General features: G+C 46.1%; 2 protein-coding genes and 1 non-coding gene across 7 annotated transcripts; 1 reads left to right on the top strand and 2 right to left on the bottom strand.

The window, feature by feature from the left end:
* Positions 1-23,437: 23,437 nt before the first annotated feature.
* Positions 23,438-23,541, bottom strand: LOC112129974 (U6 spliceosomal RNA). Its single transcript, XR_002912304.1, has one exon. It is a non-coding gene; the product is annotated as a U6 spliceosomal RNA (small nuclear RNA).
* Positions 23,542-27,487: 3,946 nt separating this feature from the next.
* On the top strand, positions 27,488-51,080 carry TUBB6 (tubulin beta 6 class V). Of its 2 annotated transcripts, none has more exons than XM_003778935.5 (4): positions 27,488-27,655; positions 27,993-28,101; positions 30,262-30,372; positions 44,651-46,152. In XM_003778935.5, exons 1-4 carry the CDS (start codon positions 27,599-27,601, stop codon positions 45,712-45,714), a joined length of 1,341 nt encoding a protein of 446 aa, XP_003778983.1. In that variant the 5' UTR covers positions 27,488-27,598; the 3' UTR covers positions 45,715-46,152. The 2 variants fall into 2 exon arrangements, with proteins under 2 accessions (XP_003778983.1, XP_024091560.1); XM_024235792.3 differs by lacking the exon at positions 44,651-46,152 and adding an exon at positions 48,763-51,080 and having other exon boundaries at positions 27,497-27,655.
* On the bottom strand, positions 48,553-96,678 carry AFG3L2 (AFG3 like matrix AAA peptidase subunit 2). Of its 4 annotated transcripts, XM_063716833.1 has the most exons (18): positions 96,195-96,482; positions 95,081-95,203; positions 90,842-90,941; positions 90,082-90,159; positions 86,516-86,622; positions 86,205-86,357; positions 83,073-83,147; positions 79,237-79,361; positions 77,988-78,261; positions 75,992-76,129; positions 72,284-72,437; positions 70,576-70,683; positions 70,355-70,480; positions 67,539-67,649; positions 63,415-63,530; positions 59,551-59,751; positions 56,674-56,868; positions 48,553-49,400 (listed from the first exon to the last, which is right to left on the bottom strand). In XM_063716833.1, the coding sequence occupies exons 1-18, from the start codon at positions 96,306-96,308 to the stop codon at positions 49,182-49,184; spliced, it is 2,517 nt and encodes an 838-aa protein (XP_063572903.1). In that variant the 5' UTR covers positions 96,309-96,482; the 3' UTR covers positions 48,553-49,181. The 4 variants fall into 4 exon arrangements, with proteins under 4 accessions (XP_063572903.1, XP_002828063.2, XP_063572904.1 ...); XM_002828017.6 differs by lacking the exon at positions 95,081-95,203 and having other exon boundaries at positions 96,195-96,678; XM_063716834.1 differs by lacking the exon at positions 75,992-76,129 and having other exon boundaries at positions 96,195-96,484.
* Between the last annotated feature and the right edge of the window lie 18,529 nt (positions 96,679-115,207).

Genomic DNA, 115,207 nt, shown 5'->3' with positions numbered 1-115,207 from the left:
GCATGGCCTCAGGATAGGGGCTGGTTGCCAGGGAACCAGACCTGTGATTAAAGGGTCAGGACTTTCAGCCACATCCCCCAACCTCTGGGGAAGGGAGAGGAGCTGAAGGCTGAATCAATCACCAGTGGCCAATGAGGTAATCAATTGTGCCTATGTAATGAAGCCTCCAGAAAAATCCCCAAGCTACGGGGCTCAGGGAGCTTCTAGAGAGTGAACACGTAGAGGCTCTGAGATCGTGGTGTCCAGGGAGGCCACGGAAGCTCCACGCCCTGCCCCACATGCCTTCCCCATGAGTGTCTTCATCTGTGTCCTTTGTAATATCCTTCATAATAAAAGCATAAACATACAGAAAGGGTTTCCCTGAGTTCTGTGAGCTACCCTAGCAAATTAACCACCCCCAAGCCGGGGATCAGGGGAATTGAGATTTGTCACAGCTTGGGGGTTGCAATGGGCATGAAAAGTGAGGGCAGCCTTGAGGACTGAGCCCTCAGCCCGTGGTGTTCGATGCTATCTCCAAGAGGACTGTGTCAGAGTTGAATTGAATGAGAGGACACCTAGCTGGTGTCTGCTGGAGAACGGGATGTCTGTGGAGAGAAATCCCCACACATTTCGGTGACCTGAGGTGAAATTCTCTGTATTGAGAGTGAGAGTAGAGAGAAAAAGCAGTGTTTTTTCCACAGCCCCCCCACGCACCCAGCCATTGTGATGTTACTGCTTGTAATGGTGACTTTACGTGTCCACTTGGCCAGGCTACGGCACCCAGTTTCTGGTGAAACACCAATCCCAATGTTGCTGTGAAAAGTATTTTTGAAGATGAGACTAATATTTAAAGCCGTGGACTTTACGTAAAGCACATGCCCTCCAGGTTGCCCATTAGGGAGTGGCCTCATCCAGTCCATTGAAGGCCTTAAGAGAAAAAACTGACCTCCCCTTAGAGAAAGAATTCTGCCCTCAGACAGCCCTGCGGGTGGCGCTGCAACATCAGCTCTTCCGGGGCTCCAGCCTGCAGCCTCCCTGCAGATTTCAGACTTCCCAGCCCGCACAGTCACACATCTGTACACACAGCTCATGGGAATGACATGTGGGAAGACAACTAAGGCAGGATCACTTTCAAGCCATATACCAACACCTGCCTCATTGGTATGTGGTTAGACCTCAAACTTACAAAGGCTGGGCACAGTGACTCACACCTGTAATCCCAGTACTTTGGGAGGCTGAGGCAGGAGGATCACTTGAGCCCAGGAGGTTGAGGCTGCAGTAAGTTATGACAGCACCACTGTACTCCAGCCTGGATGACAGAGTAAGACTCTATCTCTTTAAAAAAAAAAAAAAAAAAGAAAAAGAAAAAGAAAAAAGAAAACCATGCAATCTGCAGAGTCCTAATTAGGAAAAAGGAGTCAGGTTGGCAGGACCAGGTGAAAACAAAGAGATAAAGCAGATGAGCGATGGGTCTGCCTTCCTCCATAGTCCAGGACAGATAAACGAAGAGAGGAAGCAGACATGCTGTGGGTCTGTTTTTCTTTATGGTCCAGGACATGTGGCCCTCCTGAGCAGATAACATACAGAGTTCACAAGCTTCCCACTTATCAACAAACACCTTAATTTATCAAACACCTAGGCTGATAGAAAAATTGAAGTTAGTTATCAATCAGCTCAAGTTCCATTCTATAAACTCCCCAGCCAGCCTTGGTCTCCTGGCAGGCAGCTCCTCTTCTGCTGATTCTGCCCGCTGCAACCTTGCAACACATTTTCCTGCTTTCTCTAATAAATCTGCCTTTCTTTACCTACAACTGTCTTGGTAAATTCTTTTACCCCCGCGCCACCGGCCCAGTGAGTCTCTGCTCACCCGCCACACAAACAAAATAAAAACCTAAAAGGTTCGACTCACTCCTATACCTAACAGAAGAATTAATAGTAATGCTTTGACTTATTCCTTTACCTAATTCACCAGGATTTACTCCAAATGATATTTTACTTTAGGAAAAAATCATCTCTCTCCTCAAAGGATAAAATGTGCCAGGGTTGGGAGCTGAGTCTCAGATGTTATGAATGTGCACAGAAACCCTTCTCCCTAAGACCCCCATGCTGTTCACCATCCTTGGCTTGAACACTTAGATATGGCAGCCCCTGCAACAGGAGCTCATTCAACTTGTGCAGTTTTGTCTGTCTTAGGGTGTGTTTTATTTTTTTAAGGTAAAGTCTTGCTTTGTTGCCCAGGTTGGAGTGCAGTGGCATGATCAGAGCTCACCGCAGTCTTGACCTCCCAGGCTCAACAGATTCTCCCACCTCAGCCTCCCAAGTAGCTGGGACTACAGGTCCACCAGGCCCAGCTAACTTTGGGGGGGTTTTAGCCAAATATCTGGGTCCCTAAAACTTCTACCCACAGGTTATAGTTCTGTCCACATGAGTTATTTTTTTTTAATCCCTCCTGTCCAGCTTCCCTACTGCAGGGCAGTGCCTTTTGTGCTTGATCAAGCATCTCCCCAAAAGGGCCCCACCCCACTTCCTCCACAAGCCAACATGTAGAGACCTCTCAAGTCCACAAACTGGGCTCTCCAATGCTCTGCCCTGAACCTGCCCCAATCCTGCAAGGTGTATTTCTTTCATTAGCTTCTTTTATTTCCCTGCAGTATCTGTCAGTGTGAAGCAGAAATGTTAAATGACAATACAATCTTTCAACAAGACCGCAACAAAGGGAAGGAGCCCCCTTCAGAGTGGCCACTCCAGGAGGCTCAGGGAGGCAGCCCAGGTGCAGCTGTTGAACAGGGGATGTTAGCATGGGTGCCACCTGGGGGGTCCCCCAGGGAGGCAGGGCTGGCCTTGGGGCAACCCTGATGGTCCCTTTTTGACCAGCCTTGGGATCTCTCTGAAAGCCACCTCTAAGATCCTGGGGGTGTAGAGAAGAAGACGAACCCACCTGGTCCTCCTCCCCTCCGGGACTGGGAGAGACCATATCCACAGGTGCCTCCTCGGGCGTGCTGGGTCAGCCAGGCCTCTGGAGTGCCTGGGTTATGGGGGTTATCATCTTATTCAATTACCACTGGAGAGCCTGAAGTCTACTCAGGAGGCTGAGATGGGAGGATCACTTGAGGCCAGGAGTTCAAGACCAGCCTGGGCAACATAGAGAGATCCTTGACTCTCAAAAAATAAAAATAAAAAGTGTTGTATAATGCAACAAAATATGTAAACCTGGAATCGCATTAGATTTTTTACTCCATAAACGTTTTATTTGCTCCCAGATATCTCTTAAATGGCATGAAGAATTAACTGATGTGTCTGGCAAGCTGGGAGCTAGAGTAAGACTAGCTGGTCCTCAACGGGCAGGCTGCGGAGCCAAAGCTGAAAAGGCAAATTGGTTCTTTTCTTTTCTTTTTCTTTTTTCTTTCCTTTTTTTTTTTTTTTTTTTTGACAGAGTCTTGCTCTGTCACCCAGGCTAAAGTGCAGAGGCACAACTGCACCCTCCACCTCCCAGGTTCAAGCAATTCTCCTGCCCCAGCCTCTCAAGTAGCTGGGACTATAGGCATGCACCACCACACCTGGCTAATTTTTTTGTATTTTTAGTAGAGATGGGGTTTCACTATGTTGGCCAGGCTGGTCTCGAACTTCTGACCTCAGGTGATCCATCTGCCTCGGCTTCCCAAAGTGCTGGGATTACAGGTGTGAGTCACTGCGTCTGCCAAATTGTCTATTTCAAGCTTTGCGTATTCACTCTAATTTTTAAATGGGGCCGGACATGGTGGCATGCACTTGTAGTCTCAGCTACTAGGGAAGCTGAAGTGGGAGGATCACTTGAGTCCAGGAGATGGAGGCCAGCCTAGGCAACATAGCAAAACCCCCATCTCTAAATAAAAATAAAAATAAAGAGCTTGGAGCCTGGATGGGGCTGGGCATATAGCAGGCACAGATGCTTGGGAAGTACACCCTTTAATTTTCACACTAAGGAGAAAGAAAGTGCTAAGAATAGTTCAATATAGTATCTTCAAAATATTTGACCCATTTATTTGCCCATTTTTTTCCTGAAAAGAGTGAATGAAAACATTTACTATAACTCAGATACTAATACACCCTTTTGTTTCTTTTCTTTAAGAAACAGGCACAGTTGTTAAGATCTGTTTCAGATGAAGTTGGGTGATGGATACATGGGCTTTCATTATTCTAGTCTCTGATTTGGGTATGTTTTTAATGTTCTGTAATGAAAACAGTTTTTATTGATTGATTTCTTTTTTTTTTTTTTTTTGAGACAGAGTCTCGCTCTATCCCCCAGGCTGGAGTGCAGTGGTATGGAGTACAGAGGCGTGATCTCTGCTCACTGCAACCTCCGCCTCCCGGGTTCAAGTGATTCTCATGCTTCAGCCTCTCAAGTAGCTGGGATTACAGGCACCTGCCACCAGGCCTGGTTAATTTTTGTATTTTTAGTAGAGATGGGGTTTCACCATGTTGGCCAGGCTGATCTCGAACTCCTGACTTCAGGTGATCCGCCCACCTTGGCCTCCTGAAGTGCTGGGATTACAGGCAGGAGCAACCACGCCTGGCCAATTGATTGATTTTTTAAAAATGCTTCCTCCCTCCCAGGGAACTGTGAATGAAGCTCTTCTTTTAAACATATATATATATATTTCAGAGATGGGGAATCTCACTATGATGCCCAGGCTGGTCTTGAATTCCTGGCCTCAAGCAATCCTCCTACCTCGGCCTCCCAAAGCGCTGGATGACAGGCATGATCCCGGCCAAGCCCTTCCTTTAACCACAGCTCTGGAGACTGTCACTTGGGCGACCAGGGCTGCCAGGGTTTCCGGAGGGAACGGCCTCCTGACTGCTCAGCGCTTCCTCAAGGTGAGCTCAAGACCCGCAGGGCTTCCCTATGGCAAGCCGTCGAGGCTTTCTTTGGATGCAGGTGGCCGCAGAGCGCTCATGCAGCGTCGGTGCTGGCAGCCCGGTGAGCTGCACCAGCTCAGCCCGAATGAACGGCGTCAGGCTATGCACTGTGCTCCCGCCCGCCCTGCGCCCAGACCTCCGCCTGCCCTGGAGGTGAAGGACGCGAGCTCCCCACGCTGCCCCAAGTGATGGTGCAGAGGCGTCCTCCCTCTCGGTGTCCCCACTCCACATTCCGGCGTCCTCGGAACAGCCGGCACAGGCAGGGCGGGCGTCAGCTGTCCGGCCGCACCTCCCTGCAGGGGTATTCCTTGGCCTGCTGCTGCCTGCCAGGCTGACCCAAGCGCAGGCGCTCAGGTAAAGGCAGTGGCCAGCCCGAGCTGCAGACCCAGCCGCTCCTCCCAGCAGAAGCCAGGTGAGGAGGCGAGGATGGTGGGGGGCGCCCAGGGAGAAAAATCTCATCCGACAAAGAAAGCTTGGTGACCCCCTGTCTCCCTGGGCAGAACTCCCCTCCCAGGAATGAGCTTTGGACAACGTGGTTCCTCCCGTTGAATCAGGTTCTGACCGAGTCCGCTGCAGCTGCAGGCCGGGGCGCCCTGCCGAGCAGATCCCCCGCGGAGCTCCGGGGCCCCGTTTCTACTGTAAGCAGCTGGGGGCCAAATGTGTGCCCGGGCACGTCTCTTGGCCTCTCCCAGACTCGGCTCCCTCATCTGTAAGAACGTGAACGATGTCCGCCCTGGACAGGACTGCGGTCGCGAGAGGTGACCCGGCCAGGCAAGGGACACAGCGCGGACCTGCTGGTTTCTCCCTTGATTCCATGCGTGGGCGTGAAGCGTATTCTTGGGAGTCAGGCACAAATGTGACTTAGTAAGGAAGGGTGAGGGTTGCTGGGATGGGTCGGGAAAAATGTTTTCTGCATCACGGGGCCAGCTGGAGCGGGGAGTGGCCACCGCAGGATTCCTGGGTGCAGCTGAGACAGCTGGGGCGGGGCGTGCTGGGCTCACACTGAGTTCATCTCTCCAAATAGCCCTCGCGCCACTGTCCAGAACAGACGATAAGAATTTCACGGGACTTTTGTCTGGAAGTTTGCGGTTGACAAGGCGTTTTTACCTACATGATCACTGTAACTTTCCCAGCAAGGCTGTTAGCTAGAGAAGGTGCCCGCCCCGCCCTGGAGCCTGAGTGAGGACGAGCTGCAGCCTTGTCCAAGAGAAAGGCCCGGGGGACGCAGCCACCCACCTCCTTGCTCCCCACCACCCTTCGTTCCAAGGAGCACTCAAGACCAAGCCTAGGACTCGCAACAAAGCTTGATTCCTAACTAGACTGGCGGGGACTGACTAGGAATGGAATCCAGGCAAACACCTGGCCGATTATAATCAGGTGCAAACCATTCTGACTCTATTTTTTAATGCCATCCTAATTTATAATATGTTAAACTCTGAGAAAGGCCTAGAGAGAGCCACTTTGCTAAGGCAGGCATTATTCAATTTTTCCTTATTCCTATCATAATATTCTGGGTCCTCCTCTCAGAAACGGAAAGTCCTGCAAGGCAAGCTTTCTGCTGTCCTAGTCTCTCCATTCACAATCGTCGGCTAAGGGCATTGGCATAGGAAGTAACACACTGAGTCTTATGCACAACACGCAGGAGGTGTCCTCTTTAACCTTCAGGAATGTACATTCTAGTGCCAGAGGTGGGACTTCTGAATGTGAAAGGCAGGATCCTCTGCTGGGACAGGGCTTGGTGAGTGCAGAGGCTGTGGTGGGTACAGACAGGAGGCCGCTGCTCAGCTCTCACAGAGCTGCTGTGGTGATATCCTGCCCACCTGGAATCTGGGACCTGAAAAAGAGCACATCGGCTCATCCTAGCCTGGAGGTGCAGACAGTGCAGATTAAGTTGATTTAATCCAATCCACAGGGGTAAAAATAACTTAAAAAAAGAATGAGCATTCCACTTGTGCTTTTAACTGAGAAAGTGCAGCACAGCTTTAGATATCTTTGCTGGCAGCTGTTCATTATGCAACAGTTCAGCTGGTGGCAGGAAAGGCAGGAAGAAAGATGAGCAGATCCAAAAGATCCAGAGATGGGGAAGGGGCCGGAAGGAGGGGAGGGAAGTGGGCGAGGGTTTTTTTTGGTTTTTTTTTTTTTTTTTTGGTTTTTTTTTGAGACAGAGTCTCGCTCTGTGGCCCAGGCTGGAGTGCAGTGGCGCAATCTCGGCTCACTGCAAGCTCCGCCTCCCGGGTTCACACCATTCTCCTGCCTCAGCCTCTCAAGTAGCTGGGACTACAGGCACCTGCCACCACGCCCGGCTAATTTTTTGCATTTTTAGTAGAGATGGGGTTTCACCATGTTAACCAGGATGGTCTCAATTTCCTGACCTCGTGATCCATCCGTCTCGGCCTCCCAAAGTGCTGGGATTACAGGCATGAGCCACAGCACCCGGCCAGGCAACGGTTTTTTCAGAGGTGAAGGGCAGAAGTCCCAGAGGTGGATGGGCACCAGAGCAGGGTCCAAGCAGAGGACAGAGGTGGAAGTCTGGGACCAAGGATGGAGGTAGCAGCTGTGGGGAGAGCAGGAAACAGGAAGTGGGGGCTGCAGGGAGAGAATCCAGCTCCTGGGAGGGCTCGTCTGGAGGACCTAGGCAGGGTCTGAAGCCCAGGGGAACAAAGTTCTGTGACTAGAGCCAAACGTCAAGGTTCTGAGTGGGGTCCACTGAAATTATGGCTTTTCCATGAATGCCATCACAAAGCAAAGAGGAAGATAACTAATCAACAGATGAAAGTTCTGACTTATAAAATCTGTGTCACACAAAGCTGTATCCTGGCCTGCATGCACACACTTTCTGGACTCACCACAAGCATGGTCCTGGAAACCACTGGCCTGCGAGGCAAGAGAAGGCAGAAGTCACCAGGGTGCCCCTGGGAAATCCTGTTTCCCAGAACCTGTGCCAGTTCAGCTGTGTTGCACAAAGTCTGCCCCCTGCCCCCTGCAGGGTTGCATCAGGGCCCCTCTGCCCTGCAGACTGGAGCACGGGTGCCCTCACTGTTGGCTGTTGAGCCTCCCAGCCCTGGCGGAAGGCAGGCTGCCGTTCCTTCCTAGGCACCTTCCACACCCTGCCCTCTTGCCCTCACCAGCAGCTTCCCGCATTCATTCTCAGCACTTCCATCCTCAGTATGGACAGGAAGAAAATGTGCCAATCCATGTAATAGTAAGAATGATGGCAGTCACTATTTGTTCCTGGAACAATTTTATAAATTATTATAATAATATTGGCTGGATGCCGTGACTTCCAGCTGTAATCTCAGCACTTTGGCCGAGGTGAAAGGATCACTTGATCCCAGGAGTTTAAGACCAGCCTGGGCAACATAGTGAGACCCTGCCTTTTATTATATTTAAAAATTAAATATACAAAAGAAAAATAGGCCAGGTGCTGTGGCTCACACCTGTAATCCCAGCACTTTGGGAGGCCGAGGCAGGTGGATCATCTGAGTTCAGGAGTTCAAGACCAGCTTGACCAACATGACAAAACCCTGTCTCTACTAAAAATATAAAAATTAGCCAGGTGTGGTGGCTGGTGCCTGTAATCCCAGCTACTCGGGAGGCTGAGGCAGGAGAATCACCTGAACCTGGGAGGCGGAGGTTGCAGTGAGCCAAGATTGTACCACTGCACTCCAGCCTGGGTGACAAGAGTGAGACTCTGTCTCAAAAAAAAAATATATATATAAATATATATATAAAAATATATAAAGTATATATATAAAGTATATATATATAAATATATAAAGTATATATATAAAGTATATATAAATATATAAAGTATATATATAAAGTGTATATATATAAATATATATAAAGTATATATAAATATATAAAGTATATATAATATATATAAAATATATATTATATATATAAAGTATATATAAATATATAGAGAATATATATATAAAGTATATATAGAAATATAGTATATATAAATATATATAAAGTATATATAGAAATATAGTATATATAAATATATATAAAGTATATATAGAAATATATATAAAGTATATATAAATATATATATAAAGTATATATGTAAATATATATAAAGTGTCATATGATTATATGTTACAATAATTATTATAATTATTTTTGTCTGTTTCAGATGTTACTAAATATTCATAAGGATTACAATCAGCACCTAGCATAGTGTCTGGGATTACAATCAGCACCTAGCACAGTGTCTGGGATTACAATCAGCACCTAGCACAGTGTCTGGGACATGGCAAGTGCTCAATATTTATGGAAGAAAAGAGTGAATAAATCAAGAAATCGTCATTAAACACCAAAATTGTGTTTAACAGAACCAAACAGCGCCACGCCCTATTGACCCTGACCTGAAGCTTCTGATGGAGAAGGCCCTTGAACTCCCAGGCCCTCCCTGTAAGCAGGTTGGGCAGTGCGGAGGGCACAGGGCACAGCGCAAAGCCACGGGGAAAGATGAGCAGGGTGCTACCCACAGGAAGGTGCCCTCCCGATCCCCCCACAGCCTCTGCCCCCTGTGAACACAGCGGCCTGTCTTCTCTGGGCCTCTTCCCTTTTCTCTGCGTCCTGCCCTCTCTTTTCTTCTCACTAACACAGAATGGAACATTTATTTTGTTTGTTACATAAACTTGGTAAATACTTGTTTGATTGTAAACAAAAGGTGGCTGAGTATACCTTTCTCTATCCCAAAAATCCCACACAAAACAACAACCTTCCAAATCAAATAATCACTTAGAATATTTCACTTAATGTAAAATATTTTACTTTTAATAGCCCAGTGGCCCTCAACAAAACAGTTTCAGAACTGTCTCCTACAGCTTCAGGACTATCGGTGCAGGTATGTGGTGTGCACACCGCCGAACATGTGACATGCCTGCTGCGTGCAGGACAGCAACAGGACGAGACTTACACACAGCACACAGCTACCTGACAGCCCCATACGGTTACAGTTACATCCCCCAGGTTCCTGTGTGGCAGATCCCAAGTTAAGCCACAGGGCTGTAGGACGTGCTCATCCCAGCCACCCCTCTATTAGCAGGAGGGTTCTGTGCTCTGACACCCACAAGGGCTAGACACTACAGAATCACATTGAAGGGGACGGAGAATACTGCAAATGAAACCGTCAAGACAGTCCCCGGAGGAAGGGTGTGAGCAACACGGCCTGCAGAGTATAGAGCTGTATCTGTGTTATCTTTGGTTACTCTTCAGTGTTCTCCAATGTTTGTGAAGCTTGTCTATTACTCCCCTTCCCCCTTTACAAAATCGCACCACTGCACTCCATCCTGGGCGACAGAGCGAGACTCTGTCTCTAAAAAAAAAAAAAAAAAATGTGGTTAAGGGCCAGGCATGGCGGCTCACGTCTGTAATCCCAGCACTTTGGGACACCGAGGCGGGCGAATCACGAGGTCAGGAGTTCGAGACCATGCATGGTAGCATGCACCTATAATCCCAGCTACTCAGGAGGCTGAGGCAGGAGAATGGCTTGAACCCAGGAGGTGGAGGTTGCAGTGAGCCGAGATCGCGCTGCTGCACTCCAGCCTGGGCGACAGAGTGAGACTCTGTCTCAAAAAAAAAAAAAAAAAAAAAAATCCTGGCTAAAAAAATGTATCAGGCCGGGCGTGGTGGCTCACACCTGTAATCCCAGCACTTTGGGAGGCTGAGGCAGGTGGATCGCAAGGTCAGGAGTTTGAGACCAGCCTGACCAACATGGTAGAACCCCATCTCTACTAAAAATACAAAAATTATCTGGGCGTGGTGGTGCGTGCCTGTAATCCCAGCTACTCAGGAGGCTGAGGCAGGAGAATCGCTTAAACTCGGGAGGTGGAGGTTGCAGTGAGCTGAGATGGTACCACTGCACTCCAGCCCGGGTGACAGAGCAAGACTCCACCACGAAAAAAAAAAAAAAAATCACATGCCGGGCGCAGTGGCTCACGCCTGTAATCCCAGCACTTTGGGAGGCCGAGGCGGGCAGATCACCTGAGGTTGGGAGTTTGAGACCAGCCTGACCAACATGGAGAAACCCTGTCTCTACTAAATATACAAAAAAAATTAGCCTGGCATGGTGGTGCATGCCTGTAATCCCAGCTACTCAGGAGGCTGAGGCAGGAGAATCGCTTGAACCCAGGAGGCAGAGGTTGTGGTAAGCCAAGATCATGCCATTGCACTCCAGCCTGGGCAACAAGAGCAAAACTCCGTCTCAAAAAATAATTATTATTATATATAAAATATAATAATATAATATATTATTATATTATATATATCTCATATATATCTATATATCTCTCTCTCATAAAATTGACCATCTTACCCATTTTTACATGTACAGGTCAGTAGCATTAAACATATTCACATAGTTGTGCAACAGAACTCCAAAATTTTTTCATCTTACAAGACTCACCTATTATCATCTATTACTTTTTTCCTTCTTTTATTTTTTCCTGAGACAGAGTCTCACTCTGACACCCAGGCTGGAGTGCAGTGGCGCGATCTCAGCTCACTGAAACCGCCTCCTCCCAGGTTCAAACAATTCTCGTGCCTCCGCTGCCCAAGAAGATGGGATGACAGGCACCCACCATCATGCCTGGCTAATTTTTGTATTTTTAGTAGAGACGGGGTTTCACCATGTTGACCAGGCTGGTCTCGAACTCCTGACCTCAGGTAATCTGCCTACCTCAGCCTCCCAAAGTGCTGGAACTACAGGTGTGAGCCACCGCGCCCAACCTCATGAATTACTTTTTAATGGAAAGGTAATAAAAGAGTATTTTCAAACATGTAAGCCCCAGGAGTATTTTCAAACATGTGAGCCCCAAAGGTAATAAAAGAATATTTTCAAACATGTGAGCCCCAAGTAAGAGAGTTGTCCTGCTTCTGCTGCTTTCAAAAATCCCAGGTTGAGGGTGCCTTTCCTTACTTCCCCTGCCCCTACCCTAAGTCTCAGGTTGGGAGATTCCAGAGTTGGTTCTCACCTGGCTCCCCCTGCCCATCCTGGAGCTTCTCTGCCCTGGTCTTGGCTCCTGCTTCAGCCCCCAGCCCCTGCAAGCGTGTGTTCAAGACCAGGGGCCAGGCTGGGGTGGGTGGAGGTTGAAGGTCCACGATCATGTTGGGGCACGTGACAAGGGGGCTCTGGGGCAGCCCAGGAGTTTGGGATCCTCACATGTGGCTTGATTCAACCCCCCGGTGTTGCAGAGGAAGACGCTGAGGCTCAGAGATCACACAGCTAGTTAGAGGTTCATCAGGGACTAACCCAAGGGTTCCATCGCCTCACTCAGAGCCCGTCCTACTAAAACGCGCTGAAGACAGAAGGGTCACGCTCCACAGGGAAAAGCACTCCATCACAGCTGTGTGTGGGATATGCCCCCGTATGCTGAACTGCTGTACAACAAGACAACCAGCCTGTTAGCATGAGACAGCTGTCAGGTCACGTGTGTTACAAACCGGACTTGCTGCACTCAACTGTCTACACAAGTATTTATTCTTCATCGTGTACTTCATGGATAGATGCTCACTACCATCTTAGAAGAGATGAAATGGGGTGGTGAGATGTTGGTCAAAGGAAACAATTTCAGTAATAGGAGGAATAAGTGGGTGAGAGCTATTACAACATCGTGACTGTGCTTAGTAACAATGTATCGTGTTCCTGAAAATTGCTAAAAGAATAGAGTTCGAGTGTTCTCATCACAAAAAAATAAGTATGTGAGGTAACGCATACATTAATAGCTTGATGCAAGGCCGGGCGCAGTGGCTCACGCCTGTAATCCCAGCACTTTGGGAGGCCGAGGCAGGCGGATCACAAGGTCAGGAGATCGAGACCATCCTGGCTAACACGGTGAAACCCCGTCTCTACTAAAAATACAAAAAATTAGCCAGGCGTGGTGACAGGCACCTGTAGTCCCAGCTACTCAGGAGGCTGAGGCAGGAGAATGGCATGGACCCGGGAGGCGGAGCTTGCAGTAAGCTGAAATCACACCACTACACTCCAGCCTGGGCAACAGAGTGAGACTCCATCTCAAAAAAAAAAAAAAGATAGCTCGATGGAGCCCTTCCACAATGTATACCTCTTTCCAAACATGTTGTACACAATAAACATATACAATTTTTGTCCATTAAAAATAAATAAATAAATGTTTTGGAAAAGAGGAAGTCAAATAAATTCCTTGATATCAAGATCTTTTAAAATAGAATTGGCAAATCAACTATAATTAATAGAGAAATAGATAAAATAGACAAAATGCAGCAAGCAGGCTGTAGCCTTGTAGAGGGAGTTGTATCAACTGGTTTTTGTTTTTTGGGTTTTTTTTGAGACGGAGTCTAGCTGTCGCCCAGGCTGGAGTGCAGTGGCGCAATCTTGGCTCACTGAAACCTCCGCCTCCCAGGTTTAAGTAATTCTGCTGACCCAGCCTCCTGAGTAACTGAGATTACAGGCGCCCACCATCACATCTGGCTAATTTTTTTTTTCTTTTTCTTTTTCTTTTTTTTTTTTTTTTGATTTTTAGTAGAGTCGGGGTTTCACCATGTTGGTCAGGCTGGTCTCAAACTCCTGACTTCAAGTGATCACTCTCCTCGGCCTCCCAAAGTGCTGGGATTACAGGCAACTGGTTTTGTTTAATTTAAGAAGCACTGGTATTGATTAGTCATAGGATGTGAGAGCTGGAGGGAATTTAAAGATTGTCCGGTCTTACTCACTGGCCAAGGAGGAAACTGATTTTGTCTAAACCGAGAATTTCCAGGATGCAGGGAAAGAGGCGCTGTGGGCTTTACAGTTCATCTACTATGTGGATCAAAATCCTTCACACGGGACTTCCTCTATCGCTCTTGGGATTTAGCAGTTCCACAAAAACAGAAATATTTTCTAATCAGACATCCCAAACCTGTCTAGACTCTTGCTCTCTTGTCTAGGAAAAGAACATAAACAGGTTATTTTGTTTCCAACCCTACACAAAACCAGCCCGAGGGGTAGGTGCAGAGGTATGCCCCATCCCCAGACCACTGCTACCGTCCAAATGCACCCAAACACTGAACCCCGGGTGCATTTCAGCGCACGTCCTCCCAGAGACCTCGATGGACTCGGTGTCACCCCCACAGTAGTCAGCGGTCCACTGCCTCTCTACCCAGCACAAGAGAGGCTTGGTCATGCTGGTGGGGTGGAATTAGCCCGAAGGGGTTGTGCCCCTAACTGACCAGCAGAGCCCTAGAAGTGTAGATATTCAGGTCTCCCCTCCCCTCCCCATTTCGGTGGTGACAGAGCAAAGAGGCAGCCCGTGATCGAGAATGTCCCGCCCATGGAAGCCCTTCCCGGACACTGTCCTCCCTTCCAGCCACCGTGTCCCTCCGCTGCCTAGCACTGTGTGCTCGTGTGTCCCTTCTCTGTCCACGGAGAAGAGAGAAGGCCCAGCATTGCCCTCTTTTTTTTTTTTTTTTTTTTTTTTTTTTTTTTTGAGACGGAGTCTCGCCCTGTCACTCAGGCTGGAGTGCAGCGGCGCGATCTTGGCTCACTGCAAGCTCCGCCTCCCGAGTTCATGCCATTCTCCTGCCTCAGCCTCCTGAGTAGCTGGGACTACAGGCGCCCGTCACCATGCCCGGCTAATTTTTTGTATTTTTTAGTAGAGACGGAGTTTCACGTGTTAGCCAGGATGGTGTCTATCTCCTGACCTTGTGATCCACCTGCCTCGGCCTCCCAAAGCGCTGGGATTACAGGCGTGAGCCACCGCCCCCTCTTGGTGGCAGCTTCTTATCTGCAGAACTTGGAGACTTGGTACCAGGATGTTTCTGTCTCCCACTCATTGGGCTGAATCATTCACTCTTCATTCCCTGCCCCCAATATTTTATTTTGAAAGTTCTCAAACATATAGGAAAGTTGAAAAAAGAATACAATAATAAAACAAACACCTGTACTGTTCTCCTAGATTCACCTATAATGAATTTCTCTCCACATGCGCTTTCTTTCTGTCAGTGTGCACATGCACACACACCCTGTTGTGAAGCACTTAAAAGTGAGTTGCATGATCATAGCACTACAGTGTGGCGCTCCTACATAATCTCAATGTCATCGTCAAATTTAAAAAATAACATCAAATGGCCGGGCACGGCGGCTCACGCCTGTAATCCCAGCACTTTGGGAGGCCAAGGCAGGCAGATCACCTGAGGTCGGGAGTTTGAGACCAGCCTGAGCAACATGAAGAAACTCTGTCTCTACTAACAATACAAAATTAGCCAGGCGTGGTGGCGCATGCCTGTTAATCCCAGCCACTCGGGAGGCTGAGGCAGGAGAATTGCTTGAAACCGGGAGGCAGAGGTTGTGGTGAGCTGAGATCATGCCCTTGCACTCCAGCCTGGGCAACAAGAGCGAAACTCCATCTCAAAAAATAATAATAATAACATCAATTATTACTAACACTATTATTGTTATTAGTAACATCAGTTATCCACAATTGTCCTCAAAATGCCTGTTGGAGATTTAGAAAAACAAAAACAACAAAAGGGATCAATCAACATTTCCTAGCGCAAAAAGTGGCCCAGAGGCCACAGTGTTCATGCTGGGGCCAGGCCACTGATCTTGAAGCTCTGGTTGAGAGCTGCCTGCGTGTGACCACTGATATGGCAGGATTCGTGCCCCAAACCCACTCTATGGGCCCCAACCACCTCCTGACTCATCATCACAGGAAAGAGGCCCTTGGAGGCAACTCCTCTGAAGCCACCCTGCAGCTCACACTGGGCAGGGCCTTCCAGAGAGGCCACCTCAGGTCTTCGTGAAATTGAGGCTCCTGCTTCTTAAAGTAAAACCAGAGGTGATTGCTGTCCTTTGAAATTCTGAGCCTGGAAGGACTTAACTCGTTTTCAAAATGGGAATAACTGAAAATCTAATGAGCCTGTAGGCCTCTAAGGACATCGTCCTGGGTGGTCCCTGCCATACAAGGCACTATTGCCCCAGATCATAACCCAGAAGGCAGTGGCCGGACTTCCCAGACAGATGCTTCCTGCCCTGGCTGGGAGTGCCCAGGGTAGCCGGGGAGAGTGGTTCCCGGGGACCTGGAAGGCTGGGAAGTGACCAGGGCTAGCACAGGGTGGGACCTCCAGCTGGAGCACATCCTCCATTCCTCTCTCTCAAAATCCACACTCAGAGTCCAGTCACCCTTTTCCAAATTCTTCAAACTGTTGGTCACCTGTCAGTTGGTCTTAAATCAATGTCAGAGGCAAACTGCCTTCAAAAGGCTCATGGAAAATGTATATTATGAAAAAACTATGCATGGATTTCAAAATGTTTTGGTGCCAAAATAAACTCACATGAACTTATGTCTGAATAAGATTGAGTTTGAGGCACTAAGAAAGAGAAGACATCAATTTGACAAGAGCTTCTATCAGATCAACACGAATTTTGCTAAAAGTGAAACAAGAACAAATACCAAATTTACAGCGAAGCTTGAGTGAAAGAATGGTGAAATCACTGATGCTTTATGAAAAGGTTATGGGGGCCCGGAGCGGTAGTCACACCTGTAATCCCAGCACGTTGAAAGGCCAAGGTGGGCAGATCACTTGAGGCCAGGAGTTCAAGATCAGCTGGCCAACATTGTGAAACCTGTCTCTACTAAAAATACAAAAATTAGCCCGGTGCGGTGGCACACACCTGTAATCACAGCTACTCAGGAGGCTGAGGCATGAGAATCACTTGAACCCAGGAGGTGGAGGTTGCAGTGAGTTGAGATCGCACCACTGCCCTCCAGCCTGGGTGACAGAGCAGGACTCTACTTCAAAAAATAAATAAATAAATAAGTAAATAAATAAATAAAGTTACGGGGACAATGCCCCAAAGAAATCAGCAATTTATAAATGGATAACTTAGCTGGGTGCAATGGCTCACGCCTGTAATCCCAGCATTTTGGGAGGCCAAGATGGGAGGATCACTTGAGGACAGGAGTTTGAGACCAGCCTGGGCAACATAGTGAGACTCCATCTCTACAAAAAAATTAAAAAATTAAAAAATTATCCAGCCGTGGTCACATGCACCTATAGTCTCAGCTGCTCAGAAGATGATAGGAGGATCTCTGGGCCCAGGAGTTTGAGGCTGCAGTGAGCTGTGATCACACCACTGCATACCAGCCTGAACGACAGAGCAAGACCCTATCTCAAAAAAACAAAGAGAAAACCAAATGAATAACTTGTTTTAAGAAGGGACAAGATGATGCTGAAAATGAAGCCTGTAGTGGCAGATCATCCACATTCTTTTTTTTTTTTTTTTTTTTTTGAGATGGAGTTTCACTCTGTCACCCAGGCTGGAGTGCAGTGGTGCAATCTCCGCTCACTGCAACCTCCACCTCCCTGGTTCAAGCAATTCTCCTGCCTCAGCCTCCCGAGTACCTGGAATTACACATGCACACCACCCCACCCTGATAAGTTTTGTATTTTTAGTAGAGACGGGATTTCACCATGTTGGCCAGGCTGGTCTCAAACTCCTGACCTCGTGATCTGCCCGCCTCAGCTTCCCAAAGTGCTGGGGCTACAGGTGTGAACCACTGTGCCTGGCCATCCACATCCATTTTTGAGGAAAAAATTCATCTTTCTCATGCCATAATTGCAGAGGCCCAATGACTAATAGCAGAAACAATAGCCTATGCCATAGACATCTCAATTGGTCCAGCTTACACAATTCTGACTGAAAAATTAAAATTGAGCAAACTTTCCACTCAGTGGAAACCACTGTGTCCAGATCAGCTGCAGACAAAAGCAAAGCTTCTGATGGAAATTTTGAACAAATGAAATCAAGATCCTGAAACATTTCTTTAAGGAACTATAACAAAGGAAATGTGGCTTTACCAGTACAATCCTGAAGAAAAAGCACAACCAAAGCAATGGCTACCAAAAGATGGGAATGGTCCAGCCAAACACGAGTGGACCAGTCAAGAGTAAAGGTCAGGGCAACAGGTCTTTGGGATGCTCAAGGCAACTTGTTTGTTGACTTTCTGGAGGACCAAAGGATAACATCTGCTTATTATGGGAGTGTTTTGAAAAATTAGCCAAACTGGGCTGGGCATGGTGGCTCACACCTGTAATCCCAGCAATTTGGGAGGCCAAGGCAGCTGGATCACTTGAGGTCAGGAGTTTGAGACCAGGCTGGCCAACATGCTGAAACCCCATCTCTACTAAAAATGCAAAAAAAAAAAAAAATTAGCTGGGCATGGTGGCAGGCACTTGTAATTCCAGCTACTCAGGAGGCTGAGGCAGGAGAATTGCTTGAACCCAGGAAGCAGATGTTGCAGTGAACCAAGATTGCGCCATTGCACTCCAGCCTGGGCAACAAGAGCAAAACTCCCCCTCAAAAAAGAAGAAAGAAAGAGAGAAAGAGAGAAAGAGAGAGGGAGGGAGGGAGGGAGGAAGGAAGGAAGAAAGGAAGGAATGAAGGAAGGAAGGAAGGAAGGAAAGAAGGGAGGAAAGAAGGAAAGAATGGGAAAGATAGGAAGGAAAGAGAAAGGAAGAAAGAAAAATTAGCCACACTGTTAGCAGAAAAATGCCCAGGAAGCTTCACTAGAGAGTCCTGCATTACTACAATATCTCTGCTCATTCTTCTCATCAAAGAAGGGCAATTTTGTGAGGGTTTCAATAGGAAATCATGAGGCATCCACATTATAGCCCTGATTGGGCCCCTTCTGACTCCTTTTTGTTTCCTAATCTTAGAAAAATCTGTAAAGGGCATCCATTTTTCTTCAGTTAACAATGTAAAAAACACTGCATTGGCATCGTTAAATTCTCAGGAGCCTGAGCTCTTTACAGATAGACTAAGTGGCACATCATCATTGACAAAAATGTCCTGAACTTGATGCCATTTATATTGAGAAATAAAGCTTATATTTTCTTTTTATCTTTTAATTCCATTTTTCCATGAATTTTTTGAATTCCTCTTATATACTAGAAATGGGTGAGGTTTTTAGTATGTAAACGACCCTTGAGTAAAGCTGTTGGAAATCAGTTTGGGAAATTGTAACAGCATTTAAAAACTGGGATAGGCTAGAAAAGAAAATATCAGAGTACATAGCACATACTAAGAGTAAATTTATTTTGTGAGGCTTGTATTCCTGTGTGTGTGATGTGTATATGTGTACTGAATCACTAATATATTTGAAATTACAGGTCAAGTAAAAAAAAAGTGAAAGCCACCAATTTAGGCTGATTTTCTTAGAAGAGTCTGCCTTTTGCTTTAGATTCTCTCTTATCCTCTTTTCCCCAAATCTTCCAAGTCCCCCCATACAGGCTAGCTTTCCTGCGTCTTCCAACCCCAGCCCCATTGAGTTGGAGAAACCTTTTCCCTCATTGTCAGAGCAAGCTGAGTGCCACCTGGCATATGTTATCAGAGAGAAGGATACCCTTCTCCAACAGTGCCCTTAGCCCAGAGAAATCTGTCATTAATGACAGAGGTCAAGATGCCATGGTTCTCAGGGACAGGAAGATCATTTAGAGCCAGGAACCCATCCAGAGGTATCCAGGTGCTGGCAAGCATCCCTGTGCCCACAGATGAGGCTGCCCCTGCCCAGAGCCCCATGCTCAGCCCTGTGCTGGAAGGTTCTGTGTGCCTCAGGTATGTCCCATCCAGACAGACTGGAGAGATGCTAGACTGAGAGAGCTTTCATTAGAAGGATTTTAATAGATGTTAAAATATATTTCTGTCACTTGTGCCTCACTTCTCAACTTCTTCTCTGCTAACAGTTATAATCATCATGACTGCAACTCAAAGTCCTTACCAAGACCCTCCTTGAATGAGAAAGCTCTGCCATGCCTTCCCTGTCATTATCCACTCTTGCAGCACAGCTGGCCCTCTGTATCTGCGGGCTCTACATCGATGGATTCAACTGACCGTGGATCGGAAATACCCAGAAAAAAAATTACATCTCTACTCAACACATATGGGCTTTGTTTTTCATCATTATTCCCTAAACTATATAGCATAACTATTTACATAGTATTTACATTGTGTTGGGTATAAGTAATCTAGAGATGATTTAAAGTATACAGCAGGTTAGAAGCAAATGCTAAGCCCTTTTATATAAGGGACTTGAGCATCCGTGGATTTTGGCATCCAAAGGAGATCCTGAAACCACTCCCGCAAGAATACCGAGAGCCAACTGTACTGTCCTAACACCTCGGTGTCCTCCCATCTTCCACAGGGTGCCATCATCCACTTCCTAAAATCTCTTCCATGCATTTTATACTTTCTATCTTGGCTGCAATTCCCCATCTGTTCATGTATGGTGTCCACTTTTCCACTAGATCATCAACATGTTTGTCATAGTTGTTTTAAAGTCCTATTGGATAGTTCCAACATCTGGGCCATGCCTGGGGTTGGTTCTGCCGATTGCTCTGTCTCCTAACAATAGGTTGGGTTTTCTCTTGCCTTTTCCTATAACTTTTGTAGAGAAAAACGGAAGAGATTGGGATGAATGATATTGATGCCTGGAAATGGGCGTGCCTCTTGTCTTGTATGGACATCATATCAGTGTGAGAGTTGGAGTTCATCTGGCCAGTGGTGAGCTGGGCTTGGGTCTTATGGTGGTGGCAGTTACCCTCAGGGGCAAAATCCCCTCCAGCAGTGGCCGCTGTGACCCTGGGCTTTACTTATGTTGACTCTGGGCTGCCAGATGGTTGTTTTTCTTTAAGAGCTTTACTGAAATCACCTACCATACAATTGACCCATTTAAAGCGTTCCATGGTTTTTAATGTAGTCACAGATTTCTGCACCCATCACCACAACCAATTTTAGAACATTTTCATACCCAAAAAGAAACCTCACTACCCTCGCCTGCACCTGCCACTCTCCCGGCCCTACCCAGGCCCTGACAGCCCCTCCACTACTTTCTCTCTGCTTTCTGTCCTCCTCCTTTCATAGAAATGGACTCATATAGCATGCGGCCCCCTGCGCCTGGCATCCTTCACTCAGCACTCTGCTGTCCAGGCTCATCCTGTCTAGGATGCGTCAGTGCTTTGTTCCCCCTAATCGCAGCACAATACTACATTGTGTGAGTGTCTGTGGGGCAAGGGGTTCTACCTGCTCCTGCTCCATCCTCAGCTCTCCTGTCCCTGCTTGGCTGGCCCCAGAGGAGGCCTCCCTCCACGCTCTGGCTTGGCATTCAGTGTTTAACTCCTGGTGGAGGCTGGGGAGATGCCAGGTTCTCCTGGTCCAGTCCTGCTCCTGGTCAGGCCCCCTTAGCCTGGGCCTGAGGCTTTCTCAGTGCCCTAGGGGCACCCTCCAGGCCATCACACTCTGCCTGGCACTATGGGGAGTGGCCTGGCCCTGCAGGAGAGCTCAGATGGGGGAGCATGGCAGCCGCATCTGCACACCTGCCTCTCTCACCAAAGCCTAGTGGAGGCCCCGGGAAAAGAGCTGCTGAGGGTTGGGTTCCCGTGTCTGGGGCTTCCAGGCCCTCTGAATGGTGGGACAAGCATATGCACGTTGCTCTTGGAGCCTGTTAGCATTTGAGCCACTCTCCTTCCCACTTTAGGAGCCAGCTCACCTCTGCTGGGCTTTGCCAAAAGTGGAATAGGTTGCATCTCCTCTCTCCTAGAAAGGCCCTGTCCCTCCTTGGAAGTTAGCTGGAACTCTATGCCCACCAGGCCTGTGCCCACTGCTGTCACCCTATCTGTGGCACTCTGAGACAGCTATTTGGGGCAGGGTCTAGCTCTTTGTATCCTTAGAGCCAAGAACAATGCATGGTATGCAATTGACACTTAATATATGTGTACTGCATGAAAGAGAACTGATAAATTAGTGATTCTTAAACAGGGGTGTACAGCAAGATTTCCGGGGAGTGAACCCCCCACCACATCATCCCCACCCCACCTCACTTGGAAGCACTGTCGGCCTTTGGTTCAAGCCAGGGGGTCCCTGGATCGGGCTCCCCCAGCATGAGTCCCCCACAGAGTGAGCCGCGTGCAAGGCCAAGGAGATTTGCCTCTGTGTTGTAGGCCTCCCTCTGGTCGCCCACCCTGGAACTCTCTGAGCCATGGGCCTGCACCCAGGGATGTGGGCCCCACTGGCCTCCCTGCAGCAGGCCTCACCACCAGCATGTGTGCCCCCACCAGCTCAGGGAGGGTAACCGCTTGGACATATAGAGCCAGATGTTTCCTGTGTTCAAACAGGGCCCCATGGTGCAAACAGGAGTTGCTAAAGATAAGAGGATCAGGTTGAGGGCTGAGGCCAGCTCTCCGATGTGGTCCAAATCAGCAGAGAATTCTGAACGACCCATCAGGAAGTTCTCAATTCAAACCTGGCCTACTAGAGTGACATAAAAGTACATGTTTGTCAAAGCATGAAAATAAAACATATTATTAGTAATATTCCATAAATTTAAACACAGTCATGTGCCCTGTGGGCCCCTATCTGCACACTTACCCTGGGCCCTGCAGATGTAGGGAGGGCCTGCCGTCCACACCCAGCCTCCAGCGAGGGCTGTCTTGCCTGATTCACACACCACCCTCAGTGTTGGGTGCTCTGGGATCCCACGTTACAGATGAAGGTCTCAAGGTGCACTGAGGCCAGTCATATGAACTACTGGCCCGTCATAAAGCACATGACTCTTACAGTCAGGCCCAGCCCAGCAGTCTGACCTGACAGCCCCGCACTTTGCAGCTTCCCAGAGCCCCTTGTACTATGCTGGGTTATCCCTGTCCCAGGCACTCCCTGGGACTCTCTGGAACAGGCTCCTCTCATAGCCATTTGGCCTGTGAGCATGGTTCTCTGGTTGATCAAATATTATTTTTTTAATACTCTATGTGAAATATTATTTTTCTTCAAAAAAAAAATTTTGGCCGGGTGCGGTGGCTCATGCCTGTAATCCTAGCACTTTGGGAGGCTTAGGTGGGCAGATCACGAGGTCAGGAGATCGAGACCATCCTGGCTAACACGGTGAAACCCCGTCTCCACTAAAAATACAAAAAATTAGCCAGGCGTGGTGGCGGGCGCCTGTAGTCCCAGCTACTCGGGAGGCTGAGGCAGGAGAATGGCGTGAACCCGGGAGGCGGAGCTTGCAGTGAGCTGAGATCGCGCCACTGCACTCCAGCCTGGGTGACAGAGCAAGACTCCGTCTAAAAAAAAAAAAAAAAAAAAGGAAATGAACAAGTCAACAGCCAAGTAGGGCGTGTACTTTTGTAGGTAAAACGTCTACCCAGTAGCTGTTTGGGTGACAGTGTTTTTGCTTACCGGCATCCACTTCTGTCCTTTTCCCAAGATCATGAAATGCGTCTCAAAAAAAAAAAAAAATTTTTTTTTAGGCCAGGCACCGTGGCTCACACCTGTAATCCCAGCACTTTGGGAGGCTGAAGCAGGAGGATTACCTGAGGTCAGGAGTTCAAGACCAGCCTGGCCAACATGGTGAAACCCTGCCTCTACTAATAATACAAAAATTAGCTGGGTGTGGTGATGTGCGCCTGTAATTCCAGCTATTCAGGAGGCTGAGGCAAGAGAATCACTTGAACCCAGGAGGCGGAGGTTTCAATGAGCCAAGATTGCACCACTGCACTCCAGCCTGGGCGACAGAGTGAAACTGTGTCTCAAAATAAATAAATGAATATGAAACGCTTCATGAATTTGCATGTCATCTTTGTGCAGGGCCACATAAATCTTCTCTGTATCATTCCAATTCTAGTATACTGCTGCCAAAGCAAGCATGAAATATTATTTTTCAAAAGAATTAGAACCCAAGAGAATACATTTAACTTGACTGCACAAACACAGTCTAGTGTTTAGCAGGTCCCCAGGCCGCCTTTATAAACTTTGACTCCCCCATTTGTAACCAAGACTGCTCAGGCCGACTGACCTAAGAACACCGTGGATCATGGTTACATTCATCCACCCATCGATACTGGCCCCAGTGCCCACTCGCCAGATCAGGAGGACCATGGCTGCCCTTTCCAGGAGAACCTGCAGAGAGTAAATTCTGACAACGCTTCACTGAAGGCGCCAGATAGCAGGAGAGCTTATTCTCAGCCTAACTCAGAACTGACGTCTGCTCGCCTGGCTTGCCGCTGGGAGCCGCAGGTTCCCTTCCCCAGCGAGGCAGTGGGGAGCAGGAAGTGTGTTCCAGTCTTTGAAGTCCACGTGGCAACTCCCAGGGCCCAGAGAGAGTCAACACCGGGGCACCCCAGCCTTCCCAGCCTCCCCATGGCACCCTCCCACTCTCCACTTCTTGTCCCGGCCTCTGCCTCTCCCTGCACAGTTGGCAGGTGAAAATGTCCACTTCTTTCTGGAGAAACTCCATCCTTTATCCGCCAAGAGGAACGTCACATAAAAACACCAGGGTCTGATGTCATTCATTTTTCCAGATTTGGGGGTTTAGTTGAAAATAACACCACTCATGGCCATTACCAGCCTAGTTCAAGAGCCCGATCGGCCCTTCCAGGTCCCCTTCCCCAGGGACTTCTCAGCATTTGGAGAGGACGAGACCCTCCTGTCTTCTTCCTTCATGCAGCCCAGAAAAGGGCGAGAGAGAAAGAAACACTCACCAGCCATCTCCCACAGTCCAGGTGTGTGTAAACACCAGCACTCAAATCTGGGCAGTGAGCCTGGAATCCCCCCTACACATGCATGAAACAGAAGCAGGCGTTCTGAGAAGCAAGACTGTGATCAAAGGCACAGAAGAGACAGGCAAGAGGAGGAGGAAAGTGAGCAGACAGGAGTGCACGGGTAACGTGGCTCACCCAGAGCACCAAGTCATGAACGCCATCACTGCCTTCGACCCAGGTGAGGGGCCTTGTCCTTGCCTGCCCCCTCCCTACAGGGCCACTGGGATGTGCCCACAGCTGCTAGATGGCACCTCAGCTCCCAGACCTCCCCAAACCTACTCCTAGGGCCCCTTCTTCCCGCAGGGTGGCCTGGGATGGCTGTGAGTGGGTGAGGACTGAAGTGTCCACAGGCAGGTACAGGAGACCCATCTTGGTGTGGGACAGAATCGGAGGTGGGGAGAAAGGCGGGTGTTGAAAGTGAGGACTGCAGGCTGAGACCAGCCCCCTCACTTCCATGCCCTGATGCAAATCAACGAGGAGCCCAAGAAGTCTATTGATTTATTTTTTTAATTTTTTTTATTGAGACAGGGTCTCACTCTGTCACCCTGGCTGGAGTGCAGTGACATGATCACAGCTCACTGCAACCTCCACCTCCCAGGTTCAAGCAATCAATCCTCCCACCTCAGACGCTGGAGTAGCTGGGTACAGGCATGTACCACCATGCCTGGCTAATTTTTTAACTTTTTGTAGAGACAGGGGTCTCACTATAATGCCCAGGCTGGTCTTGAGGTCCTGGGCTCAAGCAATCCTCCCATGTCAGCTTTGGGAAGTTTTGGGATTACAGGCGTGAACCACTGTGCCCGGCCTAGCCTGAGAATTCTAAACTGGAACCTGGCTTTCCAGATACCATGGTGTATTTTTTAACGTAGAAGAGAACGTGTCCTCTACGCTTTTTTAAGTTTGGTTTGCGGCTTGTGTGCATTTGGACACACCGCGTCACAAACAGCCTCGCCCAGGAAGAGCGAGGGCCACAGATCGGGAGGGTAGCGGGCCCAGAGCCTGGAGAGCCCCAGGCCGGGCTGACAGGTCAGGGCTTCACCTGCCGGCTCCCAGAAGGGGGTGGCCAACAGACACCGGGGAAGTCAGGGCTGGGATTCAAAGAGAGGCCAAGGCTGCAGAGACTAGGAGCCATTTTAGGAAAAAAACGTGAATTCAGGCTTTGCACAGCAGAACTGTCCCCATGTCCTGGGGAGGCCTTGGTTCATTCTGCGCGGAATCCCTTGTGTCTTGCGGGACCCCGCCTCTGATGGGAGGGAAGGGAGATAAGCTTTGCAGGGGGAAGGTCTCCTCACTCTTCGAGCACCGAGTTTCTCCAGACAAAGCGCACTCCGCGGGCACCAATCCCTGCAGACAGCGCAGAGCGCAGGGCGAGCAGGAGCCCAGAAACCAGCAGGTCGGCTTGTCCCTTGTCAAATCCAAGTGACAACGGACTTCCTGAAGCCACGCTGACACCTACTTTCTGGCTCGATCAGACCCCTGGACTTAAATTCCAGCCCAAGGGCTAGCACTCAAAGGGTGGCTATTTCAGCAAACGACCAAAGCTTCTAAAGTAGGCACATTTCTTTTAAACCACTTGATGGCTGGATTTCTTAGAGAGACTAAAGCTGGAGGAAGGGTTCTTCCAGGGATGGCACAGGCCCTCCGCTCTCGGGCTCCCCACACTAGACTTCGGGCCGGCCGGATTGGTTAAGGTAGCACTCGTTGGAGTCAATAATTAAGCAATGGAAACAAACAGCCTAAATAAGGGTGTTGAGGACTCAGGAGAAGGTGGCTGAGTAATCTCAGGCTCATAGTTTGAAACGGGAGCGCAGGGGCTGGGCTGTGGCCTCCTCATCTGCTCCCTGGGCGTGTGGCTGTGTAAAGAGGTGTGGGGACCCACAGGAAGGCCGAGGAGCAGCACTGGGGTGGAGAGAGCAGTGGGGAGGCGGGGACCCAAGGGTTAAAAAAAAAATTCCTCAATTTGGAAACATTTGCAAAACTCCAGAAGAAAAACTTTTAAAAGTTCTCCACTCCCTTCCAAACATACAAACATGCACACACACAATTAGGAATTTCCCAAAGTTTTCATCTGTCTAAAGAGAAAGTGCCAGTGCAAATTACAGAACATCGTCGCTTCCTCATGTGCAGCGTTTCCACGGGCCTGGGAGGGGACGCAGAGGCTACCCCGGTGGTCCCAGCCTGCAGCGTTCACGTGAGGAAACTCCTGCAAAAGCCCTGATGCATGCACATTCTGACTGCAGAGGCCAGAGCATCCCGCATTTTGGAGGCTGAAAGGCTCTCAATGGTCCCCTAGGATAACCGTTTCCGTTAACAGAGGAGTCCGCTGAAGCGCAGAGCTAACTGAAAACAGCTAGAATTAAAATCCAAGTCACCGGGCCCGGCATCAGCGGTCGTTCCTTTCCACCACACAAAACTGGCCAGGAAGACGGACTCTCGCGCGCCCTCCCAGGCCGAAGCGCATTTCTTTGCTAACGCGCGAGGGGTAGGCTGCACAGACCCGGCGCAGGGGGTGTTCATTTTCGGATCCAGCCCTGTAGTCACTTTAGCTAAACCCCGTTCCAAAGGGGTGGGAGTCGTCGGAGAGGAATGGCCTCTGTATCTCCGGAGACGGAAACAGCGGGACGAAGAGGCCCTAAGAACGTGTGCCCGGGGTGCGACCGAGGGGTGGGGGGCAGGGGGCAGAGACCCTGAAAAACTCCACCGCCGAGCCCCAGGGCCGTCTCCCGACCGGACTGGACTCGGCGCGGGCGGCTGCAGGGCTCCCGGGCGCGGCGCTGGGACCCCGCGGGCCACGTCGGCTCCGCTGCCCCGACGCCAGGGCCCGACTCGCGTCTCCCTCGGGCGGGGCACCCCAAAAAGCAGCTAAACGGTGGTGGGAGCTGGCGCCATGCTCCTTCCCGTCTCCTCCCCGCCAGCTCCGGGCCCGTCCTTTTCCGCCCGGCTCCCGGCAAGGGTCCCCCGACTGGCGCCCGCGCGTCCTCCCTCGGCTGCTGCAGGCCTGGTCGCGGCGTCGAGCGGGGGCGGCGGGGCGGGGCCCGCAGCCATTGGCGAGCGGCGGGGCGGGGGCGGGGGCGCGGAGGGTCGGCCCCGGGACGCGCGCAGCCGGCCCGCAGTTGCCGCCGTCGTCCGCAGAGCCAGTGCCTAGCGCAGAGCCGCGCCCGCCATGAGGGAGATTGTGCACATCCAGGCGGGCCAGTGCGGGAACCAGATCGGCACCAAGGTGGGCCTGGCGCGGTGCGGGGCTTCTCCGCGGGTGGGCTGCTGGCGGGCCCCGGGTCTCCCGGCGCGACCCCCGCCGGGGCGCGCACCCGCTGTGCGCCCCTGGGTCCTCGGAGCCCGGTGCGGACCCGCGCGGGCCGCAGGGAGGGAGCGCCCAGGGCGTGGCCGGCCAGGGACCCTCTACTCCTCGCTCCCCACCCCCATCCCAACTGGGAGCGGCTGCCGGCGGCTCAGGCGCGCCTGGAATTCGGCCGCCGGGGCGCCTGGGGTGGGCGCGGGTGGCGGTGTCCCGGGCTCTGGGTTCTGAGCGTCTGTCCCCCCGCCTTGCCCTGCCCAAGTTTTGGGAAGTGATAAGCGATGAGCACGGCATCGACCCGGCCGGAGGCTACGTGGGAGACTCGGCGCTGCAGCTGGAGAGAATCAGCGTCTACTACAACGAGTCATCGTGTGAGTAGCGACGCCGCCGCGCCCTGCCCGGCCGGGACCCGCGTGGACGCTCGGGCGCCGCCTCTTAGCGCGGCGAGTTTGCTTCGGGAAAAGTTCTCTCGGGGTGTAGCAGGATGCCCGGCCACTCCCTTCGCTCCTCCGGGGCGGGAAATCCGCCGTCAGTTTATTCAAACAGCTAGATTCGGCCTATCCTGAGGGTCTGAGCGCTTGAACGGGACCACCCGTTAGCGTTGTGAAATCAACGTAGCGGTTCCTGTCCAGCCTTCTCTGTCTAGCCGGGCGCGGTGGCTCAAGCCTCTGATCCCAGCGCTTTGGGAGGCCGAGACTGGAGGATCATTTGGGCCCAGGAGTTCAGGACCAGCCCGGGCAGCATAGGAGACCACCCCCCCCGCCCCCCTCCCGCCCCGATCTCTACAACAATTTTAAAATTAGCCGGGCGTGGTGGCCCGCCCCTGTAGTACCAGTTAACTGAGGGCTTGAGCCCAGGAGGTCGAGGCTGCAGTGAGCTGTGATCGCGCCACTGCACTCCAGCCTGGGTGACAGCGAGACCCTGTTAGAATAAATTAGAGCGTTTCTCAAGGATCCTTGGGAAAAACAAAGCTTCTCCCCCACCCCCCCCCCCCACCCCCAGTTTAAAACGTATCTCTTATTGGGGATTCTTGGCTAAAAATTTGAGAAACGCTCTCAAGTGACTTTTCTGGTCCCTTGCAAACCTCTAAAAAGACTTTAACCTCCCTGGAAGTTGAAACTGCAGGCAGTTCTGAGCAACTAGTGGAGTTTTATTCATTTACGCAGCAATGACAAAAGGCTGGGAACATCAGGGCATGGAAGATGAAATTTCTAGAGGACACTAAGGGTAGTTCCAGTATACACTGCACTTCATGTTCATCCCTCGCCCAGCTTGGGTACATCCATTTTCGATCTGGGCGTGTGCACTGCAGGACAGGAGCTGAAGAGCAGGTCCTATTTGGAATCATATTAACCTTGTCCTCACTGGGAACAAGTTCTAGCCCAATTGGCATGAAAATTCCACACAAGAACACTCTGACTCAAAATGAGAGTGATTCTGGGGAAACGGAGCCAGTGGAGTGCTCCTGGTAACAAGGTTCTCAGACTACACGTGGGCACATGTATGTGTATGCATGGGGGAGGTATCACAAAGCAGAGAATTTCATCCAAACCTGGCAATTTGCTGTAATACATAGTTTATTTCCATGGAGCTAAAGTTGTAAAGCTTCCTAACAGGAAAGAGGTGTCAGGGTGAGCTGGAAAATACAGTTGACAGGAAGTCAGGGGACTTGATTTCTCATCCTGCCTCTTCCTGGAACCTCCTCTGCCAGGTCATGCCTGGACTCGTTCCTCATTCCAGTGTTAAGGTTCTGGGATCTTTTTTCTTTCTTTTTTTTAAGAAACAGCGTCTTGGCCGGGCACGGTGGCTCACCCCTGTAATCCCAGCACTTTGGGAGGCCGAGGTGGGCAGATCACAAGGTCAGGAGATCGAGACCATCCTGGCTAACACCGTGAAACCCTGTCTCTACTGAAAATACAAAAAAAAATTAGCTGGGCGTGGTGGCGGGCATCTGTGGTCCCAGCTACTTGGGAGGCTGAGGCAGGAGAATGGCATGAACCCGGGAGGCGGAGTTTGCAGTGAGCCGAGATCACACCACTGCATTCCTGCCTGGGCAACAGAGCAAGACTCCGTCTCAAAAAAAAAAAAAAAAAAAAGACAAGGTCTCACTCTGGAGTACAGTGGCATAACCATGGCTCACTGCAGTCTTGACCTCCTGGGTTCAGATGATCCTGCCACCTCAGCTTCCAGAGTAGCTAGGACTAGAGGTGCACACCACCACACTTAGCTAATTTTTTTGGTTTTTTGTTTGTTTGTTTTTAGAAACAGGGTTTTGCTCTGTTGCCCAGGCTGGTCTTGAACTCCTGGATTCAAGCGATCTGCCCACCTCGGCCTCCCAATGTGCTGAGATTACAGGGATGAGCCAGTGCGCCCAGCCAATTCTGTGATTCTAAGAAAGTTCCTGTACCCTTTCTGAAAAGACCCTGGTTGATCCATTCCAGGCAGCTAGAACTGGTGGGACTTGAAAGGGGGAAGTCAATTACTTTAGAAACCTGAAAGTAACTCTTGTGGGTGGTTCTTTTCTCCTCCAGCTCAGAAATATGTGCCCAGGGCCGCCCTGGTGGACTTAGAGCCAGGCACCATGGACAGCGTGCGGTCCGGGCCTTTTGGGCAGCTTTTCCGGCCTGACAACTTCATCTTTGGTAGGTTCCGTCTTTCTCACTTTCTTCTTCTTCTTTTTTTTTTTTTTAAATCAAATAGTTTATATGCCAGATTTAAAGCATCACATGTCATAGAAAAAGTGTGAATGGAAATCAGTGGTTCCCAGCCCCACCCCTCCCATCCCTAGCTGGGTTCATCACAAGGAACAGTTTTTTTTAAATCTTGACTTTTTTAGTGGGAAGGAACCTCTATATCTCTAAATGAAATTCTTCTACTGGTAGTTCTTGATTAAAAAACAAAAACGAGGCCAGGCGCAGTGGTTCATGCCTGTAATCCCACCACTTTGGGAGGCCAAGACGGGCGGATCACGAGGTCAGGAGATCGAGACCATCCTGGCTGACACGGTGAAACCCTGTCTCTACTAAAAATACAAAAAATTAGCTGGGCATGGTGGCATGCGCCTGTAGTCCCAGCTACTCGGGAGGCTGAGGCAGGAGAATCGCTGGAACCCGGGAGGTAGAGGTTGCAGTGAGCTGAGATTGCACTACTGCACTCCAACCTGGGTGACAGAGCAAGACTCCATCTCAAAAACAGCAAAAAATAAAAAAAACAAAAACCAAGAAACAATTTTAGACATTAGCTTCTTTCTCCCCATCATTATGAAGTTATTTTGCCATTTGTTTTTGGTTCTTATATTGGTTTTATCAGAATTAGGTAAATCCTTTTTTTCTTGCTTCTCCCACCTAAAAAATGATGGTAAAACCTATCTTTCTGCAGACTTCTAAAGAAAATTATATAAAATTAAATGAAGTGGTACCATTAGTGTTCTCAAGTAGAACCTACAGGATAGGTGGCAGATTTGGAAGTTTTCCACCTATTTTAGTGTTAGAGACCACATATCTATTTACATTATTGCAAAAAAAAAAAAAATCCTCACTCAATCAAACGTATTTCCAATACCTGTGAAAGGCAGTGTCTTCCAAGAAAATGTGAAGAATTTGAAGACTGATTCTGGCTTAAAAGCACTATGGTGTAGGAATCAAATACATCATGAGAAATCTACATTCCAACCCCTTTCTCAAAAGGCACCAGGAAGAGATAGTTTAATTGAGGGTAACAGACAATCCCATTATCCAAACCATTCCAGAGAGAAAATGATGGAAAACTTCCCAACATTTCCTATGAGGCTAGGTAGCTTCTACTAGAACATACAAGTGAAAGCTGTATGTCAAACTTACTTAAAAATATAGATGCAAAAATCCAAAATAAAATACTTAGAATATCAAATGCAGTTGTGTTTTTTAAAAAATATATTAATAGCACATTGTGACCAAGTAAGACTGTGAGGCAGATAGTATAATGGTTAGGAGTCTGGCTGTGCTGCCATACTTCCTGGGTTTAAATTTTGGCCCTTCCACTCACTGTGTGGCCTTAGACTTATTTAACTTACTTGTGACTTAATTTCCTCATCAAAAGTGGGACTGTCTACCTCTTAGTGAGATGTAAGGATTAAATAAACACTTAGAATGTCTAATACAAAATAAGTGTTTGAGAAATACTAGCAATATCCCAGGAATGCAAGGATGGTTCAACATTAAGAAGTCTACTAATAGATTAAAGACAACATCTTAATAGATGCCCCAAAAAAGTGGGTTTTTTTTCTGACTCCCAGCAGGAAACAATTTTTTAAAAAAGATAAAAGTTTTGGAGGCCAGGAGCAGTGGCTAACGCCTGTAATCCCAGCACTTTGGGAGGCCAAGGCAGGTGGATCACCTGAGGTCGGGAGTTTGAGACTAGCCTGACCAACATGGAGAAACCCCATCTCTACTAAAAATACAAAATTAGCCCAGTGTGGTGGCACATGCCTGTAATCCCAGCTACTCGGGAGGCTGAGGCAGGACAATCACTTGAACCCGGGAGGCGGAGGTTGCAGTGAACCAAGATTGCGCCATTGCACTCCAGCCTGGGCAACAAGAGTGAAACTCTATCTCAAAAAAAAAAAAAAAAGATAAAGTTTTGGATGTGTTCCTGATTTGTAGAGGACGAAAAAACTTCTATGTAAGCTGGAAGTAGAAACTTCCTTTATTTACAGATTATCTACCAGAAACCCATAGCAACATTATACTCCCTGGTGAAACATTAGAAGCATTCCCAGCAGAATTAGGTATAAGAAACAGATGTCCATTGTCTCTACAATTATTCCATGTTCTGAAGGCGTTAGCCAGTGCACAAAAACCAGAGAAAGAAAAAATGCAAATCATGTAAAGGAAAAGACAAAAGTGTTATTTGTTGATGAAATGATTCTCTTGGAGTTTCCAGATAGGCTATCAGCTGAAAAATGATTAGCACTTACAAGACTTCAGTAAGGGAGCCAGACACAAGATAAAATATTCAGAAATTAATAGTTTTGCTATCAGGTTACCAATCTTTCTGATTTGCCTGGAACTGGGAGGAGGTGTTCCCCAGGACACTAGACTTTGAGTGCTAAAACTGCCAGGGTCCCAGGCAAACTGGAACAGATGAATCACATTAAAAGCAATAATCACTGGGGAACACATCCTATTCACAATTGTAATAAAAGCTATAAATACCTGGGGACAAAATTTACTACTAACTAGAGGCAAGAGGGAATTAAAACAAAATATTATTCTCCCACCAGATTGGCCAGTATTTCAGAAGCTGCTAAGACCTAGTTAGGGAAAATAACAGCTGTTCAGAGAACTACTTAGTAGATAGAGCAAATCAATAATTTCCATCCAAGAGTTCCAGTTCAAGGAATCTGTTCTGCAGAAATGCTCACACATAGAGATTGCAGATTGGCCTCCAGAAGAGCTGAATCCATTTGCATGCCCATGGGGGGTGTCTGAGAGCTCCTCTTGCCCGGTGTCATCCTTGTCAATTCGGAGGGACTGCTCTCTGAGTACTGTACTAAAGACCTGACTTGGATAACATTAATATTCTGTATTGTGAGAAAGGAAAAAGGACGACCCTACTTTATACAGATTAGCAGTGAATAACTCACTTACTAAGTAGGTATAGACTCAGCAGCCACAGCTTCTTTCTGGACCACATTCCCAGGTCACAGAGTTAATGTAGCCAGGAAGAAAGCACCGCGCCGGGAGAGGGAAACTGAGCAGCTGACCCTAGCTCTGTGCCCGCTGGCAGCATCAGTTCCCTTCTCTGGGTGTCTTCACTTTACTATCTGAAATGAAGGACCCCGCCAAGCATCTTGGGGTCACAGACCCCTGTAAGAATCTGTGAGAAGAAATGGCCCTATCTCCCCACCTTCTTGTAGAATTCTGCCCAGTCTTCTCCTTGAGGTTCAGTGGATTTTTGGTGAGAATCTGAGTGAGCGGACAGCTAAGTTTCTTGAGTCTGAATTACAGTTGGCTGAGTCTACCGTAGTCTCAGTAAGCTTTACCAGACACAATTCATGTATTTCCAACTAATACACCTTTCAGAAATCACACCTCTTCTTTGATAGGCAGTGTGTGCACATGGTGCGCAGCTGGAAAGGCCATGCAGTGAAAACCCACCTCCCTCGCTGCCTGCCTCCCTCGCAGGAGTCCTTCCTGAGATTGGGAAACAGTTACAAGCACATCTGTGAATTTTTATAGATAAAGAAGATCTTAAAGTTTTACTTATGTAAAATATATACCTTCTTCAAAGAAGGATATGAAACAACAGTAAAAGGCATAAATGTAGTGGTTTACAACACAGAGTCAACTGTGAGCTCAGCTGTGGCTGAGAATTAATTTTAGCTCTGGGTTTCTGGCAACTAAATCCAAAAAAGGAAGCACAGCAGGTGACACAGCTGACATTGTCTCATAAAGGGGAATATATCCTTTTAATATATTTAAAAGAGAGCTCTCCCTACCATCCTGAGTGATTTGTATTTATTTTTAATTTGTACTTTGCTTTGCTTTTTAAACTTTGCTTTTTTCCAGCAAAAACTAATATAACCACACTCTTAAAAGTTTAAAACTAGAGTTAAAAAAAAATTCCGTATGCTCATCATCTTAGTGTAATTATTGTCAGCACTGAGGTATTTTTTTCACCTTTGTTTCTTTCTTTTTGCTGACTTTCATTATTGTAATCATGGTATCATTTATATCTTTTTCCATTGAACATTATATTATAAACCATATTTCACATTTAGTTTCTAAAATCCATAATTTTTAATAGCTCCATAATGTGTAATTAATTCTTTATGCAACTTTATAATGGCCAATAATCAGGAAGCTGTTTCTTTTCAACTTTTTGCTCTTAAAAGGAATATTGAACATCTTGATTCACTTAGATTTGTCTGTTTCTGACTTTGATTTCAGAATAGATTCTCAAAAAGCAAAATTACTGGGTCAAAGAGTGAAGAGATTTAAGCCCTTTTTACACACTTCCGATTGGATTAATGCCACCAGCAGTGTCTGAGAGCATAGTTTTTGCTGCACTTTTCCCTGAAATTAAACTTTTCAAAGAAACGTAGCAACTGAATGCTTATTTTATGAGAGACTCAGGGCTTTAAGAACTACTTTATAGGAAATGTAAGAACAGCTCTGAATTTGGCCCTTCTATTCTACGCTGACGTAAATTGTCAGTGTAAAACAGAGAAACCTGCACACATATCACCCCAGGACTCACACATAGAGGAGCCGGAAGGCAGGACATTAAAATGTAACTCAGCACACGCTGCACTGTTCCCAGAGGAAGGGTGGTTAGCCGAAACTCATGCCACACCCATTACTGCTTTTTGAGATAAAATAGGAAAAAAGTATATAATTCTACATAGTTGAGTATGTTCATACCCACACTTGTTACACAGGGCTTCATGTACCAGTGGCCAGTTTTATTTCTTAAATGGGTAGTAGGTGTGTAGAGATTCATGTTATTTTTCGTATGTTTTTGCATGCCTTCACTTTGTCAAAAGAAAGATGTCAGTTGTCTCAAAGGTGTGGTCACGGAAAAGGCAGCTTTCATGGAGAAGGTTTTCAGCAGGTCATGGCTGTCTGGCCCCGGCCCAGTCTGCCCCAGGCCTGGCAGCAACTGAGGGACCCAACCCAGTCTGGATGGGCGCCCCGAGGAGGCCTCACCCACCAGCAGTCAACGCAGTGCAGCCAGGACCTGGCCAGGTCTCAAGAGAGAGTCAAAGCCATGAACTGATCTTTATGAAATGAGTGCATCACAAACTATTGAAGTGGTGAGAAGCTAGTTTCTCATAGCTGCCACTTTAGCAATTGTGAGTTTTCTTTGGTTTATTTGAATTGAACATTGGGAGAGTGTAAGGTCTTTCTAGCTGTTGACAAATGGGATCACGAAGATTAAGACAAATTAAGACAGACCTATGGTGCCCATTTAGTTATCTAATTGTCCCTGTAAGCCTTCAAAAATGTTAGAAATGACCTTTGGCACATAAAAACTGTCTCCGAAATTGCTTGTTGCATCTTTGCTTCGTCTGACATGCAACCCTATTTTTGATTCAGAATGTTTTAAGTTTTCAACAGGTTGTACTGACATGATATGTCTTTAATAGGAATTTTAGCAAGTTGACACCATTTTGAGTTAAGAATTGTGACTTATTTAAATGAATATGCTTATTTGTTAAAATAACATATTATGGAGAATGGAGAAGTATCCAGAATGTATAAACATTCTATATTGTTTAGCTAAATAGTTTTTAAGTCATTCTCCAGTAAAAGAGGCAGAATTGTCTGTGAACTGGAGATGATCCATCCTCACTGGCTTTATACCATATTGTTTCAGTTAGAGTTGGTAAATTACAATAAACCAGTGTCATTCCATTTCCAAATAGAGTTTGAAATGATTTAGGAAACACTCACTTACATTAGTAGTGTATACTTTTAAAAGTGAAAGTCACCTGTAATCCCAGCACTTTGGGAGGCGCAGACGGGCAGATCATCTGAGGTCAGGAGTTTGAGACCAGCCTGGCCAACATGGTAAAACCCTGTCTCTACTGAAAATACAAAAATTAGCCAGGCGTGGTGAGCGCCTGTAATCCCAGCTACTCGGGAGGCTGAGGCAGGAGAATCACTGGAACCTGAGAGGCGGAGGTTTCAGTGAGCCGAGATTGAGCCATTGCACTGCAGCCTGGGTGATGGAGCGAGACCCTGTCAAAAAAAAAAGAAAGAAAACTTCCCGGTTGGGCAGTGGCTAATGCCTGTAATCCCAGCACTTTGGGAGGCTGAGGCAAGTAGATCACTTGAGCCCAGGAGTTGAAGGTCAGACTGGGCAACATAGTGAGACACTCTGTACAAAAAGTTTTTTTTAAATTAACTAGGCGTGGTGGTGTGCACCTGGGGTCCCAGCTGTTCAGGAGGCTGAAGTGGGAGGATCACTTGAGCTAGGGAGGTTGAGGCTGAGGCTGCAGTGAGCAGTGTTTGCGCCACTGCACTCCAGCCTGGGCGACAGAGCAGGACCCTGTCTCAAAAAAAAAGAAAAGAAAAACTTTTCTGTAATGAATGGCTGGTTGCATAGCAGTCATACCTACTCTATTGTTGGAAAGTTTTGTGGGAAAAGAAGCACCAGAAAGGTAAACATTCTTCCAGCCTCTTTCTGTATTTCTAACTTTTTCTTCCAGATTCAGGGCTAGAAGAGGGGGCAGGAGTGCACTGACCCTTGACACTTACTCCATCGCCCAGTGTGAGCTCGAAACCAGAGGGGGGACTCAGAGAAAACCCTGGGGACCTGTTGCAGCCCCACTGCCAAAGCTTAGATTTGGCAGCCTCCTGCTAACTGTCTGGAGTCACTGACTAACATCATACCGTATCAGTACAGAAGATGTTCAGTTCACAACTCCCAAATATTTAACTGGAACATCTGTTGCTATGAGACAGTGGCAAAATATTTTTCAGAAGTCACCAGCTTCCTACTTTCATCAAGAGCACAGAAAACTTCATGGCTATTCATGCTATAAATATTGAGGAAGCTGGGTAAATGGTGTGAGCTGCAGAGGGAGTCAAGTTCAGCATCTCCGTCCACTTATAGCTAGCTCAGGTCTGATTGATTGGGGTTCTATGTTTGCCAAAAGCCACCTATTATTTTCAGTTGTTGGTTTCTGCTATTTTAATGAAATAGGTCCCAGGCTGCCCTGGGTCTTTCCTGTGTAAAATGTGACAGTTCTAGCACCGAGTGTGGACCAGCCCCGAGCTTGTTCCTCCCAGTGCCTGTGTTGTAGTCTTGCCAGGTGCTGCCTGCTAGGTTGGGTGGGGAAGGGGTGGAGAGAAGTTGGTGGGGGCTTAGGAAGGACAGTGACCATTTTCTCGCCTACTAAGAGAAGGCAGTCAGCTAGGTTTCACTGTGCAACACAGCTGGGCAGGAAGAAGAGAATCCCCTGTTCGTAAGAGAACAGTCACATACTAGATGCTGTCTACGGCTTGTGAAAAACACAAGGAAACGGCCACCTGAGCATACTAAAGTGGCCAGGCCCACAGGGTGTGCTGCAAGCACACAGCAGGCATCTGCCTAGCCCGGCCCCTCTGCAGAGCCACAGGGCCTGCCGTGCCAGTGGCACTGGGCTTTGGACTGCCAAATGGGGCAAAGACAATAGGAGAGAAAGGCTGAGCTGACTTCTCAGTGGGACTGAGATGGAGATCTAAGGGAGGCTGATGCTGCAGACAAGTGCAAGGGCCCACTGTGGTCAGTTTCAGCTGGCCAGTTCTGCTCTCTGGAAACTTCAGTGTTCAATATTTACATGTGTGGTTTTGTTTGTTTGTTTGAGATGGGGTCTCACCCTGTCACCCAGGCTGGAGTGCAGTGGTGTGATCATAGCTCACTGTAGCCTCAAACTCCTGGGCTCAAGCAATCCTCCCACTTCACCCTCCTGTGCTAGGATTATAGGCGTGAGCTACCATAGCTGGCCTTAAAAAAAAAAAAAGTGTTTAATGTTTTCATGTCAAAGTTAAAACGAACTGCTTGTACATGGTCTTTTTTTTTTTTTTTTTTTTTTTGAGACGGAGTTTCACTCTTGTTGCCCAGGCTGGAGTGCAGTGGCGCAATCTTGGCTCACTGCAACTTCCGCCTCCCAGGTTCAAGCAATTCTCTTGCCTCAGCCTCCCAAGTAGCTGGGATTACAGGCGCCCGCCACAACACCCGGCTAATTTTTTGTATTTTTAGTAGAGACAGGGTTTCACCATGTTGGCCGGGCTGGTCTTGAACTCCTGACCTCAGGTGATCCACCCGCCTCGGCCTCCCAAAGTGCTGGGATTACAGGCTTGAGCCACCACGCCCGGCCACATGGTCTTTTCAAACAGTACATATAGATTGTGTATACAGTGCAGAAAGGGAAAGCCCTCATCCCTTCTACCGGTGGCCCCTGAGGTTTTATTCCCTAGGGGGATAACTGAGTGTGTAGACAGCTGGGCTATGTCCTGCTGACATTTTTCCTTTTTTTTTTTTCTTTTTTTTTTTTTTGAGACGGAGTTTCGCTCTTGTTGCCCAGGCTGGAGTGCAATGGCGCAATCTCGGTTCACTGCAACCTCCACCTCCCGGGTTCAAGCAATTCTCCTGCCTCAGCCTCTGGAGTAGCTGGGATTACAGGTGCATGCCACCACACCCAGCTAATTTGTTGTATTTTTAGTAGAGACGGGGTTTCCCCATATTGGCCAGGCTGGTCTCGAACCTCTAACATCAGGTGATCCACCTGTCTCGGCCTCCCAAAAGTACTGGGATTACAGGCGTGAGCCACCGCGCCTGGCCCTGCTGACATTTTTCTGTGTCCGTGTACACTTAGGCGAGCACACAGAGCTGATTTTGTTTGGGGAAAATGGGATCCTGCCACACACACCATTTTGCAGCCTTTTGAAAAATTCATTAATGTATCTCAGACATCCTCCATGACAGTCACAGTGCCTACCATTGTATATGTCATCATTTAGTAATTTCCCACTTACCGATGACATTTTAAAATTTTTCATTAAAGAAGAGCTGGGCTCGGGTTCACACCTGCAATCCCAGCACTTTGGGAGGCCAAGACAGGATGACCACTTGAGTTCAAAAGTTTAAGACCAACATGGACAACATAAGGAGACCCTCTCTACAAAATTTTTTTTTTTTTTGACAGAGTCTCGCTTTGTCGCCCAGGGTGGAGTGCAGTGGTGTGATCTCGGCTCACTGCACGCTCCGCCTCCTGGGTTCATGCCATTCTCCTGCCTCAGCCTCCAGAGTAGCTGGGACTACAGGCGCCTGCCACCACGCCAGGCTAATTTTTTTTGTATTTGTAGTAGAGACGGGGTTTCACCATGTTAGCCAGGATGGTCTCAATTTCCTGACCTCGTGATCCACCCGCCTCGGCCTCCCAAAGTGCTGAGATTACAAGCATGAGCCACCGTGCCCGGCCAAAAAAATGTTTTTTTAATTGTCCCAGCTACTCAGGAGGCTGAGGCAGGAGGATCCCTTGAGCCCAGGAGTTGGAGGCTGCAGTGGCTATGATTGCACCACTGCACTCCAGCCTGGGTAGCAGTGGAAGACCCCATTTCTAAAATAAAAATAATAATAAATTCCTTTTTTATACTTTAATCTTCACTTGATTATCATAAAATACATGTTTTAGTTAAAATGTCATAAAGCTAGAACTGAACTCCCTTAGGACCCCATCCTTCAAAGACAACCTGTGCTTTCTTAATTGCATTGTAAATGTTTTAGTAAAGTAATGTTTTTTTTTTTTTTCATTTTGCTAGCTAGCTAGGTAAAACATTTTCATGGTTTAGGACTTAAAAGGAACAAAAGGGTATATAGTGAAAAGTTGATCTCCTTCCTACCCCAAACTGTGTTAAGATTCTTGAATGTCCTTTCAGGTATGTTCAGGCAGACACATATATTCACACACATACAATGGAGCCAACTGTATACACTGTTCAGTACCTTAGTGTCCCTCCCTGGCTCCCCAGCAACGTATTTTGAAGATCTTTCCATTTCACAACTATGGCTGCCTCATGCTTTTTGATGGCTGATAGTGTCCTCTGCAGAGATACTGCCATGGATTTAACCGGTCTTCAGTTAATAGGTATTTGGGTTGTTCCCCTTTTTATTATTATAAACTGTTCCTCAGTAAACATTTGTATATATGTCATTTTGCACATGTATGGGTCTATCTAGAAAAACTTACAGAAGTGTAATTGCTGTGTCTAGGGGGATAATTTTGATAGCTGTAGCTCAGCTGTTCTACAGCCCACTGCCCTTGCTAGCTCCAGCAGCTCCCGTGGGACCCTTCCCCAAACCCTCAGCAGTGCAACTCAGGTGTTTGGATCTCTGTCAGTTTCATAGCAGAAAAATAGAATCTCCTTGTTTTAATTTGCCTTTCCCTTATGAGAAGGGTTTAGCATTATTTCCAGTACCTAAGCTATTGGAATTTCCTTTCCCGTGAGCTGTATGTTTATAGCCTTTGCCTGTTTTCCTAATGGCTGTTGTTTTTCTTACTGATTTGAGGACTTCTTTAGATATTTAAGGAGGGTATCCTTTATATGTGATATGAGTTATTAACAGTCCAGTACATTTTAACATTAAGTTCAATACACTTAATGAAGAATCACAGAATTTGTTTTTTCTTGCACTGAACACCTACAGTGTTTAGCACTGATAAATGCTTCATCCCCCCCTCCCCAGACTAGGGCCACTGTGTAAGGCTGCACTTGCTATGTACTGCAGAATCCAGGGGTGCCATCAGTAGACTTCATTGTGAGCAGGCCCGTGTCCCAAATTGCATGGGAGCCCCTTGTCCACTAATTAAAGATCGACAAGTGAAAGGCAGCCTGCTTACCCGATGTAGCACTTGGCAGCTCTCAGAGGCAGCGTTGGTGATTTCACTGCTTCATAGTTCAGTGCCCCCAGGGTGAGTGCAGCATCAGGGATGGACCTGCCCACGTGAAAGCAGAGAGGCTGGTCTTTGGCAGTGGTTGTGAATTGTTGCCACCAGCCATGTGTAGACAAAAGTCAAGTTGGAGTAAGTGGGGAGAGGTCTATATAATGCAATGCAAGTTTTTATGATTTGAATTAGTTAAATCTGCAGCCCAAAATTTCATGAAAATAAATATTAAAACATTTTATTAAAAATTAAATTGACAAAGTCATATTAGAAATTAGTATTTCAATTTTCCCAACTCTAAGTATACTGAAATAAATTGCCTTAAAGTGAAAGAGTAAGAGTGTATTTAGTCTTGGTTAAGCCTTTTTGGTTTACATTCAGAAACAAGAAAAGAATGACTGATGTCAAATGTTATGACCTGCAAGTTAGGTCGTTTCCAATTCTGCTTTCTTCAACATTGAGTTGTTGGCCAGGTGCGGTGGCTCACGCCTGTAATCCCAGCACTTTGGGAGGCCGAGGTGGGCGGATCACTTGAGGTCAGGAGTTCAAGACCAGCCTGGCCAACATGGTGAAACCCTCTCTCTACTAAAAAATACAAAAATTAGCCGAGTGTGGTGGCAGCACCTGTAATCCCAGCTTCTCGGGAGGCTGAAGCAGAATTGCTTGAACCCGGGAGGCGGAGGTTGCAGTGAGACGATACCATGCCACTGCACTTTAGCCTGGGCAACAGAGTGAGACTCCATCTCAAAATAAATAAATAAATAAACAAAACTGAGTTGCTAAGTGACAGATGATTGAAAATACTTTTTTTTTTTTTTTTTTTTTTTTTGAGACAGGGTCTTGCTCTGTCACCCAGGCTGGAGTGCTGTAGCACAATCTTGGCTCACTGCAACCTCCATCTTCTATGCTTAAGTGATCCTCCCACCTCAGCCTCCCGAGTAGCTGGGACTACAGGCATGCACTACCAGACCCAGCTAATTTTTGTATTTTTAGTAGAGATGGGGTTTTGCCATGTTGCCCAGGCTTGAAAATACTTTTTGATAATAGCTCACTATTTGATTTTTGGGATGTAACTGAAGACAATCAAAGAACTGAATGACATTGTAGAACATAATTCATTCCCATTTACATATATCTGTGGACAAGATTTCTCATATATGTTAAAATTAAGAGGAATAGAATTGATCCCAAGCCTTGGCCCTTTCTGGCAGTATTTAATATTCACCCTTGGATAAATGAACTAATAGGAAAAATACATATAGATAGATAGATAGATAGATAGATAACATTATTTAACACTTTGTAATCACAGAAAATTAAAAAGAATCAACTTCAACTGATTGGAATTATTTCTGATTTTTAAATATATTCTGTCAATACATTTAACAGAAGAAGAGTTTTTTAAAGTGATTATATTGTTTCCAGAAATGAAAATTATATCATATGCAACTATTTGATTTATGAAAAATAATAGATGTTAACTTTAAAATGAATGAGAGATATCTAGTATCTAGTTTTTTCAAATGTTCATTAGCCAAGTGTAGTGGCATGTGCCTGTAGTCCCTGCTACTCAAGAGGTTGAAGTGGGAGAATCACTTAAGCCCAGTTCAAGGCTGCAGTCAGCTAGGGTGGTGCCAGTGTATGCCACCCTGGGTGACACAGCGAGACCTTGTCTCTAAATAAATAAATACAAATGTTCACAGCAATGTATGAAAGCCATTGCATTATATGAAACTTGTAGTGCCCAGAAAACCAAAAACAAAAATTAGTTCCTTGCACTCCTGCGTGCATCTGTTCATATGGACATACAAACCTGTGTCATTTTTACAGCTGGGAAAAAAATGCTTCTGCTAGTGAAATAATCCATTTTAAAATGAGATAAAATGAAAAACAGGATTTTAAATTTAAGAGCCAATCTTTCAGATTCAAATTTTTTTAGGTAAAGTAAGCCTGTCTGGCAAAAATGCACCATTATGGGGCTGGCCCGGTGGCTCACGCCTGTAATCCCAGCAGTTTGGGAGGCCGAGGTGGGCGGATCACGAGGTCAGGAGATCGAGACCATCCTGGCTAACACGGTGAAATCCCGTCTCTACTAAAAAATACAAAAATTTAGCCAGGCGTGGTGGCGGGCACCTGTAGTCACAGCTACTGGGGAGGCTGAGGCAGGAGAATGGTGTGAACCCGGGAGGCGGATCTTGCAGTGAGCCGAGATTGCACCACTGCACCTCTAGCCTGGGTGGCAGAGCAAGACTCTGTCTCAAAAAAAAAGCACCATTATGCAGAAAACAGACTAGGTCTCTTTCTTGTTACTTGAACTCTGCATAAAATACAGAAATCTTTCAGACATATTAAGCTTCTTTTCTCAACTGGCCTGGAAACAATTTGAGGGCAGGAATTACTTCCTGTGCTTAGTATTTAATTATAGAGGAAGAATAAATAATTGGTTCTGCAAACATTTTGCAACAGTAATTCTGGATGATGAATGAGGGACTCCATTAACATAAAAAAGTGTCAGTTTTAAAAATAAAATACTTGGGCCGGGCTCAGTGGCTCACGCCTGTAATCCCAGCACTTTGGGAGGCTGAGGCGGGCGGATCACAAAGTCAGGAGTTCAAGACCATCCTGGCTAACACGGTGAAACCCTCTCTCTACTAAAAATACAAAAAAATTAGCCGGGCATGGTGGCGGGTGCCTGTAGTCCCAGCTACACGGGAGGCTGAGGCAGGAGAATGGCGTGAACCCAGGAGGCGGAGCTTGCAATGAGCCGAGATTGCGCCACTGCACTCCAGCCTGGGCGACAGAGTGAGACTGCGTCTCCAAAAGAAAAGAAAATACTTATACATAGTACAGTACAAGATTCAGAAAGCCCAAAGGAGATAACTTTTTTTTTTTGTTTTTTGAGATGTAGTCCCACTCTGATGCCCAAGCTGGAGTGCAGTGACACCATCTCAGCTCACTAGAACCTCTACCTCCCAGGTCCCAGGTTCAAGAAATTCTCCCGCCTCAGCCTTCCAAGTAGCTGGGACTACAGGCTCCCCACCACCACGCCCAGCTAATTTTTGTATTTTCAGTAGAGATGGGGCTTCCCCATGTTGCCCAGGCTGGTCTCTTAACTCCTGACTTCAAGTGATCCACCCGCCTCGGCCTCCCAAAGTGCTGGGATTACAGGCATGAGCCACGGCGCCCGGCCGGTAACTTGTTTTTTTAATGTATACCTTTTGTTCCCTTTGAATTCTACCATGTGCAAGAATTACCTATTTAACATGGAACAACCAGGTCAAAATGTATATACATCTTTAAAATTGACCAGTAGCTACTTTGACTTGCCTAAAAACGTACCAGTGCATCTGCTCAGCTGCACCGTTGGTGGGTGCCTGTTTCCCCGGCCCCTCCCTTTGGCTAACAGCACATCATGGAATCACTTCACACCCTCCTTGTCGGTGACCAACCATGGTGATGGCGCAGCCCTTTCCTGTTTAAACGGCACGGGACTCTCTTTGTTGCAGGCCAGACGGGCGCAGGGAACAACTGGGCGAAGGGGCACTACACGGAGGGCGCGGAGCTGGTGGACGCAGTGCTGGACGTGGTGCGGAAGGAGTGCGAGCACTGCGACTGCCTGCAGGGCTTCCAGCTCACGCACTCGCTGGGCGGCGGCACGGGCTCGGGCATGGGCACGCTGCTCATCAGCAAGATCCGTGAGGAGTTCCCGGACCGCATCATGAACACCTTCAGCGTCATGCCCTCGCCCAAGGTGTCGGACACGGTGGTGGAGCCCTACAATGCCACGCTGTCGGTGCACCAGCTGGTGGAGAATACAGACGAGACCTACTGCATCGACAACGAGGCCCTCTACGACATCTGCTTCCGCACCCTGAAGCTGACAACGCCCACCTACGGGGACCTCAACCACCTGGTGTCTGCCACCATGAGTGGGGTCACCACCTCGCTGCGCTTCCCGGGCCAGCTCAATGCTGACCTGCGCAAGCTGGCGGTGAACATGGTGCCCTTCCCGCGCCTGCACTTCTTCATGCCTGGCTTCGCGCCGCTCACTAGCCGCGGCAGCCAGCAGTACCGGGCCCTGACCGTGCCCGAGCTCACCCAGCAGATGTTCGACGCCAGGAACATGATGGCCGCCTGCGACCCGCGCCATGGCCGCTACTTGACCGTGGCCACTGTGTTCCGCGGGCCCATGTCCATGAAGGAGGTGGACGAGCAGATGCTGGCCATCCAGAGTAAGAACAGCAGCTACTTCGTGGAGTGGATCCCCAACAACGTGAAGGTGGCCGTGTGCGACATCCCGCCCCGCGGCCTGAAGATGGCCTCCACCTTCATCGGCAATAGCACGGCCATCCAGGAGCTGTTCAAGCGCATCTCCGAGCAGTTCTCAGCCATGTTCCGGCGCAAGGCCTTCCTGCACTGGTTCACGGGTGAGGGCATGGATGAGATGGAGTTCACCGAGGCCGAGAGCAACATGAACGACCTGGTATCCGAGTACCAGCAGTACCAGGATGCCACCGCCAATGACGGGGAGGAAGCTTTTGAGGATGAGGAAGAGGAGATCGATGGATAGTCGGAATAGAGCCGCCCCAGCTCAGATCCTACAACACGCAAGTTCCTTCTTGAACCCTGGTGCCTCCTACGCCATGGCCCTGAAGGGTGCACTGGTCTAATTGTGTTGGTGTCGGCCCCTCACAAATGCAGCCAAGTCAGGTAATTAGTCATCTGGAACAAAGACTAAAACAGCAGAGAATTGCGGGTTCTACCCAGTCAGAAGATCACACTATGGAGACTTTCTACTAGAGGACTTGAAAGAGAACTGAGGGGCCACAAAATAAACTTCACCTTCCATTAAGTGTTCAAGCATGTCTGCGAATTAGGAGGGAGTTAGAAACAGTCTTTTTCATCCTTTGTGATGAAGCCTGAAGTTGTGCCGTGTTGCCTTATAAGAATATGCAGTATGGGACTTGAAATAATTGATTCATAATAAAATACTAAACGTGTGTCTTCATCTCTCTAGCCATGTGCATAAATGACGTAAGTTACTTTGTATGGTTACAATGGCTACTTGGGTCACTGGTCTCTCCCTGGGGTGAACTCCTCCCTACTTCAGTTCACGAAAACAACAGAGGAAAGGGCTCTTCTTTAAATGGAGGCTTTAAGGGGGGCAGCCAAAACTGTTGATAGCTGGAAGGCAATGCAGCACAAACAAAAGCCCCTCTTCCATCCCCAGCCACCTTTTAGACTCCCACAGGATCTTGCATCTTCCCAAGTCAGGTCCTGGGCTAGGGTTCCCCAACCTTGTAGCCAAAGGAGCCACAGGAAAGGCCTTTTGGCTTCCAGACAAAGCCAGGGGTGCTGGGTGGGAGCTGGGGTGCCAACAGCCAGCCCTGTGTGGAAGGGATGGGCCCTGTTCTGCTGCGACCCATCACACTTGATGGCTTCTACCACCGGCCACACCGTTGGAGTTTCCAAAGATAAACTCCACGGGGCATGCACGGTAGCCCCGCTAGTGCCTGGTACAGACCTCACTGTTCACAATATTTTTGCTTTACTTCTTCCTGCCCTCTTGAAGCTGTGAACGTGGGACCTGCTCTAGCCATAAGAATGAGCATAGCGCGTCACCCCCGAGTGGAAGCGTCATGTGCCAGTGCCAGCCCTCCTGCTCTGCTTCCCACGTGAGCAGCCCCCCCGATCCCTCCTGTCCACCCATCCAGGTTCCTGAGTGACCATCCTGGGCAGAGCCCACTCTGACCTGTGTTGGACAGGGAATGAGAGACAAAGCTTTGTCATTCGGGACCACTGAGGGTTAGGGTTCCCCACAGTACAACCACAACACCACCTTGGTCTGTGATCCCAGGCCTTACATTGACTAGCTGTATTTATTTTGTGTTAAGCCCCAGCCTTGGGCAGATGGAAAGTTCATCACTAAACACAGCAGCATGGCTTGAGGTGATCACAGATGATCTTTTTGCAGGAATCTGAACTATTCTGAGACCACAGTAAAAATAAATCTTACCAGCTCACCACCCACATCTGTCCTGAAAACATGTTCCGTGTGACCGTGGAGAGGAAAGATCCATGCGTGAGCAGGCCCCACATGACGGTGGCACAGGTAGCCACGGTTGCTCCTATAATAGAGGGCCACTTGCACAGGTTGAGCAGTGGCTCTAGGCCACACTGGCAGCTGTCCAGGGCCCAGAGCTTAAGGTGGCTCACCTCACCAGAAACATGGGTGTCGTAGGTGCTGTCTGGCTTTGTCACTCTTACTGTATCAAGCCTGACAGTGGGCCCCACTCTCGTCCCCCGGGAGGCCTCACAGCCAAGGCCTGTGAGAGGGCAGCCCACGCTGGCTCCACGCCTTGCAATGGTTGGGTAAGGAGTAGAGAGCGTCTCCTAATCGTCTACTGCCTGTATGGTAAAAAGCACACCCAGCACTCTCACAACTGTGTGAGCCTCAGCCTGGAAACAATGCTTCATTGGGCACCTCCCAAAAACACCCTATGAGGAAAGGAAGTGGCCAGTGTGGCAATGCCTGCAGGTGCAAAGGTCAAGCAGGGAGCGCCTGTTCTCCTGGCATGCTGAGCTGTGGAGTCCAAACAGCTGCTTCCACGGCCTGCCAGGGGACAGGTGGGTATCTCAGGCTGCTGGGAAGTAGCCATGGGTGGAGCATGCATGGCCTGGGGCCATGGCAGGGATGCCACTAGATTGTGTTAATTCTAAAGCCACTGTTCTGACAATATCAACACCACACAAGGCAAGCTGGAATAATGCTAAAACAGACTGCTAAAAATGTAAATAGTTAAAAATGCCAGTGTCTCCTCCATGTCCAAATAACAGCAATTGATAGAAGACTTAGCAAATCTTCCTCATGCCATCTTTTTTAAGGAATTTTGATACAGGTTTGCAACACTACAGACTCACTTTTCTGGAAGCACATAACCAATAACTCCCTTCTAATAGACAATAGGAGCAGCTTACCATTCAGACCACTCCTGAGACGTACCCAGAGAGCTAGGGCCCAGGGGACTCCAGCTTAGTTCCACTGTTCCTTCTCTAAAATCCAGGTGACGGCTCAGGTCAGCCTGCCAGGCCCGCTACAGTTATACGTTAACTTCTAGAGCCAGGAGGTGTGGCCAACATCTGGCCATGACTGGCCTCTTGAGGACCTGCACTGGGGTGGTTATCACGGATTCAGGCCATGACTAACCCCTCAGGACCCATGTACTTTAATATCCAGAGCTCAGTGCATCTTTACAGCACACATAACTCTAGAAGGTTCCAACCTCCTGTGGGAGCTGAAGAGAACCAGCGAGGCTGAGATTTTGAAGGATTCTCCTCTAAAAAGCAAGAAAATTTAATTTCTTGCCATTATGTTTTCTAAAAATATCCAGAGCATAAATAGGGACCCTTTGTGTGTTCAGAAAAAAAAGTACAGTGTTGACATTTTATTTTTTATGTAAAGAAGCCATATTTACATAATACATTCATATTTTTAAGTATGTTACAGCTCCTGTAGAAAACCATTCCATTAAGACAGCAACAAGTGATCTGGATTCAATCTTTAAAATATTAAGTCAAATTAAAATGTTCTTATCAGGACTCCAATTTAATTTCACAGCCCATCTGCACAGGGGAACTGAGGAGAAACAGGAATGAAGAGTGGGCGACAAAGAGAAAGCATCCCTTCCCACACGCCAAGAGTCCAGTGCAACGATCCCTGCCACACGGTCAGCCGACCCCACTTGGTGCCACAGGGTCCAGCCTCGGCCACTCTGGGCTCAACCTTTCCAGCACGTCTGGGAGCCCAATGAGGCTATGGGACAGTGTGCATTTCCCTCAAGGCCTCCGGAAAGTCACCTGCCACCCACTGTGACCTCTGAGGCTGAAAGGACTAAGGACTCCTTTCCCCATCATTTCAGCTGGGCCAGTGGCTGGCTAAAATCAGCACAGCGTTCCCATTCTTCTGAAAGCCACAGCTGAAACAATGCACCAGCTGAAACCACAGTGGACAGACTGAGATGGCCTCCCTCTGGGCCTCTAGTTGGCAACTTTCTCACCCGGGGGCTCCTCTTTCTCCTTTTCCCGCTCCTTGTTCCAGTCCTTAAGGCCTTCTGGAAGTGAGGTGTCCTCATCCAAGCTGCCAGTGCCTTCCACAAATTCTTCATAGGTAGATTTTTCCGCAAATGGTCTGGGGCCCAAAAGTTCAACCATATCATTCTTATCTAATACTTCTTTTTCTAACAACAGAAGAGCAACCTGAAATATGAACAATTTTCATTAAATACAGTTACTCAGCAAAGTCTATTCAGAAATATTAATTTTTTATTTACAGGTAACCCCATTCCAAAAAAGGATTTAAGACCAATGAAAAAGATGTATCATACATAAGGTTGCATAGTTTTAGAGTAAGATGTGCAAAATATCAAAGCAACCAATGTCCATCTGTAAGGGACACATTTCCATACTAGACATATTTCCATACATCTGCACAATGAATGCTGACCATCTATAATAAGAAGGAAGCTGGCCGGGCGCGGTAGCTCGCGCCTGTAATCCTAGCACTTTGGGAGGCCGAGGCGGGTGGATCACAAGGTCAAGACCATCCTGGCCAACATGGTGAAACCCTGTCTCTACTAAAAATACAAAAAGTAGCTGAGCATGGTGATGGGCGCCTGTAGTCCCAGCTACTTGGGAGGCTGAGGCAGGAGGATTGCTTCAACCCGGGAGGCAGAGGTTGCAGTGAGCCAAGATTGCGCCACTGCACTCCAGCCTGGGCGACAGAGCGAGACTCCTCAAAAAAAAAAAAAAAAAAGGAGGAGGCTGTGTATGTTCTATATACATCTCAGAGATACACACTTCAATTAAAAAAACAAGATATTCAGTGTGCACAGCATCTTACGTTTGCTTTTCTGAGGTGATAGGAATGCATCTTTTTATGTGCATTAAAGCAGAATAGGCAGCCAGGTGCGGTGGCTCACACCTGTAATCCCAGCACTTTGGGAGGCCGAGGCAGGCGGATCACCTGAGGTCCGAAGTTCGACACCAGCCTGGCCAAAATGGCGAAACCCCGTCTCTACTAAAAACACAAAAATTAGCCAGGCACAGTGGTGGGTGCCTGTAAGCCCAGCTACTCAGGAGGCCGAGGCAGGAGAATGGTTTGAACCCAGGAGGCGGAGGTTGCAGTGAGCCGAGATCGCGCCATTGCACTCCAGCAGCCTGGGCAACAGAGCAAGACGCGGTCTCAAAAAAAAAAAACAGACTAGGCAGGAACCATTAGCTTAGGGCTTTTTCTGTACCCAGAACCTATCCATACACAAACTGGAACTTAACCTAGAGGCATTCTTTGTAACTAACTTCAAATTAAGCTTCTACCAATCAAACAGCCAACCAGCCAACTGTGGCAGAACTTGGGACCATGCATTGGACCACACAAATAAGGCAAATGCCCAGCAGCAGCCAATCAAGCAGTCATGCACCGCTAAGAGCAGTCATGCACTGATAACGATGTTTCAGTCAACGATGGGCCACATGTAGATGGTGGCCCTGTAAGATTATAATACCTTATTTTTACTGTACTTTTTCTATGTTTAGATGTGTTTAGATACTATAGTGTTACAATGGCCTGAAGCATTCAGTACAGTCACATGTGAGCAGGTTTGCAGCCTAGGAGCAATAGGCCACACCACACAGCCTAGGTGTGCAGCAGGTGTAGCGCACTCTGATGCCTGCACGACAAAATCAACTAACAGCAAACTCCTCAGACCGTATCCCCATCATTAAGCAACACATGACTGCAGTTTCTTTACTTTGCTTCTAGGCTCAGCCTACAAAAGCTTGCTGCTCACACTGCCAGAGCAGAGCTCTGAACTTCTAATTCTGAGGGCTGCCCGACTCCCAAACTGTTCTTTGCTCAAATAAACTTATTTGTTAAATTTATTTTGTCTAAAGTTTCTTTTAAACGGTACATAAAAAATATATGGCCACGCGCGGTGGCTCACGCCTGTAATCCCAGCACTTTGGGGTGGCGGATCACCTGAGGTCAGGAGTTTGAGACCAGCCTGCCCAACGTGGTGAAACCCTGTCTCTACTAAAAATACAAAAATTAGCCTGGCGTGGTGGCACCTGCCTGTAATCCCAGCTACTCGGGAGGCTGAGGCAGAATTGCTTGAACCTAGGAGGCGGAGGTTGCAGTGAGCCAAGATGGAGGCACTGCACTCCAGCCTGGGCAACAGAGGGAGAGTCTGTCTAAAAATAAATAAATAAATAAATAAATTACATATATATATAAATATATATGTATATATAAATATAAAACAAGGGCAGAGATACAAAATGAAGGCAGGAAGGTTAATGTGACAGTAGTTTACTTTGAAGTTCTATTCATTTGTTACGGCTGGACCATAAATTTGACACTACACGTTTTAACAGGCTACAGAAAAAGGGACCCCTACCGGATTACACACATGGAAGTGTGACGGTATCATGAGAAGAGGGAACAGTGTTTATGTTAGATCATATACCTAGTGTAAAGAAAATTAAGCAGTTTAAATTATAAGTTGATCTCATAAAATGACTTTTTTTTTTTTTTTTTTTGAGACAGTCTCGCTCTGTCACCCAGGCTGGAGTGCAATGGCGCAATGTTGGCTCACTGCAACCTCCGCCTCCCAGGTTCAAGTGATTCTCCTGCCTCAGCCTCCCCAGTAGCTGGGATTACAGGTGTCCACCACCACGCCCAGCTAACTTTTTGTATTTTAAGTAGAGATGGGGTTTCACCAGGTTGGCCAGGCTAGTCTCGAACTCCTACCTCAGGTGATCCCACCGCCTCAGCCCCTCAAAGTGCTGGGATTACAGGCATAAGCCACTGCACCTGGCCAGACTTATTTCTTGAGATAACTCCTTACTTTGAAATTTAATCTATTTGTAGTTTGCAATAAATGTTATGTTTTTAAAGACATAAAATTATGAAAGTTTTCTTGTCTTTTCAGTTTTTAAAAATTTTATTATAAAATGCTTCAAATAGGTACAAAAGTGGAAAGAATGGATAATCCCCATGTAACCACTATCAACAGTGATCAATTTAGAAACATTCTTGTTTCAACTCTCTAGATTATTTTTAAGAAAATCCCAGATGTCATATCATTTTATCCATATATATATTTTCTCTATATCTCTAAAAGATTAGGATTGTTTAGAAAATCAGAATACTATAATGCTCTGATTTTAAAAATATATTGTCTGCATATACGTAAGGGAAAACAGCTTTAGGATTCATTCTTAGACCATTTTTAATTCTCAATTTGCTTATACACACACACCATAGTTGTGGGTGATCACTTACATTTCAATAATTTAATCCAATATATAAAAAATATATATTATATATAATATATACTATATATATAATATATATAAATATATATTAAATATATAATATATAATTATATAAAATATATAATCTATTATATAAATATGATATATAATTATATAAATATATAAATATATATCATATATCATGTTTATATATTTTATAAATATATAAAATATATATTTTATAAATATATTTAAAAAATATATATTTTTTCCCCTGAAACAGGGTCTCACTCATCACCCAGGCTGGAATGCAGTGGCGTGATCACAGCTCACTGTAGCCTCTAGCCTCACCTTCCTGGGCTCAGGTGATCCTCTCACCTCAGCCTCCAAGTAGCTGGGACTAGATGCATACCACCATGCCGGGCTAATTTTTTATATTTTTAGTAGAAACGGTGTTTCACCATGTTGCCGAGGCTAGTCTCAAATTCCTGGGCTCAAGTGAGCCACCCACCTCAGCCTCCCAAAGTGCTGGGATTATAGACATGTGCCACAGTGCTTGGCCAAAATATTATTTCAACACATGACGATACAAAACATGATTGAGGTTTTTTTACATTCCTTTCTTCATGCTGAATCTTCAGTAACCAGCATGCACTTGACATTTAACAGTTCTCGATTTACAGTGGCCACCAAGTGCTCGGCAGCCCTCCACAGCTGCCTTACAGGGCCACACAGGCTCAGGGAGAGGGGAACGACCAGGGCTCTGCAGGCAGGACACCTGGGTCAGACCCTGGCTGTGCTGCTTACCCACTGTATGACCCTAAGCAAAGCTACCTGACCTCTCTCTGTAACAGCTTCTTCACCTGAAACTGATGTAAGAGGTCACTAATGTTAGCCACCTCATGAGGTCATAGAGTTTTCAGAAAGGAACCCTCAGGCAGTGCCTGGTACACAGGTGTTGGGTGAATACAGGCAAGCCCTCAGGTGCACACTCCCTGCCCTCGCAGAGTCTGGAAGGCAATGGTTTCAGGAGCACAGGCCCTAGCCCCTCTCTTCTCCATAGCCTCCCCATCTCCTGACTGGCTCTGCAGTATTCTGCACGTGGCTCATTTTCTCTGATGGACCAGAAAGTACTTCAAAACTGTCCAGTGTTTCAAGAGCCTCACCATGCTAACCCAATTCTCCTTTCAATAAACAGACCTTGGTTGTGCAGCGTGAGTCGTGAGTACAGACACTGAGACTGTGGATGGGTGGGAGAACTGGGGAGATTCTCACATCACTGCAGACCTCCTCAGTGCCTCACAGAGGGCTCATCTGGACTGGGCTCGTCTGCGTTCCTGTCTTTCACAGCTCAACACCTGGCTATCTGGCAGCCCTGACCTCTGTTCATATTCTGATTGCAAATGCGCCTTGCTCAAATCCTCTTGGGTGTTGAGACCAAACCCTTTATCACTCCCTTTCCTCCCCTTGCCCAGGGATGCCTTGGAGTCATTCTTGGGCTTTCTTCTCTTTTGTTCTCTATGAAGTCTTGGTTTTGCAGCTCTGCCTTTGCCTGTTTATTTTCATGGCCACCCCTGCAGGCACCACCTGAGGAGTGTTGAGATGCCCCCACTGCTTCCAAGCTGGTCTGGTCTGTGTTCCTGTTCCAATCCAGCTGGCATGCTGCCACCACACTCTCCTGAAGTGATCTTTTCATCATTTCTGCTCAAGATTCTTTAAGGACTCCTTTAAGAACTACTACAAAATAAGGAGGCTGGGTTAGATCATTTTTAAGATCACTTCTACTTCTAAAGCTGTGTGCCTCAACTTTCTACCTAGCTCTGGAGGGCCTGGGACTTATGAAAGGAAAATAAAATCTCAGGACCCTAAACTCATTATGCCAAGGGGAAAAGTTAAGCTTGGAAACTGAGTTGCACAAGAGCTGCCTTCCTATTGTTCCTAAAGAGATGGCTGCAAAGAAAGAAACCATTTATCTCCCCAGGCGGCCTCCCTCACTCATTGCTCACAAGGAAATTCCTTGTGAGCCCTAAAACCTTTACCCTGAAACAAAGTTCTGCTGGATCTCACCCTGACAATATTAACAGCTTATCTCACAGGAATGGATAAAGACCAGACCAGAAATCATCCCTCTGCCAACCTGAGACAAATGTGTATTTGACTCCTTTTTCTACTCTATGTTTACTTTATTGCATGTAAAATGCGGATTTACTGAACAAGAGATGCATGCATAACTGACATCCCTCTACCCCTCCTTTCACGTCACATGTGGATTCAGTGGGCAAAAATCAAGAATGCAACCACTCACCTCACCACCTACCCTCCCCTTTTTTCCCTTCCTCCTTCCCTTCCTGACACTCTTTCCCCTTTAAATATTCAAGCCCTCGAAGCTCTCTCTGGAAAAAGCAGGGACCACAGATCCCCTGTAACTGGTGTTTCTTTTTCCCTGGGTACATCCTCAACCTTGACAAAACAAACCTCTAAGCTGACAGAGATCTGTCTCAGCCACTCTTGGGTCTACGGGGTCCACCACCTGCAACTGCAGCAGGCTCAGGGCTGCCCCCGGGCTCCACGCCGCACACTCTTCCTTCCCCTTCCTTCAGCTCTATGACCTGCTCATCCTTCTGGGTACCTCGGCCCTATCTCCTGCAGAGCCTTCCTGGACCACTCTGCCCATGCTGGCCTTTCCTTCCACAGAGCCCTGCTGCATGCTTTCCAGTGTTTTGGGGATGCTGGCGTTCACTCATTTGACTGCACACTTTTGTGCACTGACAGCATGGATTCTTCTGAATCGTCTAACATAGGGGTTATAGTCGGCTTCTTGAAGACTTGCTGATTGAACAGCATAATCTTAGTGAAGCTGCCTTTGCAAAATTATAACAGCAAGAGAAATTTGGCATGGCTGACTCCATCTTGCTTCTAGCCTCACACACTGTCCTCGCTCGTTCCTGGGTGTGGGCCAAGCTAACTTCGGGAGGAATTTATAGTTTAACTGATAATAGCACTTCCCCAAAACTAAACTGCCCTTGTAAAACTAATGAAAGGCCAACAAGTTAGGAGGATAAGAGGAGCCTGAATTCTAAGATGTAGGCATGGTTAAATAATTACCAGCCATTATTCTGGAGGTCAGATTTTCAAGTTCCCCAATTACTCCTACAGATAACATCTCTACTGTAAAACTTAGGCTTGGCCTTTTGAGATAGCTTTTCAGCTTTTTGCATTTCTGACAACCAATGGCTCCACCTGGACTTACCAACTGGTCCTGTGGCCCCACTCAGAAACTGACTCAGCACAGGAGGATAGCTTCCATGCCCTATGATTTCACCTCTGCCCCAACCAACCAGCCAGCATTCCCCACTCCCTGGCCCTTACCTGCCAAGCTATCCTTGAAAAACCCTGGTCTCCAAGGAGACTGATTTGAGTAATAATAAAACTCCAGGCTGCCATTCAGCCAGCTCTGCATGAATTAAGCTCTTTCTCTACGGCAAATCCCCTGTCTTGAGAAACTGGCTGTACCTGGGCAGCAGGCAAAATAAATCTATTAGGCAGTTGTGTCAATCCCTTATAAAAGGCTTTTACATTTGTATTTTTCTCATTACAGTAGAGAATATTCAAAGATTTTTTTTAATTCTAATTTCTTTTCACATGGACTCTGGAAAATTAAGAAGTTACCAAATGCAAGCAATCCACTGAGTTCAGAAAGGGTCCCTTCCTTTTGTAGGTGCTATCAAATGAAGTACAACAACGACAAACACAATGCTTTCTTGTGGAAGTTCACGAGCAAGCCACAAGCGAGGTGACGTTCACGTACCAATTTCCTACTTATCAGTTCGGCTGCTTCTTTTACTTGCCCTTTCATCTTTCACTACCTACTTATTTTAGAGTTGAAACACAATGGTAAACCAGGCAATCATGCTTCTCATTAGGAGTGCTGTGAACTATCCGGTGAGGGAGAGTCCTGATTTGTTTACTTTGTGGTTACTGACAGACTTCATTAATCATTCAGTCACATTCCTAAGAGCCACAGGAGCCAACTTCTGCTCACCACATTGCAACCCCCCCATGAAGACAGAGCAGACAACGAAACATCAGAACGAATGGACCCATGGGTGAGCCAGAGAGAGGGAATTCTGCAGTCTACACACCAACCAAAATAGTCTATCTATCACTTCAATCTTTTTTTGCAAAACTGTAAAGAATTATTCCCCCAACTGGCACCTACCTTCTCCACATCAGCTTTCTTTTCTGTGAGAAGAGCTACTGTTCTTTTATAAGCATCATTAATAAGTATTCGTACTTCATCATCTATCAATCTTGCAGTGGCTTCACTGTAAGGTTTCTCCAATACCATGTCCCCCTGACGTGGGAGGTCAAAGGAGATTTGCCCAACCTTTTCATTCATGCCAAACTGAACAATCTGAAAAATACATAATTAGCGGTGATGACATATGATTGCTCTTTAACCAGACAAAATCTACACAGCAGCCCGGAGCCCGCTAAAGTGCACAAGGGTGCTCTGTGTAGCCAGCAGCAGCAGTAGCAGCAGCACAGTGCTTTAAATTCACAACTAGAAACACAGAGCCAGAAGCCCAGGCATAACACCTACAACAAAGTTAGGACACAAATCCCAACTGTATGATCTTACTACCTGGTTTCTCTCTTTTTTTTTTTTTTTTTTTTTTAGACAGAGTCTTGGTCTGTTGCCCAGGATATAGTGCAGTGGCACCATCTTGGCTCACTGCAACCTCCACATCCTGAGTTCAAGCGATTCTCGTGCCTCAGCCTCCCAAGCAGCTGGGATTATAGGCACCTGCCACCACTCCCGGCTAATTTTTGTATTTTTAGTAGAGATGGGTTTTTGTCATGTTGGCCATGCTGGTCTTGAACTCCTGACCTCAGGTGATCTGCCCACTTCGGCCTCCCAAAGTGCTGGGATTACAGGCTGTGAGCCCAGCCACTACCTGGTTTCTTTTTGTTTTTGTTTTGAGACAGGGTCTTGTTCTGTCGCCCAGGCTGGAATGCAGTGTATGATCATAGCTCACTGCAGCTTTGACCTTCTGGGCTCAAATTATCCTCTCACCTCAGCTTCCCAAAGTGCTGGGATTACAGGTATGAGCCACCATGCCTGGCCTGATATTACTATCTGTACAAGAGAAAGTAGAGAAGAAGCAAGAAGTATCTGATAGACCTGAAGAAACAAGAACCCCCAGCTGCCAACAGGTTCTTCCCAGGAAGGATGGCATGCCACTCACGCTGAGAACACGTGAGACCAAAAGGGCAACTGCATTTCCCCGTTCACTGAGTCCATGGGGCCCAGGGGACAGTCTGAAGAAGCTGATCCAGTCTGGACCCATGAGCCCCCAAAACTAACCAGCACCACAAAGGAGGAGGCTTCTGCAAGTAAGACCCAAACTCACTGGAAAAAAAGAGAAGGCCCAGATAAGAGTGGGGATCAAAAACAGCCAGGGATGCTTGGAAGGTAGGAAACTAAATTCCCAACATTTCATGAACACAGTTAGAAAAGCTCCTGGACCTCCTCCCACCTAAGAGAGCAGCAAAACAAATTTCATGTAAAAATAGGCAATAGAAAAATCCCTTATAAAGTTATTATAAGAAAAAAATAAGCTGAATAGTGTCTCCAGAGATAAGAAAAGTGGGATGAAAAGACGTGTCAATATTACAGAGGAAATCCGTATCTTCTTATTTCAAAACAGGCTAAAAGAAATCAGGGAAATGACATATGATATGAAAGATCTACTTAAATCAGAACTAGAAAAGCTTCAATGAGGTGCTAGAGAAAAAATACATATCAAAGCCACCACGCCCAGCCTGAAATAAACTTTAAATACTGTACTAAAAAAATGTGTCTCGGGGCCGGGCATGGCGGCTCACGCCTGTAATCCCAGCACTTTGGGAGGCCAAGGCGGGCGGATCACCAGGTCAGGAGATGAGACCATCCTGGCTAACACAGTGAAATGCCCGCCTCTACTAAAGATATAAAAAATTAGCCAGGCGTGGTGGCAGGCACTACTTGGGAGGCTGAGGCAGGAGAATGGCGTGAACCTGGGAGGCGGAGCTTGCAGTGTGCCCAGATGGCGCCACTGCACTCCAGCCTGGGCCACCGAGACTCTGTCTTTAAAAAAAAAAAAAAAAAGTTTCTCAGCCAAGCACAGTGGCTCATGCCTGTAATCCCAGCGCTTTGAGAGGCCGAGGCGGGCAGATCACCTGAGGTCGGGAGTTCAAGACCAGCCTGACCAACATGGAGAAACCCTGTCTCTACTAAAAATACAAAACTAGCCAGGCGTGGTGGCACATGAATGTAATCCCAGCTACTCAAGAGGTTGAGGCAGGAGGATTGCTTGAACCCAGGAGGCGGAGGTTGCGGTGAGCCGAGATCACACCATTGCACTCCAGCCTGGGCAACAAAAGCAAAACTCCGTATCAAAAAAAAAAAAAACAAAACAAAAAAGCTGGGCGCAGTGGCTCACGCCTGTAATCCCAGCACTTTGGGAGGCTGGCGGATCATGAGGTCAGGAGATCAAGACCATCCTGGCTAACACGGTGAAACCCTGTCTCTACTAAAAATACAAAAAAATCAGCCGGGCGTGGTAGCGGGCACCTGTAATCCCAGCTCCTCGGGAGGCTGAGGCAGAAGAATGGTGTGAACCCGGAAGGCGGAGCTTGCAGTGAGCCGAGATGGCGCCACTGCACTCCAGCCTGGGCAAGAGTGCAAGGCTCAGTCTCAAAAAAAAAAAAAAAAAAAAAAAATTAGCCACGTGTGGTGGCACACGCCTGTAATCCTAGCTACTCAGGAGGCTGAGGCAGGAGAATCGCTTGAACCCGGGAGGCAGAGGTTGCAGTGAGCCAAGATAGAGCCACTGCACTCCAGCCTGGGCAACAGAGGGAGACTGTGTCTCAAAAAAATAAAGTTTCTCTTCGTAAGTTTTAATTGCTTTACTTCTTTTAAGAGATAATCCTTGCCTAAAAAGCCTAAAACAGTGAAGCAACAACTATATTGTTTCAGAGCCATTCATGGAATGTCAATTTCTCGTGCAAGTATGAATACACAAGGAGGAAACACACTCTTTCATATACTCACTTGGGCATATGCACTCTGAGTTACTTTTCTCAAGTCATCTTGAGCACCAGTTGTAATTCTTCCAAAGAAGATTTCTTCAGAGACTCGACCACCTAAAGTCATACACATCCTATCCAAGAGCTGCTCTTTGGTATAGAGGTATTGTTCTTTTGGTAAATACTGAGCATAACCTAGTCCTTTGCCACGTGGGATGATGGATACCTGTTAAGTAGAAAACAGTGTTGAAGATCCTACTACAGATGAAGACTTGATCAAAACATCTTGTGTATAAACAGATAAACTCATTGACTAAAAATAAGCACAACAGCCGCACAGTTCATCAGCCTTAGTGGGATGTGATCTAGCAGTGACTGCTCAGGAGTATTTTCTCTCAGGATAAGTTCACCTTAGAGAGTTTTTTTCTTGAGATTGAGTCTTGCTCTGTCACCCAGGCTGGAGTGCAGTGGCGCGATCTCAACTCACTGCAACCTCCACCTCCCGGGTTCAAGTGATTCTCCTGCCTCAGCCTCCTGAGTAGCTCGGATTATAGGCGCCCACCACCAGGCCTGGCTAATTTTTTATTTTTAGTAGAGAAGGGGTTTCACCATGTTGGTCAGGCTGGTCTCGAACGCTTGAGCTCGTGATCCTCCTGCCTCAGCCTCCCAAACTGCTGGGATTACAGGCGTGAGCTACCACGTCCAGCTTCACCTTAGAATTCTAAATGGCTTTTTTTTTTTTAAAAGTAAAAACAGGGTCTCACTTTGCTGCTCGGGATGAAGTGCTAGGATTACAGGCACGCACCACCACACCCAGCAAATTTCTTGTCTTTTTGTAAAACTCAATTGAAAGTATTCCATCTTGACATTCTGACAGTTCTGATGCTGTGCAAGCATGCAGGCTTCATTCAACTCTGCTGTCGGACGTGGCCACACCCTCCTTTGAAGGAAGAGGGGTACAGCAGGCCAAGATGCTTGGCAGCCTTTCCTTTCCGGTCCTCTTTTGCAATTAAGTAAATTCCTTTAATTTTTAAAAAATTCAGTTTATTGAGAGATGACATATATGGTAAAATGCACCCATCTGAAGTGTAGAGTTCAATGAGTTTTGACAAACATAACGTCAAGCCACAATGAAGATACAGAATATTCTCATCATGCCCAGAAAGTTCCCTTGTACCCATTGGTAAAGAGTCTTTCCCTCCACACCCAACCCCAGGCAACCACAGACATGCCTTCTGTCCCTACGGATTAGTTTAGCTTCTAGAATTGCAAATAAATGAAATCGTATGGCACATACTTCATTGTTTGGTCTCTTTCCCTGTTTTTGAGATCCATAGATACTGCTGTGTGTATTAATAATCATTCATTTTTACTGCTGTGTGGCACTCCACTGCTACAAACATACCAAATATCCATTTCATTCTTGATGGAAGTCACGGTTATTTTCAGTTTATTGATATTATACATAAAGTAGTAACAGTCTTTGCATGGACATAGGTTTTTGTTTCTCTTGGGGAAATAAGGGTCGAATTGTTTGGTCACATGAAGTGTTCGTCTACCTTTATAAGAAACTGCCAAACTGTTTTCCAAAACAATGGTACCATTTTACATTCCCTTTTCTTGTTTTTGGCAGAGCCTCATTCTGTCCCCCAGGCTGGAGTGCAGTGGTGCGATTGCTGCTCACTGCAGCCTCCGCCTCTTGGGTTCAAGTGATCCTCCCCGTCTCCAGTGATTCTCCTGCCTCAGTCTCCCAAGTAGCTGGGACTATAGGCGTTCACCACGTCTGGCTAATTTTTCTATTTTTAGTAGAGACAGGTTTCACCATGTTAGACAGGCTGGTCTCAAACTCCTAACCTCAAGTGATCCGCCCGCCTCGGCCTCCCAAAGTGCTGGGATTACAGGCATGAGCCACTGCACCCGGGCCTATTTTACATTCCTATCAATAACGTGTGAGCGTTTCAACTGCTCCGTATCCTTATCAACAATGAAGACTGTCTCTTTTTCATTTTAACCATTCTAGCAAGTATGTTCAGGTAGCTCATTATGGGTGAATTTGCATGTCCCTGATAAATAATGATACCCTGTGTGTGCTTAATGCCCAGTCATATACCTTCTGGGAAATGCATGTTTAAATCTTTCGTCCATTGTTTTACTGGGTTGTTTTCTTATTACTGAGTTCTAAGAGTTCTTTATAGGTTCTAGAAATAAGTCCTTTGTCCTATATATGTACTGCAAGTATTTTCGGAGGGTGTGGCTTGCCTTTTTATTTTCTTAACTGTCTTTCAAAGAAAGAGTCTGAAATTTTGATGAGATCCCACTTATCAACTTTTTTTGTGGCTCATGCTTTTTGTGTCCCAAGAAATTTTTGCATAATCAAGGCCACAAAGATTTTTACCTGTATTTTCTCCTAGAAGTTTGATGGTTTTAGTTTTTATGACCTATTTCAAATAATTTTTTGCATATGATGCAAGGGTTAATGTTCACTATTTTTCCTGTGAACAGTCTGTTGCCAGAACCACCTATAGATAAGACAATTCCTCCCCCTTGAATTATCCTGGTACCTCTGTGAACCAAAAGTTTGTGGTTCACTTTCCGGGCTCCATTCCACCCCACTGGCCTGCGTGCCAGTCCTCTTACCAGCACTACACTCTTATCACTGTAGCTGCACAGTCTTAATACTGGGGTGAGTAACTTACACTGTTTTGGCTACTCTTACTCATTTGTATTTCCATATCGGTTTTAGATTCAGCTTCTCAATTTCTACAAAAAAAAAATCTGCTATAATTACCAGAGATTGCACTGAAATTATCAATTAGTTTGGGGAGAACTGATGTAACACTCCATGAGCAAAGTCTACCTCTATTTTTATTTAGGTGTTGTTATCAATGTGCATGTCCTACAAATATTTTCTTAAATTTATTCCTCCATATTTCAAGTTTTTAGATGCTACTGAAATTGCTAATGAAACTGAATTTTTAAAATTTCATTTTCCAATTGTTTATTGCTAATACACAGAAATACAATTGGTCTTTGTATACTGACCTTGAATTCTTCAACCTTGCTAACTTTACTTATTAGTTCTAGTGGCTTCTCTGTGGGTTCTTTAGGATGTTTTATGGACACTCTAATGTTGTCTTCTCTATGGTTCCCTTGCTTCAGGGGACCCCCACACCCCTGGCCCGCCTCAATTCCCAGCAGCCCTGATACCCATCGCAAGGCAGGGAGGCAGCTGCTTTCTGTCATCTGTGCTGCAGCAGTTCGGGAAATGCCTCAGTTGAAAAGCAAAAAACTTAAAAATCTCACGTGGTTCCCCCTGTCTTTCAGAGGTAGATTTCTCTGGTCTCTGCTTACCCTTTTGCCAGGTTCTCTGGGATCACCACTGTGCATGTGTAGTTTAGTGGTCGGCCTGGGATTTGGGCAGTTCCTACTCAGATTCGGGCCTCACCCCTTGGTAGTTTTCTTGCTTCTGGGATTTTCCTGTTAAATTTCCAGTATTCTTCAAGTCCTGGACTATCTCCTCTACCACCTCAGGATAATAAAGACTATGTCTCATACCACTGTAGTGTGGAGATTATGAAAAATCCTTTGGCAAGAAAGCCACAGGCTCCCAGTTCAAACCCACTGCAGCTGCTGCTTTATAGGAGCAAACTCTCCTCCAGCTCTCGCCTGCTTTTGGACACTCTGTGGTCCCTTTAAATAATTTTCTGTCCAAATTTTATATTTATCTATGGGACGGTTTGTGCAACTATGGTTACCAGAAGTTACCAGAAGTTTTGGCTAAAGCCTTGTTTCTTTCTCCTTTGCGGGAGTGTAGCTTGCTTCTTGAGTGACTGCAGTGAGCATCTGCTCACGCATGCACTGGCTGCCTAGTGCAGCTACCCTGCTTCACCTTTAAAAGCGGGTCTGCGTGCTCCAGATACCAGCCGGCAACCGCATGGCCTGCTTCGTGGTATGCCACGGTCTTCTTCTCCTCAGGCTGCAGAACCTGTGTTTTCTTCTCTAAGCCTAACAAAATAACAACAAAAAAACCCAAGCCATTGTTTTAATGACACTGACATTAAAAGACAGTTATACAGTGCTATACATTGCCTTACCTAAAATGGGGTTTGGAGACTGAGCTGCCTATCACAATCCAAAAATTCCTAATCAAGGCCAGGCACAGTGGCTCATGCCTGTAATCCTAGCACTTTGGGAGGCCGAGGTGGGCAGATCACTTGAGGTGAGGAGTTCGAGACCAGCCTGGCCAACATGGTGAAACCCTGTCTCTACTAAAAATATAAAATTAGCCAGGTGTCGTGGTGAGCGCCTGTACTCCCAGCTACTAGGGAGGCTGGGGCAGGAGAATCACTTGAACCCAGGAGGCGGAGGTTGCAGTGAACTGAGATCATGCCACTGTACTCCAGCCTGGGCTACAGAGTGAGAATCCGTCTCAAAAAATAAATAAATAAAATTAAGTTAAAAATTTTTTTAAAAAATTAAATAGAATTCCCAATCAAGGTCAGAATAAAAGCAAAAGGTCAAGTTCAAAATACAACTACAGCAAAAATGCACTCACTCCCCCATCCCCAGGCCTGCTGTCACCCTAACTCTCTCACTTTTAAGCCACACACCCTGTGTTTTGGGAAACAAATAGAAATGTAAAATAAAATTCAGCATTAAGGTCATTTTAAAACACGCAAAATTACAGAAACCAAAACTCTGGAAAGGTCCTCATTGTATAGTCTAGGTATTCAGAATTATCAAATACTGGGCACATGAAGATGCCTGCCATAAGATACTACCTGTTGTCTGTTCTGCTGGAAGGCAGAAGAGAGTCTGAGAAAGCAGGGAGCCAGTTCAAGACCCGGAGCTACCTACATGGAGCCAGCCAGGCTGATGCTGGCGCACCCTCACCTAACCAGCCGGCCCTATGGCTCACAGCGGGCCACAGAAGTGGCAGAGCAGACCCAGATGGCAAACCCCAGTGACACAGGGCCCACAAGACCCGTGCTGCAGCCCACGTCCACCACAGTGCTGACCGGACTCCAGTCTGAGCATGATTCTTCTCTGGCCTGGATCAACATGGGCTCTGCCCCTCACTCCATACCTCTGTGCTGTAAAAACTAACTGCGCTATTTGTACTAAAACAAATCATCACACAGTGGCAAAAGGAGTTTTGCCATGTTCATGGTAATCCACCTGAGAATTTCTCAGCTGATGTTAAGGAGACCGGAAGACAAAAACAAAAGCTGTGTTCCCAATGACACAACCCAAGACAAGCATATGCCACAGGGCGGGAAGTTACAAAACAGGAGTTAAGTCTGTCTGCCGATGAACACTTCTGGCTTATCTGTAAAAGCAAAGAAGCCTTTCCCCACAGTTCACCTCAGGAGTCATTCATTTTCTCAGTGCCTATCTCACTATACAACACTGCCTGCGGGGCCAGCAGCTGCCTCAGAGCAAAACCTGCGGCTGCGTGGCTGCCGGCTCTGCCCCGCCCTCTCTGATCACGTCTCCTTAACCTAAAAAAAGGCATAAATACACAGTTTTCACCTGTCTCTACAGTGAATTATTACATTTTGCTTCATTCCATTCACAACTCTTACCATCTGAGGTTTATCTTTTCAATAACAAATTTATAGAATAAGAGGTCTGGTGATTCATTCATTCAACAATTCATTGTTTACTGGGCACCTATCCCCGGCAAACCACATTGCTCTACCAGCCTCTATGTCCTCACTGGAAGCCCCACTCGTCTGGTTTTGTACCCTCTAGTCAGATGAACTGTCAAAAGTCACCCTAACACGCTCACTGCCAAATCCAAAGTTCCTCTTCCTCCTCTACACCCCTGTGCCTCGCCCTACTGCCAGCACCTCATTTCCTGTCCCCTCCAGCCTACAGGTCCCTGTTATTGGCACATCTTCCTCGCTTGTCTGCTGATGCACCTTGAGTGCCTGTGGTACACCATGAGCACTGGTGACCTTGCTGACTCACCTTTCTCTCCTCTTACCAAATGTGGGCACTGGGTAACATTTCCTCTGCAACTCCCTCTCTCCCAGGAAGGTGGCTCAAGTGTCCCCAACCGCCCACCTCACTCCACCTGGCACACCCTGGGACCACCACTGCCTGTTCCCAAGTCGCACATGCATACCCTGCCCCGGCTCACATGCAGGACAGCTCATTCTCTACGAGCCAGCTGTCTCTGCAAGCGCCCCACGCTCCTGCGGTCTCTCAGTCTGTCCTCATTTTTTTTTTACGGCTGTCACTGGTGCTCCCCCCTGCTAAGCTGTGGGCTCACGGTGCTCATAGTGATGACTGCAAGGTTCTCTGCCTCCAGATGCTTCCCTCCTCTTCAAAGCCAGATTCATTCTCCTAAAATACCACTGATCATTATGTTACTCAGTGGCTCACGCCTGTAATCCCAGCACTTTGGGAGGCCGAGGCAGGAAGATCACTTGAGGTCAGGAGTTCGAGATCAGCCTGGCCAACATGGTGAAACCCCATCTCTACTAAAAACAAAAATTAGCCAGGTGTGGTGGCACGCACTTGTAATCCCAGCTGTTTGGGAGGCTGAGGCAGGAGAATTGCTTGAACTCGGAAGGTGGAGGTTGCAGTGAGCCAAGATCAAGCCACTGCACTCCAGCCTAGGCGACAGGGCAAGACTCCGTCTCAAAAAAAAAAAAAAAAAAAGGAGTCAGAGACCAGCCTGGCCAACATGGTGAAACCCCATCTCTACTAAAAGTACAAAAATTAGCTGGGCGTGGTGGCAGGTGCCTATAATAGCAGCTACTCGGAAGGCTGTTTATTTGAACCCTGGAGGTGGAGGTTGCAGTGAGCCGAGATTGTGCCACTGCACCCCAGCCTGGGTGACAGAATGAGACTCTGTCTCAAAAAACAAAAAACAAAACAAAACAACAACAACAAAAAACCCACCTTAATTCAACACTGGCCATAGGACAAAATTTTAAAACCCTTTGAGCTTAACATTCAAGACTTTCCAAAACTGACCAGTTTACTCTCCCTCAACACAGGGGAAACTGCCCCAAGTCCATCTGCCAGGCCACTTCCACGCCACACCCCAGTTTTATCCTGAGCCTGGGGCACATCCCTCCTATTCTGTGGAACTCTGCCTGGTGCAGGGCTTCCCCCTCCTTTGAATGCCCAAGTACTTGAATTGCTACTTGCCTTTGGGGATTAAATCAGAAGCCCTATGGAATGCTAAAACACGCTGTGTGCGCTCCCCCTATGCTGATTGAGGAAGCACTTCCAGCTCTATGCCTGTTACAGCTATTTTATTTTATTTTATTTATTATTATTATTATTTTTTTTTTTGAGACAGAGACTCACTCTGTTGCCCAGGCTGGAATGCAGTGGCACGATCTCGGCTCACCACAACCTCTGCCTCCCGGGTTCAAGCGATTCTCCTGCCTCAGCCTCCCAAGTAGCTGAGACTTCAAGTACGAGCCACCATGCCTGGCTAATCTTTGTATTTTTAGTAGAGATGGGGTTTCACTATGTTAGCCAGGCTGGTCTCAAACTCCTGACCTTGTGATCTGCCCGCCTTGGCCTCCCAAAGTGCTGGGATTACAGGCGTGAGCCACCACGCCCGGCTGTTACAGATATTTTACACCCATCACCTGTATCTAGCACAGAGCACCTCTAACTCATGTGATGAAACTTTTGTAAACACGAAGGTTGTGAGCTTTTTAATAAACTTGATTGGTATAATTCATGGGTAGACACCTCGCTGCTGGCTGCCTGTGCAAGCAAAGCATTCGTGAGCTGCCATCTCAAACTCACCCAGCACCATAGACCTCCATGCAGAGGGCAGGGGACAGGGGACGCTGGGGGGGAAGAAGGAGAGGGAGGGGAGGCATGGGAGGGGCCATGATGCCAAGAGAGCACAAGTGTGGTGAGCCCCAGGGCTGAGTGGATACACTTTCTTTGCTTCTAGTTCTTGCCCAAACAGAGAAATCCCTGGCCTCAAATTCATTTTATCAGCCTTTCCACTTGAGTTATGTTCAGTTTCCTTACCACCAATCACTCGCTCAATTGCCTGTTCAAAGTGTTTCTGATTTATGGAATCTGACAGATGCCTTGCAGCAATCAACGCAGCTTCATTACAGACATTAGCAACATCAGCACCTAAAAAATGAACACAGAACAGCTTACCCACCGAAATACGCCCAAATTGATCAGTCACACGATATGGACAGCCAAATCCATAGTTAATTTTTAAATCAGCAGTACAATGAATAAAGGTTTTGGGTAAATATAATTCTGTTTTGACTCATGATAACCCTAAGCTATTCTAGCATTTAATGTAAGCCTGGTATAATTCTGGCCCTCTGAACTAAGATGAAAGTATTAGTAGTCAATAGATAATTACAAGCAACTATTTACCTTAATAGACAATATGGCTCACATAACAGCAAACTAAGACAGCATCTAAAAATGCTCATTTAAATAACTTAGTTCTATCACCTGTGTTGGGAAAATGGCTTGCATAGATATTAGGTGAAGTACTGATGTACGATAAGAAATCTAATTTTTATAATCACCTAGTACATTCAGTGAAACAACTAAATTTAAATATAGCTAAAAGCTTGTCAAATGCTTTTTAGATCCATCTCTTTAAATTAACTTTTCAGTTAAGTATATGGTAGCACAAATAAGCTACAGCATACCATCTGTGTTAAATAAACAAATATTAAAACATTATAAATTTCAAAGTCCAAAGACAAGTAAAAAGTTAGGACCCCTGGAACAAGATGATCATCTTCTGACCACACTATTGTATATAATCTTTTCACACTTCTCAAACTGTTCTTTTTTTATTTCATTTTGCATTCAGAAGGAGAGAAATAGGGAATGGGAAAGGATCATATTTTACATTAAAAAATTATTGGAATAAGCACATGAAAAGATGCTCAACATCACTAGTCATTAGAGAAATGCAAATCAAAACAACAGTGTGATGCCAAATCACACCAGCTAGGATGGCTATAATAAAAAAAGACAGTGACGAGTGCTGGCAAGGATGTGGAGAAACTGGGACCCTCACACGTTACTGGTGGGAATGTAAAATGGCACAGGTAATTAAAACAACCTGGCAGTTCGTCAAAAAGTTAGAGTTACTGTATCACCCAGCAATTCCACTCCTAGGTATATACCAAGAGAAACACTATGACCACAAAAAATCTGTACACCAACGTTCATGGCAGCATTATTCATAATAGCCAAAAAGTGGAAACAGCCCAAATGGCCATCAACTGATGGGTGGATCAACAAGATGTGGAATAGCCAAACAATGGCACATTTACTTGGCCACAAAAAGGAATGAAGTTCTGATGCCTGCCACAATTTGGATCAATCCTGTTCATTATGTTAAGTGAACATAAGCCAGGCACAAAGACCACGTTTTTATTTTATTTTTATTTTTTTGAGATGGAGTTTCGCTCTTGTCACCCAGGCTGGAGTGCAATGGCATGATCTCAGCTCACTGCAACCTCCGCCTCCCAGGTTCAAACGATTCTCCTGCTTCAGCCTCCCGAGTAGCTGAGATTACAGCCCCCCCACCACCACGCCCGGCAATTTTTGTATTTTTAGTAGAGACAGGGTTTCGCCTCATTGGCCAGGCTGGTCTTAAACTCCTGACATCAGGTGACCCACCTGCCTCAGTATCCCAAAGTGCTGGGATTACAGGTGTGAGCCACCGTACCTGGCCAAAACCACGTTTTTATATAATATGTACAGAATAAAAAAACCTAGAGAGACAGAAAGTTTGATTGTCTTGAGATGGAATCTCGCTCTGTCATCTGGGCTGGAGTGCAGTGGGGTGATTTAGGCTCACTGCAACCTCACCTCCTGGGTTCAAGCCATTCTCCTGCCTCAGCCTCCCGAACAGCTGGGATTACAGGCATGCACCACCATGCCCGGCTAATTTTTGTATTTTTAGTAGAGACAGGGTTTTGCCATGTTAGCCAGACTGGTCTTGAACTCCTGACCTCAGGTGATCCACCTGCCTTGGACTCCCCAAGTGCTGGTATTACAGGTGTGAGCCACTGCGCCCAGCCCAAAATGTTTTAAAATTATAGTGATGGTTGTACAACCCTGTAAATATACTAGAAACCATTAATTGTACACTTTATACAGGTGATTTTTAGTCAACTTTATTTCAATACAGCTTTTAAAATAACGCTTAGGAATAATTCCTACAATATTTATAGAAAAAAATGATACATTGTCAGGAATTTGTCACAAAATACTCCAGAGGAAGCAGAAAGAGAAGAGGGTATAGATAAAAGTAAGGTTAGATGTGAATTAGTAATTGTTCCTGAAACTAGGTGATAGGTACAGATGGGTTCATTACACCATTTCCTCAAAATCTGTGTATGTTTGAAATTTCCCATAATAACAAAGTAAAAATAGTCGGGCACAATGGTTCATGCCTATAATCCCAGCACTTTGGGAGGCCAAGGCAGGAGGATCACTTACAGCCAAGAGTTTCGGGCCAGCCTGTGCAACATAATAAGTAAGACGCTGTCTCCACAAAATCAAAAAATTAGCTGGGCATGGTGGTACATGCCTGTAGTCCCAGCTACAAACAAGGCTGAGGCAGGAGGATCACTCGAGCTCAGAAGGTTGAGGCTACAGTGAGCTATGATTACACCACTCAGTCCATCCTGTGCAATTAAGCGAGACCCTGTCTCAAAAAAAATAAAAATGACAATATAAACTTAGGAAGCCCACAGTAAAGAAGTGAAAAGGTAAGAAAGTAAACCGGTACCTGGTAACTGTTACTGATTTTAATATGCTTCTAAATAGGGTTCACGTTATTTTCCACTCACCTGAAAACCCTGGAGTTAAAGATGCCAGTTTTCTTGCCAATTTATCCTTCTCCAGGGTACTGTCCAGTTTTAGAGGTCGGAGATGAACTTTGAAAATAGAAGCTCTTCCTTTTATGTCTGGTGGTCCTTTAGAAATCATTTTTAAGGAAAAGAAAATCATATTGAAACAGTCACACCTATACTCATGAGCACTGGACCTGCCCCAGCAAATATCATCTCACCAATAAAGATCTGCCTGTCGAAACGCCCCGGCCTAAGCAGCGCAGGGTCCAGGATATCTGGTCGATTGGTGCCGGCCAAAATGACGACATTTGTTGTTGTATTAAAACCTGAAAGATAACAAAAATGCAAACACTATTAAATGACAAGAGGCAGAAAGCAACAGTGCACCATCAGGAAAATATGAGCATTGCAAATTCATAGATACAGTAAACACATTTTCTATTCATTATCCAGTGTTTTTTTGTTGTTGTTTTTTTTTTTTGAGACGGAGTTTCACTCCTGTTGTCCAGGCAAGAGTGCAATGGCATGATCTCAGCTCACCACAACCTCCGCTTCCCGGGTTCAAGCAATTCTCCTGCCTCAGCCTCCCGAGTAGCTGGGATTACAGGCATGCCCCACCACACCTGGCTAATTTTTGTATTTGTAGTAGAGATAGGGTTTCTCCATCTTGGTCAGGCTGGTCTCGAACACCTGACCTCAGGTGATCCACCTGCCTGGGCCTCCCAAAGTGCTGGGATTACAGGCGTGAACCACCGCCCCCGGCCTGTCCAGTGTTTTTTAAGTTACAAACTTGAATTATTTTTCTTACTATTCAGCTTGTCCTTGAAAATAATCATATATTAGACTTAAAGTTTTACGAGTAAATTTCCTGAAAACAAATGACCAAATATTTAAACTTATTTAACTAGAAATTTAGAAGATAATGTCAATTTTTAAAATGTCTTAAAATCAGATTAAATTGGCAAAGGATGTGTCTGACACCCTGAGCCACAGGACAACCAACTGCCTATCTGAAGGCAGAGATCAACCTCTACCTCCCACCTCTTCTCCACACTCAAGCGGCTCAGTGTTACTGCCCATTTCTCAATGTAAATGCCATGGTCCCAGGCCCTTCACCCTCAGGACCCTGGCACAGCAGGAGCTCCTGGGTGAATTTCCCTCAGATGTGGTGCTCCAATGTGAACGCAACATGGGCTGACCATCGCGGGACGGAGGAGGATCTCCACCTCCTTATTCTGCCCCTATGCCTGGCTTCATCATTGAAGCCAGTTCAGTACTGGCACTGTGCTTCCCCTTTCTGCACAAACAACCAAGCATCCACATTTTTATCTTCCAGCAGGAAGAACACATGACATCCTGAGAAGTGGCTTTCCTAAATGAAAGAAAAGCTGGCTAGCATGGAAAGACTGCCACTCTCTTAGCAAAAAAGTATTCAAAATTTGCTAAATTCACACTTGGTTAGGCTTAGATTTTCCTTATGCTTCAGAGATAGTGATGATTTAGAGAATGAGATGGTAATTCTTTTGTGACTCATTTCACCATTCTTCTCTTATTCAAACACCAGACACAAACAGCATGTTAACACCAATATTAAGTTATGCAGGCTGCCAGGAAAAAATATTTTGCTATTATTTGTATTAGTATAAAAGGGCCTTTTAAAAGAGCTGTTTGTTTTAGGGAATGCTTTTTTTTGTTTGTGATACTCAATATTGGAATAAGGACTCTCATTTTGGGGACATGAAAGGCATAAGAAAGTGCAGCTTAAACTCAGGAGGCTGAGGCAGGAGCATCGCTTGAACCCAGGGGTCAGAGTATGCAGTGAGCCGAAATCACACCACTCACTCCAGCCTGGACGACAGAGTCAGACTCCATCTCAAAAAAAAAAACAAAAGTGCAGTTAAAGATACAAAAGCCTTGACCACTCACCATCCATCTCCACCAGCAGCTGGTTAAGTGTGTTCTCCTGCTCACTCTGCCCTCCAAAGTTGCCTCTTCCTCTCTTCCTTCCCACCGCATCGATTTCATCGATGAAGAGGATGCAAGGGGCATTCTTCCGAGCAAGGGCAAATAAGTCTCGGACCTTGGCGAAAACAGAAAGAGAGTCACCTGACCAGAGAATATTATGTATTCTCTGAAGAAGAAATGAAATAAATCGGCCGGGCACAGTGGCTCATGCCTGTAATCCCAGCACTTTGGGAGGCCGAGGCTGGTGGATCACCTGAGGTCAGGAGTTTGAGACCAGCCTGACCAACATGGAGAAACCCCGTCTCTACTAAAAACACAAAATTAGGCAGGCACGGTGGCGCGTGCCTGTGAACCCAGCTACTCAGGAGGCTGAGGCAGGAGAATCGCTTGAACCTGGGAGGCAGAGGTTGCAGTGAGCTGAGATTGAGCCATTGCACTCCAGCCTGGGTAACAAGAGCAAAACTCCGTCTCAAAAAAAAAAAAAGAAATGAAATAAATCTTCAGCTTCCTGTCCCATGTGCAGACAATCTTTTTGTGATACACACTGTAAGATACATTTTTTTAAAGAGTTACAAGTAGCAAAGAAGCAGCAAATAAGGAGTAACCTGGGTAACCGACTTAAGGTGAGCAAATCTTTCTCAGATCCCATAAATTACTGTATATGTAATAAACACTGATAATATCTGCTATTTTTGTAACATCAACAAATTAACATTACATATATACCTACACAAAGACAACACAGTAGAGCTGTAAACTTTACATTCAGTTGAAAAGTTCAGACTTCTCTAAAGTTCACATTTCACACCTAACACAGTTATTAACAGGCTGAGGCTACTAAGGGGTCTATGCAATCACACATATACAGTGAAGCCAAAGAGCATCCAAGCCCAACAGCTCATCCCCAAAGAGGGGGTGACAGCCTTCGTCTGCCACCCACCCCACCACAGACCATCCTGATAGCACGTATCCTCAGACAAACCTGCAGTCAGGAGGAGGAGGAAGAGCCACTCAGCGCCTCACCATCAGTCACCTGCCCCTTCAAGGAGCATCAGAGACAACTCTCCACCTGCCCACTCCCACCCCCCACCCCCACTTCACTGGCCAGAAGTCCAGGTCTTCCTGCCTGGATTTCTGGATGTTCATTCCTACACTGCTCTGAACACATCCCCTAAAATAACTGGTATCCTTCTCCAGCCTCCCCTCTGAATTCCAGATCTGTGACCTACAGACCCACACCTTCAAAGTACATGCATCCCATCCCGGCATGAACAGGAACTCAGCCATTCCAGCAAGCCTTAAGCAGGAGTCTGCACCTTCCCCTACAGGCTAACTGGAGCTGGGGTCCGTCTCACACCCCACTGCTGCTGCCAAAATAACTGCTGGAAAAGCCCCTGCTTGCTGAGGCTCAGGCCGTGTGGCAGGCACTCCACCCCACTGTGCCGTGGGTCTCCCCCAGCCTGACTGCCACTAGGCACGATGTCCTCAGTGATTTCCATCCATGTGGCTCTGTCTCTCAGTTCCCTGACCACCCCTTCATTCACCTTTTACTTCACTCTGACAAGACCAGCCCTGCCAAGGTTGCCTTTTAAACCACCATCTTCAAGTCATCTACTCTCTGAGCACCCGCTCCTATCATCTGGCCCCACAGACACACTCAGGTATCTCATGCCAACTCTTTACCACTTCTCAGCTCTCCAACCCACCAGGCCCGCCCTTCCCCACCACCACCCACAGCTCCTCTCCTGTCTTCAATTTTCCCCCATCCACATTATATCTCATGGCCCATCATCATTAACACCTAACTCCCCCTCATTCCCTATTTTTCTATGACTTATCCGCACGACAACAGCAAAGTGTGAAATAGATGTGAAGGTGAGGCCGGACAAGGTGGCTCACGCCTGTAATCCCAGCACTTTAGGAGGGCAAGGTGGGGGGGTGCATCACCTGAAGTCAGGAGTTCAATACCAGCCTGGCCAACATAGTGAAACCCCATCTCTACTAAAAATACTAAAATTAGCTGGGCATGGTGGTGGGTGCCTGTAATCCCAGCTACTAGGGAAGCTGAGGCAGAATCACTTGAACCCGGGAGGCAGAGGTTATGCCACTGCACTCCAGCCTGGGCGACAGAGCAAGACTCCATCTCAAAAAAAAAAAAAAAAAAAAAGAATTCTTACAATTCAACAACCAAAAAAACCCAATTAAAAAATGAGCAAAGGATCTGAATAGACAACTCTCCAAGGAAGATATACAAATATACAAATGGCCAATAAGCACATACAAGATGTTCAACATCACTCCTTATCATGGAAATGCAAATCAAAACCACGAGATACTACATCACACCCACTAAGGTGGCTATCATCAAAATGTTGGTAAGGGCGGGGAAACATCAGAACCCCTTACACACTGCTGGTAGGGATGGAAAATGGGCAAGTAGTTTGGAAAACAGTCTAGTGGTTCCTTAAAATGTTAAACATGGAGTTACCATTCGAAAACATTACGTTAAGTGAAAGAAATCAGGCATAAAAAAACCACATATTGTATAATTTCATTTACACAGAATGTCTGTACTAGGAAACTCCTTTGGGTAGTTTGCTTAGGACTCCCGATTTACGTATTTTTTTTTTTTGAGACGAGTCTCACACTGTCACCCAGGCTGGAGTGCAGTGGCGTGATCTCAGCTCACTGCAAGCTCCGCCTCCTGGGTTCACGCCATTCTCCTGCCTCAGCCTCCCAAGTAGCTGGGAGTACAGGCGCCCGCCACCACGCACGGCTAATTTTGGTTTTGTATTTTTAGTAGAGATCGTGTTTCACCATGTTAGCCAGGATGGTCTCGATTTCCTGACCTCATGATCCGCCCACCTCGGCCTCCCAAAGTGCTGGGATTACAAGTGTGAGCCACCACGCCCAGCCAGGATTTCTTCTTGATGTAATGGAAATGTAAAACTGATTGTAGTGATGGTTGCACAAATCTGTGAATTACTAAAAGCTACTGAATTGTGTACTTTACAGGGATCAATTGTTTGGTATGTCAATTATATCTCAATAAATGTTGTCACCAAAAAAAAAAATTAAAAATAAAATTTAAAAAAATCCACAAATAAAGCAAATTCTTTTTTTTTTTTTTTTTTTTTTTTTTTTTGAGACAGCATCTCACTCTGTCGCCCAGGCTGGAATGCAGTGGTGTGATCTTGGTTCACTGCAACTTCTGCCGCCTGGGTTCAAGAGATTCTCCTGCCTCAGCCTCCGAAATAACTGGGATTATAGGCATGCGCAACCACGCCTGGCTAATTTTTCTATTTTTAGTAGAGACAGGGTTTCGCCATGTTGGCCAGGCTGGTCTCGAACTCCAGACTTCAAGCATTCCACCCACTTCAGCCTTCCAAAGTGCTGGAATTACAGGCATGAGCCACAGCGCCCAGCCGTCAATTCTTGAAATTGGTCTACTATAGGTAGCAGACTGCAGTCCTAGCTGGTGCGAGGGAAGGTGGGGTGGAAGTCACAGGCCTTGCTGAAGGCTTAGGCCTGGAGGAGAGCTCAGGCCACAGACTGGTGAGAGGTCACTCTAGCACTCTAGGGGGAAGGGCCAGCTCTAGCAAGTGCCCCCATCTGTGGGGAAGTGGTGGGTGTAAGGAAGCTGTACCATCCGAACAGAATGAGACTCACTCTAGCAGGGCCCACACCAACGAACATCTCCAAAAACTCGGATCCACTAACGGTGATGAAGGGGACATTGGCTTCTCCAGCTGTGGCCTTAGCTAGCAGCGTCTTCCCAGTGCCTGGAGGACCAGTGAGAATGGCACCCTTCAGATATGAAAAAGAAATTACATTTAATGAGTATTCCAGAAAAGTAAATTGTGTATCTGCAAATAATTACAAGATATAACTCTGTCTCTAAATCTTATTGATATATATTAAGTATTATTTAAACATCTGAGCTATGGTAGAACATTTTTATATTAGTAAGAATAAAAAGATTATCAAAAATAATTTTGTTTCAAAAAATTCGGTAAGAATGTGAAATTTAAAATATTTCTTTTTTTTCCTAGGGCTGATTTTTAGACCTTTAGTCTAACAGTATGTTAAGGGTGACTTAGGCTAGGAATATACTAATAAATCTGCTAAGGTTTACTTAAATAATTCAAGAAGACACAAACACCACACTCCTGATTTATGTAATTCTTTTACTCTTTACAAGTAAAATTGGTTTTTGAGCTCAAATAATTAATAAACCCAACTTCTGACTTCTACTTTCATGTACAAATCAGTACATTTTTGGCATGGTTGGACGTGCAACTTAAAACCTAACTGTGAATTTGTTTTTATTTCCACTGACTACCCACAAACAGTATCCTCTCTTATTTATAAATAGACATACTACCACACTACCATATCCAAATACTGTGAGGAGGTAGATAATATGGTCAAATGATATTTTTTCTAGGCTTTGTAATAAAACCTTAAGGTATTTTTTAAATTTTGCCTATTTTCTTCTTTAAAAGTTTCACAAATGAAGTAGAAATCTAACGACCAATGATGAGCTTAACTACAAAGAAAGACGTGTTTGCTCAAACAATACACTTTTTTTTTTTGAGATAGAGTTTCACTCTTGTTGTCCAGGCTGGAGTACAATGGCACGATCTCGGCTCACTGCAACCCCCACCTCCCAGGTTGAAGCGATTCTCCTGCCTCAGCCTCTTGAGCAGCTGGGATTACAGGCATACACCACCATGCTCAGCTAATTTTTTGTATTTTTAGTAGAGACAGGGATTCACCATGTTGGCCAGGCTGGTCTCAAACTCCTGACCTCAGGTGATCCACCCACCTCAGCCTCCCGAAGTGCTGGGATTACAGGCGTGAGCCACTGCGCCTGGCCCTACACAACTATTATATTAAGTTGTAGAGACAGCTAGGTGTAATGCAAATGGGTACTAAGTAACAGTAAGTTATAAATTCATAAAATATGACTTTTTATCCATAAAAGACAGACATAAAAATCAAGGAAATAATGATTATCTTTCAAAGGATTCCTTTAAAGTAAAATTTATTAATGGACTTTTAAAAGACTTATACCTTTTTATTCATTTACTTAATAGCTGATCCATTTAACAAATATGAAGTTACTATTCCACGCCTAGCCCTAGGGGCACCAAGCCCTGTAGGGTACAGCCCACCACTAGCACAGTGGGCAAGAGCATATTTGCTGGAAAGGGGAAGGTGATGGTGAGTGCTGTGTCCTCTCCACTGGATCCTGTGCCGTGAACCTCAGCGCCAGCACAGGTGTCCTGTCCACATACATCCCTCGAAGGGACACTGGGTGACAGCAGAGTGTGACATTGTCAGTGAGCTACAGCAGGCCTACAGTTGCTGAGAGATAGGGCATCTAAATCAGACTGGAGGGAGAGGGAAGACGAATCAAGAAAATCTTCCAAGAGGAGGTAACACAGATATTTTTGGGAATACATACACTATACAAGACACATGCACACAGAACAACTGACCCAAAATGATCCTCGAGTTGGGCAGAGGCTAGCCTAGTAAGCTGAGAAAGAGGAAGGACAGAAAAACAGCTATCTATAATAAGTAATCAAACTTCATAGCATTATAACTTCAGAGATCAAGAAACACTTCGAAAAGTTAATCTTCTAAAAGTTCATTTTACCTTTGGGATTTTTGCTCCTAGGTCTTGATACTGCTTTGGGTTTTTCAAGAAATTCACAAATTCCATGATCTCTAGCTTGGCCTCCTCACAGCCAGCCACATCTTTGAACTTCACATCAATTTCATCCTTTAAGACCTTGGCAGTGGTTTCTCCAACACTGAAGAGTCCGCCCATCCCTCGGCCTGTCCGGCCGATGCCAGCAGGCCCTCTTCTGATGGTGTAGAGCAAGAAGGCGATGATGAGCACCGTGGGCAGCATGCTCAGCAGAAAAGAGCTGGGGACACACAGCGCAACACGGGTTAGGACTGGCTGCTCACCTCCAGCTTTCGCATGTGGTGCAAGATATCAATATAAATATATATAGCTACACCAAGGTACACCTTCTGCACTTAATACAAAGGAGGGTAACTTGCAAGTGTTCTTCAAAGGCAACAGAATTCCCAAATAAGCTCCATGGCAACCAACTCTTTGAAATAAATGGAGCATCTGCCCAGACTTTAAGTGGGGTTACTAACATGGTCTTATTAAAGACAACCCCCAAAGAAGTTCTGATGAGAGAAGAATCACCTAAAAATCCTGGAAAACTATGAAATGTAAACATAAATGATAGTTCAAAGATGGGAATGGCACTGTTTGATACAAAGGGGTTCTTTATGCCAAAATCCTACCAAAGGTCAATGTATTGAATGTTAATACCCTAAACCACTGCTTAATCAAGATAAGTATAAATGTGTAGAAAAGGAATGAATCAAAAATAAAAATAAAAATAAAGATAAAAAGAGAGCCATGATGGCTCACAACTCTAATCCCAGCACTTTGGGAGGCTGAGGCGGGTGGATTACCTGAAGTCAGGAGTTCGAGACCAGCCTGGCCAACACGGTGAATCCCTGCCTCTACTAGAAATACAAAAATTAGCCGGGCATGGCGGCGGAAGCCTATAATCCCAGCTACTCTGGAGGCTGAGGCAGGAGAATCACGTGAACTGGGGTGGGGACAAAGGTTGCAGTGAGTCAAGATCACACGACTGCACTCCAGCCTGGGTGACAGAGCGAAACCCCATCTCAAAAAAAAAAAAGAAAATGAATGAGTCATACAAAAACTAGTGAGTTACTAATAGTTTTTTAAAATGTGGCCAAACTGAGACAGGCCTGTTTGAGAATATAAGGTGTAGCCCTGCACCCAGGGACAGAACACAGTGAACCACAGGCAGCACAGTGAACAGTCTCCAAAATACTATCTTTGAGATTACCCATCACTTTCAGCAATGTAGACAACAGGCACCCGATTTTCTCCTTCTATGCCCAATTCCTGCTGTAAAGTTTCCAGATTCCGTTCAAAGGTGTCCACGCTGCCAATATTAAACCAAACGTATTGCTATAAAAACACAAAAACAAATATCTTAAGAATGTAGTGAAACTAAAAGGTTCAATTCACTAAAGCGTTCAACTTTTTAAGAATTTTTCAGAAATACTGAAAATTTATAAATTAAAGAAAAAACAATAATAAAAGACTGGCTTTAATAATGTGGTGATTAAATGTCACTCATTGAGAACACCTGGCAATTCTTGGCAAATAAGCATTTCTTTAGCAGCAATATCTCAGTGGCTCTAAAATTATAAACTCAAAAAAAAGAATGAAAAACCTATTTGAAAACGTAATCCTTTTTAAAATAAATATGTATGATTTCCCTCTTCCACCATTTCCTAGGTATTTTAGCTCCCTATTCCCAAATTTAAAACTACTGTGAAACAGTGATAAGAGCTAAAGTTTACTGGGCAGGTACTAAGTGCCAGGCATTGTTCTGGGCCCTTTAGATGCATTAGTTCATTCAATCCTGAGGACCATCCTAAGAAGCAGGTGCCATCACTGGGGGTGATGTTCAAAATCCGAACACCGCACCCCCACTGTGCAACTGGAACAGATGTGCCTTGCTGTGCCAGGCACTCCCTCTTTATTCCCTAGAGCTGCAGAGACCCACAGGGCCCAGCACAGGGACACCTCAGGGGCCAGGTCAAAGCTATTCTACCAACCAGCACATAAGTATTTCCTATTGTACTCGTGTCTACTGACTGAATATGAGCCCTGACTCCTGTTCCCATTCTACAGATGAGAAAACTTGCTCATGGTCACACATGAAATAAGAGGCTGGGATCTGAACCCAGACAGTCTGGCTCCTGAACCACTGTCCTAACCACAATGTCTCACTGCCTTTACACAATCATGAGGACACTGATGTTAACAGCTCACATTTATGGAGTTTACTAGCTAGAAGACCCCATTTCAAGCACTGTGCATGTATTAGCTCCATTTTATAGTACAAAAAAACTTTGTTTTCTCCTTTAACCTACAATCATCTTTTTTAAAAAAAAGTATTTTTTAAATCAAAACAGTAAGTCTATGATATAAAACTCATTAGAGAGGCTGGGCACAGTGGCCAGTAATCCCAGCACTTTGGGAAGCCCAGGTGGCAGATCACCTGAGGTGAGGAGTTCGAGACCAGCCTGGCCACCATGGTCTCAAACTGTCTCTACTAAAACTACAAAAATTAGCTAGGCATGGTGGCACCCACCTATAGGCCCAGCTACTTGGGAGGTATGAACCTGGGAGGCACAGGTTGCAGTGAGCCAAGATTGTGCCACTGCATTCCAGTCTGGGCAACAGAGCGAGACTCCATTTCAAAACAAAAAACAAGGCCGGGTGCAGTGGCTCACGCCTGTAATTCCAACACTTTGGGAGGCCAAGGCGGGTGGATCACAAGGTCAGGAGTTCAAGACCAGCCTGGTCAAGATGGTGAAACCCCGTCTCTACTAAAAATACAAAAAATTAGCCAGGCATGGTGGCAGGCACCTGCAATCCCAGCTACTTGGGAGGCTGAGGCAGAGAACTTCTTGAACCTGGGAGGCAGAAGTTGCAGTGAGCCAAGATCATGCCACTGCACTCCAGCCTGGGTGACAAAGTCAGACTCCGTCTCAAAAAACAAACAAACAAAAAACCTCATAAGAGAGCAACAAGTCATCACATATCCTTCCCACCAGTGATACTGAGTGAGGAACATTACTTTGGTATTTCTCTCCAAGTATCTAAAAATAAAGATGAAGAATAAGTTTTATATTATATAACAACATAACAGTATTTGGTAAATTATTCACTGACAAAGATACAAAATTCACATGGTTACAAAGCCCCAAAACCTGCTCAGAATAGATTAACCACAGAGGATGGAACATTCCCCAACTCAGCCCCTGCTATCAACTGGGCAATGGGCCAAACGCCTGGCTCCATCACAGAAGCAGTGTGAACCCAGGACCAGCAGCATGGTGCCACCCAGCAGCATGTTAGAAATGCAGATTCTCAGAACACAATCTAGATAAGAACCTCTGCGGGGATGGGGACCCAGGACTCAAGTTTTAATAGCTTTCTAGATAATTTTTATGCACACTAAAATTTGAAAACCACGACTGACTCACCCTATCTTATTTAAGCATTAAGCCCTTCTCTACTGTCACAGAGAAGGTAAGCCATCTACTAGTCAAGAGTAGAACTGATGTAAAGCTAAAGGCCGTGTGTGTGCAGCACTGCACAGTGATTAATACTGCTGCTCCATTCACAGCAGGACACTGAAAATCTGTTTCTGAAAGCTCAAAACAAGAAGTCTTTAGTAAGCAGGTAATATACATTCACTGTAAAAACTCAGGATATGCACATACAGAAAGCAAAGACATCCATAACCCCAACATTCAGACACAAACAACATCAGCATTTCAGGCCTGTCCCTCAAGACTGTATAATGCCACCTTTACAATCTTGAAATACAATTTTGAAAAGAAATCAATATAAACTTTAACTGTAATATAAAAAAGAAATACAAAGAAAGCACTTTATATACAATGGTATGAATTTCAACACATAAATGCTTATGCATGCCAACACTGGAAAACAAGTTCCCGCCAATGTCAAAATCGCCCCTAGGGACGGCACTGCCTGCAAGGACAACTGCTCAGCTGGAAACAGAACAGGGAACAAGGATTCCCTGTTAACCAAGTGCCTGGCATGGGCCGCTGGGCTATTTCTCATTTTTTGCTACGTATAGACAATGTGTGAGAGGACGTCCTTGCAGAGACATCTCACACGCATCCCTACTTTCTCCCTAGACTTCCCTCCTAGAAGCAGAGAGATGGGTGTGTGTGTGCTTCCCACAGTGCTGGAACACATGTTGCCTACCAGCCTCGTGAGAAAGTGCCAACTTAATTCCCAGCACTAAAGTCTGAGGATAAAGCATGGCTATGAATAGGCATTGCATCATTAGGTAGAGGGAATGGGAAATCAAGACAATTAAAATACCTTCCTAAACACAGGGCAACACCAGAGCCCTATGACTTTACAGACACTCTGCTATTTGCTGACATGCTATTAAACAGAGAGATATGGTCACCATCACTTCTAGTTGTCCTTAAATTTTGCCCTGTCCAGGCGGGATGGCTAGAAAATGGTTAAACACAATTATCCTAAGGGAGCCTGGCAAGTCCTGGGAGCCTCAGCTTCACCTCTCTCCCCTCCCCTCCAGAATTCCCTCAATGCATTCAGCTTGCTCTGGGGTCTCTGGAAGTATACTCCAGACTGGAGAGGAAATACAACTTATTTTTAAAATAGGAAATCAAATGGAAATTAAAATAATATAATATCACAAAATGGTTGGGAGATGGTGGGGATGCTTTCAAACTAATTTGATAAAAGCTATCTCAAAACATAGACAATTGAGATTTTATTTTTTTTTCCTAACCAAATAACTACTTCTCAGTCTTGAAAAGTCACAGACTATTCTGGAATACTGAAAACTGGGATTTCACTCACTGTCTTCTAAATGTAGTCAAAATGATTATCAGAAACAAAACAAAACACTGACCCAATCCCTATATCAACATTCCCATTTCCACTGATGTTAGTAAGATCACCCCTGCCACACTGCCCAGTTCTGATATATGTGGTGCGTATAACTCCTAGAGTATGAGGCAGGTTTTCCTTTCAGCTTTAAATCTGAAAAAGTTAATTTACAACTAGTTCACATCAATTAATAAAATGATTTACCCCATCAACAGGAGTTTTTCCTGGTGCAAAGGTCACTCGAACAAAACGTTTGTTGACGACTTCCAGTCTGTCTACCTAGAATTTTAAAAATAAATTCACACATAAATTCACAGAAAATACTTGAGATACTCTTTTAAGCTCATTTAAAATGCATATGATGTTTCAGCCATACAAGGAAAGAATAAAGAATCAGATAAAGATGCCCCCACGTTCCCACCTATAATTCTGCGGAAGCTCCCAGGCACGGCCCCTCCCAAAGGGGGCTATGCTCTCATTTAGGGGCTGCATGACCCAAACCACATCCTTACACTTGCACTACACATGAAGGTAACCCTACACGATATGCACATTCCCTTCTGCCTGTTTTTAACTTTAAAAATGGTCTTGTTTTATATATAAGTATCCTTCTACAACTTTCTTTTTCCCTCCAACATTGCATTTGTGAGGTTTATGCAAGCTGACACTTCCGTGCTGCAGGGTATGCCACGCTATGACCACACCCAAGGTACTGATCCATCCTCCTGTTAACAGACAGCTAGGCTGTTACACATTTCTCACAAGCAATGCTGTTATGAACATTCCCATATCTACCTTTGTGGGCACATCTTAAAAAACTTCTCCAGGAAACACACCTGTAGACAGACACACTAAGGCTGTGTTGCAGGGTATACGTACCTTCAACTTTACTAGATATTGCCAAATTGCTCTCCAAAATGGCTCCCCAATTCACACTGCCAGGAGCAAAACATTATTATTGCTCTATAGGACACAGACTATCGCTCTATAGGACATACCAACATTTGGTAGTATAAGACTTTTTAATTTTTGTCACTCTATAAAATAGTTTAAGCTTTTTTTAAAATTGAATCACCTAATTATACAGGATCCTTTTTTTATTTGTTTTTAGACAGGATTTCACTCAGGCTGGAGTGCAGTGGTGCAATCATAGCTCACTACAGCCTCAACTTCTCTGGGCACAAGAGATCCTCCCACCTCAGCTTCCTGAGTAGCTGGGTCTAAGAGTGCAAGCCACCACAAGTGGCCAATTTTTTTACATTTCTTTGTAGAGATGGGGTCTCCCTACATTACCCAGGCTGGTCTCGAACTCCTCGATTCAAGTGATCCTCCCACCTCAGCCTCCCAAAGTGCACAGATTACAGGTGTGAGCCACCACGGCCAGCCTACATAGGATTCTTAGTAACACTGTTAAACACCACATCTCAAGGACTGTAACTGATTTAGGAGCATGAGCACTCTGGGATGTGCTTATTTCTAACTGCTTGCTTTGTCAGCAAGTCTGGAAGGCAAGAATGACAAACAAAAAGCAAAGGAGCCCCAGAGCAATCCCAGAGGGGTTGGAATCGGGGAGCAACTGTTCTTAAAGGCAGTCTCTGTCAGAGAGGAATGACTGGCACTGCTCCACCCCACAGACACCTGCTGGGGAGACAGCAGACTAATGCCAAAGAGCCAGAGGGTCAGGAGGAGCTGCAGCTATGGAGAAGCCACCTCGAGGACCTGCCATCCCAATCAGAAGGACGGCTGCAACCCGGTCCGCACGCAATGACCACTGCTTCTGAGCAGCTTCTGAGTGGGAGTCCCCACTACATCTGAGAATTACACATATAAGATCCTCACTTTCATGAGATAAACATGTTTCAAAAATCCAACTAGATAAAAGGACTCTGGGAAGATGGTGGCATAAGGAAGCACCAGGAACCCGTCTCCCTATGCACAGGACAATGGTACAGGCAGGATCTGTCCGATGTAAGCATTTTGGAACTCTGGAGTCCACTGAAGGTTTGCAACTTCCAGGGGAAACATAAACTGAAGTTAATCTCAGTCAACTTCAGCTCTTAGCACAGCAGCAGCTGCTCATTTGAGTAGATAACCATTTCTTACATTCTTACCTTCCTGTACAACCTTTAGAACGAATTTAAATTCTTTACACTACCTCAGTAAGTATTAATGTCATCTTACTTTATCCATTTCATGGATGAAAACCCAAGTATTAAGAGGTTAAGGGGTTTCCCCAAGGCTACACAGCAGGCCTAATTCTGGTGTCTATCACTATACTGCATCAATTCTTTTTTTTTTTTTGAGATGGAGTCTCGCTCTGTTGCCCAGGCTGGAGTGCAGTGGCGCGATCTCGAATCACTGCAAGCTCCGCCTCCCGGGTTCACGCCATTCTCCTGCCTCAGCCTCCCGAGTAGCTGGGACTACAGGCACGTGCCACCATACCCGGCTAATTTTTTGTATTTTTTAGTAGAGACAGGGGTTTCACCATGTTAGCCAGAATGGTCTCGATCTCCTGACCTCGTGATCCACCCGCCTCGGCCTCCCAAAGTGCTGGGATTACAGGCGTGACCCAGTACGCCTGGCCACCGCATCAATTCTAAGACACACATTCTTCATATTTTAACATCAGAAATGGAGATCCATTTTATAATTGATGGCATGTCATAATTTCATCAGCATCTTATTAGATTTGTCTTAGCAACTTATAAAATACCATGTGTCTTACAATCAATAGCATCTTAAATATGCTGAAATATGGTCTTACTTATTTCCCATTGGTTGTGGTGAATATAGTCACACGTGGGCAAGCCCAGCAGATAGTAACAAAGGCTGCTCCACAGAGAAATGGCAGGGACCACGCACCCACCTGGCCCTCCCTTAGAGCCCCATCTGCTCTGACAACACACGCTGATTAGGTGCCACGCCCACAGGTGACTAAACGTAGTAAAGACCCACAGAGGACCCAAAGAGGCTGGCACACAACAGCACAGAGCAGGGGCAGAGGCTGGCACACGACAGCACAGAGCAGGGGCAGCTGAGGGCACGTGAGAAAAGGGCGCAAGCAGAGGACTGCCAAGACCATGGTCAGAAGCAGTGGTTCCAAAACCCAGTTCTGGGAGGTAGTGAAATAAAAGAATTTGGGGGTAAATGTGAGGACACCAGGTCAAAACACGGGTTCTCTGGTTGCAGTACTTCTCAGCATTAGAAAAATCTGAGTGAAAATAACAATTTTACAATGGACGAGCCAGGTTAACCTGCTGACTGTCACTTCTTTGGTCTAATCTGATGAATTTCACCTTTGAACCACAACAGCCACCAATCCCATAAAATACTTACTACTCCTTTTGAAAGATAGTTATTGACAAAGTCCTTCCAAGTGATTTCTCTCCCGGATCTCTTGAGCAGCAAGTAAAACATGACTCCACCCCAGAACAGAGCAGTCCAGAGGAAGTACATCCTGAAATCCTTGTCATCCCATGGAATGTCACCCTGGGCAGAGAGGGAGACAGCTTCTGTGAAGAATGAAATTCCACAATACAATCTATGCTCCGTGAGACACAAATCCCTCCAACACTACACTAATGCCTCCCAACCTTCTCTGGGCCACCATCACAACCTCAAAATTCACACAATGTATAGCATCAAACCTTCTGGAACCTGGACCACCAGTGAGAATCATCTTTCTTGCCACCTCGTTTTCCACCGCCACCACCTCCTCCTCCAGAAGAGCGTGTGGTAGCAGCTGGCTTTGATTCTGTTCATAAACAAAGAGCACACACAGAAGCACGGCAAGGTTTTAGCTCTCTCAGCAATGTCTTCATGTATACCGTCTAATAAAAGACTCATTGCAGAATACACTGTGGCAACTGATCAGTTACTAAGTGAAGCACTATGAGAAAGAATACAAATACAAAGCTTACCAATCAAGGAGGCTCCCAAGGGCTATACTTGCATCATCTCATGAAATATGCACAATAACCCAATAACCCAAGAAATTATAGGACTGTTATACCCTTCTCAGAGGGAGAAAGTATAGCTTAAGTAACTTGTTGGATGATGGGTGGCAGTGTTAGGGGACAGTGAATAAGTCACAGAGTTGGGATGCAAATTCCTCAGTCCCCACTCAAAGTTTAAAGTGTGTTCTGGCCACACACGGTGGCTCATGCCTGTAATACCAGAATTTTGGGGGGCCAAAGCAGGAGAATCCCTTGAGCCCAGGAGTTCAAGACCAGACTGGGCAACAAAGCAAGACCCTGCCTCCGGCCGGGCACAGTGGTTCACGCCTGTAATCCCAGCACTTTGGGAGGCCGAGGTGGGAGGATTACCTGAGGTCGGGAGTTTGAGACCAGCCTGATCAACAACATGGAGAAACCCTGTCTCTACTAAAAATACAAAATTAGCTGGGCATGGTGGCGCATGCCTGTAATCCCAGCCACTAGGGAGGCTGAGGCAGGAGAATCACTTGAACCTGGGAGGCGGAGGTTGCGGCGAGCCAAGATCACGCCATTGCACTCCAGCCTGGGCAACAAGCGTGAAACTCCGTCTCAAAAAAAATAAAAAATAAAATAAAAATTAGCCAGGCATCGTAGTGTGCACCTGTGGTCCCAGCTACACAGGAGGCTGAGGCAGGAGGATCGCTTGAGTCCTAGAGTTTGAGCCTGTAGTGAGCTGTGATTGTACCACTGCACTCCAGCCTGGGCAACAGGAAGACCCTATCTCAAAAACAACAGCAACAACAAAACAAAACAAAAGTAAGTACTCCCTTTCCCACTCCCACAAAGTATACATTGTTAACACTTTTTTGTGCAGGAAAGCCCATGGTTTTGACAAATGGCTAAAAAAACACACCCACAGTTGGTATTCAGCTGGCATCTTTGCTTTGTAGGGAAATGTATGTAAGGAAAACTGTAATTCAGTCCTTGTTGTTGTTGTTTTAGACGGAGTCTCACTCTGTCTCCCAGGCTGGAGTACAATAGCGTGATCTCAGCTCACTGCAACCTCTGCCTCCCAGGCTGGAGTACAATGGCATGATCTCAGCTCACTGCAACCTCTGCCTCCCAGGTTCAAGCGATTCTCGTGCCTCAGCCTCCCGAGTAGCTGGGATTACAGGAGCACGCCACCATGCCTGGCTAATTTTTGTATTTTTAGTAGAAATGGGGTTTCACCATGTTGGCCAGGCTGGTCTTCAACTCCTGACCTCAGCTGATGCACCCGCTTCGGCCTCCCAAAGTGCTGGGATTACAGGCGTTGAGCCACCGCACCCGGCCCGAATACACTTCTAATGTCTTCAGTGACCATGAAGCAACCCCTCTAGTGTAGCAGGATGGGAGGCTACAGGCACCTGGTCATCCTCAGTGGCTATGTAACATGTGGCTTCATGACACATTCACCCCACTATGCTGCATACGAGGGGCTTCTGCACCTCTATCTCGAGTGGAGTCTGAGACAGGTATGATATGCACAAGCCTCAGCCCACCCAATGAGGCCCAGGACTGAGAAACACGCAGTAAGCACACCACTAAAGCTGTGCAACACTCCAAACCACTCAGGGAGAAAGGAATGTCCACACAAAAGCAACCCAAAAGCTTGTATGGGTTATCATTACTTGGCCCCCACACCAAGACTCAAAGACCACCTAGCATGCACTGGGAGAACTGTAGGTGCTGCTCCAATCTAGAGCCCCGGGGCTGTCACCAGCCCACACCAGCACTTCTCCCTCCCCATGTCCCCTGGCTCTTACTTCTTTGCATTCTTTGGGCATATATTTGTCTGTCCAACTAGACGACAAGTACATTTAAAAACATGGACTCCTCAAGGCCAGATGCAGTGGTCACGCCTGTAATGCTAGCACTTTGGGAGGTAGAGGCAGGTGGATCACATGAGGTCAGGAGTTCAAGACCAGCTTGGCCAACATGGTGAAACCTCATCTCTTAAAAATTAGCTAGGCATGGTGGCACACGCCTGTAATCCCAGCTACTGTGGAGGCTGAGACAGGAGAATCACTTGAACCCAAGAGGCAGAGGTTGCAGTGAGATCGCGCCACTGCACTCCAGCCTGGGCGACAGAGACCTCTCCTCAAAAAAAAAAAAAAAAAAAAAAAGAGAGAACTGAATTACAGTTTTCTTTACATTTCCCTAAAAAGCAAGGATGGGCCGGGCATGGTGGCTCATGCCTGTAATCCCAGCACTTTGGGAGGCCGAGGCAGGCAGATCACGAGGTCAGGAGATGGAGACCATCCTGGCTAACACAGTGAAAACCTGTCTCTACTAAAAATACAAAAAAAAAAATTAGCCAGGTATGGTGGCGGGCACCTTTAGTCCCAGCTACTCAGGAGGCTGAGGCAGGAGAATGGTGTGAACCTGAGAGGCGGAGCTTGCAGTGAGCCAAGATCGCGCCACTGCACTCCAGCCTGGGCGACAGAGCTAGACTCTGTCTCAAAAAAAAAAAAGGAAGTCAGTCAAAATGGGCACAGGAGGCCCACTCAGTCCCCCAGCCACCGAGCTCTAAGAAAGTCTCTCCAAATCCCTAAGGTGAGGTAATGCTCTGAGGAGCAATTTTTAAAACACTGCCCTAAACATAATATATATCAAATAAATTGCATGTATTAGATTTCTAAGATTTTTCTCAACGTTTTAAATTATGTGCCAGATATCTACCAAATATGCTTAGTTTGACCAGAGAATACCTCTAAGGTAGCCTTAAATTACTTCAATTTGCAAAATGACAGAAAAATATCAACAGAAAATTAAGGTGAAATGTAACATAAGGTCTGTAGAATTTTATATGTACTTGCAACCTACAGCTTCACAACTGACTTACTATAACTTTCTTTTTTTTTTTTTTTTTTTTTTTCCTGAGACAGGGTCTCTCTGTTGCCCAGGCTGGAGTGCAGTGGCACAATCGCAGCTCACTGCCGGGCTCAGGTGATTCTCCCACCTCAGCCTCCCAGGTAGCTGGGACTACAGGTGTGCACCACCATGTCTAACTAATTTTTTGTATTTTTAGTAGGGACAGAGTTTCACCACATTGCCCAGGCTGGTCTCAACCTCCTGGGCTCAAGTGATCCATCCGCCTAGGCCTCCCAAAAGGCTGGGATTACAGGCGTGAGACACTGTGCCCGGCCTGATAACTCTTTTCTTTGTTCAGTGGAAACTATCACCATAATACATGAGGGGAAAACACAAAATTCAAATATAATATTGTCAAAAGGTACCTTTTTTCTCTCCCATAACTTCTTTAGGTTCACTAGCTTTTTTTCCATTTTTTCCATTAGGAAAGTATTTTTCAAATCCTGTTAGAAAAAGAAAAAAAATACTTATCTTCAAACTAAAATTCATCAGGTTTTGTGTTCATTTTGTTTTCAAAGCAGCTGATGCATCATTGAAAAGCACAAGCTGGCCAGGCACGATGGCTCATGCCTGTAATCCCAGCACTTTGGGAGGCTGAGGTGGGCAGATCACCTGAGGTCAGGAGTTCGAGACCAGCCTGCCCAACATGGCGAAACTCCGACTCTACTAAAAATACAAAAAATTAGCTGGGTGTGGTGGCGGGTGCCTGTAATCCCAGCTACTCAGGAGGCTGAGGCAGGAGAATCGCTGGAACCCGGAAGGCGGAGGTTGCAGTGAGCCAAGATCGCACCAGTGCACTCCAACCTGGGCGACAAGAGCCAAACTCAGTCTCCAAAAAAAAAAAAAAAAAAAAAAAAAAAAAAGCACAAGCTAAAAGCATAACATTTCTTGTGTACAAGTACATCAAAGTCTAAATAATATAGTTCACACAACCCAGAAGTGTTAAAGGAAAAAGCCTCCTTTTTGCATATCAATTTCATTATCTACAAATGTGTTACATTTGAAGATGACATATCTTCATCGCTGTAATCAGACATAAGTTGGAGGCAGGGGAATGGGTTACAGAAGGAGACAAAAGACCCAACCTAAGAATGTAGAACACTACAGCCACACCTAAGCATTTACCTTTTGGGGGTCGAGAACAGAATCTTTGATAAGCAGCAATTACATCTGTCAAAAGAGAATTTCTGCTGGCCCTTGCTTGAGTTGTAACAAATCGGTAAAGCTGCAACATGACATAAAAATAAAACCATGGTTATATCAAGATAAAAAATTTAAAAGAGCTTCATTTCCTGGTCATAAAGTAGATGAAAGGTCTCTCTCTTCCACAGGTGGTTATGAAGTAACACAGAATGACTCCCTTAGTGAGAACTAGGATTACCTAGCACTAGGCCACTGATTCCAGCAAAAGAACCAGGAGACACACATTATTATCCAGAAAACAAAAATATTTCAAAATCAGACATAATGTAGAATTGCAGTCCAATTATAATTATGTGACAACACATTCACTTTGATGATGTTTGTTTAATTTGTAGCATTCAAAAGACAAACCCTGGCCAGGTGCAGTGGCTCACACCTGTAATTCCAGTACATTGGGAGGCCGAGGTGGGTGCATCACAAGGTCAGGAGTTCAAGACCAGCCTGGTCAAGATGGTGAAACCCTGTCTCTACTAAAAATACAAAAATTACCCAGGCACAGTGGCAGGCGCCTGTAATCCTAGCTACTCGGGAGGCTGAGGCAGGAGCACTGCTTGAACCCAGGCGGCAGAGGTTGCAGTGAGCCGAGATCGCGCCACTGCACTCCAGCCTGGGCGATGGAGTGAGACTCCGTCTCAAAAAAATAAAAATAAAATAATAGTTATAAAAATTACAAAACCAAATAAAACCACCTCACACCCACTATAATCAAAAAGACAGACAAGTGTAGGTGAGGATGTGAGAAACTGGAGCCCTGTACACTGTGCTGGTGAGAATGTGAAATGGTGTAGCCGCTTTGGAAAACAGTTTGACAGATCTCCAAAATGGTACCATATGACCATATGGGTCACCATATGACCCAGCAATGCCATCCCTACCCAAGGAAGCTGAAAACACATGTCCACGAAAAATATGCACACAAATGTTCACAGAAGCCTTATTCATAACAGTCAAAAAGTAGGAACAAGCCAAAGATTCACCACCTGATGATGAACAGATAAATAAAATGTGTTATACCCATACAAGAGAATACCAGTCACTCAAACAAAAGAATGAAGTACTGACACGTGGATGAGCCCTGAAAACATCATATTAAGTGAAAGAAGGCAGACACAAAAGGTCATATATTATGATTCCATTTATATGAAATGTCTAGAATAGGCAAATCCATAAAGAGATAGATACATTAGTAGTTGCCTAGAGTTGGGGGAATGATTACAGAGAAATGCGAAATGATTACTAATGGTCACAGGGCTTCTTTTTGGAGTGCTGAAAATGTTCTGGAATTGGAGACAGTGATGATGGTTGCATAACTTTATGAATATGTTAAAAACCAATGAACTGTACATTTAAGATGAAGAATGGTTTGTAAATTAAAATATCAATAAAAAACAAATAAAACAGAATGAGATGATTTAACTTCAAATAAATACACAATTCTACACAGCAAAACAGGACAGGAACACCAACACTGTTTTTGTCTGAGTGCAATACTGGCCTGGGAGACTTTGGAGCTTATGTTGTGTTACACCCTGCCCAACCACCGGAACACTTGGCCTATGAAATAACCACTGATAACAGATAAGAATGCAACATAAGAGTTTTTTTCCAGTGCCAAATCCATTAAGGGTGTAGATTAAAATGAAATGTTATTCAAGCTAGACAAGTCAACAACTCCAGGCCAGGTGCTGTCAAGCAGTGGAGTGTCCAAAGGGGAATCAGAACCAGTTCCAACCCCTAAGAAGCACAGAAACATAGCGAAGAAAATCATGGGACAAATCAGTTACACTATGGCATAACAACGTAACCAAACGAAAGCTCTGAGTACAGGGAACAGGAGTGGTGCAGAGGTAATATGAAGGGGTCTTTATATTGCCACGTCTTAGTCTTAGTACTTTCTGTTCCGCTATAACAGAGTGCCTGAAGCTGGGTAATTTACAAAGAAAGGTTTATTTAGCTCACAGTTCTGCAAGAGGGGAAGTATGAGAAACAGGGTGCTGGGCTTACGGTGAGGGTCACATGCTAGGTCAAATTATGGCAGGAGAAGGTGCTACATCAAAACATGGTGGGAGAAGGTCAATGGCAAAGCGGCCACATGCCATGAGGGAGGAACTTCTACTTTATAACAACCTAGGGTCTCTGAAATTAAGCCAGTCCCACCACAGCTCACAGAAGGCACTACCTCTAGAATGGCACCAAGACACTCCTGAGGGCTCCACCCCCATGGCCCAAACACCCCACTGGGCCCCACCTCCCAATACCACTACCATGGGGAACAAATTTCAACATGAGTTTTGGTGAGGCCAAACTCAAACCATAGTACCATATAAAGCAAGTCTTTATAGCACCATAAAGTTTAGTACAGAACTGGGCACTGTATGCCCTCCATAAATATTGACTGAAAAGCCCTTTTTAGGCTCTATTTTCAAATTGTGTTGACATGGAAACCCCTAGCAATAATCCGTGACTGAATTTAACACTGAGGTTGTGTTCTATGAAGAAATCATCAGTGAAACTTCTTCTCCTCTGCATATCTAATCCAAGATCCGCGTGTCTATCATTCAAAGAATAATGTAAGAGATACTAATTCACAAAATTTAAGTTGAGAGCACCGCATTTTGGAGAATTAGCCTTTATGTTTGACAACACGAGCACTTTTCAGTTGCTTTATCAACAGTCTTATTCCTCTGGGCATAACACCTGAGAACTCATCTCTCAACACATCAGAATCTCTTCCTCACCGTGAAAGCAGTACTTCTGTCTCTGATCTTTAACGGTAGCAGGAACATAAAGGAAAACCTGTCCTATCAGACTCCCTCACAGCACAGTAATGCCCAGGTGTCACCAGGCAAATCTTCAGAGAGTACCAAAGAGTATGTATCAAGACCGCGAACCTCCCCACCCTCGGCAAATCAATCAGCTACAGCTGTCAGCACAGAGGACTTCCTTATATATCAGCATCTGAGTGATACTCACAGGGACAACAGTGTCACTCAAAAGGAAAGCCTTTGGGTAACACTTCTGACATAAAACTGCAAACTCACAACGCAGATCCCTATCTGGAACTGTATGTCTGAATCCAATATTCATGAGCAGCAAAAGAAAAGCGGTCAGGCCGGGCAAGTCTGTAATCCTAGCACTTTGGGAGGCCAAATGGATTGCTTGAGGCCAGGAGTTTGAGACCAGCCTGGCCAACAAGGTGAAACACCATCTCTACTAAAAATAAAAATTTAGCCAGGCATAGTGGCGGGCGCCTGTAATCCCAGCTACTCGGGAGGCTGAGGCAGAATTGCTTGAACCCTGGAGGCGGAGGTTGCAGTGACCCCAAATCACACCACTGCACTCCAGTCTGGGAGACAGAGCGAGACCGTCTCAAAAAAAAAAAAAAGAAAAGAAAAGAGATCAGAGCTTGGTAAAACAGGGAAATGGATACAGGAAACCGAAAAAGGACCTACCACAGGGCAGCGTGGCATGACCATAGTGAAGAAATTGATTTAAGACTGGCAAAGGAGCCTCAAAGAGTAAAAATCATGAATGCAGGCACTATTATTCCCCCTCCCCACCCCCGCCCTTTTTTTTTTAAGAGACAGGGTCTGTCACCCACGCTGGAGTACAGCAGTGCAATCACAACTCACTGGAGCCTCAACCTCCCGCGCCAAGCAACCCGCCTTGGCCCCCCGAGTTGCTGGGACTATAGTCGTAAGTCACTGAGCCCAGGTAAGAAAAAAAAAAAAAACAATTTGTAGAGGCCAGGAGCTATGGCTCAGGTCTGTAATCCCAACACTTTGAGAGGACGAGGCGGGAGGATCGTCTGGGTCCTGGAGTTCCAGGCCAGCCTGGGTAACTGGGCAAGATGGTGAACCCCATCTTTTGAGACGGAGTCTTGCTCTGTCGCCCAGGCTAGAGTGCAGTGACCCGCTCTAGGCTCACTGACAGCTCCACCGCCCAGGTTCACACCATTCCCCTGCCTCAGTCTCCCGAGCAGCTGGGACTACAGGCGACCGCCACCACGGCCGGCTAATTTTTGCATTTTTAGTAGAGACGGGGTTTCACTGTGTTAGCCAGGATGATCTCGATTTTCTGACCTCGTGATCTGCCCGCCTGCTGGGATTACAGGCGTGAGCTACCGCGCCTGGCCTCTCCAGAAACTTTTTAAATATCAACCACGGTGCTGTAGTCCCAGATACTCCGGAGGCTGAGGCGGGAGGATCGCTTGAGTTTGGGGCTGCAGTGAGCTGTGTTTGCGCCGCTGCACTCCGGCCTGGGCGAAGAAGCAAAACCCCGTCTCTAAAAAAAAAAAAAAATTTTTTTTAAATTGTAGATCGGAGGGTCTGCTACCCTACCCAAGCTGGTTTCCAACTCCTGGACTCAAGCGATTCTCCCGCCTCGGCCTCCCTAAGTGCTGGGATCGGAGGCGTGAGCCCCGGCACTAGTCTATCTCCCCTTACAGTGAAGACGTTGAGCTCATTACCTCAAGGGCGCTGGGATAGCAGGAGGCCAAGCTAGGTTCCCGTGGCCGACCCGGGGACCTCAACCACCACCCGTACACCAGTGCAAGGCTGAGGAACCGTGTCACTTAAACAGTGAGAGCGACTATTCGACACGTGAACCTTTCATTGAGACAGATCACGGCCATGGTTCTGTCAACACACTATCATTGTCAGAAACAGGTATCAGGTCCCGTGTGTGTATCTAGAGGGATGGCTACCAACAGAGAAAGAGCCTCCTGCTGAGAGCAGGCCCTGATATGCAACGAACACAGAGTCCCTGGTCTGAAAAGGTGACATTCTTAATAATAATAGCTAATACTGCCAGTCCTGGAATGCCCGCAATGGCCCCATTCAACAGACCGGAACACGGAGACTCGGAGAGGTTAGGCAGCCCGACTCCAAAACCCATCCGTGCGACTACATCGTGCTCGTGCTGCCGACTCAAAATTACAGACGCCTTCGTTCCGTGCTCCCGGGACACGAAAGCAGGGACAAGGACGGCCACCAAGCCAACATGACCTTCGAGGCTTCAACCGCCCCGGTGAAGCGCGAAGACCCGGCTCTACTGGAGCTGCGCGTTTTCAAAACTTGAATCCCACAGGCAGGGCTGAGCGCGAATCGACGCTCCCGGGACGGGCGGAGAGACAGCGAGGGGCGCCCAGGCCCTCGGCAGGGACGGCCCGCGTGCGGCGGGAGGGCGGGGGCCGGTGACCTTGACGTCCGCTCTCCCGAGCCGGAAGTGGGCCCGAGGCAGGGTGGAGGGCGCCGGGCGCCCAGGTAGGACTCACCGTCCGGAGGCAGGGCTGCTCGCCCGGGCCCACGCCGCCAGGCACGAGGAGCTGCTGTAGACCGCGGGGCCGGCAGCCGCCCCGGCCCCACAGCCGCAAACAGCGGTGCGCCATGGCCGCCGCCGTGGCCCTCTCGGCCCGGGACGCTGCGCAGGCGCGGGCAGGCGATGACTGGCGGCCTCGGGAAGCGGGCTCGGCTCGGGGAGACGCCGCCAAGCAGCGCAGCGCGCCCGCGGCTCACGGAGGAGCCCAAGCTCTCAACGCGGCGTCTCCTGCCGCCAGCCCCGCCCCGGCGCGCTGACGTCGGCGTCTCCTCTCCGCGGCTGGCCGCGACCTCTGCCAGTGCAGAAGACAGGACCAAATAGGAGGAGCATGGGGGCGGGACCGGAGGCGGGGGCCGACGGAGCAGCCTTGGGGGCACGGCAGGAGGCGGGGCCGAGAAGGACCTTGGAGGGCAACGGGGAGCTGGAGGCGGGGACGGGGCCGAGGGAGAACTGGGGAGGGCGAGCGAGAGCTGGGGGCGGGGCTGCTGGCGCACGTGGGGGGCGTGGCTGGAAGTGGGGCCGAGGAGGGACCGGGAGGGCGAGCGGGAGCTGGAGGCGGGGCCGACGGAGGAGTGTGGGGGGCGTGGTTGGAGGCGGGGACTAAGAGGAGACGCGTGACTGGGATCCTGGGCTTCCGGGCCTGGGCAGCCGGGTGGGCCAGCCAGTAGGAGCGAGGGGGAAGTAGCGAAGGCCCCAGCGGCGGCAGACGGAAGGACCCTCCGAGCGCCAGCTGAGTCATCGGGGTGGTGCTAGGCTCTGGAGACACCGAAGCACACATTCCTGACCCCTGGGAGGGCGATGCGAAGATTCACAAGCAGCAGGGAGCGTTGGGGCTGTGCCGTGCAGCCTGCGCTCTAGGAACCCTGTCGGGGAACTGGTTCTCGGAGAGCAAGTCGAGTCTTCCAGGTAGTGGAAACTACACATTGTTTCCTGTACCGTGACAGCGGAGGAAAAAGGGAGAGGTCTCTGAACTGAGGTGGGGGATTTGGGGGTTTTTCTGAGACGGGCTCTCGCTCTGTCGCCCAGGCTGGCGACGCTGGACCTCAGTCAAAGGACAGTAATCCTTGAGAGACAGGAGACAAACCAGGTGAGTACTGTGATTACCCCAGTGGCAGTAAAACAATAACAAAAAGATATACCAGATACACCATCATACCATGCTCACACAAAAGAAAACTGAGTAGACAAATAGATTTTAGGGCAAGGAAATTCCAAACAAAATTAATTTCAGGGAAAAGAATATCACTAAGGATGAAGAGGATCGGGTTTCTTTTCCAGGGACAGGGTCTCACTCTGTCACTTAGGCTGGAATGCCATGGTGCAATCGTAGCTCACTGCAGCCTCCAACTCCTGGGCTCAAGGGATCCTCCTGCCTCAGCCTCCCAAGTAGCTGGGACCACACACGCTCGACCACACTCGACTTTTTTTATTTTGTGTAGAGTTGAAGTCTCACTTTGTTGCCCAGGCTAGTCTCAAACTCCTGGCTTTAAGCAATCCTGACTCAGCCTCCCAAAGTGCTGGGATTACAGATGTGAGCCACCCACATCTGGCCAAGAGAATTATTATTATTATTATTATTATTATAAAGGGGTCAGTTCATCAATAGGACATAACAACCCTAAACATCTTTGTTCCCATTAACAGAAGCTTAAAATACATGGAGCAAAGACTGACAGAACCACAACTTCCAATTATATTTGGAGATTTCAAATCCTTCTTTTGATAATTGACAGAACAATTAGACAGGAAAATAGTAAGTATATAGAAGACTTAAACACAACCAACTAAATCAAATAGACATTTATAGAAAACTACTCATAACAACAGAATATACATTATTTTCAAGTTTTCACAGAGCACTTATCAAAATAAACCATATTGTAGGCCATAAAAATATTAAGAGGACTCAAGTCATATAAAACATATTTTCTAACGACAATGAAATTAAATTAGAAATCAGTATCAGAAATAGGCTGAGGTGAGAGGATCACTTGAGCCCAAGAGTTCCAGACAAGCCTGGGCAAAACAGAAAGACCTCGGCTTCAAAAAAGAAAAAAAAATAGAGAAAATGAAGTAAAACCAAAGAAGAGAAAGAAGATAAGAGTAAAAATCATAAAATTAAAACTAAAAGACAGAGAGAAATGAATGAAATCAAAGGGTGTTCTTTGAGAAGATCAATAGACCAATCAGGAAAAAAGAAAATGACACGAATTGGCCCAGAACGGTGGCTCATGCCTGTAATCCCAACACTTTGGGAGGCCAAGGCAGGCAGATCAACTGAGGTCAGGAGTTTGAGACCAGCCTGGCCAACATGGTGAAACCCCATCTGTACTAAAAATACAAAACTAGCTGGGCATGGTGGTGCACACCTGTAATCCCAGCTACTTGGGAAGCTGAGGCAGGAGATTCCCTTGAACCTGGGAGGCAGAGGTTGCAGTGAGCCAAGGTCGCACCATTGCACTCCAGACTGGGCAAAAAGAGTGAAACTCCACACACACACACACACACACACACACACACACACACACACACACACAAAAGACAGACAGAGAGAGAGAGAGGAAGAAAAAGAAAGAAAGAAAGAAACAGACAAGCAAGCAGGCGAAAAACAGAAAGAAAGAAAAATGAGAAAGAAAGAAGGAGGGAAGGAAGGAGAGAGAGAGAAAGAAAGAAGAAAGAAAGAGAGAGAGAGGCCGGGCAAGGTGGCTCACACCTGTAATCCCAGCACTTTGGGAGGCCAAGGTGGGCGGATCACGAGTTCAGGAGTTCGATACCAGCCTGGTCAATATGGTGAAACCCAGTCTCTACTAAAAATACAAAAATTAGCTGGGTGTGGTGGCGCGCGCCTGTAGTCCCAGGTACTCAGGAGGCTGAGGCAGAAGCAGAAGAATCGCTTGAACCCGGGAGGCGGAGGTTGCAGTGAGGCAAGATTGTGTCACTGCACTCCAGCCTGGGTGACAGAGTGAGATTCCATCTCAAGAAAAAAAAAGGAAGAAAGAAACCCCATCTCTACTAAAAAAAAAAAAATACAAAAATTAGCCAGGCATGGTGGTAAGCACCTGTAGTCCCAGCTATTCGGGAGGCTGAGATAGGAGAATAACTTGAACCCGGGAGTCAGAGATTGCAGTGAGCAGAGATCGCGCCACTGCACTCTAGCCTGGAATGCAAGCACCTGTAGTCCCAACTATTCGGGAGGCTGAGATAGGAGAATAACTTGAACCTGGGAGTCAGAGATTGCAGTGAGCCGAGATCGCGCCACTGCCCTCTAGCCTGGAATGCGAGACTCCATCTCAAAAAAAAAAAAAAAAAAAAGACACAAGTTACCAATACCAAGAATGAAAAAGTTGACATGACTTCACATTCTACATGTATTAAAATGAAAATAGAATATATGCCAATGAATTTGAACAATGAACTATACAAATTCCTTGTGAAATACAAGTTACCAAAGCTCACTTTTAAGATAACACAAAAAGTCCTACATCTATTAAATAAATTGAATTTGTAGTTAAAAGTGTTTCCATGGGTCGGGCGTGGTGGCTCACGCCTGTAATCCCAGTGCTTTGGGAGGCCAAGGCGGGCCGATCACCAGAGGTCGGCAGTTCAAGACCAGCCTGACCAACATGGAGAAAACCTGTCTCTACTAAAAATACAAAATTAGCCAGCCGTGGTGGCACATGTCTGTAATTCCAGCTACTTGAGAGGCTGAGGCGGGAGAATCGTTTGAACCCAGGAGGCAGAGGTTGCGGTGAGCAGAGTTAGAACCATCGCACTCAGCCTGGGTAACAAGAGCAAAACTCCATCTCAAAAAAACAAAAACAAAACAAAACCTTTCCATGAAGGAGACTCCAGGCCTGGATGGCTTAACTAAGAAATTCTACCAAACATTTAAGGAAGAAATAATACCAATTTTAAAGAAGTTCTTCCAGAAAATTAACGTGGGGAAATACTTCTCAATTCTTTCTATGAGGCCATTACCCTAATATTAAAACCAGACAAAGACATTACTGAAAAACAAACTACAAAACAAAACACTATAAGCCTATATCTTCCATGAATATAGTTGCAACAATTCTCAACAAAATATTAGCAAATCAAATCAAACAATGTATAAAAAGAGCTATATACCACAACCAGTGGGATTTATCCCAGATATGAAAGGCTTGTTCCACATCAGAAAATCAATGAATGTAATCCATCAAATCAATAGGCTAAAGAAGAAAAATCGCATTATCATATCAATAGATGCAACAAAAAAAAGCATTTAACAAACTCCAACACCCATGCATGATTAAAACTCTCTGTAAACTAAAAAATAGAGGGGAACTTACTCAACTGGATAAATAATTTTTACCAAAACACCCACAGGTAAGATCGTACTTAGGGATAAGAAAGTAGAAGCACACCTGTAATCCCAGCACTTCGGGGGGCCGAGCTGGCAGATCACCTGAGGTCAGGAGTTCAAGACCAGCCTGACCAACATGGAGAAACCCCGTCTCTACTAAAAATACAAAATTAGCCGGGCATGATGGCGCATGCCTATAATCCCAGCTACTCGGGAGGCTGAGGCAGGAGAATCACTTGAACCCGGGAGCCAGAAGTTGCAGTGAACTGAGATTGCACCATTGCACTCCAGCCTAAGCAACAAGAGTGAAACTCCATCTCTAAAAAAAAAAAAAAAAAAAAAAAAAAAAATTTATATATATATACACACATACATATATATACATTTTTTTAGAGACAGAGTCTCCCTCTGTTACCCAGGCTGGAGTGCAGCGGCACAATCACAGCCCACTGCAGCCTTATACTCCTGGGCTCAAGCAGTCCTCCTCCCTGAGCCTCCCAAGTAGCTAAGACTATAGGTCCATGCCACCACACTCAGCTAATTTTTAAATTTTTTGTAGAGTCAGGGTCTCGCTATGTTGCCCATGCTGGTCTCAAACTCCTGGTCTCAAGCAGCCTACTGCTTCAGCCTTCCAAAGCACTGGAATTACAGGTATGAGCCACAGCACCCAGCCTATATATAAAGATATATTGTATACAATATACAGAGATGTAAATATATTTATATATTTCTTTTTATATATTTATTGAAAATATAGTTTTATATATAATTTTATATGTAAATAAATATAAATATAGTTTACATATATTATGTTTATATATAAAATAATTTTATATAAGCATATACATTTTTATATATTTTACATATATAATGTTTATAAATATAAACATAAATTGTACATATATGTTTATAAGTATAAACATATTTTGTACATATTCTGTATATTTATATATTTAACATATATTCGTGTTTATAAATATATATCATATATATGCGTCATATTACTTCTGTTCTCCAGAAAACCATGACTAATACAAAGACATACAAAAAACAAGTAGCAAATGTTAGAAGTCCTTCCTTCTTATCTCCAATTACTTTAGGGCTGGGCCCAATGGCTCATGCCTATAATCCCAGCACTTTGGGAGGCTGAGGCAGGTGGATCACTTGGGTCCAGGAGTTAAAGACCAGGCTGGGCAACATGGCAAAACCGTATCTTTGCAAAAAATACAAAAATAAGGCAAGCATGGTGGCACATGCCTATAGTCCCAGCTACTTGGGAGACTAAGGCAGAAGGATCATTTGAGCCCAGGATGAGGAGGTTGCAGTGAACTGAGATCATGCCATCGCACTCCAGTCTGGGCAACAGAGTGAAACCCTGTCTCAAAAAAATAAATAAATAAATAAGTAATTACTTTAAGTGTAAGTGGATTAAACTCTCCATTCAAAGGTAGAGACTGGCAGAATGATTTAAAAAAAAAAAAAAAACATGATTCAGCTATATGCTGTCTACAGGAGACCCAGTTTATATCCAAAGACACAAATGGGTTAAAAATAAAGGATGGAAAAAGATATTCTATGCAAATAGTAATTAAAAGAGAGATAAGAGGCGGGGCGCAGTGGCTCACGCCTGTAATCCCTGAGAGGCCAAGGCCGGTGGATCACAAGGTCAGGAGATCAAAACCATCTTGGCTAACATGGTGAAACCCTGTCTCTACTAAAAAATACAAAAAACTAGCTGGGTGTGCTGGTGGGCGCCTGTAGTCCCAGCTACTTGGGAGGCTGAGGCAGGAGAATGGTGTGAACCTGGGAGGCGGAGCTTGCAATGAGCAGAGATCGCACCACTACACTCCAGCCTGGGTGACAGAGTGAGACTCCCTCTCAAAAAAAAAAAGAGAGAGATAAGATAGCTATACTAACATCAAATAAAAACACATTAAGATAAAAACTCTTGGCTGGGTGCAGTGGCTCACGCCTGTAATCTCAGCACTTTGGGAGGCCAAGGCAGGCAGATCATCTGAGGTCAGGAGTTCAAGACCGGCTTGACCGACATGGTGAAACCTCGTCTCTACTAAAAATACAAAAATCAATTGGGCATGATGGCGCACACCTGTAATCCCAGCTACTCATGAGGCTGAGGCAGGAGAATTGCTTGAGCCCAGGAGGCAGAGGTTGCAGTGAGCCCAGATCGCGCCACTGCACTCCAGCCTGGGCGACAGAGAGAGACTCGGTCTCAAAAAAAAAAAAAAAAAAAGATAAAAACTCTTATAAGAGACAAGGAAGGACATAATATACTGACAAAAGGATCAATTCATCAAGAAGATATAACAATTATAAACATATGCACACCATTCAACAAAGCCCCCAAAACATATGAAGCAAATATTGATAGAATTGAAGGTAGAAACAGATGGTTCTACAATAATAGCTGGAAACTTCAATACACTACTTTTAATAATGGATATAACATGTACACAGAAGATCAATTGGGAAATGGAGGACTCGAACAATACTCTGTGTGTGTGTGTGTGTGTGTGTGTGTGTGTGTGTTGTCAGTTTTTTTGTTTTTTTTTTTTGAGATGGAGTTTTGCTCTTGTTGCCCAGGCTGGAGTGCAATGGCGTGATCTCGGCTCACTGCAACCTCCGCCTCCCGGGTTCAAGCGATTCTCCTGCCTCAGCCTCCCCAGTAGCTGGGATTACAGGCATGTGCCACCATGCCTAGCTAATTTTGTATTTTTAGTAGAGATGGGGTTTCTCCATGTTAGTCAGGCTGGTCTTGAACTCCCGACCTCAGGCGATCCACCTGCCTCAGCCTCCCAAAGTGCTGGGATTACAGGCATGAGCCACTGCAACCGGCCATGTTGTGTTTTTAAGTCAGGATCTTGCTCTGTCATCCAGACTGGAATGCAGTAGCACAATCACAGCTCACTGCAACCTTGACCTCCTGGGCTCAAGTAATCCTACTGCCTCAGCCTCCCAAAGTGCTGAGATTATAGGTGTGAGCCACCACACCCCGCTAAACAATACTATAGCTCACGCCTGTAATCCCAGCACTTTCGGAGGCTGAGGCAGGCAGATCACTTGAGTTCAGGAGTTCAAAACCAGCCTGGCCAACATGGTGAAACCTTGTCTCTACTAAAAATACAAAAATTAGCCAGGCATGGTGGTGCATGCCTGTAGTCCCAGTTACTTGAGAGGCTGAGGCAGAAGAATTGCTTGAGCCCAGGAGGAAGAGGTTGTAGTGAGCAGAGAGCATGCAACTGCACTCCAGCCTGAACAAAGGGAGTGAAACCCTGTCTCAAAAAAAAAAAAAAATTAAACCGTAAACCAACTAGACCTACAAGACATATATGGAGAGCTCCTCCCAACAACAACAGAATACACATTCTTCTCAAGTGCACAGGAAACATTCTCCAGGATAGACCATATGATAAGCCACAAAACAAGTCTCAATAGATTTAAAAAGACTGAAATCATGCAAACTATCTTCTCTGACCACACTGGAATGAAGTTAAAAATCAATAACAAGAGGAAAACTGGAAAACTCACAAATATGTGGCTATGAAACGATACACCCTCAAATAGCCAATGACTGAAAGAAGAAATCACAAGGAAAATTAGAGAATACTGCAAGACAAAGGAGAATAAAAACACAATATGCTGAAACTCATGGATGCAGTGAAGGCAGTTCTCAAACAGAAGTTTATAGCTGTAAATGGCTACATTTTAAAAAGAAGAAAGATCTCAAATCAATAACTTTACACCTTGAGGGAATAGAAAAAGAACGGACTAAACTCAAAGCTAGATGAAGGAAAAAAATAATAAAGATTAGAGCAGAGATAAAATAGAAAAGAGGAAAAGCAATCGAGAAAATTAACAAAAACAAGAGTTGGTTCTTAAAAAGATAAATAGGCCAGGCCCGGTGGCTCACATCTGTAATGCCAGCACTTTGGGAAGCTGAGGCAGGCAGATCATGAGGTCAGGAGTTTGAGACCAGCCTGACCAACATGATGAAACCCTGTCTCTACTAAAAATACAAAAATTAGCCGGGCATGGTGGCGCACACCTGTAATCCGAGCTACTCAGGAGGCTGAGGCAGGAGAATCGCTTGAACCCGGGAGGTGGAGGTTGCAGTGAGCCGAGATCTCGCTATTGCACTCCAGCCTGGGTGACAGAGCAAGACTCTGTCTAAAAAAAAGAGATCGTGTCTAGCTATATTGCCCAGGCTAGAGTGCAGTGATATGACCATAGCTTATACAAGCCTTAAACTCCCAGGTTCCAGTGATCCTCCTGCTTCAGCCTCCCAAGTAGCTGGGACTACAGGCATTTGCCACCATGCCCAGCTCTAATCCTTTTTCTGTAAAAGGTCAATAGTAATTACCCCACTTTTATTTCTGATTTTAGATATTTGCAAGTTCTCCCTGTTTTCTTTGTCAGTCTAGTTAAAGGTTTGTCAACTTTGGCCGGGCATGGTGGCTCATGCCTGTAATCCCAGCACTTTGGGAGGCCAAGGTGGGCAGATCACGAGGTCAGGAAATCGAGACCATCCTGGCTAACACAGTGAAACCCTGTATCTACTAAAAATACAAAAAAATTAGCCAGGCGTGGTGGCGGGCGCCTGTAGTCCCAGCTACTTGGGAGGCTGAGGCAGGAGAATGGCGTGAACCTGGGAGGCGGAGCTTGCAGTGAGCCGAGATCGCGCCACTGCACTCCAGCCTGGGCCACAGAACGAGACTCTGTCTCAAAAAATAAATAAATAAATAAATAAATTTTGTCAATTTTGTTTATCTTTTTTTTTTTTTTTTTTTTTTTTTTTTTTTGAGATGGAGTCTTGCTGCTCTGTCACCCAGTCTGGAGTGCAGTGGCACAATCTCAGCTCACTGCAACCTCTGCCTCCTGGGTTCAAGCCATTCTCCTGACTCAGCCTGTAATCCCAGCACTTTGGGAGCCCAAGGCGGGCTGATCACGAGGTCAGGAGTTCGAGACCAGCCTGGCCAATATGGTGAAACCCCATGTCTACTAAAAAAATATAAAAATTAGTCGGGCGTGGTGGTGCACACCTGTAGTCCCAGCTACTTGGGAGTCTGAAGCAGGAGAATCTCCTGAACCTGGGAGGTGGAGGTTGAAGTAAGCAGAGATCATGCCACTGCATACTCTAGCCTGGGCGACAGAGTGAGACTTCATCTCAAAAAAAGAAATTTAAGAAGACTTAAATAAATGAAAGGATATCCCATGTTAGTGGATTGGAAGACAATATTGTTAAGATAGCAAAACTGCCCAAAGCCATCTACAGATTCAATGCAGTCACAACTCTAAGTGCCTGCCTGCTTGCTTTTCTTTTTCTTTCTTTCTTTTCTTTCTTTCTGTCTTTCTTTCTTTCTTCTTTCTTCCATCCTTCCTTCCTTCCTTTCTTTTTCTTTTTGCAGACATGAAAATGCCAGTCTTCAAATTCATATGGAATTGCAAAGGGCCCCAAATACAACCTTGAAAAAGAATACAGTTGTAGGATTCATACTTCTTATTTACAAAACTTCATACAATCAAAACTGTAGGTGTTGGCATAAGGACAGTCATACAGACGTATAGAATATAATTAAGAATTCAGAAGTAAACTCATACATGTCAACTGATTTTTGACGAGGATGCAAAGTTCATCTAATAGAGAAGGAATAGTCTTTTCAACAAATGGTTCTGAGAGAACTGGATGCAAAAGAATGAGTTGGAGCCCTACCCCTCACACCATATACGAAAATTATATTGATTTATTTACTTACTTATTTAGAGACAGGGTCTTACTCTGTCACCCAGACTGGAATGTAGTAGTGTGATCATAGCTCACTGCAGCCTCAACCTTTGGGCTGAAGCGATCCTCCCACCTCATCCTCCACAGTAGCTGGGACTACAGGTGCACACCACTATACCTGGCTAGGTTTTTAAATTTTTTGCAGAAATAGGGTGTCACTATGTTGCTTACACTGGTCTCAAACTCCTGGCCTCAAGCAACCCTCCTACCTCATTCTCTCAAAGAGCTGGGATTATAGGTATGAGCCCCTGCACCCAGCCAAATTGTATATTTAGATGGTTTAAATGACAAATTTATACTGTAAATTTTTAGCATGATAAAAAAGAAAAAAAATACTTCAATTAAAAAAAAAGAAAAGAGGTCAGGTGCGGTGGCTCATGCCTGTAGTCCCAGTGTTTTAGGAGACCAAGGTGGGTGGATTGCTTGAGGCCAGGAATTCAAGACCAGCCCTGTCAACATGGCAAAACTCCATCTCTACTAAAAATACAAAAATTAGCCAGGCATGGTGGCACACATCTGTAGTCCCAGCTACTTGGGAGGCTGAGGCACAAGAATCACTTGAACCTGGGAGACAGAGGTTGAAGTGAGCCAAGATCACACCACTACACTCCAGCCTCGGCCACGGAGTGAGACTCTGCCTCAAAAAAAACGCCTGTAATCCCAGCACTTTGGGAGCCTGAGGCAGGCGGATCACGAGGTCAGGAGATCGAGACCACGGTGAAACCCCGTCTCTACTAAAAATACAAAAAATTAGCCAGGTGCAGTAGCGGGCGCCTGTAGTCCCAGCTACTTGGGAGGCTGAGGCAGGAGAATGGCATGAACCCGGGAGACGGAGCTTGCAGTGAGCCGAGATCGCGCCACTGCACTCCAGCGACAGAGCGAGACTCCGTCTCAAAAAAAAAAAAAAAAAAAAAGAGAAGAAAAGAAAACATGAATGAACCTTGAAAATAGTATGCTACACAAAAAGGCCACATAGTGTATGAATCAATTTACATAAAATGTCCAAATAGGCAGATCTATAGAGACGGAAGCAGATAGTGGCTATATAGGGTTGATGGAGGGAGGGGAGGGATTGGGAAGGGTGCTAGCTAAGGGTTTCAGGTTTCTTTCCAAGGTGATCAAAATGTCCTAAGATCGATTGTGGTGATGGTTGCACCGCTCTTTGAATGACCTAAAACCATTAATTTCAACATTTTAAATAGATGAACTATATGGTATATAAATGATATCTCATTGAAGCTATTTTTTTAATGGGCAAAGGACTTGAATAGACATGTCCTCAAAGAAGATATACAAATGGCCAACCAGCACATAGAGGCTCAACATCATTAGCTGTCAATGAAAGACAAATCAAAACCACGAGATTCCACTTCACACTCTAGGAGGGCTGTAATCAAAAATACTATAGATAGTACAAAATAATATAGATGTATACATAATAAAGATAACAAGTATTATCAACAGTGTGGAGAAATTGGGAACCTCATGCTAGTAGGACTATAAAATGCTTTGGAAAACTGTCAATTTTCATAGGTTAAACATAGTCACATGACTCAGCATGTCCACTCCTGGGCATCTTCCCAAGATAATTGAAAGGATATATCCACACAGAAACCTGTACATGTGTTCATAACATAGGTACATATGCTGTGTTCATAGCAGCATTATTCATGATAGCCAAAAACCAGAAAGAGCCTAAATATGTATCAACTGAATGGATAAAATGAAATGTGGTGTATTATTACAATGGATTATTATTCAGCCATAAAATGAAGACCTGATACATGCTATAGCATGGATAAACCTTGGAAACAAAGAAGTCAGGCACGAAAGACCACATATTATAAGATTGCATTTATACATTTGAAATATGCTGAACAGGCAAATCCATGGAGACAGAAGATGGTGATTAGGGATTGCCAGGGGCTGGGGGGATGGTTGATAGAGTGTGCAAGACTAATGAAGGTGGCTGCCTACATTAGGCAGGATGGTGTGGACTGTCTGAGCTTCTTGGTGTGTGCTTTTTCATAGTGTTTAACCTTATTGAACCATGTGAAAATATTACCTATTCAAATAAAATATAATACAATCTAAGACTATTAAAGGATATTATTTTTTTCAGTGCTGAGTGAGATTACAAGTACTTTCGAAAAAATAATTTTATGACTATGTATATTTTCCAAATATCCTATAATAAATGTATAATAGTTTTACGAGCAAGAAAATGTAAAATGTTGAAATATAAAAGGTTCAGGATAAGGATGGGGCCAGGTGCAGTGGATTATAGAATCCCAGCACTTTGAGAAGCCAAGTGGGGAGGACGGCCTGAGGCCAGGAGTTTGAGACCAGCCTGGGCAACACAGTGAGATCCCCGTCTGTACAAAAAATTTAAAAATTAGGCCAGGTGCAGTGGCTCATGCCTGTAATCCCAGCACTTTGGGAAGCTGAGGTGGGCAGATCACTTGAGGTCTGGAGTTTGAGACCAGCCTGGCCAACATGAGGAAACCCGATCCCTACTAAAAATACAAAAATTAGCCAGGCGTGGTGGCACGCACCTGTAATCCCAGCTACTCTGGAGGCTGAGATAGGAGAATCGCTTGAACCCGGGAGGGTGGGTTTGCAGTAAGCCAAGATCAAGCTACTGCACTCCAGCCTGGGAGACACAGTGAGACTCTGTCTAAAAAAAAGAAAAAAAAAAAACCGCCAGGCGCGGTGGCTCATGCCTGTAATCCCAGCACTTTGGGAGGCTGAGGTGGGTGGATCACAAGGTCAGGAGTTCAAGACCAGCCTGGCCCAGATGAGGAAATCCGGCCTCTACTAAAAATACAAAAATTAGCCGGGCATGGCCAGGTGCGGTGGCTCACGCCTGTAATCCCAGCACTTTGGGAGGCCAAGGCGGGTAGATCACGAGGTCAGGAGATCGAGACCATCCTGGCTGACACAGTGAAACCCTGTCTCTACTAATAATACAAAAAATTACCCAGGAGTGGTGGCGGGTGCCTGTAGTCCCAGCCACTCTGGAGGCTGAGGCAGGAGAATGGCATGAACTCGGGAGGCGGAGCTTGCGGTGAGCTGAGGTTGTGCCACTGCACTCCAGCCTAGGTGACAAAGCGAGACTCCATCTCAAAAAAAAAAAAAAAAAAAAATTAAAAATCAGCTCGGTGTGCTGGTACAGGCCTGTAGTTCAAACTACTCAGGAGGCTGAGGCAGGAGGATTGCCTGAGCCCAGAATTCAAGGCTGCAGTGACCTATGATCACACCATTGTATTCCAGCCTAGGTGACAGAACAAGACTCTGTCTTTCAAAATAAAAAAAAGTTCAGTATAAATTTTTTTTTCATCAGTGTGGACAGAAACAAAGTTACAAAATGAAAAGTAAAAGCTCTTCATTTCTCATGTTCACATCTTAAGGTAACTTTCTTTCTTTTTTTTTTTTTGAGACGGAGTCTCACTCTGTCACCCAGGCTGGAGTGCAGTGGCCTGATCTCGGCATACTGCAAGCTTTGCCTCCCAGATTTCAAGCTATTCTCCTGCCTCGGCCTCCTGAGTAGCTGGAATTACAGGTGCCCGCCACCATGCCCGGCTAATTTTTTTGTATTCTTAGTAGAGACGGGGTTTCACTGTGTTAGCCAGGATGGTCTCGATCTCCTGACCTCGTGATCCACCCACCTTGGCCTCCCAAAGTGCTGGGATTGCAGGTGCGAGCCACTGCGCCAGGACTTTTTTTTTTTTTTTTGACACAGTCTAACTCTGTCACCCAGGCTGGAGTGCAGTGGCTGATCTCGGCGTACTGCAAGCTTTGCCGCCCAGATTTCAAGCTATTCTCCTGCCTCGGCCTCCCGAGTAGCTGGGATTACAGGCACCTGCCACCATGCCCGGCTAATTTTTGTAGTTTTAGTGTTTCACTATGTTGGCCAGGCTGGTCTCTAACTCCTGACCTCAGGTGATCCATCTGCCTTGGCCTCCCAACGTGCTGGGATTATAGGCATGAGCCACGGTGCCCGGCCTTTAAAGGTAACTTTCTAGATAGTTTTTTCTGTGTGTGTGTGTGCATACATTTTATATGTATTTGCAAGCATATAAAACTAATTTTTAGGCCAGGTGTGGTGGCTGATGCCTGTAATCCCAGCACTTTGGAAATCCAAGGCTGGTGAATTGCTTGAGGCCAGGAGTTTGAGACCAGCCTGGCCAACATGGTAAAATCCAGCCTCTACTAAAAATACAAAAAATTAGCCGGGCGTGGTAGCATGCACTTGTAGTCCCAGCTACAAGGGAAGCTGAGGCCTGAGAACTGCTTGAACCCGGGAGGCAGAGGTTGCAGTTAGCCGAGATGGTGCCACTGCACTCCAGCCTGGGTGACAGAGTGAGACTCTGTCTCAAAACAAACAAACAAAAAAACAAAAAAAAAACCTTATGTTTACGTGAACGAACGTGTACTTTATGCACCTTGATTTTTTCTTTTGCTTAACATATATTTTTGTATGTTAATAACATATTGTTCCCCCCAGTCATTAATAAGCTCTATTGTATTCTCTTGTAAAGCTTTAATAGTTTTCTCACCAAGCGTCATTTAGACTACTTCTCATTTCTTATTTCAGAAGCCACTGTGAGCTTTTTTTCTGAGACAGGGTCTTGCTCTGTCACCCAGACTGGAGTGCAGTGGCACGATCATAGCTCACTATAGCCTTGAACTCCCAGGCTCAAGCCTCAACTTTCTAAATAGCTGTGACTACAGGCCTGCGCCACCACAGCTGGCTAATTTTTTAAAATTTTTGTAATGTTGAAGTTTCACTATACTGCTGAGGCTTGTCTTGAACTCCTGGCTTCAAGTGATCCTCCCATCTTGGCCTCCTAAAGTGCTGGGATTACAGGCATGAGCCCATGCTCCCAGCCAATTATTCTTATCGGTACATGCATATATACACATGTGCCAGCGTCCATTCAGAGGATGGTTTCCTAGTAGAGAGATTGCCTGGTAAACATTATTTTTTAGAAAATAATTTGTGTTTTGTGGCTAGGGCTTGGGCTCGCTCACCCAGAGTTGTGCTGTATACAGTTCCCCACTAGGCGTCAGGAGAGCCCTATAAATCTCTAGACAATGCTGTGCATTTCCAGAAAACCTTCAAATGTGTTCATAAGGCTGGTCTGAATTTTTCAAAAAATAATTTTTCTATTGTTCATAGTTCATCTCCACGAACAACCTAATGCTGTGTTTTCTATAAAGTGAAGCTGATATAATCTTTTCCAGTGGTGGTCTTGGTTTGTGCTACTGCTTCTGGCAATGGGCCTCAGGTAAAGGAACAGAAAAGACACAATGCCCAGTTGCTATCTTCCAGAAGATAATGAAAAAAACCATGAATGATGTCACTGATGCCAGGGTGCTACCAATGCATGTTGCATGAATGACAATTGCAGAACATTTAGAAGATTCTTTATTGCCCTTTTACTAGGTAGTGATCAAATATTTTTCTAAAAGTATTGACCACAATAGTATACTCAAATCATAAAGTTTCTAGATTTTTCCCAATTGTATCTTCTTGTAAAAAAATGTGATGATTGTCTTGGTACACCAAACTCCTTGTCATAAGCCATCTTTTGGAGTACAGTACCACAATCCCAGAAGGCATTATGTGAGAAGGCATTTGAAAGCTGAGAAGGAAATGGTTTGTTAGGAACCTAGTGAGAAGCTCTGTAAGCTAGATTGGATAGAATTAAAGTGCCCAGAAATAGAAATAAGGAGGAGAACGTAAGACGTGTATTGAAAAGACTTACTTCAGCAATTTTTTTTTTTGAGACGGAGTTTTTTGAGACGGAGTTTCGGTTTCGGCTCACCACAACCTCCACCTCCTGGGTTCAAGTGATTCTCCTGCCTCAGCATCCCAAGTAGCTGGGATTACAGGCGCCCACCACCACACCCGGCCAATTTTTTGTATTTTTATTAGAGACGGGGTTTCACCATGTTGGCCAGGCTGCTCTCGAACTCCTGACCTCAGGTGATCCACACACCTCAGCCTCCCAAAGTGCTGGGATTACAGGCGTGAGCCACCACATCTCGCCTTACTTCAGCAATTCTATGTAGGTGTTGAAAAGAGGAAACATACCACAGAAAGTAAAAGGGATGTGCTCTGTGTTTTCAGAGACAGAGTCTCACTTGTTGCCCAGGCTGCAGTGCAGTAGTGTGATCATAGCTCACCATAACCTTGAACTCCTGGGCTCAAGTGATCCTCCCACCTCAGACTCCTGAGTATCTGGGACAACATGCTCACAGCACCACACCGAGCTAATTGTTCTATTTAAAACAATTTTTTTTTTTGGCCAGGCGCAGTGGCTCACGCCTGTAATCCCAGCACTTTGGGAGGCCAAGGTGGGAGGATCGCCTGAGGTCAAGAGATTGAGACCATCCTGGCCAACATGGTGAAACCCTATCTCTACTAAAAAAATACAAGAATTAGCTGGGCGTGGTAACAGGCACCTATAGTCCCAAGGAGTCCCAAGGAGAATTGCCTGAACCCAGGAGGCAGAGGTTGCAGTGAGCTGAGATCACAGATCACACCTCTGCACTCCAGCCTGGTGACAAAGTGAGACTGCGTCTCAAAAAAAAAAAAAAAATTTTTTTTTTTTTTTTTTTTTTCCAGAAATGAGGTCTGGCTATGCTGTCCAAGCTGGTCTCAAACTCCTGGCCTCAAGCTATTCTCCTCCCTCAGCTTCCTGAAGCACTATGATTATAGGGATGAGCCACCATGCCTGTCCTGCTCTGTTTTAATAATATACTGGTACATGTTGTCCGTTTGAGTCTCAAGGTGGTTGTGAATTTAGTAAGAGAACATGTCCTTGGATTCCAGCAATATTCTATAAGTTCTTAGAATAGCTAGGAGCTGGCAGTTAGCTAGGCACTAGTAGGTAGCTACTTCTGCACCTTGCTCTGACAACGTGGCAGGTTGAAGTCTCTGCAAATAAGATCTTTACTACCATTGTATTTGAGGATCAGCGAAACATTACAGCCTTAGTTTTGTTGTAGTCCTGGGGTAATAGATGAGGCAAATATTCATGACAAATGAGAAACATCCCCTCAGAAGCTTCTTACCAACTGGGAGAATGGTTTTCTCTCTAAGTTAAAACAAACTTTCTGATACAGTAGTTTTCAAACTTACTTACTTATTTTTAGCATCAGTCCTTAGTAAAAATGAAAATTTGACACGGATTTTCAATGTATAGAATCTGAATATATACAAACAAAAAGTAGGACCGCTGCTTGAAAAAGTCCTCGGTTTTCCCCGCAGCTGTTCAATAAGGTCATAGGGCTTCCCAGACACGGCTTGAAACACACTGGACTAGACAGCTCTGTCAGTAATTACACTAGACGGAGCCCCCGCTGCCCCATGGCCAAGCCACTCCCAGTTTACAACCCCCTAGGAGTCACTTTTGACTCACTGAACAAGCAATGTTCAAGTGACTACTGTTTGCCACCACCTGGGTTAGACGCTGGGTACACAGAGATGAAGGAGGCTCAGGTCTCATCCTTGAGGAGCTCAGAGTCCATGCAGAACTACTTTCTAAACTTTAGGGAGCATTGTAATTGCCTGGGCTGCTCATTAATATGTATTATTTCTGGTTTTCACCCCAGAAATGCCCATTCAAAAGGTAAGGGATGGAGCCTAGAAAGTTGCATCTTTAATAAGCATTAATCTAGTGGGAGAAACACAAACATAAACAAGTGCAGTAATGAGGAACCAATGTGCTGGGTGTGAACGGAGGCAGCGGGAGGATTGCAGGATGACAGAGGGGCATGAGAGGCACTCAGGCGGGCATCATGAGGCCTGGAGGGCATGCCAGCAGAGGGAGCCCCAAGGGGCAAGTCCCAAATGCCTAGCTGTTAAAGTCTTCCAGAGGAGTAAGCCAGAGCCAGGGCTGAAGGGGCCGCACAGTAGGGCTGGTCGTACAACAGCAACCTGAGAGGAGCTCGCTCATATCGTGCACTGCCTCGCATCACTGTGCTAAGGACTTCACACTTATTCTCATTTCATTCTCACAAGTCCCACCAGGTAGTGCTATTAATATTCCCACTTCATGAATGATGTTGACATTTAGCGAGATTAAGTGACTTGCAGAAGGGGAACCAGGACTGGAACCCCGGTTTGTTCCTTTCCAAACCCATGTCTTCAACTGTTAAATCCTATTGCCTCTTTTTTTTTTTTTTTTTTTTTTTTGAGACGGAGTATCCCTCTGTTGCCAGGCTAGAGTGCAGTGGTGTGGTCTCAGCTCACTGCAACCTCTGCCTCCTGGGTTCAAGCGATTCTCCTGCCTCAGCCTCCCAAGTAGCTGGGATTACAGGCATGTGCCACCACACTCGGCTAATTTTTTTGTATTTTTAGTAGAGATGGGGTTTCACCATGTTGGTCAGGCTAGTCTTGAACTCCTGACCTCGTGATCTGCCTGCCTCGGCCTCCCAAAGTGCTGGGATTATAGGCGTGAGCCACAGCGCTAGGCCTTTTTTTTTTTTTTTTGAGACAGAGTCTTGCTCCGTCACCCAGGCTGGAGTGCAATGGCATGATCTCAGCTCACTGCAGTCTCAGCCTCCCAGGTTCAAGCAATTCTCCTGCCTCAGCCTCCCAAGTGGCTGGGACTGCAGACATGCCCCACCATGCCCAGCTAATTTTTGTATTTTTAGTAGAGACAGGGTTTCGCCATATTGGCCAGGCTGGTCTTGAACTCCTGACCTCAGGCAATCCACCCTCCTTGGCCTCCAAAAGTGCTGGGATTACAGGCATGAGCCACTGCGCCCAGCCCCTATTGCCTCTTAAAGGATGTAGACAAGGGAATGGACC

This window comes from Pongo abelii, chromosome 17, assembly GCF_028885655.2.
Source record: "Pongo abelii isolate AG06213 chromosome 17, NHGRI_mPonAbe1-v2.0_pri, whole genome shotgun sequence".
NCBI lineage: Eukaryota > Metazoa > Chordata > Mammalia > Primates > Hominidae > Pongo > Pongo abelii.
The sequence above is the reverse complement of the archived record's forward strand: the minus strand, read 5'-3'. Positions and strand labels throughout refer to the sequence as shown.

Excerpts from the sequence above, each read along its gene's own strand:
- AFG3L2 (XM_063716833.1), bottom strand. The coding sequence starts at position 96,308 with ATGGCGCACCGCTGTTTGCGGCTGTGGGGCCGGGGCGGCTGCCGGCCC. Across the intron at positions 83,148-86,204 it reads ACTATCTTTCAAAAGGAGTA|GTAGACAGACTGGAAGTCGT; the intron begins GTAAGTATTTTA and ends TTAAAATTCTAG. Across the intron at positions 72,438-75,991 it reads TTGGTGTGGGCCCTGCTAGA|GTCCGAGACTTATTTGCCCT; the intron begins GTGAGTCTCATT and ends GTTTTCGCCAAG.
- TUBB6 (XM_003778935.5), top strand. The coding sequence starts at position 27,599 with ATGAGGGAGATTGTGCACATCCAGGCGGGCCAGTGCGGGAACCAGATC. Across the intron at positions 27,656-27,992 it reads GGAACCAGATCGGCACCAAG|TTTTGGGAAGTGATAAGCGA; the intron begins GTGGGCCTGGCG and ends GCCCTGCCCAAG. Across the intron at positions 28,102-30,261 it reads CTACTACAACGAGTCATCGT|CTCAGAAATATGTGCCCAGG; the intron begins GTGAGTAGCGAC and ends TTTCTCCTCCAG.